Source organism: Mesoplodon bidens, assembly GCF_964165515.1.
Source record: "Mesoplodon bidens genome assembly, chromosome: 9".
In the NCBI taxonomy this organism is placed as follows: domain Eukaryota; kingdom Metazoa; phylum Chordata; class Mammalia; order Artiodactyla; family Ziphiidae; genus Mesoplodon; species Mesoplodon bidens.
In genome coordinates, this window is record NC_138166.1 from 99,930,317 (window position 1) to 100,072,696 (window position 142,380).

At 47.8% G+C, this 142,380-nt stretch overlaps 4 protein-coding genes across 5 annotated transcripts; all 4 read left to right on the forward strand.

The window, feature by feature from the left end:
- Positions 1–5,067: 5,067 nt before the first annotated feature.
- On the forward strand, positions 5,068–31,401 carry ZNF398 (zinc finger protein 398). The gene is made up of 6 exons (XM_081244496.1): positions 5,068–5,424; positions 8,592–8,987; positions 15,163–15,289; positions 15,811–15,924; positions 23,790–23,903; positions 25,542–31,401. Exons 1-6 carry the CDS (start codon positions 5,401–5,403, stop codon positions 26,684–26,686), a joined length of 1,920 nt encoding a protein of 639 aa, XP_081100622.1. The 5' UTR covers positions 5,068–5,400; the 3' UTR covers positions 26,687–31,401.
- Positions 31,402–37,941: 6,540 nt separating this feature from the next.
- Positions 37,942–63,548, forward strand: ZNF282 (zinc finger protein 282). 2 transcript variants are annotated; one of them, XM_081244338.1, is made up of 8 exons: positions 37,942–38,218; positions 41,376–41,795; positions 48,798–48,924; positions 49,444–49,563; positions 51,329–51,448; positions 53,174–53,290; positions 54,401–54,514; positions 60,375–63,548. In XM_081244338.1, exons 1-8 carry the CDS (start codon positions 38,054–38,056, stop codon positions 61,160–61,162), a joined length of 1,971 nt encoding a protein of 656 aa, XP_081100464.1. In that variant the 5' UTR covers positions 37,942–38,053; the 3' UTR covers positions 61,163–63,548. The 2 variants fall into 2 exon arrangements, with proteins under 2 accessions (XP_081100464.1, XP_081100465.1); XM_081244339.1 differs by having other exon boundaries at positions 53,177–53,290.
- Positions 63,549–67,714: 4,166 nt separating this feature from the next.
- ZNF212 (zinc finger protein 212) lies at positions 67,715–86,375 on the forward strand. Its single transcript, XM_081244994.1, is given in 6 exon segments — positions 67,715–67,920; positions 67,922–68,020; positions 78,815–79,204; positions 79,337–79,463; positions 81,152–81,241; positions 82,042–86,375. Coding segments are annotated over 6 exon segments (1,686 nt in total). The 5' UTR covers positions 67,715–67,809; the 3' UTR covers positions 82,911–86,375.
- Positions 86,376–89,912: 3,537 nt separating this feature from the next.
- ZNF783 (zinc finger protein 783) lies at positions 89,913–103,573 on the forward strand. Its single transcript, XM_081243627.1, has 7 exons — positions 89,913–90,042; positions 92,743–93,144; positions 93,223–93,349; positions 93,513–93,641; positions 97,336–97,464; positions 98,535–98,645; positions 100,406–103,573. Exons 1-7 carry the CDS (start codon positions 90,019–90,021, stop codon positions 101,245–101,247), a joined length of 1,764 nt encoding a protein of 587 aa, XP_081099753.1. The 5' UTR covers positions 89,913–90,018; the 3' UTR covers positions 101,248–103,573.
- Positions 103,574–142,380: the final 38,807 nt, after the last annotated feature.

Consider the following 142,380-nt stretch of genomic DNA (forward strand, 5'->3'; position numbering starts at 1 on the left):
CCACTCCTGGCAACTGCATCTAAGAAAACAATCAAGAAAGCTTATAAAAATTATGGATAAGCAGAATCATCTTAAATTTATGTTGCGGTAAAAATTAGAACCTACATGTATAAATAAATTATTAAACACCTGTACGGTGAAGTAATATGTAAACATTTCATTTATGTTTTAGAAGAATATTTAATGCTAAGGAAGATATTCAAGTGTATTAAGTAATAAAGGCAGCTTGCAAAACAGTACTTATGGTTCCAACTATGTTAAACAAACAAACAAATATACATAGAAGAAAGAGGCCTGGAAGGATAGACACCAAAATGCTGAGTGATTATCTCTGAATAGTGCAGTTATAGGTGGCTTTTGTCTTCTTTTTAATCGCTGTATACTTCAAATATTCTGCAAAGCACAGAAAAAGAATAATAAATGTGAATGGAGAAAAAGTAAAGGCGTTAGCCTCAGAATTCTGGTGGCCATTGGTAGTAAAAATAGAAAATATTTTCAACCTATTTACATCATATAAATATAAAAATATTTAAATGAAAAATAACATCCATACTTTCAACCGAGATGGATAATAGACTTGGAAATTTCCATCTACAATCACAGTAATCTCGTCACTGCACAACTGCCAGCCCTTTCACATATGCCCAGATGAGAACTACATGCACATGTACTGGGGGTGCACTATTTTCTATTTGGCTTCAAGTTCAGTGTTTGGCCAAATTCTGCTGTTCAGCTGTGGTGTTCAGCCTTGGCCACTGCAAAGTGGAATAGTTGAATGCTTACTCAATGCCATTTCTGGCATCCTTAAACTTGTACATGAGTAAGACTGTGCTGTTGGGTAGATTTCCATCATATCCCATCAGTGCATCAATCTTCGGTAACATAAACATGGCATGTCATGGACCTAGAGACTGTCATACAGAGTGAAGTAAGTCAGAAGGAGAAAAACAAATATTGTATACGATCGTTTATATGTGGAATCTAGAAAAATGGTACAGATGAACTTATTTGCAAAGCATAAATAGAGTCACAGATGTAGAGAACAAACTTACAGTTACCAAGGGGGGAAGCGGGGGATGGGACCAACTGAGAGACTGGGATTGACATTTATACACTACTATGTATAAAATAGATAACTAATGAGAACCTACTGTATAACACAGGGAACTCTACTCATTGCTCTGTGGTGACCTAAATGGGAAGGAAACCTAAAAAAAGTGGTTATACGTATAGGTATAACTGATTCACTTTGCTGTACAGCAGAAACTAATACAACATTGTAAAGCAACTATACTACAATAAAAAGTAATTTTAAAAGAACATGGCATATCAGTCATTGTTAGTATATGAATATCTGCTTTCAAATTTAAATATTTGAAATTCTAGATGTAACTAGAAGTGCAGAATCCGATGATGTGCTTTATATGTTGAAATGCTAACAGTTGAGGTATATATGAATGTATTTTTAATATTGCAAAAGTAAAATGCTACAATAATTATTGAGGATTATGAAAGGTGCTGATTTTATGTAATAAATGAGAACTTTCAGATAGTTAAATATTAACAGTTAATGTGAATATTGAGAGAATGTCATCCAGATAACTTAAAAAATATATATATCTTTTTGAACCTACAGATGTTCATAAAAATATAAATATGACCACAGGGCAAAAATAACAAAGATTAGATTGTATTACAATTCTAATTACTGTAGAATTATTTGGTGCAATTGCATTCATAACACTAAGTAATCTTTAGAAACTAACGTTTAATTAAATTCCATTTGGTCTGTTAATCCTAAAAAAGAAAAAGCCCTATTTGGTAATTTTTCACATATTAGGAGGGTAAAATTAAATGCAGAATGTCAACATGGCTACCTCAAAATTTCACAAGGCCAAAAAAAGTCATGTACAAGACATATATGATTAATCATCTTTGACTGAGACATGATTAAAAATATAGAGAGAGCCTGGAAAAAAAGGAGAAAGGAGATAAAATGAGACACCCAAAATACATTTCTTCTCTCTAAACAACGGACTTTACAAGAATGCTTTTAATTAGACAATGCCTTGTGGTTTGGGATCTGTGAAGCGTAATATTTTTTAAAGCTTGTAGAAATAATTACTGTAGACTGATAACCATTTTAAGCTGTTGAAGAGAAAGGATTTTTTTAGATTTGCCCAAGCTATTAATTCTAAATATTGATTTATTTTAGAAAACATTCCTAAAAACTTTTTCCTGATTTATATTTTGCTGTACACAAAAAGGTTATTCAAATTATGAAATATGCTACCACAGTACGTATATGGTATGTGTGACATTTGGACATGAAGAATCAACCTTAATTTTTTTTAGGTTTGACAACATAGAGGATTAATGATTAATTCAACTATGTTTCCTCTTTCCTTACTTGAAAGATTCCTGGGTCTCACACACATAGTGAATTTGACTTTGAGAAACATTTATGGAATGTAAAATCTGTAAAGAGAAATGCACAAAATTATTGACTACAGAACAAATATGATAAAGGCTATGGGTACAAGCATATAATTTGTTTACTCCCTTCAGTTCTATATTCAGAAAATGGTTATAGCTTTAAAAGATGTAATAGAAAATTAGTGGCTTCAAGCAGAAAGATTGTAGACCACTTCCACAATCTTTCTTCAACCAATAACAAATTTTGTTTAAAAAGAACCTTTGAAATTGTCTTGTCGTGTACATATGCAAAATATTTAAACAAGATAGAACAACAGCTATTACATCCGTCAAAGGCTTATAGAATAAAGAAGGCCTTAATTTTGTATTTTCCAGAGAACGTTATCAACGTAGCAAGACTTACTAATAACCAATGGTGATTTGCATGGAAAGCAGTTTGTTTGCTGGAACTTGCTGAATAAATTGATGTGCCTTGAGAATGCAAGTATTTCCTACATCATTGCTGCTGAAAAAAGATTTCCTTTTGATTCTACTCCAAGGAAGATGCTGAAATTGATGTGCATACCAGGAAAGCCAAGATGCAGATGGAAACTTCAATTATTTTCTTAACTTGAAAACCAGTTAAATTGCTCCATTGTCCCATTTCTAGATCCAAAGTTTAAGAACAAATTTTTCTCCAGTGAGTATGTATAGAGGCAAGAACAGGCTAAAACATTAGAAATTAGAAATTAGGGACTTCCCTGGTGGCGCAGTGGTTAAGAATCTGCCTGCCAATGCAGGCGACACGGATTCGCGCTCTGGTCCGGGAAGATCCCACATGCCGCGGAGCAACTAAGCCTGTGCGCCACAGCTGCTGGAGCCCCGTGCTCCACAAGAGAAGCCACCAGAATGAGAAGCCCGCGCACCACAAGGAAGAGTAGCCCCCTGTCGCAGCAACTAGAGAAAGCCCACGCACAGCAACGAAGACCCAATGCAGCCAAAAATTAAAAATAAAATAAAGTAAAAAGATATTAAAAAAGGAATTAGAAATTAAAAATGTGAGGATGGCCATCTTAAATCTGCTTCTGAAAATATGTATTTTCTTGAAACAGTGCACAAAACTTCAGTCAGTGAAGTTGCTTCGATGAAATGCTATCACCATCCCCCCAAATTTTCAAGGCTAAGAATTAAAAAAGAGAAAATCTTTACCTTAATAAACTCCTATTAGAAGAAAGAATATTTAATGGTAATGTTACCATATTATACTGGCAGAACTAGACCTATGCCCCAAGAAGCTCAGTTGAAAGTATCTTATTCAGTAATACAATTGTTTCTATTTAATGGTCATAGGAGTGTCCAGCAGTTGCTGTTCTTGCCTGATAAGTTCAAACTTTAAATTTTTTAAAGTTTTAATTACTACATTTTTAATAAGAAAATTACAAAAATGAATTTCCTTTCCAAGAAAATTCAGATTTCCCCTCTCTTTTCTAGAAGTTCATTCGGTTATGGTTATATTCTGATTCAGAGAATAGCAATTTTTTTGAACATCTTTATTGGAGTATAATTGCTTTACAAGGACAACTTTTTTTTTTTTTTTTTTTTTTTTTGCGGTACGCGGGCCTCTCACTGCCGTGGCCTCTCCCATTGCGGAGCACAGGCTCCGGACGCGTAGGCTCAGCGGCCATGGCTCACGGGCCCAGCCGCTCCGCGGCATGTGGGATCTTCCCGGACCGGGGCACGAACCCGTGTCCCCTGCATCGGCAGGCGGACTCTCAACCACTGCGCCATCGGGGAAGCCCACAAGGACAACTTTTAACCATCATTCACCATTTGACCAAAATATATATTAATTTGAGGTAGACCTCAAATTACATACTGCAGGTGTAGCTACAGTCTAAAAATAGCTTAGTAGGCTCAAGAGCAGGCCCAACAGGACGGTTCTCATACTTTTGTGATTTATAGCTTCTTTAACTGTTATGGGCATTGACGATTCATTTGCTGAAATACAGGTTTGGGAGGACTTTGGGTCACGTTCAGCCTGTTTGAAAGGAGGGCCTTGCTGGAAACTCAGGGTTATGTGGCTGTCTTACTGTAACATACGCTCTGTCAGCCTTAGATACACAACCTCCGTAGACAGCACTTGGTTCTTTGCTGTCCGTTAGCACAGACCCAGCAAACCCCAACTTCAATAATCCGAGATATAAGGACGACTGTAGTTTTGGTCCTAACACCGGCCACGTGGGATGTGAACCGCTTCCCCTTGGGAGCCACATTTGCAATTTCTGCAAGTGATGAACGTCGTCTTCATCACATATCTGTGCCTCATGGTCTCTGATTCTAACCCACTGTCTCCCTACGCCCTGTCCGGCACCTGGCCCTCGCACTCCGCCCATTTCCACCTTCCTGCATCGGACTGCCCTCCCCCTGGCGCCTCCCTTTAGACGGGGCCTGCTGATTGGGCCTCCAGAAAGAAAAACACTTCCCAGACTGAGCCCTGGTTTGTGGCTGGGCCCTAAGCACCAATCTGTTGAGCACTCTCGGGGTTTGTGAGAAAACAAGACCCACTTAGCTCCGTAGAGCAAACCGTTCGCGAGCGGAGCCGAGCGAAGCCCAGCCAGCCGGTGGGGCGCAAGTGGCCGCCGGGGTCGGCAGGGGGCGCGCTGCCGCGGCGGGCGGGCGGCGCGTCTAGGCCCGAGCGGTCCCCGGGGTGCGCTCGGTGCCCACAAAGCGCCAGCTGAGGGGCCGCTGCGGGCTGAGCGCGTCTGAGCCTGCCCGCCACCCGATCTCCACCGGCCGGCCGCCCCGCGCCTCTGCCGCGTCCCCGCGCCCCGAGCAGCCGGGCCCGACGGCAGTGCGAGAGCCGGGTCGGGAAGGCAGGGCCGGGCGGGCGCCGCCTACGGAGAGGCCGGGGGTCGGCCTGCGTGGGGCAGCGCGGAGGCGGCGGCAGCGGCGGTGGCTCTGGCTCGGGCCGGACAGCGCAGGACCATGGCCGAGGCAGCCCCGGCTCCGGTAAGTGAGCCCGGGAGGGTCGGGGCGCCTCGGACTCTGCGGTCGGACCCGAGGGAAGGGAGGAGGGTGGGGAGCCCGGCCTGTCAGGCTCGGGGTCCCGGAGCGGGGCGCAGCCCGGACGGCCGATCACAAACACCCCCCGGGGTCCCGCCGGCAGGGGAGCGGCCTGCGGGGGGGGCACCCCGACGCCGAGCGCGGGTCTGGGACAGCTCGCCCTCCCCCACTGTTGGGTCCCTGCGCCTGGGTGTGAGGCCCCGGCTCGCCCATCCCGTTTGGAGGTTTCCAGCGGAGAGAGCCTCTTACACCAATGGAAGAGGAATGAGTGAAGCGATCCTCGCCTGGTGCCAGCCCCGCTCCTGCCTGCCGGACGCGGGGCAGTGGGGTTGGCTTGGTTTGGGGTTTTCATCAGCCATTCTCCAGCCCTGGGAGCCGACCCCACAGTCACCCTCGCTGCCGCCTCCGTGAGCCTCGCGCAGCCACGGATGCCGTGGTGACGGCAACACTTAGATGTGTTGAAGGACCGCCGGAGGACAGGGATCCCCAGTGCCCAGCCCGTGACGATGCCGGACACGCAGGAGGCCCTCCGTCGGGCTTGCAGAGTGAACGACCGGTGCAGATTCGGAGGGCGGGATTACCTTCTGCGTGTTTTATTCATTACGCGGATGTTTACTGCAGGCCTGCCGCGTGCCAAGCCCGCTCCGTCAGTTGCCAAGCCTGCAGAGCTGACCAAGACAGTCGCTGCACACAAGAGCCATGCAGAACCAGCAGGGACTAGTCAAGTAACAGGACCGGAAACGATGCCTTGGATTTGCCAGCTAAGAAGCCTCTGCTCACCCCAAAGAGAGTCATTGTAGTGGATCAGGAGCCAGACTGGCCTACAGAGTAGTGACCCGAAAGTGAGAGGAAGTGGAGGAAAAAGGGAGCAGCAGCAGTGGGGGTGGGGGATCGAGCAGAGGGAATGTCATTTGTGCCCTCAGACCTATTTTTCCCTTTTGGATCTTGTTTTTCAGTATGGTAGAGATGATCATGTGTCTATATGCCAGCCCTGTCCAATAGAAACATAATAGAAGCCACATATATAACCTTAAATTTTCCAGCAGTCATATTTTATTTATTTATTTGTTTGTTTGTTTGTTTATTTATTTATTTATTCATGCATGCATGCCCAGTGGCCTGCTGAACCCTCGGCAGTGAAAGCGTGGAGGCCTAACCACTGGATGCTAGGGAATTCCCAGTAATCACGTTTTAGAGGTAAAGAGAAATAGATGAAATGAACTTTAATGATATGTTCTGTTTAACCCAAGGCTTACAAAATATTTCAGTGTGTAATTAGTATTAAGAAATTATCGATGAAGTTTTACATATTCTCCCCATACTCAGTCTTCAAAACCTGGTGTGTAATTTTTACTCACGGCACATCTCAATGGAAATAAATGCATCTCAAGTGTTCAGTAGCCACATGTGGCTACCATATTGAACAGTGCAGGTCTGTCCCATGGAGAAGACCCAGGAGAGATTGAAACATCGACCATAAACAAGAGAAAAGATTCGTGTACGTAAAAATGTGGAAGGAGGTGGCATTCCGAGCATAAAGTGGAGAGATTAGTTTTAAATAGGATGAACCTTTTTCCTGAGGGAAGAACAGAAGGAAGCATGGACTGAGCTACCGATGAGTTTGAAGTGGGAAGGAGGGTGAAGACAAAGAAGAGAAAGAGGAGAACGTTGAGAGAGTTGAGGACTAATCATTCTAACCCTCTTCTCAGAGTAGGAGGCCGCGTCATCTCCTGAGCGTGAGGGGCCCACAGCGGACAGGAGTCTTCCTGCTCAGCCTGCGCTCCCTGAAGCAGCAACAGCAACATCACCTTGTTTTCAACGCAAACTCCCAGTTTTCCTCCCAGACCCACTGAATCCATCTTGCATTTTAGCAGGACCTCCAGATGATGCTTATGCTCATTAGTCTGAGAAGCGCTGTACTAAAAGCTGGAGAGGGCCGGGGGCTTGCAGTGGCCACTCTGTGGAATGGGAAGAGGAGCATGGGGCACAGGGCAGTGCTGAGTCCCTGCTGAGCTTAGAGACCACGGGTGTGTGGTGACACCAGTGTACCTGGTTGTGTGACTTCATTTCGGAGGGCTTACCAGCCTGCTTCCAGGAACAGAGAATGAGAACAATTGAACTGATTCAAAGCTGGAGGTTAGCCGAGCAGGTGGGACAGAAAGGCAGACGAGTGAAGGGGTTGACGTGAGCTGAAATGATCAGCCAGGAAGAAAGCAAAGCCTGGAGCAGGCCGGTAAACCAGGAGCAAATGGAATGGTCAAGGGTTCAGTGGGATTGCAGAGCGGGTGAAAGGAGAAAAAGGTAGTGGGAGAGCCGCAGAGACCGGAGGTTGCGGCCAAAGAGCCGGTCATCGTACAGTCAGAAGGCTTTGCAGAGGTCATCCTCGTCCCACCTCCCGTTTGTTGTAGGAGTTTCATTTCCTATACACTCTTTGTTCCAAGGTAGGTTCAGTGAGCGGGGCAGCCTGTTATGTTCTTGGAAAGATCTAGTTCAGAACTTACTTATATCGGCCAGAGTTCACGTTCCTGAAAATTGCATGTTGGTTCTAGTTCTGCCCTCTGGAGTAACACAGTGTAGGAGTAAACAAGTCTGTCCTGCCTTCTGTTTTATGACCCTCACATATTTGAAAATAGCTGTCAAGCTTTCTCCACACTCAACATTCTCAGCTTATTCAACTACTACTGAATGATATGGTTGTGGCTTGTCAGCAGGGTGATGGATGGGGCCAGAGCCCAAGTCAATAAATAAGAGGTTTATCAGAAGGGCACTGAGCTCACTGAAACCTGGAAAGATCCTGATGCACTTAGAGCTTTTCCAGAGACACAGGATGCAGCAGCAGCCTGGCCTCTGGGTGACTGGCTCTGTGCCAGGCTGCTTCTTGATCCAGTTTCACCTGTTCACTGTCTTACCTACTCCATCCCTCAACCACCAAAGCCATTCTCTTGGCTTTTGATGTCAGTGAGCTCCATAGAGATGAGGCTTATGCAGGCACCACTAATACTATATTTAGATTCATCTCCGCTGGCCACTTAAGCAGCGCTTAGCTCATTTTAGTTCAGATTAGGGCTCCTTCTAACCCTCAATGTCTCGTCTCCTCTCTCCGCTGCACACAGACTTCTGAATGGGACTCCGAATGCCTTACACCCCTGCAGGCACTTCCTCTTCCCACACCCCCAGCAGCAAATGAAGCACACCTGCAGACTGCGGCCATCTCCTTGTGGACAGTGGTGGCGGCCGTGCAGGCTATCGAGAGAAAGGTGGAGGTCCACAGCCGGCGACTCCTGCACCTGGAAGGACGGACAGGGACAGCCGAGAAGAAGCTGGCCAGCTGCGAAAAGACAGTGGCTGACCTCGGGAACCAGCTGGAGGGCAAGTGGGCGGTGCTGGGGACCCTGCTGCAGGAGTACGGGCTGCTGCAGAGGCGGCTGGAGAACTTGGAGAATCTGCTGAGGAACAGGAACTTCTGGATCCTGCGGCTGCCCCCCGGTATTAAAGGAGATATCCCAAAGGTAATACGTCCACTTCTGCGAGCAGAGTGCTACCACTAGACCTTCGACTATTAGCAAGGGGTCGTCTTGGTCAATCAGTCTGGCTGAAGGAACCAAGAAGTTGTTTTGTGTTTTATCTATTTTGGAAGCATTCCATGTTCAATTTAGTGATTATGTGAAGTGTCAAACTTCAGATTGGAAAACTCTTCCCAATCCAAAGTTGGCTATCCGGCAGTTGGGTTTTTTTCTCTTTTGCTTTCTCCTGCCCATTACCCACAAGTCACTTTTTTCTTTATTAACCTGTCTGCTACAGTCTTGGTTGGAAACAAAAGTAAATATTATTTAAATCAGTCAATTTGAATTTGTTGGCAATTCTGGTAAAAAAAAAAAGTTAGGGGAGGCCAGAGGAAGGGATGTGGAGTTAAGTGGTTAATATAAGGTTTGGGTCTGTCTGTGGGTCTAGGATCCACATGGGTCCTGTCCTTCAGCCTCCTTTACAGAGTGTGCCACAGTGCTAGGGCCCGGCCTTTCTGAAGGGAATAGTCCCTAAAACAACAGGAAATAAACATCATTCTTGAGCTATGGAAGACAGCCTTGAGGCAGCTAGTTTCCAAACATGCCCGTTTATTTATTCATTCATTCAACAAATACTTCTTGAACACTTAGTATTTGCTTGATATCTACTTCCTGAAGGCACAGCAGTGAACAATTCTTGTAAGCTCCCCTGGAGCTTAAATTTTAGGGGGAAAGACAATATAAACAAACAAAATAAATCCATTTAAGTACTTTGATAAAAATAAAAGTGCTATCTGGTGATGTATTTTTTAGATTGGATGTCACAGAAGGTCTCATAAAGTAGCTAATTTTTAGGCTGAGACTAAATGACAGGAAGGAACCTACTGGGAGAAGATCTGAGGAGGAGCTTTCCAGGTGTAAAGAATACCTGGTGCAATGTCCCAAAGGCACGAAAAAACTTGAAACACTGAGGGGAAGGAAAAAGACCAGTTGGCTGGTGTGCAGTGAATAAGTGGAGCACGGCTTGAGAAGCAGAGGGCAGCTCATTTAGGGCAGTGTTTTTCAGCCCTAGCTGTACAGGAATCACCTGGAGGGCTTTTAAAATTTTGATGGGCATCACATCTAGAGGTTCTGACTTAACAGGTTCGGGATGGGGCCTAATCATTAATCTTAAGCTCCATAGATAATTCTAATATTCAACTGCGGTTGTGAACCACTGACATAGGGCACTGGAGACCGAGGTAAGGAATGTGGACTTTATCTTGGGTGTAATGGGAAGATTGGGGGATTTTTTAGCGGAGGAATTATATCTGGTCTGTATTTTGAAAGAATCTCTTTGGCCGCTCTGGGCCGAATGGGTCCTGGGGGTAAGAACCGAAGCAGGGAGAAAACAATAAGGCAACTGTAATAGTAGGAGGGCCGAGAGTGGCTTGAGTGAGGATGGCAGCAGTGGAGATGGAGACAGTGGACAGATTCAGGCTGTTTTGATGGTAAAATTGACGGTAGGACTTACTCATGGGAATTAGGGAATGAGGAATTAGGAACAAGAGCTGTAAATTAACTGTGATAATTTACTGAGCACTTACTGTTGTAAGTGCTTTAGTTACTTTAATGAGACTCCTAGCTTGCCCAAGCTCATGCAGTCAGTAAGTATAAATAATGGAGTTGTACTGTGACCCAGTTGGCTCCAGAGCGTATGCTCTTAACCATGGGCTCTTAGGCTTTTGACTTGAAGGACTGGATGGATGGTGTTGGCATTTACAGAGGTGGGGATGCTTCAGGGTGGGAAGGAATTAGTTCTCCTTTGGCAGCATTGGTTCGAGACAGCTGGGATACGTTCGGGAGAGATGTTAAGTGATCTTTGAAGCTCAAAGGTGAAAAATATTTGGAAATCACTGACGTACAGGTTGTATTGTTAAGTCATGAGGCCGGAGGTGATTACTTCGGGAGAGAATGTGGAGAAGCAGCAGAAAGAGTCCAAGGACCGAGCGCCATGAGTGGGAGTGGTGGCCAGTGAGTGTGTGGGTCACAGGGTCAAGGGACAGTGGTCGTGTGGGTTAATGTGTTACTGAGTGGGCTAGAAAGATGAGGATGGTGAATGCAACTTGGCAACACAGCCTCGCTGGGGGCCTTGCAAGAGTTGTTTTAGTGCAGTGGCGGGGATAGAAGACTGGGTGGAGCAGGCTGAAGAGCAAACAGGAAGAGAGGCGATGGAGGCTCCTTTAAGGCTGGCGGGGGAGGGGAACAGAGGTGAGCAGGAGGCGGAGGGGTCAGAGTCAGCATCTTAGAGAGAACCTTCCCCACGGTGTGTTTTGTTTGTGTATCTGGAGCACCTCCAGAAGTGTTTTGGGGTAATTTAAACTTAGTATTTGCCATAAAGTTACTTACTGTCTTACCTGGATGAATGGATAACATTTAAACTGTCCATCTTAAACTCCAAAGTCATATATAAAATAATGTGATTTCTCTCAAAGATTTCTTCATGAAATTGAAATATATCGAAGATTTACTAGATTGAAACATGGGCCACAAAGAAATTTTGTGTCCTTGATTTGTTGAAAGTGCTCTTATCCTGCCCTTACTTTTGAATGCCGAACTCAAAATAATTTTCCCTCAGCATTTTTTTCTTAATTTTAATTTTTTAAATTGTGGTAAACTACATATGACATAAAATTTACCATTTTGTGGGAGAGGGGAAAAAAGAAAAAATATTTACCGTCTTAACCATTTTAAGTGTACAGTTCAGTGACCTTAAGTACATTCACATTGTTATGCAGCTGTCGCCACCAACCATCTTCAGAACTTCTTCATTTTGCAAAACTTTCATGCTGCACCTATAGAACCCCCCCATTCCCCCCTCCCCCAGCCCCTGGCAGCCCCGCTTCTGCTTTCTGTCTCTGTGAATCTGTCTGCTCTAGGTCCTCATCCAGGTAGGGTCATGCACTATGACATCTGTCCCCATATGACTGGCTTATTTCACTGAGCATGACCTCTCCCAGGTTCATCCATGTTGGAGCAGGTGTCAGAATTTCCTTTTGAAGGCTGAATAACATTCCATTTCTCTCACAATTTTAAAGACGTTGGTCCTTTGTCTCATAACATCAAATGCCATCGATGAAAAGTTTAATAACAAATCAATTCTCATTCGTTTGTAAGAAATCTCTTTGTTTTTTTTTCCTCTCTGGAAGATTTTATCTTCTATTTGTACTTGGTTTTTCTAAAATTTGTTGAGGATGTGTCTGGGTGTAGGTCTTTTAAAATTTTTTGTTGGGCACTCAGTGTGACCTTTCAGTCAGAAGACTGATATGTTTTCCACTCTGGAAAATTTTCTTCTGTGATTCTATTTTTATAATTTTTCATTTCCCCCTTCCACATTTTTTTCTGTTCTCTTTCTGGAATTACTGTTTGACAGATGATGGATTATTGTCTTTGTGTCTTTAACTTGTCCTTCATATTTTTCACCTTTTAAACTAGAGTTCTGTGACGTTTCCTTCCAGTCTTTCTTTTATTTTAACAAGTATATATTTAATTTTCCAGAATATTTATTTTCTCCTTTTTTAAAGCAGCCTGAATTTTTTTTTAATGGATGCAGTATCTACTTGAACGTCTCTGAGAATATGTATTAGAGCTTTTTTTTTTAAAAAAATTCTCTAGGATTGTTTGTAGTGTGTGTTCATCTTGATGCTGTTAGTTTTACTTTTTCAATATCGAGTAATCCTCGGTTGTTTGTAGGTTAATTAAGAGGTTAATCTGAGGAAGCTGGCGCGTTTTCTCTGCCACCATGTAAGTCTGTTTAACCAAAGGATCTTTCCTTTGCAGGAGAGGCTCTCTCCATAGGTGCCCGATATAGGTGGGCTTCACTTTAAGGTGCTGTGCAAGGAGCAAACAGGCAGTGCGGGGGCCACCCAGAGGCCAGGAGTAAGGTGGTACTCTAAGTTGTCAGCACCGCATTGGGACCAGGTGCTGTCTCCAGGCAGGTTTTTTTGGTTTCTTAAAATACTTAATGGCTGCGTTGGGTCTTCTTTGCTGCGCACGGGCTTTCTCTAGTTGTGGCGAGTGGGGGCTACTCTTCGTTGCGGTGCGCAGGCTTCTCATTGTGGTGGCTTCTCTTGTTGCGGAGCACGGGCTCTAGGCACGTGGGCTTCAGTAGTTGTGGCTCTCGGGCTCAGTAGTTGTGGCTCATGGGCTCTAGAGCACAGGCTCAGTAGTTGTGGCGCACGGGCTTAGTTGCTCCGCGGCATGTGAGATCTTCCCGGACCAGGGCTGGAACCCGTGTCCCCTGCATTGGCAGGTGGATTCCTAACCACTGCGCCACCACGGAAGCCCTCCAGGCGGGCTTTTAAATTTCTTTAGAGTTGAGGTCTGGGTTTCAGCTTTGGGGTAAATGCTGCTTTACCAGGGCTGATGAGGACAAGGCAGGGGGCCCCGCTATTCCAGAGGTAGACCTCCAGACTGCAGTTTATAACCAGTAACCCCTACTCAGCATCTCTGCCAGCTTTGAGCTTGGAATTCTCTGGATTCCTTACTGCAGTCCTTTCCTGTGTGTTGTCAGAGATGCAGCTTCCTCATACCTTAGACCCCAGCACAGGTGCATCCTCTAGGTCTCAGTGAGAAACTCATCAGAAATTCTGATCTAGTGACGGCCTCTCCTTCTCCTTCTTGGTACTGGTATTTAGTCCCTCCTGCTCTTATTTACTGTCATTTCAATGGAACTCTGGGTGGAAAGGGAAGTACATGTGTGTTTAGTTCACAATCTTGAACCAGAAGCCCATCTCAATCCTTTATTTTTGTCATTATTTTATCACATGTGTTTCTGTTGTAAGCTATCACAAATCTTTTGTGTAGTGAGATTAGATAAAAAATTAACTATTGAGCATCTACATTTGCCTCAGTTGGTTTTAGATGCTGAGCAGGATGTAAAATGAGTAATTTATGGTTCTAGCTCCTGAGGAACAAAATTTATGGTTGGGGAGAAAAAGATGACACAAATGAAGCAATAAGAGAGAAATTAATTGCCTCATAGAATTGTATAGACCTTTGTATTTTAAAGGATATGTTAAGTTTATGAAGATGCGTATCTTTTAATTGAATTTTTTAATTGGGGGAAAAAAGTGTATGTATATATATTAGTTACACGGAGTCTTTCTTCCTCTCAGATATTTCTTGTCCCGTAGCATCCTGTTTTTATTTTATGGGTTTAATATCTCTTGAATCTTTATGGGATTACTAATTAAGGTTTTTAAAGAATTCTGTTGCCTAGGTATTTCTATTTTTTCCACAGTTACTTTTTTCCCTCCTTTTATTTTAGTCTTTCTTGATCATGTGGCCGGATTTCTCTAAATGGTCACTGATACTTAGAAATAAGCTCATATTTAAGAATAAAACTGTTGAAAGCTGTCAGGCAGGAAAAGGAAGAGCTAGCCATTATGACGATGGCAGAAGGAGAAGAGCTTCACACTAGGGGATAGTGCCCACACTTGGTGCCTTAATTCCCCAGGCAACTCTTGTATTTCTTTCCAGAGAAACATATCCATTTGCCTGTGGCCAAGCTCCTAGCTTTATACAGAATTGTGCTGGAAGGTGGGAGGATTCTGTTCTGTATATGACCATTTCCTTCATGAAACCTTGACTCCGACTAGGCGGAATCTATAATTGTTCTCTGAATGCACTCTCCAATGTTCCATGCTTAAATGTTTTTCCCATTCACATTAGGCCTGTTTATAACCTACCTGTCTTTTAGCACTGGGCAAAGTCCCATCTTTTCTAGACTCGTCCCGACCCCATTATAGCTCTGTTTCCAAAATTTCCTGTCCATGTCATTAATTTGAGTATAGTCATATGTTCCTTTTAGGCAGAAATGACATATTTATCATCTTGGTGCTCAGGATAAGCCTTGTACTTGATGGATATTCACCATATGTAGGGTTCCGTGAATTAAATCCTGCTTTGCATCTGTACCTACCTCTATGAGTGACTGTCTGCACCTCCTAGAACTCATAGCCCTAAAGTTTATCGCACTGAAAACACTGTCAACTCTTGGAGGTTAGATCTGCGTCTTAAATATTGCCTGTATCCTTTCAGCATCTCACATAGGTTTTTTGTAACTCGTAGGCACTTCGTAGAGCTTTATTGAATGGTTAAATTGCAGTGAGAGAAACTAACCCCAGTGTTGTAATTTCAGGTGCCTGTGACGTTTGATGACATCTCCATCTACTTTTCCACTCCAGAGTGGGAAAAATTAGAAGAATGGCAAAAGGAGCTTTACAAGAATATCATGAAGGGCAACTACGAGTCTCTCATTTCCATGGGTGAGGCTAAGCTGGCACCTTTTGAATGAGGGTCCCTTTTCCTCCCGTGTCCTCATTTTCACTCTGTCCTCACGCACTTCTGGTTCCAAGCGAAAGATTTCCCGTTCACCCTTGCTAAATAGGAAATCATGACCTCTCCTTCTGCCAAATCATGGGACAGAGAATGAAGTTCAAGGTTATGGGTTATGGGTGTGCCAGCTGCAGTGGTTTCCATGGTATCCTTCACTTTGAAAGGGCCTTGCCTCTCCTCCTTGAGGCACACTCACTCTTACTCCATGGAAGTAGCAGGCGGTGCCCAAGTAGCACCTGTGCCTTTCCCACACCTCACCTCTCCCCTTACCTGTTTCCTAATAGATAGCGTCCATAGTTGGAGGTGAATGGATGGGGGGAGGCGATCTAGACTCTAAAAGAAATTCCCTGGGCCTGTGGACCTCACAGCCTTCAGTTCAGCTTCTATGGCCATTAGTTGTCATCCTCATTTATCACTTTGTCATACCCTCTTTCCCGTTTTCCTCTCCTAGATTATGCCATGAATCAACCTGATGTCTTATCTCAGATTCAGCCAGAAGGGGACCATAATACAGAGGACCAGGCAGGGCCAGAGGAAAGTGAGATTCCCACAGATCCCAGTGAAGGTGAGTGAGAGAAGAGAGTATCCACTCCCTGTCTCCCTCTCCTGGTCAGAGATGGTGGCTCAGAACTAAGGTAAGCAGGGCTTGGGGCTTCTAGAGCCTCTCAGTCCTAAAGCAAGTAGACTGCGAATGGGTCATCAGGCATTTAAATAGAGCTTAGAGATAACCTTGTCCAAGGCATTCGCTCATCAGTACCACACACCTAAGGGCTATTGAGGGAATGTGTGCCCAGCTGTTCAGAAGTGCTAAGGGGCTGGGAGTCTGCCTGGTCCCTCGGGGACGCACTTAACTGGCAGACCCTGATGGCCTCCACCTGGGCAAGGTGGATTTTGCCCAATTTGGGAGCCAGCTATCATTAGTTAACTCTCCCTAGTTTTTTTGGTTGGCAGCTCCTTGATATTGTGTGGGGAAGACTGCTAGTCAAAGTCCAGTTGTATTATTTCTCTCAAGTCCCACCTCTGTTACCAGAAAAATCTCATGCAATTTTTGTTCTTTGATAGATAGAAAGTTCACAGAAGATTCATCCTCCAGACATGTCTATTAGATGAACTTCTCCGACAACCCACCCCCACCCCATGCACTGTTATTTTTTCTAACATTTTATTATGAAAATTTTCAAACAATCAGAAAAGTTGAAATAATTTTACAATGAACACCTAGATACCTATCACCTAGATTCTATCACTAACACTTTACTGTACTTCCCTGTTACATATATATCCATCCCTGCATCCCTCTATCCCGGCATCAATACATCTTATTTTTCATGTATTTCAAAATCAGTACAGATATCAATACATTTCCCCCTAGTTAGTTCAGCATGAATATCATTTACCTAGAGTTCAATATTTGTTTATATTTTTTCTTTTGATGTAAATTTTTCTTTTTAATTTTATTTATTTATTTATGGCTGCGTTGGGTCTTCGTTGCTGCGCGCGGGCTTTCTCTAGTTGCGGCGAGTGGGGGCTACTCTACATCGTGGTGTGCGGGCTTCTCATTGCAGTGGCTTATCTTGTTGTGGCACACGGGCTCTAGAGCGCAGGCTCAGTAGTTGTGGCACACGGGCTTAGTTGCTTCGCGGCATGTGGGATCTTCCCGGACCAGGGCTCGAACCCGTGTCCCCTGCATTGGCAGGCAGATTTTTAACCACTGTGCCACCAGGAAAGTCCCATTCTCTGAATTTTGAGGAATGTATATATCTGCTACCCACTATTTTTAAGAATGTGTAGGTGATTGTATTTAGGCAGTGTAACAGGTTGAATTTTATTAATCTCTATATCATGGATATAAATAATGAGTCTAAAATCATATCACAAGTAAAGATGGGTTATTTGATTGCAGAAAAATTCATTATTGGAAATGGTTCCTTGGTCACCTTTGTTAGTTACATGACATAGTCCTCAGTGAGAAAAAATGAATGTATCATTTTATTGTTTGGGGATGAATGGAAAAGGTATAAATAATTTGGTTTTGAGATTATATATGAAAGTTTGATTTAGCTTCCATCTTGTCAATTTATTTTTACCTTGGTTTTTAAGACTCTATTTGTGGGGGACATCCTTGATGGTCCAGTGGTTGAGACTTTGACTTCCAGTGCAGGGGTGTGGGTTCGATCCCTGGTTGAGGAGCTGAGATCCCACATGCCTCAGGGCCAAAAAACCAAAACATAAAACAGAAGCAATATTGTAACAATTTAAATAAAGACTTTAAAAGTGGTCCACATCAAAAAAAAAATCTTAAAAAAGAAACTCTATTTGTGGGTAGTCACCCTTTATACTTTAATACATTTTTATTTAGAATTAACAGTGTAAGCATTGCATTTATTTAGTACTCTGGTTTTATTCTTTAGAGTTTTAGCTTGCATTGGTGATTACCAACCTAAATATTTACCAGAACTTGAGGATAGAAGTCATATAATTTGGACTGATCAGTATATAGCCTTTAAAAAATTCATATGTTTCTAACCTTTAGAACCCTTAATATTTTCCCCCTTTTAGGTTTAGTTATATTTTAATGCCTTTTTATTCATTTAATTCAGTTGTTTTCTTTTGGTTGCTCAAATTGTCAACAAGTGAGAGGACTTTTAAACTATCTCCTGTGTCTCCTGTGTCCTTCTAGTACTGCCTCAGTACTCGTTTTCTTAAAGAAATATGTTCCAGGCTGTGTTGGGATTTCCAAGACTTCTCCTAGGCCCAATAATTTGCTGGGAGGACACACAGGACCCGGCATATAGTTACGCTCAGCGCTGAGATTTATTACAGTAAAAGGACACAAAGCAAAATCAGCAAAGGTTAAAGGCACTCAGGGCAAAGTCTGGAGGGAACCAGGGGCCAGCTTCCAGAGTCCCCTTTCCTTAGAGTCTCATAGGACACACTTAATTCCTCCAGCGATGAGTTGTGACAACACGTGCAGTGTGTTGTCTCCCAGAGGAGCTCTCTGGGGACTCAGCACCCAAGGCTGGTCACGTAGGCACCCTCTGTCTGGCATGTACCAAGATTCCAGACTCCCAGAAGGAAAGTGGATGTTCAACATAAACCACACTGTTTGTACAAACAGCTTAGGCACTCAACATATAGGAAAGTTTGATATCAGCATAGGGAGCTATTTGCCAGCCAAGCGCCGACCTTGCAAGCAGGCCTTCTAAGGATAGGCAGTCTCAGGACTGCTGTGTTAACAGGAGCCTGTTTTAGATTTTCCTTCTCCTAACACATTAAAAATGTCCTGGTTCCTTTCAGTGGAGAATAGTATTAACTGTCTGGTCATCAAGGTGCATAACTGTCCACACGGATGCCAGGTAGATACTAATGCTGGGCCACTTTAGTGACGGAACTAATAAACTATTATTTTCGTAGATTATTCTTCACTTTAACCATTTATGTCATTTTTAACATCTTGTTATTATAAAAAGAAAGAATCAAAACTTTTCATTTTTGAGCAAGCAGCTTCTCTCTTCTTTAACATCATCATGTTTGCTTAATTTTTTTTTTTTTTTTTTTTTTGGCCGTGCTGCGGGGCATGCAGGATCTTAGTTCCCTGACCAGGGATCGATCCTGGGCCCCCAGCAATGGAAGCTTGGAGTCCTAACCACTGGACTGCCAGGGTTTGTTTAATTTTGTTTAATTTTTATACACCTTGTAATTTTTGTTTAATTTTGTTTAATTTTAATACACCTTGTAATTTTTATTAGACCAGTGTGTTTACATTAAAATTTTGATGTACTTTTAGAAACAATTTTCTAAAATTATGTTTGGATTTATCCATATTTCTTATAAAATAACACCCATAATTTATTATTGTATTCCATTTTAGAGCTTTAGGAAGAACTATGCATTGTAATTAAATAAAAATATGCATAGGTAGACTAGATTTGGGGATAGCAATAGTGCCATGTGGCACCCCATCCTTTTTATGTCCAGATATCTTATGTCCAGATATCCCCCTCCCCCCTCCCCTCCCCCCTCCCCCTTGGCAACCACAAGTCTTCTCTCTATGTCTGAGTCTGTTTCTGTTTTCTAGATAGGTCCATTTGTGCCATATTTTAGATTCCACATATAAGTGATATCACATGGTATTTGTCTTTCTCTTTCTGACTTATTTCACTTAGCATGATAATCTCTGGTTGCATACATGTTGCTGCAAATCTCAGCACCAGTTTTTTTTTGTTCTTTTAATTTTATTTATTTGTTTATTGGCTGCATTGAGTCTTAGTTGCTGCACATGGGCTTTTCTCTAGTTGCAGTGAGTGGGGGCTACTGTTCATTGCGGTGCGCAGGCTTCTCATTGTGGTGGCTTCTCTTGTTGCAGAGCACGGGCTCTAGGCACGCGGGCTTCAGTAGTTGTGGCGCACGGGCTCTAGAGCACAGGCTCAGTAGTTGTGGTGCACAGGCTTAGTTGCTCCGCGGCATGTGGGATCCTCCTGGACCGGGGCACGAACCCGTGTCCCCTGCATCGGCAGGCAGACTCTCAACCACTGCACCACCAGGGAAGCCCTGCAGGTGGATTCTTAACCACTGTGCCACCAGGGAAGTCCCTCAGCACTTGTTTTAACTCACTTAGTTCATAATACCTTTGTATACATCCCAGAACCTCAAGGTTCCAGCTCCTTTTCAGACAGCCTGGGGCCTTACCTGTTTAAAACATATGCACACACACATACAATAAGATTTCCTCATAGCTAAAATAACATTCAACCAGTGTAGATATTAAAATTTTATATTTTCTTGGGATCAGCCTTTCTATTTGAACTACCCCTCAAACCTAAAACCTCAGCATTTATCGACTTCCTCTTACCTGATCACTATTTTCAGTTTCTCTCTCTTCTCTGGCTTTCTCCAAAGCCTGCTGCTTGCAGGAACCAATGATTTTACTTTCATTTGTGTCTCTTTAAGTATCCACTGTTGGGATTCCTCAGACCCGTGCAGGTGTCCTCTGAGTGCTATTGTGGTGACTGGGCCAGTAGCTGCCCTACCGTCACCAGGCAGGTGACTGCATGAGGCCCCTTAGTATTCCAGTGCTCCTGCTCCTTTTACTTCACTTCCCAAAGGCCCTCAGTTACGCACTCCCACCACTCCCACCAAGTGTAGTCGACACAGCCATATTACACGCGTTCAGTTACAACAGTGCTAAGACCCAGTTATTCGATAAAATAAGTATTTACTTACTTTTACTGATCTGGTAAGTTAAGTGACCAGAGGAACTTTAGCATCATTATTCAAAAAGAAGGGTTACCTTCCTGGGGTTCCCCAAGTTCAGTGAAGACATACTGAGCCAGTGGCTGTAATAACAATAGCCACTCGCATTTCCGGAGAACTGGCTTGTTCTTTTAGTCCTCCATAGCTTTGATGGTTGGCTGCTGACTAATATTGTAACAAAAGATTGGAAAGAATCCAAATGGCTATCAGTAGGAGACTCTTGAATAAACAGTGGTACAGCTACAAAAAGGAATGAGAAAGATCTCTGTATACTGCTACAGACAGATGTCCAGAATATATTGTTAAGTAAAACATGAAGGTACAGAACAGTTTGTGTCGTATACCTCATAAAGAGGGAAAATACAAAGATGTATATATGTCTGCTTATATTTTTCCAAGAAACAATGGAAGATTGAAACAAAAACCAATGAGAATGGCTGCCTACACAGGGAGGGAGAGATTAGAGATGGAAGCTAGACCTCTCTGAATGTACCTTATTTTATAGTTTTGATGTTGGAGCTTTGTAAATATTTTACATAAAAAAAAATCAAACACACACTGAAATAACTAAACTGTATACCACAAAGAAGTCTTAAATTGAGTCCATATTTTTGTTAATAATATTGGTATTATTTTGAAATGTACATTCAGATAAAGCAAAGATTATGGTGTCATTAGGAACCAAGATTCTCAGGATAAGAGAGAAAAGATACAAGCATAAAATCAAAGGATTTAATTAAAACCCTGTACTCTTAAATATGAATCATAAATATTAATATAAACTCATGACACTTTCCTTTTTCTAAAAGGTATGTATTTTATAGCTTTGTCCATTGAAAAGACCTAGAAGCAGTGACAACCTATTAGCAGTTAGCATCCTTATCATCCAGATTGTTGTCTCTAAATTCCGTTTCTCAGAGAGATTATTGATTGTGTGCTTGGAGCAGGAAATGTACGAGATGAACCTGGTCTAGTTTGTCATACCAGAAATAAAGGAAACTAGATGTTTGATGATGTGAAAAGATACAAAAATGATCTGAAGGGGCTCCCGCTGGCCAAAAAAGGGACAATTTGAGCGTTAAAAAGAATAATGACTTGAACTTATTTACAAAACGGAAATAGACTCACGGACAAACTTAAGGTTACCAAAGGGGATAGCGGGGGGAGAGGAGGAGGAGGAGATAAATTAGGAGTTTGGGATTAACATATACACACTACTGTATATAAAATAGATAAACAACAAGGACCTACTGTATAGCACAGGGAACTATATTCAGTAATAACTATAATGGAAAACAACCTGAAAATATATACATATATATGTATAACTGAATCACTTTGCTGTACACCTGAAACGAACACAACATTGTAAATTAATTATACTTCAATTTAAAAAATGGTTAAAAAAATAATGACTGCAATGGATTGAAACTCATCCAGTGTATAGCATTCTATGTGTTCATAGTGATAAACTAAAGAAAGAGTCAAAACTACTTGAATCACATTTGGAGGTTCTAGAGCACTAACTCATTCAGAAAATTGACGAATGAAGCAATTAAGCATTTTAAAAGTCTCATATTTTTGATGAGTAGACAGTTCATCCTTTGGATGTCTGTTAAAAGATCCACTTCCTTACACCCAGTCTCTCACTGCCTGTTTATATATGTGTGTGTTTATAAAATCTTGGAGAAAAAAGATAAGGTTGGATTATGGTTAATACACTTCAGCCTTGTAGCTCAAAATAGGAAGTTGGAAAGACAAACTGCCACGTATGCAAAAACCTGTATTTTTCCGTCTGTCTACGGTTTAACCTGACAGTCTTCTGGGCCTTAGTCTTGTCCAACCTCTTATTTCTCCTTTGGGTACGACTTTAGATTTCAGTGGTCTCTAACTGATTTGAAAGGCATTGAGCAAAACACTGAGTTCTAAAAAAAAACAAAAAACAAAACACTGAGTTCTGTTCATTTGCTAGGAATAAAACCATAACCTTCGTATAAGGCTTTTTTCATAAATAATATAGAGAGCTTGAATTTACTCTCTGGACCCTGTCAGCATGCCAGCTTGTCCTTTTAGGCCAAAAAAGGCTATATAGACCTCGGCTGGAATAGCAAGCACAGCTGTTTCTGTACTGACCAAATGAGGCATGTTGTGTGCAAAGCCTTTAGAGGCTGTTCTTTTTTTCTTTCCAAAAGAATCCCCAAGGCCTGAGGGACTTGCAAATACTATTCTCCCCACTCCCAGTGTTCAGGAAACAATAACCTGTATCATTAATAAGCAGAAGTAATATGATCTCTTGGAAAGAACCCAGAATTGGGAACCTGAAAAATGTTTCTGAGCAGTCAGATCTGTGCTTAAACCTAACTTTGTAATTCTGGAAATTTTTTTTTTTTTAAAGGATCAATTTTATTTATTTATTTTTGGTTGTGTTGGGTCTTCGTTGCTGTGCACGGGCTTTCTCTAGTTGCGTCAAGCGGGGGCTACTCTTTGTTGCGGCACACAGGCTTCTCATCATGATGGCTTTTCTTGTTGTGGAGCACGGGCTGTAGGTGCATGGGCTTCAGTAGTTGTGGCTCGTGGGCTCTAGAGCGCAGGTTCAGCAGTTGGGGCGCCACCAGGGAAGTCCCTGTATTTGTTTTCAAATTAACGTTTTTTTAAAGTTTTCGGTTCATCTTTTTTTTTTGGCGTATTTTAAAGCAAATCTTTGATAATATAGCTTTTCACTGTAAATACTTCCTTACTGGCAATTTATTTAACCTCTGAGGGCCCCCCCTGCTTACATGGAGAAAATATTCCCTGCTTCATTATTTCATAAAAAAGCTGTGAGAGAAAAGGTGAAAATACTTTGAAGGTAAGTGTGCTAATGAAATGAAAGGTACAATTGAATCTAGATGATTTCAGAGTGTCATCTCTAATATAAAAATTTTGATTTGTTTTGAAATGGGCTCACCGAAAATAGTGAATGAAGGTGAGTCTATCATGTAAAGATTCATAAATTTGGTTTCATTTTGAACTGGTTCTCTAAATGTTATATGCATTTTTTAAAAGGCTAGTTTCATTTTGTTGTTATAGTTAATTAGAGATAAATATTTGGGCAAAATGTAATATTCAGCAAACCAACATGATTATTTCCACTTTCTGAGTCAAGCCCTGAAGGCCATTCTCTTCCCCCACAAACAGAGCCTGGCATTTCAACATCAGATATTCTGTCTTGGATTAAACAAGAGGAAGAGACCCAGGTCGGCACCCCACAAGAACCCAAGGAGAGTGACATGTGCAAAAGCACCTATGCCGGTGAGTACTGAGCCGCCCAGACCCAGCTTATGCCAGGACCACTGAGAAGAAACGGCAGAGGAAGTGGGGTTGTGGATGCAAGGAAGTGGGTGAGGAATGAGGAAAAGGGGAAAAAAGGCATGTTCAAGTAAGTTAGAAATGAAACGGAAATGAAACCAAGATAGATTTTAAGTGAGAAAACACACTCTTAAGTGTAAAGACAAATTAGAATTGTCTGAGGAAGAAAAACAAGTGCATACAGATGCACCAAAAGTATGAGGATGGGGAAGGACAGGACATTTGAAGAGCATATGCAGGAAGGCCAGAACAAAGCTAGGGGGCGGGAGGGACAAGCAGTGGAGACCGCAGTGTCTTGGGAGAGGCGCAAATGGGAATGTTAATGAAGGGGTCTCCCTCAGGAAGAACAGTGACATGAGAAGAAACACGCGTCTTCTAAGACATTTAGCACCATCTCTATTTTGCCATCTGAACCAGAAGAGAATCTCAAGGTCAGAAGAGACATGATCGTTTATGCAACTTAATGCGACCTGTTTAACTTCTATGCTCTGTGCTTAGACCCTGGGGGAAGAAAAAAAAAGACAGTTTCTGCTCTTCAAGAAGTTTGTATTGGGGACACACATATCAGTACTAGGCATGCCTGTTATTAAATGTCAAGGGTGAGTGGGACGGATGACTTATATACAAGAAATAACAAGTTCGGAGAACATCATGTCAGTTTTAGTTTAGGTATTTTATTTATTTATTTATTTATTTATTTTTTGCGGTACGCGGGCCTCTCACTGTTGTGGCCTCTCCCTTTGAGGAGCACAGGCTCCGGACGCGCAGGCCCAGCGGCCATGGCCGACGGGCCCAGCCGCTCCGCGGCATGTGGGATCCTCCCGGACCAGGGCACGAACCCGTGTCCCCTGCATCGGCAGGCGGACTCTCAACCACTGCGCCACCAGGGAAGCCCTGGTTTAGGTATTTAGATAAGGCCTAAAGAAGGATGCGAAGGGACTTCCGTGGCGGTCCAGTGGTTAGGACTCTGCGCTTGCACTGCAGGGGGCTTGGGTTCCACCCCTGGTTGGGGAACTGAGATCCCCGCAAGCCAGGATGCGAAGCTAGAATTGGCCTTAGAAAATTGGTACTGTGTGGTTGGGTATAATCTGGGAAGATGGGAGGAGAGGAGATGCATTCTACAAAAGGGAGGGTGGAATGGTCAAAGACGTATGAGCAGAAACGTGTACTTTACTTTCCAGGAAAGTAAGGAGACAGCTGACTATAGTGAAGGACTTACCTGGCAGAATACAAAGGCACAAGGTTAGATAAATACATGATTTCAGGCCTAATCACAATAGGCAACAGAGAACATGTCAGAGCTTGTGAGCAGAGGTGAATCCTAACGAAAGTAATGCAGGGAAGATTGATGCCAGGGTTCTTCCTGTCCAAACGGGGAGCGCTGGAGAGGTTCAGTAGTAAATTCTCCGACGATTGGCCTCAGGGACTACAGACACCCTGGTTATTATCTCAGCCCTCCACTGACTTCCTTATCTGGGCCAATGAGGAGCTCAGAGCAGCCTGTCAGAGCTGGGCAGGGACACAGGAGAGTTGCTGGGACACCTGTTGTTGACAGGTGTGACTCTGAGTCCTTTCTTTCAGACGAAGAGCTTGTCATCAAAGCTGAAGGCCTCGCCAGAGCCTCCCTGTGCCCCGAGGTGCCCGTCACCTTCTCTTCTCCACCAGCAGCAGCTAAGGATACGTTTCCGGACGTGGCCTTCAAAAGCCCGCAGTCTGCGCCCATGGCGCCGTTTGGACGTCCAGCCACCGACCTGGCCGAAGGCTCTGAGGGACAAGTGACTTTCACTCAGCTGGGCAGCTACCCCCTCCCGCCTCCGGCCGGGGAGCAGGTGTTCTCGTGCCACCACTGCGGCAAGAGCCTCAGCCAAGACATGCTGCTGACCCACCAGTGCGGCCCCGCGGGGGAGCGCCCGGCCCCCTGTGCCCAGTGCCCCAGGCACTTTCCCCCGCACGCCGACCGCGGCCCCCAGCCGCCCGCCAGCGAGACGCCACCCACCTGCCCGCACTGCGCCAGGACTTTCACTCACCCGTCCAGACTCACCTACCACCTTCGGGTCCACAACAGCACCGAGCGCCCCTTCCCCTGCCCCGACTGCCCCAAGCGCTTCGCCGACCAGGCGCGCCTGGCCAGCCACCGGCGAGCCCACGCCAGCGAGCGGCCCTTCCGGTGCGCGCAGTGCGGCCGGAGCTTCAGCCTGAAGATCAGCCTGCTGCTCCACCAGCGGGGCCACGCGCAGGAGCGGCCCTTCTCCTGCCCTCAGTGTGGCATCGACTTCAACGGCCACTCGGCCCTGATCCGCCACCAGATGATCCACACGGGCGAGCGGCCGTACCCCTGCCCTGACTGCAGCAAGAGCTTCATGCGCAAGGAGCACCTGCTCAACCACCGGCGGCTGCACACGGGCGAGCGGCCCTTCAGCTGCGCGCACTGCGGCAAGAGCTTCATCCGCAAGCACCACCTCATGAAGCACCAGCGCATCCACACGGGCGAGCGGCCCTACCCCTGTGCCGAGTGCGGCAGGAGCTTCCGCTACAAGCAGACGCTCAAGGACCACCTGCGCTCGGGCCACGGTGGCGGCTGTGGTGGGCACAGTGACCCCTCTGGACAGCCGCCGGACCCCCCGGGCCCCCTCCTAACTGGGCTCGAAACCGCTGGCCTGGGCGTTAACACTGAAGGTCTAGAGGCCAATCAGTGGTATGGGGAAGGGACTGGAGGCGGGGTTTAGTAAATCTCCTTTCAGGGTTAGCCGTGCTGGCAGCGGGGCAAGAGGCAAGCCCAGAAGCCCCTGCACCCCGCTAACCCGGTGGTAATGCCTGCCTGGCACGTCAGTGAATTTGGGGCCCTGTGCACTTGACTAGAGCCGTGCTTGGGTTTCGACACTTCACAAGAGCAGCACATTGTGAAACCCAGGAAGACCTGGAAGAGAGCCCAGCTTCCCCATCTTTTCAAAAACATTACCTAAGCAGAAGTTAGAAGAATGTTGCAGAGAGGTTGGAAAGCAAGATTCGGCCTCTGGTGATCCATCACAGGGTAATTCGGCCTCTGGTGATGCATCACTAGGTAGAGTCAGGTGCGTGGAAGAGCCTCCAAGGCTTGAAGCCCATCCTGCGGCAGAGAATGTTTAACTGAGCCTTTCATCACCTCCTTGATGGTAGGATGGTTCTGGAAGAAAGTGCCCAAGCCTGGGCACCACCCCTGTTCCTCCCAGACAGTGGCTCCAGTTGGCTCACATGCTTGGGTACTGTCTCTCCCGAAATGATGACTCAAGACTGCCTTCCTAGGTCTCCTAGATTAATTCTTCTAATATATTTTGTTTAATACTGGATGAGCAAAAAATCTGACTTTAAAACCTTCTTAAGGAGAACAGTTCTTTCACTAGCTTAATTTGAAGCATTCAGGCTTTTACTGCCATTTAAACTGCTAGAAACTTTTGCCGGGGTCCTGGTTAAAAATTTGGGAGCAGGATTCTCAGCCCCAGCTTTAAAAGCTAGAGGTCCCCGAGAAGTGACAGAAGAGCCTAGAGTTTGTGCCTGAACCATGTTTCTTAGAGTCACCTTAGGTCATATTCTTCCTTATTGTTTCCAAGCAAGTAAGCTGGCTTTTCCATTCCCGGTGTCTGATATTCTGACAGTCATCAGCAGAAAAGGTCACAGCACTTTCCAGAAGCATTACAGAGTTTTGGAAAGTGCCAGTGGCCTGTCACCTTTCACTTCCTCGGCAGTGCCGCTTTGTTGAGCCAGCGGCGTGTCTGTTCACCACCCCCCGCCCCCCGGCGATGGGCAGGTGGAGGGACTTCATAGGCCCCTGAGTGCTGAGCACCAGGCGTGGATGAGGACAGCCTCTTCCTGCTGGCTTTGCTTCTGGGGACCTTGGCTACCGTGTGTTCTTTTGTCAGGGTCAGTCAGTCACCTGGAAGCATCTGAGCCTGGTCCCATTCCCAAGTGGCTTTGCAGTTGGGCCACTTTCCCTTTACAGATCTCAGATTTTCATCTGCAAAGTGAGGCTGGTGAAAGGAAAAAAAGTGAACCTTTAGAATTAAAAAAGAACCTTTTTTTGTACATTCCTTCTCCTGCCAAAATCCTATCTCTATCTCTGGCTTTTATCCAGGCAAAGCAAAATAAGACAGCAAAATCAAAGCAGCGACATTCTTGCTGAAACTTGACTGAAATCAGTTTGATTTGTTGTTTTACTCTTGCTTGGAGACTGAGGTAGAAGACAGAGAATGCAGAAATCCTAAGTCTTGGGCAGAAAAGTTGTTTGTACCTGTACTCTCCTGTTTCCCCTGAATCTTCCCGAGATGGCTGTGACAGGGTCTGCGAGTATTTAGACAAGACACTTTCTTGATGAAATGATAAGGGAAGGACCCATTTTTTCCCTTATCACCCAGCCCAAACCTCACCCTGCCTAGTTATGTGTAACTACACTAGGAAAAAAGTGTCATCCCAGCTAGCTTTGCTCCTGGGAATGCTCTGTCCGAACATGCTGCTCTTTAGGATAATCACATTTATAGAACATCTGTGACATTCTCAACACCAAGCATCATGGGAGGCCTAAGAAATGTGTACGAGACCTATTCCACTGTCATAACTTATAGTCTAAAGGCAAGGGTATGGGACAAACCGAGAGAGATGATAAACAGAACCCTGGCATATGGGATTAAGAGTTTTCTAGCTAGAATCTGGACCCATACCATGGAAAATTGGGGGGGGGGGTTTCTGGGGATCCCAAAACCAGGGTTCCAGCTTTACTGGTGACCCACTAGGAACCTGAGTGTGAGATCCAGCTCTGGTTTGCATCCTGATCTTCCTAATGAAAAGGAAGAAGAGTCAGATCTTTATGTGGTGAGGTCCCTTTTCTGAACAGATGGATTTGAGCATTCGCCAGGGTTTGCTGGAGAAGGCACTCCTACACTAGGTGTGATGATGGATGAGATGGAAATTCCTTTTTACTCAGAGGTTTACTGAGGACACAGAGCTTGTTAATGAAAGAGACCCGTGGATTAACATGCTGCAGATAGGTCCCACGGTCCCTTCTGCAAGGAACTGTAGCCAGCAGGGGCCCACACTTTGGCAAGAAGTGAACAGAGTTCAAATACCAGTGAGGCAAGAGCCATGAAGCTGAATGAAAGGGAATGGGCAGCATCCTGCCAGAAAGATGGAAGTGGATGTTACCCAGTCCTCAGCCCTTGAACAAACTTGGGGTTCAGCTATGGTACATTCTGGTCCCCTTTCCCTCCACCAGTCCTCTACCGGGTAGAACTCCAGGCCAGCTCTTAATTCGAGTTTGTTTGCTTAAGATTCAAAAGTGGATAAGTAAAATAGACCAGTGGAAAAGATAAGTCCAACAGAGAGGTTCCAGTGGGTGGAGAAACGTGGTCCATCAAGGGCTCCTGAGACAAAGCATACACTTAACAGTAACTGAGGATTGGTCTTCCTGACCAGACACAGTGGGAAAGAGGCAAACCTAGAAACGTGCTCTTCATCAGTCTGCCCGCTGGGCTGGGAAGTCTGTACTATCCCATAAATAGGCACCATCTCCTTGGAGTGGATCCAGCTGTTGACTGTAACCAGATTCACTCTTTGCTTACTAGATTTTTCATTATCACCGTAAGATGAACCTCTGGCTCAGCCACAGATGTGAACATAAATGGAGCTGATTGTCCAGAAAGTGAAAGAAGACCCTGATCTTTTCTGCTGGATATTTGTTACTGGAACATCGTGGCTGGGCTCTAGCTACTTTACATAACTTCCCAGCAGTGCTTTACATAACTTCCCTCATCATTAGTAATAGCCTGCGGACTTTCTGTTGGGGGACTCTGCTGGGCTTCTTTTTGGAGCATTTTTAAATATTTGGGTGTCCATGCCTATCTCAACCAGGAGCAGGCCTTATGGCTTACTAGGGAGTAATAAACGTTCACTGTCTCAGTTGGCAACGGTCTTGTTGATAAAAGAGGGCCCAACTTCCTTTATCTGTTCATTCCGAATGGGATGGAGAACCCAAATTTCTGCTCAGATTTCCTCTGGAGGAGGGACAGGGCATGCTGTCCCACAGCCACATCCCACATTGTAGCGTCTTAGACGATAAAAAGCATCCTCCTCGGCTATCTGAGGGCTGCTGAGGAGCGATGAGGAAAAGCAAGTCTCCCCGAAAGGTTCTCACAGACCAGGGACTCTGTTATCATCAGAGATATGTTCTTTCTGTGTGCTCGGTGGACACCTTTGACCCTGTTCCCTTCACTCGAAAAAGGAAGCAGTCTTCTCGCAGGGTTTTACACAGAGGACATTCTTTGACTTGGGAAGTGTCAGGCTCTTACAAGCAAAAGATCCTCAACTTAGGGCAAACTGGTGGGAGATGGGAGTAGGGAGTGCTTGGGCGTTGTAAGGACATGTTATGTGGGTTGGTACAGCTTAATGGCTTAAAGCAGGGACTAGATTCAGACCTAGATTCAAGTCCTGACATCGTAAGAAGTAACATAACATTATTTAGCCATCCTGAGCCTAATTTCCTTATCTGTAAAATAGAATGGTGCTATGTCTCGGAGGTGTCAGGGTTTGGGGGGAAACTGTGAAAGTGCTTAGCACAGAGCCTGGCACACAGAGGTGTCAGGGGGCAGCCATCAGGAAAGGTGCAGGCCCAACCAGAGAGGGGAAAGTGCAGAGAACTGAGGTCGCTCTGCAAAAGCACATGATTGCTTGATGACGTAGCTTTTGCCTTCCATCTTTTGCTTCCATTTAGCCTGTGCGTTTACTCTGTCTTTTCTGTATCTCCTGGCTCCCAAAAGTTTGTGTGTGCCATGACACCAGGTGGTTCTGATCCTCTTGACTTTTCTTAGTTCACGTTCTAACATGTGGAATCTGGCCCAGCTCCTCTTTCTATACCAGGCTGCAGAAGTCTCCATCCAACCCTTGGACTGGCTGCCCTTGGGTTACAGGCTCATCTTGGTTCAGTCAGCTGCAGTCAGGAGGGAAGGTCCCAGATCCCAGGATCTGTGGGCCTGGTAGACTGACTTGGGAATGGGCAAACGGTGGCACAGGGGGGCATTTCTAGTACTGCGAGGAGAGGAAAGGCTGTTTCACCTGTATCAGGCTTCCTTGAAAGGCTTCTACTTCATCAGCACATCCTAGACCAGAGCTCACGGCCCCCGCGTAAAGGACCTGGAAGGCGCTCTTTCTGTGTCTTGCAAAAGAAGTAATTTGTTACTTTCTAGGGTGTTATTCCTCCTTTCTGTCCCAGCTCCACTTTCTTTTTAAATATGTAACTCTGGCCATAATTCTATTTATACATACATACACAGTGACTTCTGTCAGCTTGATCAAATTGCCTCTTCAAAACCAAACATAATTCCACCCCTTAAGACCAACTGCCCACTGAAGAATGCAGAGAGGTACAGTCAGATCAGAGAGGCCTCAAAAGTACTGCGCTGCAACGCTCTTAAAACTGCCAGGTTACATTTCAAATAAAACGTTTGGTAAAATCTCATTGGGCTACGTGGCTTTGTGTCTGCTATTAGCAAAGCCAGTATTTACTGTAAAATCTTGAAGCTGGTCTAAAAATTAAGCCATCCGAGAACTGGGGCCACGTGCTGTCGGGGACGCGGGTGCTCGATGAGTGACCGTGTGGTGGGAGGACCACCTGAGTAGGGATGACAAGCGATTCTACAATAGCTTAACGTTCTTGACCTGCTTGGTACAGAGCAAGCCGCTTAAACTGTGTAGACCTCATTTTCCTAATCCTAATGGGCAGATTGAACAAGGTGGTAGTAGAAGGTCCCTTCCAACTCTAAAATCATAGAATTTAAGATTTTACTTCCTGGTCCTGTTCTCCTTGTCTGGTTTCTCCCCAGATTCTGCCCTATTGAGTGAGTGATTTGTTTGACACAGCAGAATCAACACCTTGGAGAGGTATGCGTTATTATGGATTAAAGAGTCTCATTCTAACCATATTATGATGACTCCAAAACCACACAAACTGACAAAATTCTAGCAAAACTATAAAATTTCGTTTTAATACACAGTATGTTTGACTGCACTTTTAAGCATAGGAAGACACAGCAAAATAATAGTTGTTCTAGGGTGCTGGGGTCATTCAGTGGTTACTTTTTTTTTTTTTTTCTTTTTGCGGTATGCGGGCCTCTCACTGTTGTGGCCTCTCCCGTTGCGGAGCACAGGCTCCGGACGCGCAGGCCCAGCGGCCATGGCTCACGGGCCCAGCCACTCCGCGGCATATGGGATCCTCCCAGACCGGGGCACGAACCCGTATCCCCTGCATCGGCAGGCGGACTCTCAACCACTGCGCCACCAGGGAGGCCCAGTGGTTACTTTTTCCTGTATATTCTGTGTAATGTAAAACATTTTGTATATAGCACTTCTAATGCTTTTATAAGAATAAGGATTATCATAATGAAAGAGGTCCTAAAAAGGAAGTCAGGGAGCCTCTTGCTTTGTTTTCTCACTCGCAGTGTGAGGCTAGTATACACTTTACCAAGTTTACCTAAGGTGTTGTGAGGCTCCAATGAGGGAAGGTCTTAAAAAGTGCTTTGAAACATACTGCAAGCCTAAGAAGAAAGTGTTGATATAGTAGGTGCAGAAGAATTACTTGTTGATCAGTTAAACAGTTTCCTGGATGTTACTTAAATGATGCTTCTCTTCAGTCAAGACTGGGCAGTGGCCGTTTCTTCACTTCCAGTTTGCTTGCCTGTGCTGGGGGGAAGCTAGCCTGAGACTGCAATTTGGGAAGCAGTGAGAGAACAGAAAGAAGTACATGTGGGCAGAGACTGAAAAAAAATTTTGATGCAGAAAATATCAGGGTGACATATATAATGTGACCTATATAATGTGCTGACTTCTATCAGCAACTCAGGCGAGATAACCAGTTTTATGTATATGAGGAATTATAACAAATTGGAAAGGCAGGCACATTCCTGGAGAGATTGGTTTAAACAGAATTCAAAATTAAGGATGTATGTAAAGCTATGTACATCAAATCAGTTCTTGGCTTTGAGGATATAGTTTTAAAAAATTATATAAGAAAAACAATATCTGCAAGCCAGCCTCAATGAGTAAACAGCAGAATAAAACAATGAACAAGAATAGTTAAGTCAATCATTTTTTATTATTAGTCAGTAAGTAATAATTTGGGATGTTTATGCCCCCAGGGAGATCTTGTGGGGCTGAGACAAGGATCTCAGGAACAGCACGGAGCCCTTCTTATGCTACTTTGTTCTTGGCCGGTCATTAGAATAACCTGGGGAGCTAAAAAACACATTTATGTCGGGGCTCACCCTGGCATGATTTGATTCATCTGGGATGGGGCCTAGATGTTTTGTTTTGTTGGGTTTTTTTTTTTTTTTTTCCAGTACGCGGGCCTCTCACTGTTGTGGCCTCTCCTGTTGCGGAGCACAGGCTCCGGACGCGCAGGCTCAGCGGCCATGGCTCACGGGCCCAGCCGCTCCGCGGCATGTGGGATTCTCCCGGACCCGGGGCACGAACCTGCGTCCCCTGCATTGGCAGGCGGACTCTCAACCACTGCGCCACCAGGGAAGCCCAGATGTTCTGTTTTTTAAAGTTCCCCCAAGTGATTCTAAAGTGCCTGCAAGTTTAGAAGATCGTAGAAAGAGAAAGTGAATTATTGGACTGGAAATGACCAGTTAGCCTGCTTTCCCAGAACAGGGAGCTGTGGATTGAAGATGAAAAAAAGGATTTTTGAATCCACAATGGGAAGTCATAATTTGATTCTAGAGGCAGGACTCGGAAGGAAATAAGGCTATGGGAATGGTTGTTGAAAAAGTTCTGACTGATCTCAGTAGTTAAGTTAGGAGCTCCAGAGGCAGCATTCATTTCAGCTGTGCCCACTGCAGGCTCTGTCCAGAGACCTGGTATGGACAGGACACTGCACGAGCACAGGTGGGAACAGCGCCAGTGCCTGCACCGCCGTCCTCCCTAACCTCCATCGTGGTGAGGCCAGCACCTCTGTGTAAGAGCAGTTTGCTGAAGAACCGAAAGGGACTGTGGTGACGTCATTACCAGCTCAGATTTAACAATAATACATGGTTCTAATACCTTATTTGTTGCTTTTAGAAAAACCAGTATCATTCTGCATGAGCACTAGACTATTTTGAATGAATTTTGACCATTTTTTAATAATCAGCCCAGGGACTTCCCTGGTGGTCCAGTGGTTAAGACTTCGCCTTCCAATGCAGGGGGTGTAGGTTCGATCCCTGGTCGGGGAGCTAAGATCCCACATTCCTCGCGGCCAAAAACCAAAACATAAAGCAGAAACAGTATTGTAAAAAATTCAGTAAAGACTTTAAAAATGGTCCACATCAAACAAACGGAAAAAAACAAACAAACAAAAAACAAAGAATATATATAGTCACCCCACACTTAAATGTTGAAGGGTTGCCCACTGAGAAGATTCGAGAGGATGTACTGCAGTTATCACCAACATAAAACATGTCTTCTGCATAAAGGGTTTCTGAGCCCTGATGCCCGTGTTTAGGACTGTCGAGTAGCTTACTCAATCACCAAGCCGTCACATATCAAGGAAAGTGCCATAGAGTCATTAAGAACTGAAGAGAACTTCACTCATCTACTGTGTCGAGACTTGCAAAGAAAGTGATGGAATGCCTATTTGAAGTAGGCTGAGAATAAATTCAAGAGGGGAAAAAGTAGTATTTTCTCCAAACAAAGCAGAAATTTTCAGAAGTCACTGAGAGAGGGAGAGGGAGAGAGGGAAAAAAAAAAGTGTGTGTGTGTGTGCATTTAAGTTTGAATTAAAATGTTGGCAGAAGGTGGATCTGAAAAAGGCAAGGATATTGAAAACTCATTAGCAAGAGCAAATTGACCTTAAAACTGTATAATACAAAATATTTGACAGTGTTCCCCACATTAACACTTTCTGCCTCTTCTAAGTAGTCTTGGAGCTTTATCACCTTACCCCCAGCAACCCTCCCCTTCACATAGTCTTGCCTCTGATTTTTAGTTATACTTAGGATGTCAATGACTCTGAAACCTAAGGTGTTATCCTTCCTTGGAGGTTGGCCTAAAGCATCCTGAAGTGAAGATAGGAAGTTGTAACCACGGACATGTCAGTGGATGAGGGGAGCTTGAAGATTACATTGCAGTCCTTAAGCCTGCTTTTTAAACTAAGCAAGGAGCGACACTGAGGTAGAAGTGCAGATCTGGTTACTCTCTTCACTTAGCTAAGAGTGAATCTAGAGGGTTTCTTCCTCAAATAAAGCTTGTAGTTGTTGAAAGGACACGGAGTGCACAGGGATCACCAGGAATTAGGGAGTCGTAGACACGTGTGTTAGGGCTCCCCAGAGAAACAGAACCAAAAGGATACATAGAGATATATAAGAGGAGATTTATCAGAGGAATTAACTCATGCAATTATGGAGGCCAAGAAGTCCTATGGTCTGCCAGCTGCAGGATGGAAAACCAGGAAAGCAGTGGTGTAACTCATTCCGAGTCCAAAGCCCCAAGAACCAGGAGCACCGATGTCCAAAGGCAGAAGGCGATGGCTGTGACGGCTCAAAGGAAGAGCAAATTTGCTCTCCCTCCGCCTTTTTGTTCTACTCAGGCCCTCAGCGGATTGGATGATGCCCATCCACACTGGTGAGGGCATCTTCTCTAATCAGTCTTGGATTAAACGCTAATTTCTTCTGGAAACGCCCTCACAGACACCCAGAAATAACATTTTACCAGCTCTCTGGGCATCTCTTGGCTCAGTCAAGTTCATGCATAAAATCAACCATCACAACACATAAATGTTCTGGCATTTTTGAATGCCCTCTCCTTTGGCCTCTCCTATATCCTTTAGTCCAATACCCTGTCCTGAGCAGAAGCTATCTAATTCCTAGGTGAGGAGATGAGAAGCAGCCCATTCCCACTTGCGAGACTGAGGGCCCAGCCCCGGGTCCTTCCCCTACAAGAAATGTTTATTAACAATGACTCTTGACATCTATAATCCACTTCATCCAGTTGCTCATTCTGCTCCTCAGAAAGTTAGATAACTGCCTCATAGTTACTCAGTAGCTCACAGAAACAAGTCTGAGGACTGGACACCTCTCCCAGTGAGGGTCTCTCCCACCCTGGCATCTCTCAGTCCCATCAGCCCGTTGGTCACTGGAGTCCATGGTCCACGGACAGCAGCCCCCTCCCCGTGCCCTTCTTATTTTCCTTCTGGGAAGTGTCCGCCAATCCCCCCATTCACCATGCATCTGCTGTATCCACTACTGGTTTTTGTGACCTGTGGTTGCTAGGGTTGGCAGTTATAAGATAATGCTAGTACCACGAAGCCTGTGCATTTAAATCCTGTTTGAGTTGAGTAGCTCTGCTCATATCTCATGACAGTGAACTGAACTCTGACTGCCAGGGGTGAAAGTACGATGGCTCTGTGTGTGCAAAATTCACCCTCTGTGAAGGAGAAACGTAAAGTGGATACACTATGTGGTATCTTATTGTGTAAAAAGAGAAGTAGTTATAAGTAGTTTAATGCTTAGGAAGGGAAGTAATTTTAACTACTTTATATTGAAAAGATAGCTTAAACCCTTGGGACTAACCTAGCTTCTCTTCCACCTCTAGGAACGAGGGAAGATGTTGATGATGAATAGGTCAGAATGTGTGCTCTGAAATGTGTCTCACTGGTGGAAATGAGTTTACTTGGAGCTTTTCAGAGCTTTTACTTGCCAGTTTCCTCTAATAATAGTGACATGATATTTACAATCGGGGGCAGCCTATGGCCAAGGAACAGAGGGGAAAAAAATCACTGACTTCTGGGAACATAACCTTTGCTAACCTGTAAGCTCCTCGAGAATAGTATTAAGTCTGTGAGATTCTCATTCTTTTTCCTGGAAGTATGCCTAGCAGAGAAAGTACTTGATAACTGTCCTTCTGAGTACGGTGCTCTAAGTACATGTCTCACTTGGACCAATAATGCCCTTTCATATACTAAATGCAGTGGAACAAAAGAGTACTAGTCTGGGGTGGCTCTCTGGAAGGTCTGCCTCTACACAGGGCGATAATCAGCCTTGGAGATCTCTGTCTTACCAAGATAGGGACTAGTCATTTAGGAAGACAGAGTAGACACTGTTTTGAGGATAATTACAAGGACTTACGTTTTGGAGGTAATTACCTTTGTTGAGTGCCTATAAGCACTGTTCTCATTTGATTTGTAACTGTGGAATAGACATTATTTTCTTCATTTATATATGAAGAGACCAAGTGAAGCTCAGAGAAGTGAAATTGCTCACAGTTACAGCTAATGAGTGGTGATTTTGGAATTTAAACTCGGGTATATCAAACTGCAAAGCCCACCCGCTGCCCAAGCAGCAGCTGGCACATAGTAGGTGCTCAGTAAATATTTGTGGAATGAGTTTTCCCCTTCCCATTTCTTCTCCATCAGCCTAGCTTGTCCTCTCCCCCGCTCCTCCTCTGACTTGGCCTGACGTTTCAAAGTGACGCTGACTTACATTTAAAGGTTCTGGAAGAGGCTGCTGTTAAGACGCAGTGAGTGCACCTTACCTGGAAGGAAGAGTTTGGCCCTCTTCTGACACAGACCAGGTCACTTCTCTGTCATCCAGGCCAATGCAAAGGCCTGGAGTTGATTCAGGTAAATTTGGATTGAGAAGAGGGAGAGTGGGGAGGTGAAGGTTGCAAAGGAGTGAGGCAAGAGGAAAGGCCAGAACAAAGAGTCTGGAGACAATTGCCAATTTTTCAAAAGGGTCAGGTCCTTTGGGATGGGATGCCCAATAAATATTAGCCGAATTAACAGAAATCCAGCCCCAGGGCCCGCCTGCCTTGTTGGGGACTCTAGGGCAGGCAGGTATGAGAGGTATACCCGCGCAGGGCCACTTTGGGGGCGGCGGTGGCCCCCTGGCCCCGGAGCGGCCCCGTTGGTCCCCGCAGGCGGGCAGGAGCTCGGAGGCCATTGGCTGGCGCGCGGGCGGCGGAGGGGCGGGGAGCGCCGCCGAAGGGGACTGTTTGCTCCTACGGGCTGTAGATGGAGCTGTCCGGCCCCGGCGAGGGGGAAGGCGCCTGGAAAACGTTCTTCTTCTCCCTGGCCGGCCCGAGCGGGGAACAGCGCTCCCAGGATGCAGTTTGTGTCAACACGGCCGCAGCCTCAGCAGCTGGGCATCCAGGGCCTGGGGCTGGACAGCGGGAGCTGGAGCTGGGCGCAGGCTCTGCCCCCGGAGGAGGTCTGCCACCAGGAGCCGGCGCTGCGCGGGGAAATGGCCGAGGGAATGCCGCCCATGCAGGTGGGTGCACCCCCGCCGGCGCCATGGCCGCCCGCCTGCCGTGGGGGCGGGGCGGGGCGCCGGGCAGTGGGCGCCGGGCGGCTGGGGGCCCGGGCCGCGCGGGGCGGGGACGGAGGCTGGGTGGGCCGGGGCGCCGGGGGCCCGCGCGGCAGGCCCGGCCCGGCGCCCTCGCAGGCCCCGCCCGCGCCCCGGAGCGGAGGGCGCCCGAGGCCGCGTGCCGGCAGGGCCCAGAGCCGGCGCCCGGGGAGGCCCCGCGGGGCGGGGGGCCCGGAACGCGCGGTCCCCGGGCCCTGGCGGGGCCGTGACCGCGTCACCCACCCCGGCCCGGGCTCGCCAAGGGGCTTGCCGGCCGCACTCGCGCCGGGCCGGCGACGTGGGCGCGCTGGGTACCTCATCAGGTCACACTGCGGCCACTCTGACGAAAAGATGTTTTAAACGTTGTATGGCCATCTTTCACCGAGCATAACGAGCGATTCACCTTTCCCCGGCACCGGCTGTGACGGAGGAAAGGGGCCGCTGAGAGGTGATGCTGCCCTCCTTCCAGCGGTGGGCAAACTTGGTTGCACATTAGAAGCACCTGAGCAGCTTAAGACTCCTGACGCCCAAGCCTCGTCCAGACCGGTTAAATCAGCGCCTCTGGGGTTGAGAATAGGCACCAGTCATTTCGTAAAGGTCCATAAGGATCTCAGTTCCGGAGTCAGAGCTCCAGAGCGGTGTGTAAAACACGAGGACGTGATGCTGAGAGAGGCCTGGATAGCTTTGCCCGGAGGAGAGTGTGGGCGCTGACCCTGGGCTGGACCCCGCGGAGCCTCCTCTGTCCCTGGCCTGGTTCTCAGCCAGCCGGGTTCTGACAAGTCGGCCAGGAGTTGCCGTGTCCTGTTTGATCATTTTTCAGCTTTAGGTCTCCAAACCTGTATAGGGAAGCAGAATTTGCCGCCCCAAAATATGCCTCTTTGGCATAAGGATTATTTTAAGATGGTTATTTTAGAGAAGCTGCAGGCACGGGAGAAGCTCTGAAAACCAAGTAGGAGTTCCCTCTGTAAAAGAGAAATCTCCGTCGCTCTACCAGGAAGAGGAGCATGACTCAATGTCTCTGAGAACTCTTACCAGTGGAGAAGGCAAGGACTTACATCTGCATAAACCCGTATACCCTTGTGTCCTGTTCTTTTCCTGGTCACCTCCTGTGACTGACTCCTCCACCCCCCCCAACATCATCTTCTGTCTTTAGCTGAAGATGGTATTTAAGGTAGTGGCCTGGGCCTTTCTGGCGAGTAACTCAGTTTTCTGGGTCTCTCCCAGGTATACAGGAGGTATACTTGTTTTTGTTTGTTTGTTTGTTTGATTTTATTTAGTTATTTTGGCTGCGTTGGGTCTTCGTTGCTGCACGCGGGCTTCCTCTGGTTGTGGCGAGCGGGGGCTACTCTTTCGTTGAGGTGTGCAGGCTTCTCATTGCGGTGGCTTCTCTTGTTGCGGAGCACGGGCTCTAGGCGCACTGGCTTCAGGAGTTGTGGCTCGAGGGCTCTAGAGCGCAGGTTCAGTAGTTGTGGCACATGGGCTTAGTTGCTCCGCGGCATGTGGGATCTTCCTGGACCAGGGCTCGAACCCGTTTCCCCTGCATTGGCAGGTGGATTCTTATCCACTGCACCACCGGGGAAGCCCCGGTATACAGGTTTTTAAACTTCGTTTTTCTCATGTTAATCTGTCTTATGTCAATTCGCCCATTAGACCAGCCGAAGAACCTAGAAGGGTGGAAGGAAAATTTTTCTTCCCCAACACCTGCAAAAAGTAAACTGGGCCCAGTGACTCTCTGAACTTCCACCATCAGCCCTTGCCCCCTTCTGTAGGCCAGGCTGGAATGATGCCTGAATGAGCCCCAGTACATGGCTTTGCTGGAAATATTACTGCCCCTTATGGAGCAGGGTCTGGGGCCCAGGTCCTGCTGCCCTTTCTCCCATGTCAGGAGTGATTCCCTGGAAGCTGGGTGATGCTCCTCTGTGGCTGTCACAGCTGCTCTGAGTTAGAGAGGGCAGTGAGCATGCCTGTCCCTCCCTGCCCTGCTCACCTCTAAGTAACAGGTCTCCACTGCGCCCAGCCTGAGGGCCTCTTCAGCAGCAACGGAGAGAACAGAAAATGACACCTCCTCCTGTCCCATGTGGCAAGGAGAGGCCATTTCAGCCCTGCTGTCCAGTAAGCCCTGGGTAGCTGGTATGGTATGGGGCCAGTTCCCAGGTCACCAGTGCACAGTCACCACCCCACTCTTGGTCATAGGGCTCAGCTCCTAACTTGCACCCAGGGGACCTCGCCCTCCAGGGTAAGGACCCAGAGCTGGGGGGAGTACCAGAGGGCCGGGACCATCAGGTACCCCTCCCCCCTGGGAAGCAGGGGGGGCTGGGAAGTCTCCTCTTCCTCTTAGAGGTGTCCCCTCCTCCTCTCCTCGGTGAATGACATTTTTTGGCAAACCCACTTTTATTTTGGAAACTATGAATACGTACTTACATAAGGAGACACAGCTGCTCGTCTGCCCTCCTGCTCCCGGTGTCTCCCTTGGCCACAGCCCTGCTGGAAAGGCTGGCAGCCCAGTTACCTGAACTGTGTTTTCTGTCACCTGCAGCACCTAGAACTACTCCAGTTGACGGCGCAGCGAGGTGCTGTGGAATGACCGGCCACTTCTCTGTGGCTCTATTTCATCATCTTTAAAGCAGAGATAGATAATCATTCTTGCCCTAACCTGCTTAGAGATGGCTGGGAAGATTAGGGGCAGGTGACTGACATGAAAGTTTTTACTTTGAAACAGCAAACACTGGGCAGCTCTAGAGTTCATCATTAAGTCTAGCCCATGAAGGAAACAGATGGGCTCACCAAGGGAAGTGGTTCGTGACATTTTAGGCAGGGGTCCACAGCCTTGACCTCTCAAGGGTCAAGGTGGGGTGGCAAACTAGTGGCCAGCTTGACTCCTGCAGGTGGGAAGTGGGAAGATTGGGTGGGTGGCTGCCCGAGCTCTTGCTGGCATGTTAAGGAACACCGTAGCCTGAGAGGCAGGGGCTTGGCAGGAGAGCGAGACTCTGCAGCATTGGATGAGTTGTCCCCTGCTCTCAGGCCACCCTGCCTCCTCACACAGGGTCTCATCCCCGCTGTCACTTTCTCCCTTGTCGCACAGGCTCAGGAATGGGACATGGACGCCCGGCGACCAATGCCTTTTCAGTTCCCACCCTTCCCAGATAGGGCACCCGTCTTCCCCGACCGCATGATGAGAGAGCCCCAGCTGCCCACGGCAGAGATCTCCCTCTGGACCGTGGTGGCCGCCATCCAGGCCGTGGAGAGGAAGGTGGACGCCCAGGCCAGCCAGCTGCTAAACCTGGAGGGCCGGACGGGGACGGCCGAGAAGAAGCTGGCCGACTGCGAGAAGACGGCCGTGGAGTTCGGGAACCACATGGAGGGCAAGTGGGCGGTGCTGGGGACCCTGCTGCAGGAGTACGGGCTGCTGCAGAGGCGGCTGGAGAACATGGAGAACCTGCTGAGGAACAGGAACTTCTGGGTCCTGCGGCTGCCCCCGGGCAGCAAGGGCGAGGTCCCCAAGGTAAGTGGCGGTCCCCAGGGGCAGGGATGGCGGAGAGGACCAGCCCACGTGGACAACGCTCTTTTTGTCAGGCCTTCTCACAAGCGTCTCTGGCTCCCTGTTGCCTGACTTCAGTGTCTTCTTCCCAAAGCCTGCCTCCACTCTAACCACTTCGTCTGGAATGTTCCACTGCAGCAAGGCTGGCCTCCACCCATGCCCCACGGAGCCCGCAGGCCCTGCCTGTGAGCCTTTGCCCTCACTGTTCCCAGTCCCCGCCCGCCCCCAGGTGTCTGGGCGTCCACACATTCCGACAGCTCCTCATGCTTGGGTTTCCCCCTTGGCACCTGCAAATGACCCTTTGTCATTGGTTGTCTTTGTGTCTGCTCCTCTGAATGGTTGGAGACTGACCCAGACCACGCCACCCAGAGTCACTTGAGTCATGGCCACCGCCCTCCGGTGGGCCCTCCTCACAGTTCAGAATTCACGCTCCGTTTCCTGTTCCGTTTTCTCTCCTGCTGTCCCCGGCTCATCAAGCCTGCGGGCTCAGTCAGCACGCCCCTGAGAAGATGGGGTCACCCTCCGGAGACTCCACGTGCGGCTGCGTGTACTCTGCCTTCCTGTTACCGTGGGCTTGCACCCCACCCCTTCACTTGCTCCAGGAAGTCACGCAGCATCTGCCCTTTGTCCCCTGCCTCGTCACCTCCTCCCTCTCCACTAGCTCATCCCCGCCTGCAGCGTCGCCCGTCTCTGTAATAAAAAAAAACTGCCTCCAGTGGTGCCTCATTTCTCTGCTTCTCTTTACAGCTGTCTTTACTTGCTGTCTCCGATTCTTTCTTCATTGTCTCTCTCTCCCTTTTTTAACCTTTTTATTATAGAAAATTCAAACCTAGACAAAAGTAGATCGAATCGTGTGATGAACCCTCACGAATCCATTGTCCAGCTTCTGCAATGATCAGCTCTTGGACAGTCTTGTTTCGTCTAACTCCCTACCCACATCCCCCTCCCATTTTATTTTGAAGCCCATCTCAGACAGCAGGCGTTTTAATTGTAAATATTTCAGTAGGTAGCTCTAAAAGGTAAGGACTCTTTTTTTAAAGTAATAATCTCAAGATTATCACTAGCATAACAAAGATCTCAACCTACTCCAATATCCAGTCAGTGTTCAGATTTTCACTTCTTCCAAAAATGTTATCTATTTTTTCTGTTAGTTTGCCTGAATCAGAACTCAAGTAAGTCCACACACTGTGATTCCTGTGTCTCTGAAGTCTCTTCAGTCTGTAAGTTCCTCCTCCATCTCTCTCATTTTTCCTTGTAGTTTATCTGTGGAAGAAACTAGGCCATCTGTCCTGTGGAATTTCTCACTCTCTGGATTCTGCTCTTGCATCCTCTGGGGTCTACATCTAACATGTTCCTCTGTTCTCAGTATTCCAGCAAATTGGTGACTGGATGATTCTCCCTGGAACGCACGTGGTTGAGGCTTTTGCTGCCGCTTCTCCGTCCTAGTGGTCTTGCCAAGGCTCTAATGACATCCGTGGTATTAAAGCCAAGGGTTGTTAAAGCCATGGTATTAAAGCCTCCGTCTTCATCTCCCTGCCCTGTCAGCTGCATTTCACGCAGGAGACCCCTCCCTCCTTGAAACGCCTGTTCGCATGCCTTCCAGGATCCCCGCAGCCCCTTGGTTCTTTTCCTGCAGCACTACCTGCTCCTTCTCAGCCTTCTTTGCTGCTTCCCCTCCTTCTCCTGACTTCTGGCGTTTGGAGGGGTCCAGGGCTCCGTCCTGACCTTCTGCTCACTCGCTACACTCCCTCCCTCATGATTTCATCCAGGCCCAGCGTTTGAGACGCTGCCAACTCTCAAAGGCAGTCTTTCCCTCCCGCTCTGTCTCTGTATCCGGCCCAGACTTCCTCCTTGAATGCAGAGTCACGTTCCTACCTGTTACTTCAGCATCTCCGTCAGGATGTCAGTAAATGTCTTAGATTTAACTCGACCCGACTGAACCCCCGATGTCTGCCTGAACCCCTGTTCTACTCAAAGTCGCCCTCCTCTCCGTCGAAGACGAGAGCATCCTTCCAGCTGCTCAGGCCACAAGCCTTAGGGTCATCTTTCTCTCCTTTCTTTCTCACACCCAACTTCCGCTATATTAGTAAATACCATCTGATTTTTCTCCAAAACATATGCACAGCCCGGCCACTCCTCCCCACCTCCACGGCTCCCGCCTTCATCTGTTGGAGCTGTGGCTTCCTCCCTGGTCCTCTTGTCTCCATCCTGGGCCCCGCCCCCATACAGTCTGTTCTCAGCAGAGCAGCCAGAGTGATTCTTTAAAAATATCCATCAGTCATGACTCCCCTGGCAGTCCAGTCCAGTGGTTAAGACTCTGCACTTCACTTCAGGAGCCATGGGTTTAATCCCTGGTCGGGGAACTAAAATCCCGCATACTGCACGGCGAGGCTAAAAAATAAATATTCGTAGCTTTCTTCCCTGCCCCCGTACCCCCAATAAGGAGGAAGAAAAAATACAAATCAGTCATATTACACCTCTGCTTAAAACCCCCCAAATGGCTCCCCATCTTATTCAGCATAAAAGCCCCCATTTCGTCAATGGCCCCTTCCCTCTGGCCCACCCATCCGACCTCATTTCCCCCTCACCCTGTCTTGCCCACTCGTTGCTCCCCATGGTCCCATGGCAAGGACTTTCCTCCACTGAAGGGCCCCCGCCCCGTCGCTCCCATTAGGGGTTCTGCTCAGCTTGTCCCTGGCTTGCTGTCCCTGGCCACCCAGGCCCAGCTCACTCTTTCCTCGGTCCCCGCTCTCATTTCCTCCAAAGCACTTATGACATCAGGCTTCTTAAATACTTTTTTTTTTTGTCTCTTGGTTGGTTTCCCTCTGCTTGGTTCACTGCAGTGTCTCCGTGCCTACAACAGTACCTGGCTTACAGCAAAAAATGTTTGCCGAATGACTCTCCAGCTGGAGGGCTCACGCTTCCACATAAGGGACTGAGCCTTCTTAGTCTTTGTATCTGGTAGCCGACCCAGTGGCTTTGCCGGAGGAGGTGCTGGACAGTGATCCATTGAGGCCACGCAGAGCTGAGTTCTAACAGTGACTTTGGTTCCTCCCTAAGCCACCCCCACCACTGCAGCCCCCAGGGGCTCGTTTTTGTAGACTTTGGCTTATATAACATCTTGCTGTGCGGCATAGGTGGCATCTCCTCCCACGCTGCCCTTTGCCCTTGTCTGCGCTCTGCTTTAACTCGGTGCTGCGCCCCGGCCCTGCTGTGCGTTCTGTGTGTTGGGCCAGGCGTTGGGGGTCTTGAGTTGACACATACCCTCACAGAACAATGGAATGGTTGTGGGGTCCAGAATCAGAAGTCTTGGGTTTGAATCTTGGCTTTGCCATGTGCTGGTTTTCCTACCGCAGGTCAGCTATGTTTTGTGTTGTCTCTGAGCCTCCTCAATTCCTGTTTGGAAAGAAGTGAAATATAAGTAAGTAATTTAGTAAGTAAATTCCCAGGTGGTCTCTCTGAGCTTCAGTGTCCTCATCTGTAACATGAAGATGATAATATGCCTACTTCATGGAGTTGTGAGGATTAACTGATTTCGTTGATGGGACAACTCTATGTAGCTCATTGTAGTAGTTCTCTATCGCCATGTAACAAATGACCCCAACCCTTAGCAGCCTAAAAAAATTATTATTTATCATTTTGCAATTTTCGTGGGTTAAGAATTCAGGAGCCACTTAGCTGAGTGGTTCTGGCTCAGAGTCTCATGAAGTTATAGTCAAGCTGATGACCGGGGCTACAGTCATCTGAAGGCTTGACTGAGGCTGGAGGATCGGCTTCCAGTATGCTCACTCGCCTGTGTTGGCAGGAAGCCTTAGCTAGTTCCTCACCACTTGGACCTGCCCCACAGGGCTGCTTGAGCATTCTCACAACATGGCAGCTGTCTTCCCCTAGAGCGAGTGATCCAGAAAGAGAGACCAGGATGGAAGCTACAATGTCTTTTATGACCCAGTCTTAGAAATTGTACACCGTCACTTCTTTATTTATTTGTTAGGAGCAAGTCACTCAATCCTGCACTCAAGAGGAGGAAAGTTGGATTTATTTTTTGAAGGGATTGTCAGAGAATTTGCAGACATATTTTAAAACCTCCGTAACCATAAAGCACCATGAGGATGTTCATTAATGTTGCTGGCAGTGGTTTTAATTCATTGTAGACTCTTGGCCTTGATTCTCTTTGTCAGAGTCAAAGTTAAGGCCGCTGTCTCGGCGTCTCTGTGCCTCGTGGGTTCTATTAATTGGTTAATTGTTCATGGATAATTCATGGATATTCTTTCCTGTCTGGCTAGGCTGTAGGTTCCCTGCAATCTTGGCCCATGTCTCAGAGTTCTGCTGCATCCTAGCAGAGTGAGGTTTTTGCAGAGTGCTGTCTATTTCCAATTGTGGGACTATGATTCTGGAGTTTTGACTGGTGAAGGGGTGGGCAGAGGAGTTGGTGTGTGGGAAAAGACAACAAACTTGGTTTTGGATACATTTAGCTTGAGGTACTTAAAAGATGAATAGGGACTTCCCTGGCGGTCCAGCGGTTAAGACTTCGCCTTCCAATGCAGGGGGTGCGGGTTCGATCCCTGGTCAGGGAGCTAAGATCCCACATGCCTCGCGGCCAAGAAAACAAAACATAAAACAGAAGCAATATTGTAACAAATTTAATGAAGACTTCAAAAAAATGGTCCATATCAAAAAAACAAATCTTAAAAAAAAAAGATGAATAAATGAAGCCACTCAGAAGGCTATTGAAATGTGAACTTTGAAGGGAGGAAGGAACGCTGAAGGGTGTCATCTGCAAAGAGGTAACCACTGAACCTGTGAAAAGAATGAAACTGCCGAGGGGAAAGTGAGGAAACAGGGCAGGGTGAGGGCAGAACCCTGGTCCCGGGGGGAGGAAGACGGAGCAGGTACAGAAGACGTGAACCGGGTGGGCAGGAGGCAGCGTGGTCGTGGAGACCAAGCGGGAGGAAATTCCAGGAAGGTGGTCTGACCTTTCAGAGAGGTCTGAGGGGGTGAAAGCTCACAGCAGGAGGCTGATGACCTCTCAGGATGTGGTTTCAGAGAGTAGGGGATGCTCATAGATTTCGGGGGTTAAGGATGCCTGGATTGGGAGGAGAGCACAGAACGTGTGTCTCGGGGTGTGTCAAGTGAAAGGGAAGAGTAGACTCATTTGTGGTGGCAGAGTGGAGTGGGGCTCCTCTCGGGCTGGGGGTCCTGAAGGCGGAACCGGGGGAGACGGAGAGACGGAGAATGCCAAAGGGAAAAGGTGGTTTGGGTTGAGTTTCACCGGCAGGAGGAGGAGAAATGAAGGGCACACGCGGGGGGCGGGGGTGCTGGCTTGGCGAGAAGGAGGGCAGAGACGGGAGTTTGCCAACAGCGACCTGCCATCAAGGGGAGACCGGAGGAGATGGCGGAAGGCCTGGGGAGCGCCGGGGAGAGGGAAGAGTGCGAAAGCAGCCCCCCGGGGAACACAGGGAGACGCCAGCAAGATCACCAGAAGGCTTCCGAAGCAGGCTGGGGCCAGGAGGCCTGAGTGTGTGGTGGTTGTCACCTGCAGAATTTTGTGACTTTTATCTAGAGCAGAGAATTAAAATGAAGAAAGTGGCCTGTATCCGTTTTCCCAGGTTGGGAATTTGCCGAAGTCTGGTGGAAGGTCCAGGGAATTAGGAGTTCTAGTTCCGTTTCTAAAGATGGGAGTCAGTCAGTGGGTGACATACAGGTCTGCACATGGCACCTGCCCAGTCGCCCTTAGGGTGAGGAGCACCTGATACCAGGGCTGGCATTTATCATCTGTGTACGAGCACTGCCCACTTACCAAGCAGTGCACCAGCAGGCCTGACACCAAGAGTGCTGCTTTTTTTATTCACACAAAGGTGCCGTGTGTCAGGTACAAAGACGGACGGACTAGGGTTAGGGCCTTGGGGAGAACCCAGGGCTTGGATTTCAGAGCGAGAGGGAGAGGCTGGTCCAGCAGGGGTGGGAAAGTGGTAGGAGGTAAGGCTATGTGGTCAGAGAAGTGAAGGTCAGATAGTGAAGTCTTGGAAGTGAAACCATCTTGAACAGTTCTGTCCGAGATGAGGCCATGATGGTGAGTGCCTGAAATGAGTACAGACGAGAATCCTTGTCGACCTGAAACAACCGCTTTATGGAGCAGATTAGATGACCTTGAACACCACGTGACTGACATTGGATGCTGGATGACTTGGGCCACAGTGGGACCTTCCTAGTGTTGGCAACAGCTATTCAACACATTCAGCAAATATTTATTGACTCCAAACTACATGCTTCTAGATGCTTGGGATATAGCAGTGCACGAAACAGATCAAGATTCCGGAGCCTTAGCACGGGCAAGTTTTAGTGACAAAAACGTGGCTGTGTACCTAGGGGTGACCTGACTGAAGTACAGGTTCTGTAACAGGGTTTTATCGTACTTGGCTCGCTGATACGCACTCCAGGAACCTGCTGCATCTCTGTCACCCTGAATGCCAAAAGCTTTACCTTCAGGTACCCAGTTTACCTAAAAGTGAAATTACAAAGGATGTGGTTAAATGCTTAATTTTTTTTTTTTTTTTTTTTTTGGCGGCACGCGGGCCTCTCACTGTCGTGGCCTCTCCCGTTGCGGAGCACAGGCTCCGGACGCGCAGGCTCAGCGGCCATGGCTCACGGGCCCAGCCGCTCCGCGGCATGTGGGATCTTCCCGGACCGGGGCACGAACCCGCGTCCCCTGCATCGGCAGGCGGACTCTCAACCACTGCGCCACCAGGGAAGCCCTAAATGCTTAATTTTTAAAAGGTAGTGGTGACCATCATGGTTACTGGAGGCACAGGAGGATCAGGAACAGAGTGGACTGACTCCACTGAAACGGGCCGGGCGGGATGGGGAGGACGGGGGCCGTGGATGGAGTGGGCCCAGTGCCCCTGATGAGGAGTTGGTGACGGGGAGGAGCGAGCAGGAGGTTCCAGACTAAAACTCTTGTTGGCCCAGGTTCCGGTGACGTTTGTAGACATTGCTGTGTACTTCTCTGAGGACGAGTGGAAGAACCTGGATGAATGGCAGAAGGAGCTTTACAACAACCTGGTTAAGGAGAACTACAAAACCCTGATGTCCCTGGGTAAGGGCGCCTTCCCTCCCCTGTGGCGGGCACCTCGGGAGTGGGGAGTGAGATGCTTCTCGACCCATGGTGCACCACCCCCGGGCAAGGTGTTTCATGTTTATACCTCATGGAAACTCAAGAAACGATTTGCTTGCCTGCTAGGAAGTTAGAATGATTTGTAGCAGAATGGACCGTGACAACAGGGCCTGTCACTGCAGGAAGGAACACTGTGGTGCTGCCAGTGTGGAACTACAGCCAAATAGCATCACTGCGCGCGGACTCCCAGCAGCCTTGGATAAGCCGCAGTCGCTCTGCTGCTGGCTTTCAGAGACCAGCTGTTTCCACACCAGACACTGGAGAATCTATTGACTTGTTTTCATAGTTCCTCGTGAGAGATGACCTGACGTACTCACATAACGGCCACCACCTAGAGGACCGCTGGGGTGGGATGGGGGAGGGGAGAGCTCCACATCGCCCTTGATCAGGGCCCATTGATCAGCTTCACTCAGCTCTTCCTTCCCTTCCACCTCATTCCAGACTCGGAAGGTCCAGTGTCCAAGCCAGATGCTCCACCCCAGGCCGAGCCCCGGGAAGAGCCTTGCGTGTGGGAGCAGCGTGACCCAGAAGAGAGAGAAATCCTGATGGATCCAGACACAGGTGATGGCAGCCAAAGACAGCCCTAGGTCCGGGGCAGGGTGGGAGAGAAGCACCGCCATCCCTGCATGAATTCCAGGCGGGCTTCTCCTGAGTTGTTCGTGGGGCCAGTTCTGCTGCCCTTGATATTTGGCGGTCACCTACAGGAAGAGTGTCAGGGCCAGAAAGCGCACCACAGATGTTTGTCTTTTGGGTCAGAACCGTGTAGCTCGAGGTGCCCAGGTAAGCTGGAGAGAAGAGAAAGCAGAGGGGCGGGGGGTGCCTTGCAGCCTCCCAGGCCTGATGGGGGCCCTAGACCTGAGTGCAGCTCCAGCCTAGGGAGGTGGGCAGAGGGGGCTCTGCGTGGTGCATGTGGGGTGCGTGGCCGACTGCTTCGTGCCTGGCTGTCTTCTTCAGTAGCCTCACCCCGTTCTCACAGACGCCCCATCACAGGCAGCCTTACCCTCCAAGGCTTTCTCCTCATTCAGGGGAGATCCTACGTTCTGAGGATCCAGTTCCCCGAGAACGTCACACCTGGTGATGGGAGGTGCGAGGCTTCTCGGGACCTCAGCTCTCCGGAGCACTGTTGGGCCAGGTGACGTCTGGTCCTTGAACTGTATTCTCTGCCTTATCCCAGGAACCTTCACCCGTTGGCGCCCTCTGCCCTCCCTCCCTTTTCAGTGGAGGGTGTATTCACTGAAACTTCCCTAGAAGGTAGCTCAAGGCAGCCCCCTCCCCCCATTCTGCTCTCTTTATTGAGATATAATTCACATGCTGTAAATTCACTTTTGAAGTGTATCATTCAGTTCACCAAGTTGTACAGCCGTCATCACTATCTAATTCCAGAACATTTTCATCACAGGGAACCCCGCACCCATGAGCAGTCACTCCTGTTCTCTATGCCCCCCCAGCCCCTGGTTGCTATGGATTTGCCTGTTCTGAACATTTCGTCTAAATGGCTCCTCCCCGTCTCAGGTACCACAAATGTTTGAGGTCAGCAGCTGTGGTGACCTTTCACAGTAAAGCAATGTAACCTCAGCCATTCCACTGAGTTATCATCCATCCCTGTGCCAGATAGAACAGGGACCACTGTGGCCTTTTTATGGATGGACCGAGCAGACTGAGAGCCACAGAGGGCGAGTGACTCATCCTCTGGGCTGGGGGCAGAGGTGAAACCAGGATCCGTGTCTTCCACTTCCTCATGTGGTCTCTCTCCTGCTGGCTCCTGCTGGGGCTAGTGTTATACATCACACCACAGACCCTCATAAGAGGAGCATGCCCCTGTGGTCACGTCATGGGGTCTGCGTGGAAGATATGTTGCTGTCTTTTATGCAAAAGGATGCTGTGCGTTATCCATCCAGGAATGGGACGGGGTTGCTTCCCTTTGCCCAGTCTAACTTCGTGTGTGTGTGTGTGTGTGTGTCTGTGTGTGTCTGTCTGGCCCACTCTTCCTGACTGGTGTGCAGAACAAGGACGAATGTCTCCCACACGGAGGGAGACCTATGGCCTGTCCTGATTGGCACCCACCCAGCGTGGGCTGTTTCTGGAACCCTCTCCCAGCCTTACCACACCTCATTTTGTGGCTTGGCCTACCCCCTTGTCCTGAACGTCAATCGCCTCTCTGCTCCCAGGTCCTTCTCCTGGGGGTTCCCCATAGTTGCCCAGAGAAACCCAAGACCCCTGTGCTCTTCCCTGGCCGGTGCTGTCAGCCGTGCTCCTGACCCCGGGAACGTCCAGCTGACCATCATTCATGAAAACGGCACCAAACGATGTGATTCTCTGTCCCCAGGAGCAGAGCCCCTGGTGCCTGCACAGGACGCGCCCTCTCAGGTGAAGCGGGAGGAGGCCCTGTGCGCCCGGGGTCAGCGGGGCCTGGAGGAAAGAGCCATCCCCACGGAGTCCATTACCGGTGAGTGGGCTGACTGGCCGCCCGAGCCGGGTGGCAGAGGAAAGGTCCAACGTGGTCTGCAGGCGCCCAGCGTTGTCTGACGTGTGTGCCAGGCCAGAGGCCTGAGCTGAAAATGGAAGATTGTGGGTCCAGGATGGATGGAGAGACGGGGTTTCCCACGAGGCACAGACCCGGCGCACGACGTGGACGAGTTACCAGCACGTCTGGGCTTAGCCGCTCTGTTTTCTCTTCTTTGTGTCACCAGTTGTCAACTGTTCCTTTCTTCCCTTGGAAAGTAGTATCTGCAGAAGTACTGAGTGCGAGGCGTTTTACAGGTCCCGTGGGTGGGGGAATCTGTGGGTCCGTGAGACCTGCTCCTGACCGGCGGGAAGAGCTTTCGTTGTTTTAACCAAGCACTTAGGGCTGCTGGCTCTGTGTCAGGCCCCGCACGGCCGCAGTCCTGTCGGGTGGTCTGGATAGCTCCTCTGCGATGGCATTCCGGCTGGACTTTGTCCGTGAGATCTCTGTTAGAGAAGATATGTATTTATTAGCCAGAGTTCTCCAAACAGTCAACAGGGTGTGTGCATGCGTGCGTGTGTGTGTGCGCATGTGTGTAGAGAGATATTGATTGAGCGATTGAATTTAAGGAGCTGGCCTCTGCCAACTGGACCTCTGGGGCAGTCTGCCGGCAGGATTCCCTTTTCCTCGGGATGTCAGTCTTTTGCCATTAAGGCTGTCAGGTGGTGGGACGGGGCCCACCCACATGATGGAAGGCAGTCCACCTTACTCAAGGTCTTGTTGAACTCCTCAAAACAAAAAAACAACACAGAAACATCGAGAATAACGTTTGGCCCAGTATCTGGGTACTGTGGTCTAGGCAAGTTGACACATAAAATTAACCGTCACAGGATATATTAACACGTGGTAGCTCTTTACTTATCCACAAGTTATCCCTCAGTCAAAGCCTCACACTCATAGGTAAGTGATAGCAGCCCCCAAGCAGAGGAAAGCCGCTTCCCAATTCATCCGGTCCATTCCTCAGAGAGCATCACAGAGCTTCAAAGGGATCTTTAAGAGATAAGAAGGCAATAAAGGGTAAATGAGGTTTAATAGACTCTGCAGAGGAAAGAACGTGCAGGATACATCTTAGAAAAATCCCGCTAAGATGGTTAAGATAGGGCTTCCCTGGTGGTGCAGTGGTTGAGAGTCTGCCTGCCGATGCAGGGGACACGGGTTCGTGCCCCGCTCCGGGAAGATCCCACATGCCATGGAGCGGTTGGGCCCGTGAGCCATGGCCGCTGAGCCTGCGCGTCCGGAGCCTGTGCTCCACAACGGGAGAGGCCACAACAGTGAGAGGCCCGCGTACCGCAAAAAAAAAAAAAGATGGTTAAGATAAAGGGCTTCCTGGAAGGTGTCATTTTCCTGGATGGTCCCTGCAGGAGGAAGACCTCCTTCCACAGTGTTGCTCAGGCCTCAGGCGTGAACCTCGGTTGAAGGAGTTAAGTTCCTGAAGGACAGGAAAGCTCTCTCGATGACATCACTGTTAGGTCACCCCGTGTAGTATCCACTTATTTGCGGCAAAAGCTCCAGCAACTGAGGCCAAGCTGACCTAAAGCTTTAATTAACTAGAAAAATTACTGCTGATGTTTAGGGGAAAAAACTAATTGCCTGACACGAGAGACTTAAAGCACCGCCTTGCGGGCATTTCCGTGTCCCCCGACACCTTTGCTGCTCTGTTCCCACAAGCAGACTCACCAGCTTCTGCCCAAGACCTCCTGTCCCGGATCAAACAGGAAGACCCGCCGTGCGTGTGGGCTCAGCAGGAGTTGGCGGAGAGGGACATCCCAACGGACCCCAACTCAGGTGAGCACGCCGTCGGAGCACGGGGAGGATGACTTTTGTAACTGCCAGAAAATCAATCTGATTGAGTCACTTTGGTCAAAGTCCAGTGAAAGACTGAGGGAATAAACTACAGTGTGTTCCTCAGGTGGCAACTTTGTACACATTTTGGCATAAAACTATTAGAAAAGTGGGGAGGATTTCTCTAAAGTAATCATCACACTGATAATTTGTACTGTCAGTGAACTGATACTAAAATGACTTCACTGATTTCTGAAATATAATTAAAAAGCCTTTTAAAAGTTGTATATATTTCTGTGACAGAAGGAAAGTAATTTACATTTCCTGGAATCTTCCTTGAGTGAATAGCAGTTAGATGTCTCCCAGGAAACTTCTGGGGAGAGTCCAGGCATAAAGGGAAGCATAAAAGAACAATAGGGAAGCTCTGCCCGCCCAGGCCCCGTGTGCGTGTGCGTGTGGGCGTGCGTGTGCATTTGTGTGCGTGTGCACTGTGCGTGTGCACGTGTATTCACATACGCTTGCAGAGCTGGAGGAGGCCAGTGTCATCTTGTTTGCTGGTTGTGACCCCAAAGTCTCATGCATCCCCACACACCAGGAAAAGAAGCAGCTGTAAAATCTAGGATTCCGGGTCATTTGTCAACTCTACAACTTCACAAGGGGGGGACGTTGAAGGGGTCCAGGGCAGAGGAGCAAGCAGCGCCCTCCCGACAGAGAGGCGGCAGTGTCCACTGCAGTGCCTATTAATGACCTTTGTCCACCGCTTCTGCCGTGGCCCATCTGGAAGGCCGACCTCTCCTCCCTTGGTCCTGTGGGCCGGCAGAGGCCAGGCTCCCCTCCGGCCTGGCCCCGCGGATGGCCCTGGGGCTCTGAGGACAGAGCCAGAAGACCTGGGTTCCGGTCCTGACTCTGCCGCCACACAGCCTCCTCCCTGGCAGCAGCACCAGTGAGGTCCCATCTGGGGAGGCTGTTGGCAGGCGGGGGGACAGGGATACCCAAACTGCCACACGCCCTCTGAGCAGAGCAGCGGCCTCTGCACGTGGCAGTGTTCGAACTTCCGGTGGGATGCTCGGTGGAAAGGAACAGGCTGTAAAGCTGCCTTCTTTCCCCGAGCAGAGTCTCTGATCTCCGCACACGACATCTTGTCCTGGATAAAGCAGGAGGAGCAGCCGTACCCGTGGGGCCCTCGCGACTCCATGGAAGGAGAGCTCGGATTGGATTCTGGCCCCGGTGAGTGTGCATCCAGTGGGGCCCCTGGGTGTTTTGTCCACAGGGATGGTTGCTCACCCAGCCTAGCCCCTTATAGGATGATGTTCTGTCACGGCAGGCTTTCGAAGGCCTGTATCAAAGCACTGTCCCCTTTCCTTCTGGAGGACGGCAGGTATGTTAGTCTCCTAGGGCTGTCTTAACAAAAATACCCAACTGGGTGGCTTAAAACAGCAGAAATTTATTCTCTCATAGTTCTGGAGGCCTGAAGTCTGAAATCAAAGGGTCGGCACGGCCATGCTCCCTCTGAAAGCTGTGGGGGAGCCCTGCCTTGCCTCTGCCTAGCTTCTGTGTTTGTTGGTGATCTTTGGTGTTCCTTGGTCTGTGGATGTGTCACCCCAATCTTCTGTCTTCACACAGTCTGTGTCTTATAAGGTCACGAGTCACATTGGATCAGGGGCCTGCCCTCCTCCAGTATGACCTCATCTTAACTACCCCTGGAAAGATCCTATTTCCAATTAAGGTCACATTCTGAAGTACTTGGGGGGTCCAGATTTTGATGTATCTTTTGGGGGGATGTAATTCAACCCATAACAACAGGGAAAGGCGAGCAGGCTGGGAGCGAGCTGAGGCCGTGGTGTCTGAGCCCCAGGTGATGGCAGCAGGTGGCTCACACACTAGGAAACACTCACCAGAGCACCCAAGGCAGCTGACACCCCAGAGTAACTGGGAAGATCCTGAAGCTCAAATAGGAAGAGGGGATTTTTTTCTGCCGACAAGTATGAGGCCAAATATCTCCCCTGACTTGGGTCTCTTGGGTCTTTTTGGAAGCTCCCTTACTGGCCGAGGACCTTTGTCATGTGTTGGTGGATTAGGTAACACGTAACATCAGGCTCACATTCCTTGCCAGGGCCAGTACCACTGAAACGGCTGGCTTAATGTCCTCTGGGTGATTGGGGTGGTGATGGGACAATTAATCGTATGTTCCTTGCTCACATGCCTGACACCCTCTAAGAGCTCGAAATCCATGTCAGAGCTGAGGACACGGGTTATTTCTGAATCTGAAGGGACATTTAAAACCCAGGTGAGGGGATCTCACTCTCTGTGAGACAAACTTAGTTCATTCTGGAAGAGCAAGTGGGGCCGGAGGAATGGGCATGGGATGGCAGAGGAACGGTGCACATCCTTGTCTAAAACAGAATTTCAGTTGTCCTCTTTCTAACGTGCTGGTGGGGTGGGGTGTGACAGGGACATCCAGGGGACTGCCTGTGAGGGCAGGCAGAAGTGATAACGGTGGATGCTACCCATGCTCTGCAGCACTCAGGCCACCATTTCTAGCCCTGGCCCTGAAGGCAGGGGTACCAGATCACCAAACATTGTGCCAGGAGACTCTGCCCAAACCTTTGTCCCTCAGCGCTGCCTTCTGGTTTCTTCAACTTGGCTAAGAGTGTGTGGGCTTCAAGGAGCCTTTTCCTGGGACCTGCGTGGTTGTGAAAACAATGTGAGAAACTCGTGCAGAAATCAACAGGCTTTGCAAATTACCAACACGCTTTCCTTCTCCAGTTCAAATATGCCGAGCGACTCCTAGAACAGTTTGCCCTGTGTTGTTTTGTCTCCGGGAGGCCTTAGAAACTTTGCATTTGGGAAGAAATGCCCAGAATTGGGAGAGAGGGCTGTCTGGAAATGCTTCTCCTGCCCACCCAGTCACTAGAGCCTCATATCAGAGCCTCTTGTCTTTCTCCCAAAATGAACCTGCCTTCCGCTCATTAATGTTGGAATGTGAAATTAGTATCTCACCTGTGATTTCTTTGAGGGTTTAAAACCCACCTAGTGCTGTGGTTGCCCAGGACAACCAGGTAGACTTTTGGTAAGACGTGGCATCATGTGGTCGTCTTCTGGAGGGGGCTTGGAAGGGGAGAGGGGGCAGGGCTAGAGAGTAAAACGCAGTAATATATACATGTTCATGCCAGCCCCCTTCCCTGGCCCTGCCATAAACAAGAGAGAAAGACCTGGTGTCCTGCTTAACTCAAAGTCAGATGGCAGCCTAACTGGACATTACATTTTAGTCAAAAGGCTTCCTGGCTTTATATATTAATGAGTGGGTATTACTCTCTGCTCTCTGATAGTTAGTGTAAGACAGAAAAAAAGTCTGGTTCCCTCAGAAGTAATGTGCATGGGGCTCCACTGAAGCAGGAAGTATGAATAGGGGTTTGGAGTTCAGTGGCTACCGGGTGCTTCTGGAGAGAGTGGGGAACCTCGGGCCAGACCGCCCTCCCCGGATGCCAGTACTCAAAACACACTCGCAAATCACAGGATACGATTTGAAAGCACCCTCCTGAAATTCCCACGTACTGCCTTGGGTTAAAACTGGTTAAAACGGTGATTCCAGCCTTTTTTAGTCTCTGTGACTTGACAAATATTTACCTCGTGCCTGCTCTATGCTATGCAGTACTACAGGCACTTGGAGTAAGTGGTGAAGAAGGACCAGGGGCCTTTCCCTCTGTGGGACGGTGATGGACCATAAGCAGGCAAACAAGATCAAGTCGGGGTGGTAAGTGCTCTGAGGGTAACGACTCAGGGAGAACAGGAGGATGGGAGTCGGGGCAGGAGAGGAGGAAGCACTTGAGTGTGTCCAGATCATGAGAAGGAGCTGACCATGGGGCTGCTGGGGAAGGGAAGGCCACAAAAGGGAAGGCCATAGGGAGGCCATCTGGGGAATGAGGTTGGAGCAATAGACAAGGAGGGGTCTGACCACGTATGATCTATGGGCCAGGTTAGCGTCTGGATTTTATGCTAATATGAAAGGAGACTAAGGGAGGGTTTTAAACACAGTGGTGACATGATCTGGTTTACATTTTTAAAACGTAAGTTTGGGAATTGACCGGAGTCAGGTGGGGAGAAAGAGCCAGAAGCAGGGAAACCATGTAGGAGCTAATGTAGTGGGTCAAGAGACCAGGTCAGGAGGTGATGGTTGGAAATATACCTGATGGATTGTCTGTGGTGGATGAGGAGACAAGAGTGACTCCTAGGTTTTGATCCAGAAACACTGGGCGAATGGTGGTGCTGTTTGCTGAAATGGTGAGTCCTGGAAAAGCAGCAGGTTAGCTGTGTAAATTAGGTGTTCTCCTCTGGACCCGTTCAACTTGAGATGACATCCAGGTAGCAATGTCAAGAGTCTGAAGATGGAGAGCCTGGGGCTAGATTGATTGGGGAGTTACAGGTTGCAAGGACTTCTGACACCAACTACCTGGCATTAGGCCAGACTTCACAGGTGAAGCACCTCGTTCTCCACCTGACTGTGCTCACCTCACACAGCAGCTGCAAGTTCGAGGGTCCCCAGACCACCTGCACTTCTGACCAGCTGGTTGCAAATTCAGGGGTCTCCATTAATGCCTCGGGTGCAGTAATTCCCTAGAACAACTCACAGAACTCAGGAAAGTGCTATACTTACAATTAGTTTTATTAGAGCAAGAAGATTCAAATCAGAACCAGCTGAAAGGGGAGATCCGCAGGACCAGGTCTGGGAGGGTCCTAAGCATGAAGCTTCTGTTATCTACTCCCTGTGGGGTCGGGAGTGTCATGCTCCCCGCACAGTGATGAGGGACAGTACTGCCTACCAGAGAACCGCACCGGAGCCTCTGTGTCCAGAGTTTGTACTGGGGTTTCTTTACATACGTACAATTGATTGAATATTCAGACTGCTTTAAAGAATAAAGACATTTATTATCGGGCTTCCCTGGTGGCGCAGTGGCTGAGAGTCCGCCTGCCGATGCAGGAGACACAGGTTTGTGCCCCGGTCTGGGAAGATCCCACATGCCGCGGAGCGGCTGGGCCCATGAGCCATGGCCGCTGAGCCTGCGCATCCGGAGCCTGTGCTCCGCAACGGGAGAGGCCACAACAGTGAGAGGTCCGCATACCACTAAAATAAAATAAAATAAAATAAAAGACATTTATTCTCTTATGTAACTAAGAGGTGGTCCAGTTTTAGCCTTGGTTGGTTCAAGGATGCAGCTGTATTATCAAGGACCCAGATTCTTTCCAACTGCTTGTTCGGTCATCCTTGGTGTGGATGGAGCAAGCTGGCCACAGCTGTTCCAAGCATCACCTCCAGACCCAGAGGGAAAGGAAGGGCCATCTTTTTTCCTGCACTGTCTCCAAGGAGACGCTTTCCCGGAAGCCTCCCAGCCAACACATCTCATCGGCCAGAACAAGGTCCCGTGCTTGTATCTGAATCAGTTACTGGCCAGTGAGTTCAAGTCCTCATGTTAGAGGCGGGAGGAGAAGGTGTGACGTAATCCCCATGGAGAGTGGAAAAGTGGGGTATGCTGAGTCATGGGGTAGGATGCCAGGGTCTGAGGTGTGTGATCTTCTCCAGCTACTTGAGTGCTGTCACTGCTGTCACTGCATTGGGGTCCCCCAGGCAAGCCCAACAGAGGAGAGAGGGGCAGAGGGGGCACAGGAGCTAAGCTGGGTCAGGAAGGGAGAACAGAGGCGGGGGGCGGGGGGGAGCAGGGAGGCAGTGGACAGAAGGGGTCTGGTGCTCAGTCCGAGTTTGAAGAATGATCAGAGTAGGATTAGGATTGTTTGGGGTTGGGTTTCCTGGGAAACAGTCCCTGAGATGGAGGTTTACATGCATGTGGTTTCCTTGGGGGTCCTCTTGGGAATAACACCCATGAAGGAGTGAGAGTAGCCAGTCGGGTAGAAGGAGAAGCAAGGCCCACAGTGCAGCTGTGACAGAGGCCACAGCCAAACCTGCAGGATCAACGGCATGACATCCTGGATCGAGGCTAGGCGAGTTACGGTGGCCCCTGCCCCTGGCCGGTGTCCTATGGAAATGGTTCTCTGCCTGGTCAGTGTTGGTTGGGATAGAGGGGGCCAGGCTGGGCCCAGTCTGTCTAGGAGTGTCACGTAAGGAACACATGTCACGGGGAGGGGGCTCCTGCAGGAAGAAAGGACTGTGAACTGGGGATCGAGGAGGTGATGGAGGGTGAAGGAAAGGGAAGACTCCTAAATACAGTCAGCAAACCCAGTAGTGCCTTGGAAGTCGGAGTCCTGGGCCTAAGATTGCTGCTCCGATGCTCAGAGCCTGGGCTTTGTGCCCCACTGATCCCAAGGTAGTGTGGAACCATGCACCCTGGAGACTCAGGGATGCGGGAAAGGGCATCATTGCAGGAGCGAGACAGGCGCTTCCTGGGGAGGCTGGCTGGGCAGCCACTTCCACACGAGGATGTGGAGAGCGCCAGTCACATGTGGTCCGCGGCCAGGCGGGGTCAGGCGCCAGGGTGGGACTCATATCAACCCGGCTGACCCCGCCGCTGTACAAGGCCGAAGGCTGCCTGCTTAGTGGAGACGTAACTGCAAATCGCAGGGTGGTTATGCGCCCGGCCCCCTGCATTCCCCTCCTGTAGGCCTTCAGACGGGCTTTTCACCTGGGATAGGTTCTGGCAAACTGTCTCCCTCCAGTCGGGAGATTCTCCGTAGGTAAATTAATACTGAACATCAGAATACAATTAAGTCTTATTATTTCCAGGCGATTCCGCCTTCCAAGGGGACTTCCGCAGAGCACCGTTCCTCCGCCCACCGGCTCCTGGCATCTGGGGGTGTTTCCTATCCTAACTGCATGCCACCTGCCTGACCCGCTTCAGGTGCTCTCCAGCTGGTGGCTCTGTGCAACTCCGAGGGTTGGGGAACTCTCTAGCACAGGGAACGTGATCATTTGCCTTGTTCAGTCCCCTCATCCTTTAGAGAAGCTGAGGCCCGGCTAGCCTGTGACTCGCGGGAAGCCGCAGAGGAACGAGTTAAGGCCCGGGGCCCCCTTGCAGGGACGGCGTGAGTCCTGGACCGAGCAGTGTCAGCATGTCGCTTCTTCGTGTCTCCCCCCCAGGTGACAGCCTGCTGATGGTGAAGAACCCGCCCCCGGCCCCGCCGCAGCCCCCGCCCGCCCCGCAGAGCCTGCCCCCGCTGCCGGCGCCCCCCGAGGACTCGGGCGGCCCCCCGAGCCGCGGCGGGGGCGCGCTGCTGGACGACGGCTTCCCTGCGCTGCCCGGCGAGCGGGGCGCGGGCGGGGCGCAGGCGGGCGGCCAAGCGGGCGGCGGCGGGGCCGCGGGGGGCGCGGGCGCGGGCGGGGGCGGCGGGGGCTGCGGCAGCTGCTGCCCGGGCGGCCTCCGCCGGAGCCTCCTCCTGCACGGCGCGCGCAGCAAGCCCTATTCGTGCCCGGAGTGCGGCAAGAGCTTCGGTGTGCGCAAGAGCCTCATCATCCACCACCGCAGCCACACCAAGGAGCGGCCGTACGAGTGCGCCGAGTGCGAGAAGAGCTTCAACTGCCACTCGGGCCTCATCCGCCACCAGATGACGCACCGCGGCGAGCGGCCCTACAAGTGCTCCGAGTGCGAGAAGACCTACAGCCGCAAGGAGCACCTGCAGAACCACCAGCGGCTGCACACGGGCGAGCGGCCCTTCCAGTGCGCGCTGTGCGGCAAGAGCTTCATCCGCAAGCAGAACCTGCTCAAGCACCAGCGCATCCACACCGGCGAGCGGCCCTACACGTGCGGCGAGTGCGGCAAGAGCTTCCGCTACAAGGAGTCGCTCAAGGACCACCTGCGCGTGCACAGCGGCGGCGGACCGGGCCTCGGCGCCCAGCGGCCCCTCCAGGCGCCGCCAGAGCGAGACTAGGGCTGGGCCGGGGGAGGGAAGGGCCCGGCGGCAGGAGCAGGGGGCGGGGGCGAGCCCGGGGGCGTCCTGAGGCCCCACGATCCGATCCTGCCCTTGGTTCTCGGGGCGCCTTCCCTCCCTCTACCCGCCACCTGCTGGAAATCGGGAACAGGAATTGCACTCCAGACGGGGTCCCCTGAGTGTGGGGCAGGGGTCCCCTAGACCTGTCCGGCCTGAATGGACAGCCCAGCTCTTCTCATAGGGTGGACCAAGGGGGCCGGCACAGGGAAGGTGCCGGAAGGACAGCGGATAGGTCCCTCTTCCGGCACCCCCCCTCAGACACCTAGCGTGCCCATTGGGCCTCTGGGGTCACAGATTGTGATCAGGGGAAACCACCAGGGAGTCTCGGAACCCTTCTGAGATAAAGAAATAGGTCCTAAAGTTAAGAGACCCTAAAAAAAGGAAGCGAAGGTGTCCCGGTGAGAGGAGGGACGTGCTAAGGGATGGATCTCCGTGATGACAACACTGCCTCGCGTTTGAATAGCGCTTTATACTTTTTTAAACACGTTTTCTATCCGTTATCTATTTTCACCCTTAGCCTATCCCTCTGAGGTACGTGGGATAGGATTTTCCTGACTTGATAGCTGAGGAAAGTGAGACACAGGTGAGATGGTTTGCCCGAGATCACACAGAAGAGAGTGGCAGGGCTGGGACCAGAGCCCTGCCCCCAGCGCAGTGTCCCCACCACACACACTGCCTACCTCTGGCACGTGAGAGACCTCTCTGGCCTGGTCTCTCTCCTCTCTCTTTCCCCTGACCCACCAAAAATAATCAGAAGCAACAGGGGCCAACTCATGGGGTTACTGGGAATGGGGAATAGATGGACTAGAAAATGCCCGGGGTTGTGCTTCCAGAAGGTTCTTCCTGTGTGGGCACCGCTGGGCGAGAGGGAGGGCCCCCGGCCCCCAGCCTGTCCCTCCCACCTCCAATCCCTCTTCCTGGTGCAGCAGCATCTTTCCACTGCACAGCAGTGACCTGGCCCTCCAGAGGCAGCTAGCACCCTGGCTCAGACCTCATCCTGATGATTTATTCGTTTCCCAGGGCACAGGGGTGAGGGAGAGGCTCTTGCTGCAAGGGCAGCCATCGAGGAAGTGAGTCTCTTCCCAGGAGGGCCGGGGCCAGTAGGTGCTAGCGTCTGAGAGCCTCAGTCTCTCTCCTGCCCTGAGCCTCCCAACTGGTGCTGTCTGTTAACCGACCACGCTCGTGGACATGGACACAGACCCTTCTCTGCTCCAGACCCTGCAGGCGCCTTGGGAGGCGCCCAGAGGACTCCCCGTGTCAGTACATCTGCTCTGTGGTCCTGATGGGCCACAGCCTCCATTTCTGCGTCTTGCATGGCCAGGCGCTGGGGTGGGGTGGCACACCCCAGGACCCTTGTTTGTGTCAAGAATGACTTCCGCTCCTGCCGTCGGTCCCACTTCTCTCCCAGCCGGGGAGCACGTGTGTGCGCACTCTGCTTCTGCCTTCCCCTCATCTGTGCCGCTCTGCTTTCCTCAGACCCCTTTTTGCCGTGCAAAGGGAATTCTTGAAATTAAATAAAAGGTGTCCAGATTGCAGACTGCATGTTCACAAGGCCGGAGGGCTCTCCAGCGTGGCTTCGTACAGTAAACCCTCAATGAACTGGAATCCAGCTAACTGGGATTTTTTTTCCCCCTTTATTCTGCTTTTTGAAGGAGGCACATCTTAAGAAAATGAGAAGTTAATTATAGACAAGCTCAATGGAGTTTTGTTGGAGCAGAAGGGGACCCTCTAGTCCATTGTACCGGTTGGGAGGTAGCAGTGTTCTGCTTTTCAAAAGCACGTGGAGAAAATCAACATGTTCATAACCTAAATCACGGGACGTAAGGCCAACAGGGTTTTTTGTTTGTTTGTTTGTTTCTTGCTTCTTCGGGCTGTTAAGAGTGTGAAGGAGGGGGAGAAATCCCCACTGAGACTTGGTTTGAAACATTTGAGCCCATAGCTCGAGTCTGTCCCTTTATTTTACCTTCGAGGAGCTGATTCCCAAAGAGGTTTCATGACGGATGAGTGAGAGAGCCAAGGCCAAGTTTCTGGTTTCTTGCGTCCTAGTCTGGTGGGCCCCACGCACCAAGTGCCCCTCGGTTATACCACAAGTCAACCCAGCCTCCAGCCCCAGCCCCTGGGGGAGTCCTAGAGTGAGCTCTAACGCACGCCCCCCCCCGGAGCTGAGCAAAGGTGGTGACACTCAATGTGGACCTCCCCCAGGCAGCGAGGATCCTCAGTGTGGACCCTGCAGTCCGCTTACCGAAGCAGGACGGCGGTCCTGCTTTGGGGGTGGATTTTAATTTTCCTTCCGATAATGTGTTAATTAAAAGTATTTTAATGAAAAGATCAATGCATGCAGTAAAAATCGGTTTAAAAAAAGAATGAAGAGTAAAACTCTTTCCTACCACATTCCTGTTGAGAAGCATCCACGGCCAAGAGCTTATATGTCCTTTAGACCTGGAGGAGTTGGGGCTTAAAGGATGCGTTGAATGGAGCAGGGGAAGGAGGGAAAGGCAAAGTGGAATGAGGATCCAACATGTTGGGGAGGCAGGAACTGGGGCAGTAAGGCAGGAGACTGGCCTGGCTAGAGCCGGGGTGTATAAAGTTGTAGGTGATGTAGATGCAAGGTGAGTCGGGGCCAGGCCATGGAGGGCCTTCAGTGCCAAGACTCTTCCACAGACGGGCTGCCAGTTAGCCTGCGATCTGCTGTGCCACAGACACCCTCATCCCCCCCCCTTAGAACTCCTTAGAAACAGTGCATAGCTTCCTCAGAGAGGAAGTCTTGAGACGGCAAGTTTAAGGTAGCTGCCACTGAAAATGAAGAGCCACAGGTGGACAAAGTTATCTCACCACCAAGGATTTGGGCGCTATAACTGGCTCTCTGAGATCTGGTCCCGGAATATTGGGTGATGGCAGAGGGTAAAGGAAAAATGGGTGTAAATACCAGGCACAAGATGAACCAGCCTGTGTCTGTGTTTTACAGCGCTGGCCCATCGGTTTGTTACTGTTAGAAAAACATGTAACAGCATTTTATCATCCTAGGACCCTAATAGTTTGGGGGAGGCCATGGCCATCATTCCATCCAACACTGACTTGCTAGGGAGCCATCATGGAGGGACATCTCTAAAATGGTTATTCTTGAGAAGAGGGGTCCTGGATGTAAGAATCTCACATCCCCCTACCCTGTCCAGCGAGGTTCCTGTAGGTCTATAAATCTCCTAGTGAGATGCTGGCAGTGTGTGCTAAAGGCTGAGAACCTCTGCTCAAACCTCCTTAGACACATTTTAAACCCATATCAGTCCTCAGCATTCGAATCGCTATAGGCTTACTATCTCCTATTATAAAAGAAGACTCCCATTTAAGAGTACAGGGAGGGACTTCCCTGCTGGCGCATTGGTTAAGAATCCGCCTGCCAATGCAGGGGACAGGGGGGTCGAGCCTTGGTCCGGGAAGATCGCACATGCCGCAGAGCAACTAAGCCCGTGCGCCACAACTACTGAGCCTCCGCTCTAGAGCCCGCGAGCCACAACTACTGAGCCTGCGCCCTAGAGCCCGCGAGCCACAACTACTGAGCCTGCGTGCTCCTAGAGCCCGTGCTCCACAACAAGAGAAACCACTGCAGAGAAGCCCACGCACCGCAACGAAGAGTAGCCCCCGCTCGCCGCAACTAGAGAAAGCCCACGCACAGCAACAAAGACCGAACACAGCCAAAATAAATAAATTTATTAAAAAAAATTTTTTTAAATAGCCGAGAGAGAGCCTATATCCAGTCTTAGAAGTGTAAGCCAGCGTTGTTTACCCGGGTGTCCCCACACCTTCCGTCCCAATGGGATCGATATCCTTTAATGGTAAAGGGGCTTGAGTCCCCAGCATATAGTGTCAAAACCAGCAGCCCTGCCCCCCATCTCAAGGATCTGGGCGTGAGGAGAAGTTTATTTTCCTTAGTTACTGTGTGCTTTCTGGATTCCCCAATTCACATATATCTTCCTTCACACTGCTGGTCTTGCCTGTCAGCTCTGCGTTAACCCAGACGGTGGAGCTCTGTGCCTTTTCTTTGCCTTCCCCAGGTAAGACACTTACACGTAATAGACTTTTATAGTTTGAAGTTCACAGAGAGGGTCTCATCTCAGCCTAGCACAGGACCTTGCCAGCCTCTGAAGAGTAGCTTCCCTTCCCCTTCTCCGGTCCCTCGCTCCCCAGGGAAACCCCCAAATCCCAATTTACTCTGGACAGCAATTTAGTTTTATCTTTGCTCACCTTCTGCCTTCCAAGCCCTGCCCGGGAGCCTATTTTTCCACAATTAAAATGACCAATAAAACTCTTTTGCTAAACAAAACACTTTTCTCTCCCTAAAAGGAACTCTGTACTAGTTTTAGTTATTTATTTATTTTTTAAAAATCCTGTTTCTTGTTTGTTTGGGTTTTTTTGGCCGCGCTGTGTGGCACGCAGGATCCTAGTTCGCAGACCAGGGATCGAACCCATGCCCCCTGCAGTGGAAGCGCCGATTCTTCACCACTGGACCGCCAGGGAATTCTCATCCGTACAAGTCTGATACATTCAAAATGGGTAAAAGGATGTGCAGTAAAAAATCTCCTTGTCACCCAGACACCCAGTTCCCCTACCTGAGGCTGACTGGCCAATCACGAAGAAAGGGGAAGTTTCTGGAAGGAACCTAGAATCATTCACAGACTCAAAGGAACATCTGAATAACCAATCCTGGACAGAGACAAAAATGTGTCATCTCTGCTCCTTTCTGTGTGTTGGGATCATTCTTTCAAATTAACTTACTCCAAAAAAATGGGGGACAAGACTATTCCTGACTCACATCTACAGCTTCACCAGAGAGAAAATTAACCTTTCCTTCAGCTCCAGTAGAAGAATCCAAGGGAAGAGCTTAAGTCATATGCCCACCACTGGCTCAACTACTGTGGCCAGTAGGCTGGGGTGCTATGATTGGCCTTGCTTGAGTCAGATGCCTGCTTTTCAGTCACTGTGACCAGGCTGGAATTGTCACGGAACAAGATGGCAGCATCCATTTGAATTACACGGCTAGAGCCCAGAAAGAGCCATTCCCAAAGGGAAGGAGGTATATATATGCCCAGAGGAAGGGAGAAGTGCTAGTCTGACAAGGTTAACAGGTATCTACTACATACGTATATACAGTGGGGGTCGGGGGTCAGCTTGAGCCAAGGAGTGTTCATTCTGGGGTTCTCACTGACCCAGAAGCTGAATGGAGCATGCTCCCCAGGGGGTTATTGATGGGAGAGAAGCACAAAAGACATGGTCCCTGCCATCTAGAGACTTGCAGGATAGTAAGGGGAGCAGACTAGAAACGGTCTCAAAGCCGTGGTCTATAAACTTTCTTGAGTTAAAAAAATGTTTGGGCATACATATATGTACATAAATGTGTTAATATGTATGCTATAAATCATATGATAGAAAATTAAAGGGACAAGATAAATATTTTACAGCATTATTAAACTTTATATTATTTGTGATTCAAAGAATACCTTTTTTCTGTCACTGAAAATGAGGGTTTGGGTAAGATGATGTCTAAGTTGGCTCTCAGCTCTGCATGTTACGTTCATAGTGTACAGATGTGGAGATGACAGGATACAAGTACTAAGAGTATATTTCCTTCATTCCTCTAATACCACTGCCACCAATGGGAATAATTGTGAACTGCATTTAAGTTTATTTAAAGGCATGTGTCAAGATCTGAGTGTCATTGGGAAAGGACAAGTGGGTGGCATCTAAGAGATGCAACAGGTGACATTTATCTTGGTGAATTCATTGCAGTTCAAGGCTTGGACCTTGCCAAAGCAAAAACAAACCAAGGGCTTCCCTGGTGGCGCAGTGGTTGAGAGTCCGCCTGCCGATTCAGGGAACGCGGGTTCGTGTCCCGGTCTGGGAGGATCCCACATGCCGCGGAGCGGCTGGGCCTGTGAGCCATGGCCGCTGAGCCTGCGCGTCCCGGAGCCTGTGCTCCGCAACGGGAGAGGCCACAGCAGTGAGAGGCCCGCGTACCGCAAAAAAAAAAAAAAAACAAACAAAAAACCAAAATGAGAAATTGCTTGTTAGTGAGTGCTTGCTAAGTGTTAGGCATTCAGCTGCACAAGCACCTTACTTACATCTGTTATCTTGCAATGAGTAATAGGGATCGGGAGTGCTTCTTGAGAGCTCCTAACCTGCGACAGGCACTGTTCTAAGCACTTGATTTGAACTAACTCATGTAATCTGCACAATAACTCTATGAGATACGTGCTACTATTATCCCTCACTAATGATGAGGTCATGGAGGTGCTGATAAGTTCATGACTTGGTGTACTTTTGGAATAAAACTGCTTGCCATTTGGGACCGTATCTCTTTTCCCCAACAAGATTACACGTTCTTCCCTCAGGGCAAAGTCTGATTTTTATACTTTTTTGAATCCCTCATAGCACCTACCAGAGTGCTGGGCACGTAGAAGACACAAAAAGGTCCATGGGTTTGCCTTAAATTCCGAACACGCACTTGACTGGGAAGCACCGAGTCCTTTTGTCCCTCTCGGGCTCGGAGTGCCGAGGTGCTGTTCACCCTCCTGCCGCATAGGGGCGCAAGGGGAATGCCGCGCGGTGAGGAGGAGCTGCTGGCGCCGGTATTGGCCCGGGAGGGCCGAACTCCCATAATGCACCTTGTATCAACACGGCGCTGGGGTCAGCTTCGAGGAGGTGCCGGGGGCTCCCAGCGGACCCGCACGCACCCCGAGGCTTATCAGGCGGGGCCCGGGTGTTGGGGGGCGACTGGCAGCCATGGCGGAGTCGGCGCCTGCTCGGGTAAGAGTCCTCCTGGCGCGGACCCGAGGGCGCGTTCGGGACGGCGGAGCCCCGGCCGGGGCGGGGCTTCGAGGTGCGGGGCTGGGCGGCCGTGGTCCGCAGCTGGCGTGGGTCAACGCCGACCTCCCCGCGCAACCCCGGAGCTCTGCCGTCCCCCTGTCGGTTTCCTCCACGTCGGGCCACAGCCCGAGTGCCACGCGCCTTCGCCGAGAAACTTCTCGGAGGTTTGTTTCATGTTCTTGGATTTGCTACCGTCCCTACACGTTTTCGTCGCGCCCTAAGAGAGCCCGTTTCCAGGCTGGCGAGGGGGCGCGGATTGGAAACCCTGGGTCCCCGTCGCTGCCAGTGAACTTGCCCGGTGCTTCGGGGACCCCAGGACTCTGCCTCTCTGCGACCAGCTCGTTCTCGGGCTGATGGGTTTCCCTCGTTCCTTCTGCCGTGCTCTCCTGCTCCAGACTCTGCCCTGGGTTGCAGCCGCAGGTTGAAGTCAGGCTGGGCTTCCTCTCCTTGGGACAGGTGTTATCTCACGGTGTAGTTGTTGGCTTTTGTCTGTGAAGCTGTCGACCCCTTTCCCTCTCCCCGTTCCCCAAATGTCCGCATTCAGGGAATGGCAAGACGCGGAGCTTGGGCACGGTGTCGGGAAACTAGGTGTCAGTCGTCGTAACTCAGCTCTCAGCTATCCACATTAGTGATTTTAGGCAACTTTGTTCACTTGAAGCCTCCTTTTCCTTAGCTGTAAGTTGAGAGTGTTGGACTAGTTACTAGACGATCTCTAAGGTTTCTGGCAGCTCTGACGCTCTCATATTATTACATAGTTGTGGTTATTTTGATGATACAAGATGATTTGTTATAGGAAGGGTAGATGGAGTTTAATTGGTTTTTTTTTTTTTTTTTTTTTTTTGTAGTACGCGGGCCTCTCACTGTTGTGGCCTCTCCCGTTGCGGAGCACAGGCTCCGGACGCGCAGGCTCAGCGGCCATGGCTCACGGGCCCAGCCGCTCCGCGCGGCATGTGGGATCCTCCCCAACTGAGGCACGAACCCGTGTCCCCTGCATCGGCAGGCGGACTCTCAACCACTGCGCCACCAGGGAAGCCCTTAATTGGTTTTTAGTGCAGCATTTCTCGATCTAGAAACACTTGCAAAATCATGTGAGACCTTTGTGAGAATAGAGGGCTAAGGAGATCCTGTAGTGAAAACTTGACCATCAGCTGGGTGCACTGTATTTGGTTCTTGTAGGAAGTGGGTAAGAACTAAGAGGGGAAGGATTGGAAGACTTAAAGAACACAGTGTTTGCTTTCAACAAATTATGGAAACAAGACACAAATGTTCATGATATCACAATATTTACCTCGTTTGATTCCTTTAAGTTAAGGTGATCCAGTCAAAGACTTGCCTTTTCCCCAAGATCAAATTGTAGTACTAAAGTCAAGCAGGAGGACAAGTTACTAATTTCCAGAGTACTTCTTGACTGGTCAGTGCGGTTACCTACATGTCTTCAACAGACCTTGTTAAAAAGAATTCTTGGGCTTCCCTGGTGCCGCAGTGGTTGAGGGTCCGCCTGCCGATGCAGCGGACGCGGGTTCGTGCCCCAGCGTGGTTCCAGCATGAACTGGAAGTAAGCTCTTACCCCCAAGGAGTGATTGCAAAGAAAATCATGGCAAACCTTGGTGCTGGGAGATGGGTGCAAGGTGCCCCTTGAAAATTCATGTTGACTCTCAAGTGGGTTTATTGCCTGAATTCACACGACCTTGGTGTCTGGGAAACCTTAAGCCAAGAATTTAGTTTAAAGTAGAGCCTCCAGCCATCTATAAGAAATAAACACAGATCTTCTCCAGAGGAGTCTACACTTAACTCAGACGTCAGATAATTCTCAGATAAAATTCCAAGAAAAATGAATTCACTTAAAAAGTTATCCAAAAAGCGATGAAAAACTATGAGAAAAAGCCAGTAAAATTAATGGGCCACAAAATTAGACCTTCAGAGATTTCAGATATTGCAATTCTAGAAGAAAAACATATTGGAATTGCAGTAGGACACACACACACACACACACGCACACACACAGTCTGCACTGGAGGACATATTTGATGAATAGCTAATGGCTGAAGATATTGTAGGACTGATGCAAATACTAGTACTTAGAAGTCCTGTAGGGCTTCCCTGGTGGCGCAGTGGTTGAGAATCTGCCTGCCAATGCAGGGGACACGGGTTCAAGCCCTGGTCTGGGAAGATCCCACATGCCGCGGAGCAACTAGGCCCGTGAGCCACAACTACTGAGCCTGCGCGTCTGAAGCCTGTGCCCCGCAACAAGAGGCCGCGACAGTGAAAGGCCCACGCACTGCGATGAAGAGTGGCCCCCGCTTGCCGCAACTAGAGAAAGCCCTCGCACAGAAACGAAGACCCAACACAGCCAAAAATAAATAAATAAATAAATAAATAAAAAGGAACAATCATTTAAAAAAAAAAAAAAAAAGAAGTCCTGTAGATCCCAATCAGGATAAACATAAAGAAATCTCTACCTAGACACATAATAGTGAAAGTACAGAATACAAGGCAGAGAGAATTCTTAAAAGCAGCCAAACAAAAAAGATTAACTTCAAATGAACCATTGTAAGGCTGATGAGGTTCAGCTTCTCAGCAACAGTGGAAGCTAGCCAACAGTAGAATGGTTTCATCAAAGGGCTAAAAGAAAATAACTATGTAATCCCATATTTTAAAACTGTGCAAAAGTATCTTTCAAAAAAACGGTAAAATAAAATATTTTCAGACAAATTAAAACTGACAATTTGTTACCAATATACTCGCATTAAAGGAAGTTCTAAAGGATATACTTCAGGTACAAGGAAAATTATCTTAAGTGGAAAGTGAAAGTGTAAGAAAGTATGATGATCCGTTAAAATGGGTAAATCTAAACAACTATTGACTGAATAAAACAGTAATAATCTCTTGTGGGTTAAAAACAAAGGCAGAATTAAAATACATGGCAGCATTGATGTAAATGTTAGGAAGAGATGATCAGAATTCAGATATTTAAAGGTCTTTGTAAGTAATTTCTAGGATGGTTGCTAAAAGACTAGAAATTGGCTGTATAACTTACAATTTAAAAGGGGGGATAATAGAATAAGAGAAAATTATCTAAAAGAAGGCAAGAAAGAAGATGGGATAAATAGCACAAAAAAGGTAAAAATAAGGCTTCCCTGGTGGCGCAGTGGTTGAGAGTCTGCCTGCCGATGCAGGGGACACAGGTTTGTGCCCCGGTCTGGGAAGATCCCACATGCCGTGGAGCGGCTGGGCCTATGAGCCATGGCCGCCGAGCCTGCATGTCCGGAGCCTGTGCTCCACAACGGGAGAGGCCACAACAGTGAGAGGCCCGTGTACCGTGAAAAAAAAAAAGGGGTAAAAATAAAATAGGTCAACAATTACAATAAATGTAAATGGACTAAATGTTCTAGTTAAAAGGCAAAGATTGATAGGATTGGTTAAAGTTCAGCAAATGACTTATAAGAGATACAACTAAAAGATAAAGCTATAGAAACGGTTGAATATAACAGGATATGAAAACATGTACCAGGCTAATACTAATCAAAAGGAAAATGGCTTAACTGTATTAATATTGCTAGAGATAGAGGGCTACTATTACTTTTATAATGGTAAAAGACTCAATTTACCAGGCTGATAGGACATTTCTAATCTTACGTGCACCTAATTATATTGTCTCAAAATATATAAAACAAAAATTGATAGAACTACAAGGAAAATTCATTTTCATAGTAGAAAATTTAATACAACATTATTATTTTATCAAGCAGAGAAAAACTAGTAAGGGTGTAGTGCATTCAATAGAACTTTCTGAGATGATGGAAATATTCCCTCTGTCCTGTTCAGTGTAGTAGCTACAAAGTACATGTGGCTATTTGAGCACTTGCAATGTGGCTCAATAGCTGAGGAACTGAATTTTTAATTTAATTTTAATTAATTTAAATTTAAGCATCCACATGTTTCTAGTGGCTGTTATATTGGACAGCACAGATATAGAGGATAATACTAATTTTTTTAATCCACATATCAATATATAATTTCAGTGTTCAGAGAGATTAACGAAAAAAGAGAGAAGGCAAAAATACCCCATTAGAAATGAAAGTGTGTTCTGGTGGCTGATGCTGACTGTATAGACTGGGACCTTAGGTAGGGTTGTTGGACAGAACATCACCATCACCACCAACAACATCCCTCTCCATGTGGCTTGGGATTCTTCAGGTGATTCCAGCACCTACATGCCTATGATTTGCTCTGCTTGACATGGAGTGGGGCAGACACAAACTGTCCCTGACAAACCCTCCTTTAATTGCAGATTCGTGAACAAAATAGATGTTGTTGTCTTAAGCCACAAATTTTGGAATTATTTATGATATAGCAATTGATGATTGGAACAGATACCTATGGAATATATTTAAATACCAAAAGGTATTAAAAAATACCAAAAGGTATTAAAAAATACCAAAAAGTATTAAAAAATACCTTACAAAAGGAGTATATACTGTGTGTGTGAATTGAAACATTTTATCCTAAAGATGCCACTTCTCAAATTTATCTATGGATTTGATGCAGTGCCAAACAAAATCTCTAAAGATATTTTTATGAAACCTTTCGAGCTTGTAAACTATCAACAGGCCAAAATTAGTCAAGATACTCCTGTAAAATAAGGAGGTGGGACTTGTATCAATAATTATCAAAAAGCTGTGGTCATTAAGATGGTAATTTTGGTAAAGCAGTAGAAAAATTGACCCATAGAACAGAACAGAGATGCCAGAAACAGACTGACTGTATGTATGAAAATTTGATTTGACAGAGATAGCATTAAAAATTAGTGGGTAAATGATGGATTTTTCATTATATAGTATTAGATCTATTGACTTTCCATATGAAAATCGAGGCTTGCACTGTACACAAATACTGTCTCAATTCTAGTTGAGATAAATGCTTAAATGTGCAAGCCAAAACTATCAAGTGTTTAGAAGACAGTATTGTGGGATATAGATTTTTTTTTACACCTGACACAAAAGTTCAAACCACAAAAGAATTAATACTGATAAAACTCAACTACATTAAAACTAAGGACTTTTAATCAAATGATAATAAAGAGAATTTTAAAACGAGGCACAAATAAGGGAAGTTATTTGTAACACATATGACTGATAAAGATTAGTATACAGAATTTACAGAGAAATTGTATGAGACAACCTCATAGAGCCTATGAGAAGTCAGATAACCCAAAAGATAAATGGATTAAAGATTTCAGTCAGAGGAAGTTTGAATGGCCAATAAACATAAAAAAGATGCTTATCCCTTGTTAAAAATCAAGGAAAATGCAGGTTAAAACCATGATGAGGTATCATTTCAGATCTACTAGAGGGACGCAAATTTTAGTTTGACAGTAACAAATGTTGATGAAGCTGTGGAACAGCCAGAATACTTACAGACTTCTGACAGGAATGAAATTGGTATGACTGCTTTGGAAAACATTTGACATTATCTGCTTAAGTTCAGGATGTGTATATACCCTATGAGCCAACAATTCCCCTCCTAGGACTATACCCTTGGGAAACTTGCCCATGTCCACTAGAAGCCAGACACAATTCTATTTATCATAGCACTGTTTGTAATGACAGAGATGGGGAAACATCAATAGTGGAATAGAAAAATAAACTGTGGTACAGTCACATGACAGAATATTATACAGCAGTGAAAATGAATTAATTAAAGCCACCTGCAACAACAGGCTATTCCCAGGAGTTGTAGAAGAGTGACTTGTTCATATAAAATCCTAAAACATGCAAAATTTAAAGAATATATGTATTTTTGGAAACAAACGTAAAAAAACAAACAAACGTGAAAAAGGGCAGTTAATAGTAAAAACCAAATTTGGGATAGTAGTTACTTCAGAGAGTTGCACAAAGGACTGTAAAGGTGATATATATAAAACACACACGTACACACACACACAGGCATACCTCATTGTATTGTGCTTTGCTTTATTGCACTTGGTAGATACCATGTTTCTTACAAACTGAAGGTTTGTGGCAACTCTGTGTTGAGCCAGTCTGTCATCGACCATTTCTCCAACTTATTTGCTCACTTTGTGTCTCTGTGTCACATTTTGGTAATTCTCAAAATATTTTGAACTTTTTCATTGTTTTTATATTTGTTATGGTGATCTGTGAACTTTGATGTTAATATTACAGAAAGAAGACTCAGATGATGGTCAGCATTTTTTAGCTGAAAAAATTTAATTTTTTAATTAAGGTATATAGTTTTTTTAGACGTAATGCCATTGCATTAGACTACAGAATAGTGTAAACATAACTTTTTTCTATGTACTAGAAAACCAAAAAATTCATGTGACTTGCTTTATTGTGATACTTGCTTTAAGAACCCACAGTATTCTCTGAGGTATGCTGTGTGCATGTGTATATGTGTGTGTATGTGTGTATATACATATATATTTAATTTTAATTAATTAATTTTTTAAACTGAGTGGTGGTTACATGGAGATTTGTTGTCACTACTTTATATATTTTATGTATTATGTAAATATTCTTTTTTTAACTATTCAATATTAAAAAGTCATGGTATCTCAGAGTTAGAAGTGACCTTAAATATCATCTAGTCCAGCTTAAGCAAGTATCACTTTAGAGCGTTATTTAATTGTTTAGTGTTTTACTCAAGCAGATTGTAGGTGTCTTAACAACAGGGGCTGTGTCTTGTACTTAATGGGTTTCAGACCATGGCTGCAGGCCCAGTGTATGATACATGATCTGACACTATGATACAATATGCAAGCAGGACTGTCCCAGAAAATCTAGAAATACAGTTATTGTAAGTGTACTTTTAAAAACTTTCTTACTACCTTCAGGAATATTCTTATATATGGAACTTAAGAAAAAAATTATGGAGGAATACGTGTTTATTGAAAAAGTCAAACAAGCAATAGTTTATAATCAAAGATGAAAATTCCTCTCTCTCATATCCTGAGGCTGACTTGTGTTAGTATAGTTTGGTGAATATCTTCCCAAACCTTTCTGTGTGTGGAAACGTATACACGTATCTTTTCTCTTCTTTAGGAAAATGAAGTCAGAATAAATGTTTCCCTGAAAGTTGACAGCCTATCAATGTATGATGAACAGTCTTCCAAACCATACATATAGATCTAACTCATTCTTTTTAACAGTTGTGTAACATCATCTTGGGTTGTGCCATAATTTGTTTAACCATCCTCTTATTAATAGACATCTAGAGGGAGTTCCCTCGTGGTCCAGTGGTTAGGACTTGGTGCTTTCACTGCCATGGCTCGGGTTTAATCCCTGGTTGGGGAACTAAGGTACCGCAAGCCACGTGGTGTGGCCAAAAAAAAATTAGACATCTAGATTATTTCCAAGTTGTGGCTATTCCAGAGAATGTTGCCAGTAATCATCTTTGTATGTATGTCACTAAACAATAATGCCATTTATTTTTGAAGATTCCCATAGTGGTATTACTAGGTGAAAGGGTTTTTAATGACTTTCTGGATATTTTCTTTCCTCAAAGTTTGTAGTATTTTTCATTCCTTCCAGGAGTGTTAGGAAAGTGCCAGTTTTACCACGTCAGAGTCAGCTCTGAATGTTGTTCCTGTCCCTTTCTTTCATATTTCTCAACCTCGTGGGTGAAAAGGGGTTTCACTTGGTTGTATCTGCATTCCTGACTGCTAATGTGGCTGTCTTTTCATTGGCTTATTGACCACCTGCACTTCCACTTTCCCAAATTATTTATAGTTGCAGTTTTATCTTTGGGTTGTTTATCTTTTCTTTGCACTTCATATCCTGTTTACAAATATTCTCTCCCTGTTTGTTTTTAGACTTTGTTTATGGTCTCTTTTATGATAGCTAATATTTTCTCCTTCCTTGACATTCTGAGTGCTGTTTACTGAGATATAATTTACATACAGTAAAATTTACTCCTTCGGCATAACTGTAGTTAAGTGAGTTTTGAAAAATGTGTAGCCATCATATTACCAAGTCATAGAATATTGTGATCATCCCAGAAATTACCCCTAAGTAATTAAATTCCCCCAATCCCAGCCTCTGGCAACCACTGATCTCTGTTTTGTGTCTATAGTTTTGCCTTTTCCTCAATGTCACGTAAATGGAATATACAGTGTGTAGCATTTTGTGTCTGGCTTCTTTCACGTAGCCTAGTGATTTTGATATTTACCCATGTTGTTACAAGTCTCAATAATTTGTTCCTTTTCATTGCTGAGGAGTATTCTGATATATGATATGTCTTTCCTAGGGCTGCTGTAAAAAAATCCCATCAACTAGGTGGCTTAACCAAAAAATTTATTGTCTCACAGTTCCGGAGGCTAGAAGTCTGAAATCAGGGTGTCCACTGGGTTGGTTCCTTATGAGGACTGCGAGGCAGAGGCTGTTCCAGCTAGGCTGTCCCCTAGCTTCTGGTGGTGCCAGGTGTCTCCTTGGCTTGTTGCCGCATAACTCCAACCTCTGCCTCCCATTTTCACGTGGTTGTCTTCTCCCTGTATGTGCCTTCACATTGTCTCTTCTCTCTCTGTGTGTTTGTCTCTGTCCGTATTTCTCCTTCTTTATTAGGACACCAGTCACATTGGATTAGAGCCCACTGTCATGACCTCATTTTAACTTGATTACTCGGTAAAGACTATCTCCAAGTAAAATCACATTGTGAGGTACTAGGGGTTAGGACGTCCACATATCTTTTTGGGGAGACACAATTCAACCCATAACATATGAATGGACACAGTTTGTTTGTTTATCCATTCACCAGTTGATGGACATTCAAATTGTTTCTGTCATGATAGATAATTTAAAACAAAAGAAAAGAGGAACCTTGGCTTGCCTGCTCTTTTTAGCCTTTGACTATGTGGAAGAGGAGGGATGTTATTTCTCTGCTCAGATCCCAACCCACCTTCCTGTTTGGAAAAAGTGCTAGAAAGCGACACAGTGCTGGCCACAGAAAGGAAAGAGGAGATTCCAAAAAACTAGAGACTTAGAGACTTAAAGTTAAAAGCAGAACATGTGATGAAATGAATTTACCCAGTAATCTAATTTTTTTTGTTTCATTTGTATTTTTCTTTTACATTAAACTTTTCTTTAAATCTTTTTTAAGGGGGATAGTTAAGCTTTTGACTCGTATGCTCAATAATGAACTGAGTTGGTTAACTGGAGTAGGTCATGGCCAAACTTAAGTGTTCAGTTCTGTGCCGGTTGGTTTCATCTTGTCCCCTCTTTCTCCAGACCATAAGCTCTGGCCCGAGCAGTTCTTTCAAAGATATTTCCTTTCAGTGCCTTGTTCTCAGTGTCCTCATTATGGTTAGAGAAGCAGCCTTGAATCAAGTGTATGCTGTTCCACTGGAGAATATGAAGTTTCAGGGGTTTAGGACTGAAATGAACATGCAGTGGGACAGTGAGGGCAAGAGAGCAGTTCAGGAAGACTTCCCAAGTGTTGGTTTTAGTAATTTTGAGTTTCAGCCACAGTGATTTTTCTACTGTCTGGGACAGACCATAAAAATGTGAAGACTAAGGACAATGTCCGAGGACTTGTCATTTAAGTAAACGTGTATGAAGGATTTAGTAGGTGTTTTTACTACACTAGTTGCTAGGGTGCAAAGATGAATGAGGTGAGTCTTGTAGGTCCTGCTAAGGAATTTTGTCTTGATTGTGGGGAGCCACTGAAAGGTTTTTAGCAGGGCTGACATGATCAACTACAAGTCAAGCAGGAATGTGAAGTTGAGTGTGGATGTAAGTTACATCATTTATCATAGCAAAGTATTAGAAATAGTCCAAAATATCAAGTAGAAAGAAATGGGCTTAAAAAATGAATACTGATGCAGGAAAGTCTTACGGAAGATGCTGACAGTGAAACACAGGTAACAAAACATGTACAATATGATTGTAGTTTTGTTGAAAAAGAAATAAGTTAAAAGATGAAAAAAACTTATAGGAAATACACCAAAATTCCAACAGCTTATTTCTGGATGGTGGTATTTTACATACATTTTTCTTTCTTTCTTCTTTTCAGTTTTTTCTTGTTACAGTATAGATGTATAGTTTGCAGTATCAGACGAGATCGGGTGCGTTCAGGGTGGTATGGCCGTAGACTAGTTTGCAGTATCAGAATGTAAAAGCACCTGCTTTTTATTTTTATTTATTTTTATTTTTTAATGTTTTTCATGCTTTTATTAGTTTACTAAGTGGTATATGCCTCTTAATCTTTTTTTAAATTTATTTATTTATTTATTTATTTATTTATTTATTTATTTATTTTTGGCTGTGTTGGGTCTTCGTTGCTGTGCACGGGCTTTCTCTAGTTGCAGCGATCGGGGCTACTCTTTGTTGCGGTGCGCGGGCTTCTTATTGTCGTGGCTTCTCTTGTGGAGCATGGGTTCTAGGTGCGCAGGCTTCAGTCGTTGTGGCACACGGGCTCAGTAGTTGTAGCTTGCGGGCTCTAGAGCGCAGGCTCAGTAGTTGTGGCACATGGGCTTAGTTGCTCCGTGGCATGTGGGATCTTCCCGGGCCAGGGCTCGAACCTGTGTTCCTTGCATTGGCAGGCAGATTCTTAACCACTGCGCCACCAGGGAAGCCCCCACGTGCTTTTTAAATTAAAAAGAAAGAAAAGAAGTAGAAACTAGGTGCTATAAGCGCTCTTGGACCCACTGGACCCATTGTGTTTTTTCACCTGTTGTTTGGAAGTGACACTGACTGCCTGACGCTGTATCTGGTTCTTCAGCACAGGAGGAAGCGCCGCTCCACCCCTTTGACTTCCTCCACGCTGCCCCCACAAGCACCAGAGAAAAGCTCCTATTTGCAGACCACAGATATCTCACTCTGGACAGTGGTGGCCGCTATTCAAGCTGTGGAGAAGAAGATGGAGTCCCAGGCTGCCCGGCTGCAGAGCCTGGAGGGCCGGACAGGGACCGCCGAGAAGACGCTGGCTGACTGCGAGAAGACGGCCGTGGAGTTGGGGAACCAGCTGGAGGGCAAGTGGGCGGTTCTGGGGACCCTGCTGCAGGAGTACGGGCTGCTGCAGAGGCGGCTGGAGAACGTGGAGAACCTGCTGAGGAACAGGAACTTCTGGGTCCTGCGGCTGCCCCCGGGCAGCAAGGGCGAGGCCCCCAAGGTTAGCCTTGAGGGTTGAGAGTCAGACCAGAGGGGGTGGGCCCAGCCCTTTGTTAGTGAAGATTCTCAGTGGCTGGCTTTTCCTTTGTGGCTTTGATAGGAGACACTCACTGTGTGACATTTGTGATTTCAGGTGCCCAGGTCACTTGAAAATGATGGAGTCTGTTTTTCAGAGCAGGAGTGGGCGAACCTGGAGGACTGGCAGAAGGAGCTCTACACAAATGTGATGAAAAGCAACTATGAGACTCTGGTCTCTCTAAGTAAGTAGCAGAGTTTTCTCCCTGGAATTTGCTCTCAGGCATCCTACAATTCTTGGCCAAGTAGCTTGTGACCCAGGCTGCATCTGTGATTCTAGTGGGCTGTGGATCCTCTCTTGGCCTTAGCCAGGTTGAGAAATGGGAGTCTCCAGGCCCTGAATTTATGAAGACTTTGGAAAGGTCTTGGTGTTGTGCATTTTGTATTTCTTCTCTGTGCTCATGTAGTCAGTTCTTTTTTTTTTTTTTTTTTTTTTGCCGTACGCGGGCCTCTCACTGCTGTAGCCTCTCCCGTTGCGGAGCACAGGCTCTGGACGCGCAGCCTCCGCGGCCATGGCTCACGGGCCCAGCCGCTCCGCGGCATGTGGGATCTTCCCGGACCGGGGCACGAACCCGTGTCCCCTGCGTCGGCAGGCGGACTCCCAACCACTGCGCCACCAGGGAAGCCCTTTTTAAAAAAAAATTAATTAATTAGTTAATTAATTTGGTTGCACCGGGTCTTAGTTGCAGCAGGCAGGCTCCTTAGTTGTGGCATGTGAACTCTTAGTTGCAGCATGCATGTGGGATCTAGTTCCCTGACCGGGGATCAAACCCAGGCCCCCTGCACTGGGAGCTTGGAGTCTTAACCACTGTGCCACCAGGGAAGTCCCAGTCAGTTTTTTGTTTGTTTGTTTGTTTTTTTGGTACGCGGGCCTCTCACTGTTGTGGCCTCTCCCGTTGTGGAGCACAGGCTCTGGACGCGCAGGCTCAGCGGCCATGGCTCACGGGCCTAGTTGCTCCGCGGCACGTGGGATCTTCCCAGACCAGGGCATGAACCCGTGTCCCCTGCAGCAGCAGGCGGACTCTCAACCACTGCGCCACCAGGGAAGCCCCCAGTCAGTTCTTGATAATATTTACTAATAGATAAGATGTCATCATGTGCCTTAGAGTATAACACGGCTAGGGTTCCTCATGCTGCTTTTAATACTTAGGACTGCTTGACAAGAAATCCTTTGTTGCCTGGGATGGGCAGACAGCATGGGCTCACCGAACACTGTTTCTTGGCGTTTACCTGGAATTACAGATGGTTCTTGTGGTCCCAGTGTTCATTTTGTGTTGATGAGAAGTGCTGATTGATAGATGTACGTCTTTATATGTAAAATATAGGCTATTACATAATAAATGCATTTTGTTTGGTTGACAAAATCTTTTAGAACCTAGGTCCGTGGAGGCTTGTCAAGAAGGCCAACGTGTCTGGAGCGAAGTGGAGGGGGAGGGAAGTAGCAAATGGGTCAGAGATGGGACTGTGTGACCTCGACTGGGTCACGTGTTCTGCTAGTGGCTGTTTCCTTGTCTGTCATAGTGGGGGATAGCGGTGCTGACCTTACCTTGCAGTGCTGTAGCCCAGATGAAGTTAGATACCCGGAGAGGAACCCATGTCTGTGGGTGGCAGTGGTGGTGTTGGAAGGAAAGCAGTGGGCTCTGAAGCCTGACCACCTGCACCTCAAACGGCTGAGAAGGGGCATTGAAGGCAGCAGTTAGCTGAATGGACCACTCGAATTGGCCATAATTTTCTAATTGTCCCAAACTGCTAAGGGAAAGTGACTTTGAATCTTTTGAAGTTTTAATATCAGCTCCTTGACATTGGTCACCTTGTTCATCGGCAAATGACCAGTACTCTCTCCTGGGCTCACACTGTGCCGTTTCCAACCCAGAGGTGCTTGGCCAGCCGGAAGGAGAAGCAGAGTTGGGTACAGAGATGCTGGGTGACTTGGAGGAGGAAGACTCTCGTGGTGTCCACCCGGGTGAGTGGCTCCAGAATACTCCACCCCAAGCCCGCTCCCTGCAGCCTGTAGTGAGCTGCCCCACTGCTACACTGCCAAACACTGGCGGTGAGTGACCTCATCTGGCGTTTATTTGTTCTAAAGTCCTTTATGATTATCATCAGCTCACCTATTACATGTGTATCTTACCTCCTTAACTGCTGTGTGGAGTCCCTAAGGTTCACGGCTGTCATACTTCTGTATGCCCTGCAGACAGTGTAGAGTGTCTAATAGGCCTTAGTCAAAACCCACTGGAGATTGAGAATAGGGTTGGTCAGACCTTCAGGAGTGAAGCTAACTGGGTAAGGGGCAGGAGAAACCGTTGTAAACCAGGTAATTTGGGGAGAATATGCAGGAAGAACAGAGCTGGATATGTGAATTTTTAAGCTATAGGTTTAGTTGTTTGGTTTTTTAAAATTATTCACATTTATTATTTTAACACTCTGTAACACTTAAATTAGCTTAGGTGTTACCTATGTATATTTTACTATTTTCCACAGAGTTGAATACAAATTTGTGGACAAGCTTGGAGAATTTATAACACTGTTCTGTAAGAATAACATATTCGGATTTCCGATCAGTATGTCTCTACCTGAGTATAGGTTACTTTTTCAGGTCTTGCAGCCCAGTCTGTCTCATCCTCTTGCAAATTATCCTGATTCCCTTGATGCTGGGGTACTTTGATTTAAGCCCTTCTGAAATTCACAGACGTTTGTTCAGCTCTGAAAAAACCGAAGGTGCTAGAATGTGATCTTTTTTGTGGCTCTTCTTTGTCTTGGCAGTGGAAGGGGTTATGATCAAGCAGGAGATACAGTACACGCAGGACGGCTCTGCGGACCTTCCTGGAGAGTTCTCGGGCATTGCCGAAGAGCATGCTTTCCTGAGCCCGGAGCAGCCTGAGCTCTGGGATGGTCAGGGACGTTCTGTCCTCTTGGAATCAGGTCCCGGGGACACTAATCCAGAGGAGCCCATTGCGGGCAGTAGAGACCCTAGCGGTGGCAGAACTCTGGGCTGCCCCCCGAAGCAGAAGTCTAACAGGCAGCTGCAGCTGGGTCAGCAGTGTGGGCAGGGCCTGAAGCTGAAAAGGGACACTGCTGGCCCCTACGAATGTTCCGAGTGCGAGGCCATCTTCCGCTGCAAGCAGCAGCTGGCCGCACATCTGCGGACCCACCCCGGATGGGAGCCTCACACGGCCTCGGAGCCAGAGGAGAGCCTTCGGCCCCGGCCCCGGCCCCGGCTTAAGCCCCAGCCCCGGAAGGCGAAGCTGCACCAGTGTGATGTCTGCACAAGGAGCTTCAGCTGCAGGGTGAGCCTGCTGACCCACCAGCGCTGCCACCTGCAGGAGGGGCCCGGGGCCGGCCGCCGGGTCCAGGAGCGGTTCTCACCCAACAGCCTGGTCGCCCTGCCTGGCCACATTCCTTGGAGGAAAAGCCGGAGCGCCCTCATCTGTGGTTACTGCGGCAAGAGCTTCAGCCACCCGTCCGACCTGGTGCGGCACCAGCGCATCCACACGGGCGAGCGGCCCTACAGCTGCCCTGAGTGTGAGAAGAGCTTTGTCCAGAAGCAGCACCTCCTGCAGCACCAGAAGATCCACCAGCGGGAGCGGGGCGGGCCAGCCCTGGAGCCCGGAAGGCCCAACGGCCTGCTTTAGGGGTGCCAGCCCCTCGCCCGACTGGGGGAGGCGGAGGGGGCTGGCACTGTCCCCCCGAAGAGACAGTGTAGCGTCAGGGACTGACTGCTTTCCAAGGGGAGTCACTTTGATTTGCTTTCCCTTGACCAGGCGCCAGGCCGAGCCCAAAGGCTGTCCTGAAAACCACGGAAGAGGAAGAGTCGGGGCCAGGCCTGTCTTGCTGTCTTTACCCTGCTGCCGAGTTTGCCATCTCTGTGGCACCGTCAAGTCTCTGCTTTTCCCATCCGAGTTGATAGTCGTGGGCTGGGGTTGGCTCTCTGAGCCCGCAGGGCGGGTGGCCTGTGCCAGGGCCCGTCCTGGCATTCAGGTCTTCCCGAGGGTTGAGTCGGGCCAAAGGAGCGAGCAGACGTGTGGAAGCATTTAGCCCTCTAGTTGCTCTTCTTTTGTCATCTGCTTGTTAATAACAAGTAGAAGAAATAATTTAAATGAACTGCTCACCGTGCTCTGAAGAACTTTTTTTTTTTGGAATTAGATTTTAGTTGGTTAAAAAAAAAGTCTGACAATTTTTAAATTTCCAGAGTTGTAGAAGTTGTTCCTAACATGGGGACTGGGCCTGCCCTCTGGGAGGGGATCATTTATGGGGCTCTTTTAGCCCACCCACGTTTAGTTAGGCCAGAGATCAGGGCCGTAGTGCTGGGCCCCCTCTTGTACGGGTGCTTGGCACTCCGAATAGGGCTACCTGACCGAGGGGAGGAGAGTAGTAGGGTTAGACCCCAGAGCCCCTGCTGGGAATGAAGCGTCCTGCAGAGGAGCTGAGATGCGGTCCTGCTTCTCTGAGTTGGGGTTTCTCTCTGCTCTTCCATCCCATCCTTGCTGCCATTCTGCAGCCTCCCGGCGTAGAAGACTACTTTTTACTTATGGTTGTTCAGCTTATACCAGTGGTTACTTGAGTTGGTTTTTATTATACCAGTTGTTTCTTGAGGTTGTTCAGATCACACACTTTCCACAGTAGTTCTGGGACTGACTATTCCTGAAATGATGGGAAGAAAAGCACACAGATGCCCATCTCTCAGGAGTGTTGAATGCCTGCCCCACTATTGTTTGGGGAGATGAGAGTGGGCTCCTGGGTCCTATGTGAATGTCCCCTTTGGTGTTTGCAGTTGCCTAGAATAAAACTTACCACTAGCAAAAAAAAAAAAAAAAAAAACCCCACAAAACTCCTGTTTGATGTTTTTCTCCATTTGTCAAGAATACCCTCCTGGCGCCAAGATGGAGGTGGTGCCTGACCTGGAGCAGTGCCAGAGGCCTGATGGCATAGCCTGACCTGCATCCTTCCTTAAACCTAGGGAGATGAGAAGAGGCGTGTATGGGAATACTCACCAACACCTGTGGTAGTCGAGGGCTGCAGGCAGTCTGAGCGTCTGAACGTTGGGAGGTAGAGAGGGCAGGTGAGACACAGTGGGTGCACCAGGAGTCCTGGGGAGCAGTTAGGGGTATTGGCTTAGCTACACATGTGGCCGTATGGGTCCATCTTAAACATGGTGCTGAATGGCGAATGTAAGAAGTTGAATGAGATCTATAACAATACCATTTCTGTAAATTAAAAACGTACACAAAACAAATCACTTTGTAAGAACACATAGAAGTGAAAAGTTACATACAGGCATTACGGTTGCCCACGGGAGGAGTGCGTGGGATATGGGGTTGAGAAGGAACAAATTAAATAAATAGATAAAAATGAGCTTGGTCGCTGTAAGGTAAGAGATTATCTTGGTGTAGAAACGGAATGTGGAGGGAAGCTGTCGTAGGGCAGCGACGTGAGAGGTGCTCAGCTTCACTGTATGGAGGAAAACATCTGGAGCATCTCTCCTAAATCCCTTCTCCAGTCTCCTGCCTGTGAGTTTTTGCATTAGAGATACCCCCTATCCCATCCTCGACTATCTTGTCTCCCAGTGAGTGCTTTAATGTGACCAGCCTTTGCCTCGCATCATGGGGAGAAAAAGTACAAGAGAGGGTTCTATTTCTCCAGCAAAGTTAGGTTCTTCTTGAGGCAGGGAAATGATTGTCTTAATCCATCAGACTAGTGTAATAATGGCTGATGTTTACTGAGCACTCATGTGCTAGTCACTGTTTTAAGTTCTTCACATAAAAATGAACTTAATTCTCACAAGACCCTATGTGGTGGGTATGATTATTACCCCATTTCACACGTGAGATGCGGGAAGAGACCTGAAAGGTGATGCAGAAGCAGAGGTGGCTGTGAACCAGGCCATCTTGCTTCAGTGCTCACACACTCCACCACAGGCTCTGTTGCTTCTGGCTGACCATGATTAAGGACCTCGTGTCTGGGTTGGATTCTAAGTCCTTGTTACCCAAAGTGTGGTCTCTTCACCAGAAGCATTGGCACCCCCTGGGAGCTTGGTAGGAAGGCAGGCTCTGAGACTCACTGAATCAGAATCTGCATTTTAACAGGATCTCCAGGTCATGCTCTGCACACAGAATACACTGTTTTAAGTGATAACAAAAAGTCTTGCCTGCTTCAACTGTCCTTCATTGAAAGTCTGCTCTGCTGGGTGATAAGGAAACAGACTGTGCAACTGCCTGAAGGACAGGGATGATCAAGTTAGATTAAATCAGCATAGAGTGAAGAGTGAAATGCCAAACATCAGAGACTAACCTGTCCAATCTTCTCCTTCCTATTCCACCAGGTAGGGGCCTAGTCATCGCCCACCCAGTTTTCACTCAGTAACCTAACTGGTCTCCTACCCTTAATCACGTCCGTTTTGCTACCAGGGTTATTGTCCTGGAACACAGATTGGACATGGGCTTTCCTCAAAGCCTTGCAGTGCACTGCCTGGCTACTGATAAAGGGCAAGCTTTTAAGTGTAGAGCTCAAGACCTGGACAACCTAACCTACTCTGGGTTTGTTCACTTTTCACACTAAATTCTCTGTGCAGCTGCTGCAGTGGGATTCCCATCATTTAATCAATAAGCCCTACTCTCCCACGACTGAATTCAGCTCTGGCTTTCCCTCTCCGGGGAATGCCCTTCTCTGTGAACCAAGTACTATTTATTTTTCACTACTCAGTTCATAGGCCCCCTTTTGTGAAAGCTTCCCTTGTTCATTTCTTTTATTCAACAAATATATGTTGAGCACCTATTATTTAAGTACTGTTTTAAATACTTGCGGTATGTCAGTGTACAGAAAAACAGTCTTTGCCCTAGTTGAGTTTACATTCTATCAAAATACATTTCCTTAAAAAAATTTTTTTAATTGAAGTATAGTTGATGTACAACATGTAAGTTACAGGTGTACAGTATAGTGATTCACAATTTTTAAAGGTGATACTCCATTTATAGTTATAAAATACTGGCTATATTCCCTGTGCTGTACAGTATATCCTTGTAGCTTATTTTGTGCATAATAGTTTGTACCTCTCAATCCCCTACCCCTGTGCCGTCCCCGCCCCCTTCCCTGTCCCCATTGGTAACCACTACTTTGTTCTCTATATCTGTGGGTCTATTCCTTTTTTGTTATATTCACTAGTTTGTTGTATTTTTTAGATTCCACATATAAGTGATACATACAGTATTTGTCTTTCTCTGTCTGACTTATTTCACTTGCATAATACTCTCCACATCCATCCATGTTGTTGCAAATGGCAAAATTCCATTCTTTTTTTATGGCCGAGTAGTATTCCATTGTATATATGTACCACATCTTTATCCATTCATCTGTTGATGGACGCTTAGGTTGCTTCCATATCTTGACAATTGTAAATAATTCTGCTGTGAACAGTGGGGTGGAAATCTGTTCCCTTCTTGTACTGTACCTTTGCATAGCCTTAGATTTTGTTTACTCGTGAATATCTGAGGAGCCTCCATGTGCAGAGTCTACAGAGGGAGGGATAAAAGGTTAAATCAGATTTTGTTCTTGGGCTCACAGGCTGTCAAGGGACTTTAATAGAAGATAGAAAGTGAAGCTAAAATTCTGTAAGAGAACAATTACATTCAAGTTGCAGGACATTGGGAAAGGCTTTATGAGAGATGACATTTGAGCTGGATCTTTAAGGATGAGATGAAGGACATTCTAAAAAGGAGAGACATGACCAAACTAGACCTTATGGGGCATGAACCAATAAACACCAATTCATTCGACTTGGCTGGAGGGTGGGGTGGGAGGAGGGGAGTAGTGGGGGACTTGGTTGGAAAGAGAGGTTGGGGTCAGACTAAGGAGTTTGGATTGTATTGAGTTAGTAATGGGGAGCTGAGAGTTTTGAGCAAAAGGGTGACCTGAATCTAGCTGCGATTTGGGACTATAAGCCTCAGAAGAGGTACAGCATGCTTTTGTTGTTGCCGGGGTGGGGGATGTGTTAGAAGGTTTTTGAGTGAGAACAGCAAGAGCCAATGAGGATCTGACTGGGTACAGCTTCAGCGGGAAGAGAGTGATGGACGAGATCACCGAGGTGGAGTCAACAGGAGGCGATGCTCTCTGAAGGCGGGGACCAGGTCTTAATTGTATCCAGATTCCACAGCTCTGAGCATGGGGGCTTCCCACATAGTTGGTCACCGCACGTTTACTGAATGAACAGGTATAACAGGAATTCACAGGATAGGGAGCTCAGTGCTGTCTGAACTAGGGAAGGCTTCGTGGAGGAAGGGGGATTTCGTTATGCTTCTGGTCTCCCTCTGCTAATACTTCCCCTCCTACCACTTTACAATTCTGGGTGGGTCCACTTTCTAATCTAAAGGTAGGGTGAGGGGACCACGGGAATTTTCTCTCTGAGCTGCCCCATCTCCTGGCTGAGGGCACTAGCACTTGAGTATCTTGACCGCCCCCCAACCCTACGTGACCCTAAGGTGTTGTTTTAGCGGCCCTCACCTTCTGACCAGCCCACCTTCTGCAGCACAGGCCGATGGCCAACTGTCTCAGAGTGGGCTGCACCTGGGTGGAGTCACCCCTGTCCCTGCGGGGTCTGTGCCTCTACTTTGGAGATCCAGTGTTGCCAACTCACCCAGAGGTATTCAGGCCCTGGAGACCTGATCCAGAAAAGAGCAACTCCACAGGAGACAGATTAATAACGAAGGATGCAAGTAATTTTAATTTATATTAGGGCTACACCTGGCCTGACACCCAGGCTGGTCTGCTGCGGAAACCACATTATGGTGTCCAGTTTTTGTATTTTTTGTTCAATATATTTATAAAATCAGAGCATGGGAATGAGAGGCAGCTTTGGGAGCTAACGCACAGGGCAGTGTGCTCATTCAACCAGTAGAATCAGCATTTCATGGCAACTAGTTAGAAATGAAATTCTGGACTCCTACCCACTCCAGCCTCAGGCCTAGAAACTCTGAGACTGGCGCCCAACAGTCTGTATTTTAACAAGCACTCCAAGAGAGCATGATGCACACTGAAGTTTGAATGCTGACTTACAGAAACTCTTCTAAAAAACTCAGACCAGCTGTCAAAAATTAGAGCACTCTTCCCTGAACAAAGCTTGTTTAGTACTAACATCTTCCTCTCCAATCCATTTTCCAGACTCTTTCTGTTTGCCTTGGACATTAACTTACTTTATGAGATCACAACTTATAAATTTATAAGAAATTTATAGTCCTTAATATTTTGGTCTTACTAACCCCTGCTGAGAACCGAGGGATGCTCTTCCTGTCTTCAGCACAAGTTTACAAACTGTCTTAAGGTCAGGTTACTTCAACAAGGATTTCCACAATAAACAATGCCATATATTGATTGGACTTCTTGTTACCTTAAAATAACATTTCCTAACCTTGCCCCAAATTCTACGGGTGCACCTTACTTGGAGAAGGTATCAATTTATTTATGTTCTTATTATATTGATTGACCACACTTTTGCTTGGATCAAATACATGGGCAAATCATTTTCTCCCTCCCTCCCAAGAAAAAAATACTAAGAAAAGAAACGAAAACAAAGCATACACACAAAGAAACAAAACTGCAGAGTAATTTCTAGTGGGAAGACTCCGGGCTTGTTGGACAAAGAGTGAGATGACTGGGAAATGCAGAAAAGATGGAAAATAAAAGTTAAATGGCATGCAGCATATTTTACTTTATATTCAGTGATTAACTGGTTTTCCAGAGCAAGGCTCGTGGGTTGCAGATGAGGAAAATAGGTCCTAGATTGAGTCGTTTATTCAAGATGCCTCAGGGCCTGAATTAGTGATGGATTTACTCTTGCTGCAGAGGATCCCCAGCTGGTGGCTGATGCGCAAGTGAAGACTGGGCGTGGCAAAGAGGGCTTCAGAGCACTCTGCGGAGGATGCTCGAGCCGCGTGTCTGCTGGGAAGGTGGGCCCCAGGGAAGGAGGAGGAGACCCAGGGTCCCCAAACGGAGGTTTGGTGAGGGAGGCGGGGCTTTTTTTCTTTTTTAAGGAAATAAAATTTTCCTGAGTTCTTTCTATTTGTTCTGGAAAACTAATAAAATTTAAAAACCCTTATCGATCCCTCCCACCCCCCTGGCTATTCCCAGGCAAAATGTATAGTCACTTTGGGTCCATTAGAGGTGTTCAAACGGCAAATCAAGTGCATACACTTGAGATTACCCGGCAATGACTGACCTTCTTCCCCCAAAGCTTCGAAGTTTCCTGCACGTTTCCGTTATTAGCTCCCTGGCTGGGTTCCCCCAGCACCCCGGAGAGAGGTTAGGGTCCAACCGTGCCGGCCCTGCGCGTGGCCCGCGCCGCTCGGCCCAGGCCCGAGGGTCGCCTCCGCCCGACGGGAGCCCGTCTGGAGGGCCCCGCGGCGCGTGAGGCCCGGCGTCGACTACCGCGGCCCAGGAGAGGGCGGGCACCCCGCTCCCCCCGAGAGACCCCCGCGGCCGCCGGGGCGGGTGGGCGCGGAAGGCCGCGGGCCGCGGGCGTGCGGTCCTTCGGGCTGCAGGGGGCGCTGTGCGCGCCCTCGGGCCGGGCCGCGAGCGCAGCTCTTGTTTAAAGGGCCGGCGGGGCACGTGGCTCGGACGCAGCTCGCGGCCGCGCGGCAGGAGCTCCGAGGCTGGGTGGCTCAGCTCCGCCTCCGCCGCCGCCCCGCGCAGCGCCGCGCCGGGCCCGACAAGCCGGGCCTGAGGAGAGCCGCCGAGAGAAGGACGCGGGCAGCCATGGCCGAAGCGGCTCCTGCCCCGGTAAGCGCCCCCGCGCGGACGCCCAGCCCGGCCAGGCCGCCGACTCCACCGCCGCGTGGGCCCGCGCGGGTCTCGGCCGGGCGGCCCGAGCGGCCCGGGCGCCGCCTCCGCCCAGGCCCGCGCTTCGGGCCCTCTCGTGCCGCCTAGACGCCCTCGTCCGGGCCGGGCTTTGAGGCCGAGCGGCCGGGCGGCCCAAACGCGAGGCCGGGCGCGGCGGGCGGACGGCCCCGACGTCGGGGGACAGGCCGGGCTTTCTAGTTACACTTAAGATGACAAGCCCTCGTCTTTGGACCGAATGGCTGTTTCCCCGCCCCGTCCATTGTCTCACTGGAGGTCCGGCGGCCCCGGGGGCAGGCAGGGGGGCAGGGGCGCCGACCCCGTTCGGTTCTGCCGACCGAAGTCTGAGGCTCGGGGCGGGGAGCGGTCCGAAGTCGCCCACCTAGTAGAGGCCAGAGCCTGACGTCCACCAGGGGCTCCGGAGTTACACCCCCCTTAAGGTGCCCAAGTGTTCTTCTGACACCTAAGAGGTGTTAAGTGCTGTTTACTGGTGGGATTGTAGGTGTGGTGCTTTTGTTGTTGTTTTTTTGTTGTTGTTTTTGTTTTAAGATTAGTTTAGCAGATGTTACAATGTCGGCTGATAATGTGCAGTGTGTCCAATTCGGAGAAAATAATCTTCTGTCCTTTTTGGACATACTCGAAAAACATTTGTAAAGAGCTCAATAAATGGTATCTACTATTATTAATACATCTTAATAAAGTTTTTGAAGCCGTGATTTTTCTGGATGCTGATTATTGTGGATGATTTTTAAGGAGGAACTTTTCTCTCCTCTTTAACTAGTGAGTTTGCTGTGTGCTTTTTTAAGGGTCCTCTGAGTGCAAGGGAGAAGAGGATGGGAGTTCTTGGGGTTTATGGCCCCCAGGAAGGCCTTTCTGTAGGGGGACAAGTGACCTTTTCAGCTCCCACTTAGCCCAGGGCCACTTTCTCAGTACTCTTTCTGACCATTCTTATCCACCCGCCCCTTTTCCTCTGCTGTCCTGTAGCACCTGAGGTCCCAAGAAACTCCTCAAACAGGACAGATTTGCCCTCAACTTTCGATAGCCCGTGGTATCACACTATTATTTAATTTATTATGACTATTTTTGTACAAAACTTTTCTCCGGGAGAAGGAAGAGCCACATATTTTTTTCTGCATCCCCATTGCTCCTTTACTATGACAGATGTTCAGTAATTGTTATTGAATGAATGTGTTGTTTAATTGTTTAGTCAGTCGCTCATTCAGTAGGTATTTATTGAGCATATTCTATGAATGAGGCAGTCTTTTAGAAGCTTACATCATCATGGAGCTTATGTTCTCATGGGGGAAGCAAACTATAACACAGGCATACACATGGCACGATCATAGATTATTAGTGCTGTGAAGGAAGGGACTAGCAGGGGGCCTATGTTAGATGTGTCAGTCGGCGAAGGTCTCTTTGAGGCAGTGTTTAAGCTGGAGCCTTATACGAGAGGGAGCCAGGCATGCAGAGAGGTGTGGGAAGAGCTAACACAAAGGTGGAGGAGAGAGCTGGGTGTATCACTGGAATCCAAGGAGACCAGGGTGGCTGGAGTGTAGTTGATACCCAGGAGGATATAAGGTCAGGGAGGTAGGCTGGGATACGATAAGAAGTTTAGGTTTTATTCTGGGTACACGGGAAGCTGTTGATCAGGGACTAAAATGATCTAGTCTGTGTATTTAAAAGATTACTGATCACCCTGTGGAAAGTGCATTGTGGGGGGAGAAGGGCGAACTGGGGAGACCAGCTGGGCAGGATTGCAGTGGTTTGGGGGAAAGATGATTGGGACTTGGACTAGTCACGGCACAGAAGGAGAAAAGAGGATGGATTTGAGATAGTTTCAGAAGTTACACGGATAGGACTTGATGGTGATTTGACCATGAGGGTGAGTGCAGTGAAGGGGTGAAGTGTCAATTCACCTTTCCAACAAAGCTTTTAGCGAGATGAACTGGGACTGAGACCTTGTCATCAGGCACCAAGGTAAGCTGAGGCACTGCAGGAGCTCTTTTCCGAGATGCTGAAGGACATTGTAATGAAAGAGGTGGAGGAAAAAGGCCATTTGAACTGCTGCATCCCTGAGCCAGAACCACCATCGTCATCATCCTCCTCATGATCAACAACACAGGGCTCACATTTATTGAGTATTTGCCATGTGCTGGACATTGTTAAGTGCTATTTACAAAGACTGTACCATTCATTCTTACAATCCTATCATGTAGGCACTGTTATTACCCCCATTTTATAGATGTGGGATTGAAGTTGAAATGCTTAACAAACCTTGCCAAAGTCAGCCAGCTCATGAGTAGTGGAGCTGCCGGCTGCACTCGGGTTGTTTGACTGCAGAGCTTCTGAGTTTCGGAGGAGGAGACTGAGACCCGGAAAGGAACTCACCTGTGTGAGGCCACACATGCTTTCCCACTTTGGCCATGCCTTTCCTCCTGTTTCCCACTTGCTAACACCCTGGTCCAGCCAGTGTTTCCTGTCCTAGAGGCTGGATGTCCCCCCTCCCCATCCCCGGCTGCCTGACTGGTCCTCAGGATCCCAGATGGGGCTTCACCTGGGCAGGTACCATTCTGAGGTTTCTTTTAGAGATGGACATTTTGACTGGATAATTCTGATCACATCTCTCTTTTCTCTTGTGGACAGGCTCCAGAGAGGGACAAGCAAACAGGGGATGAAAGGCCTTCGGCGCCTTCTCCATCACCCCAGCTGGCTGCTGAGAAGAGCTCATACCTCTACTCCACGGAGATCACGCTGTGGACGGTGGTGGCCGCCATCCAGGCCTTGGAGAAGAAGGTGGATTCCTGCCTGGCCCGCCTGCTGACTCTGGAGGGGCGGACAGGGAAGGCCGAGAAGAAGCTGGCCGACTGCGAGAAGACGGCCGTGGAGTTGGGGAACCAGCTGGAGGGCAAGTGGGCGGTGCTGGGGACCCTGCTGCAGGAGTACGGGCTGCTGCAGAGGCGGCTGGAGAACGTGGAGAACCTTCTGAGGAACAGGAACTTCTGGATCCTGCGGCTGCCCCCGGGCAGCAAGGGCGAGGCCCCCAAGGTAAGCCCTGGGCGCCGGGGGTGGGACAGCCCGTGCCTGTCAGCGTGCCGGTGAGCGTGCGTGACACTGTGGTTCCAGGTGCCCGTGACCTTTGATGATGTGGCCGTGTATTTCTCTGAGCCAGAGTGGGGCAAGCTGGACGAGTGGCAGAAGGAACTGTACAAGCACGTGATGCGGGGCAACTACGAGACGCTGGTCTCCCTGGGTAAGGCTATGTAGGCGGCGCTCTGGGCCTCGGTCCACAGATGGGCCTCCTGCAGTCTGGGTCTTGGCTTTGGCTTCTGTTCCTCTGGGGGTCTCTGCATCTCTGTGGGCCACTGTGTGGCGGGTGTGTAGTCCTGACCCAGCTGCCTCTGTTCTGTGTGCAGATTATGCCATCTCCAAACCGGACATCCTCACCCGGATGGAGAGGGGAGAGGAGCCTTGCCCCGAAGGCCCGAGGGGCCGGGAGGAGGGGAGTGACAGAGAGGAAGCACGCCCAAGGAGGCTGGGCGCTGGTGAGTGGGGGCAAGATGGGGGTGTGGCTGGGGACAGTCCATCCATGTCCCCAGCCTCCCGCGCTTCCGAGCCGTGAGGCCAGGACAGAGCGCAGGCCCTTAACCCAGGGTGGGCTGCGCCCTAGCCGCCTTCACCCGTTTCACCTACGGGTGAAAGTTGTCCCATTTTTAGCTCTTGGGAGCCCCTTCAAGTTGACCTATAGGTCATTTTGATGTAACTTTGATGGCGTTCAGACACCATAAGATGTTCTAGTTTCATCTTGTATATTTCCTTCCCCAGACCTGGAATAAGAGTTTCTCCAAGAAATTTTATTTCTTTCAGTTAGGAATGGTATTCAGAGACTGCAGTATGAGTTCCAGTAGTTGCTAATTTTTGGCATTACTTCTAGGCCTTCTCAGAAAATATGTATTTTTGAGAAGAAAAAAATCATGAGTTCGTAATGATATTTCTAATTCAAATTTAATGTCCTTTGATTTTATACTTGTATGTCACTTTTACATGGACATCTTAAATTCCTCACTATATTAGCATAATTACTTATTTGCATTATCTTGTATCCAAATCTTAATATTTCATTATCCTATAATATCTTATTTGGAATAATAATAATTTGGAAATAATTTCAAATAATTGAGTCAATATTACTACCAACAATTACACTTCTAATTGAAATTTGAGATTTCTTTGCAGCTCTTTTTGTCATCTGAATGCATATTTCATTCAGGACTTAATAGACAAAATAATGCCTTTTAAAGTCGCTTGAAATAATTATTTTCTCTATGTGGTTATGCCACCAACTTGATATACAGTTAGGTTTTTTTGTTTCTGCTTAATTTTACTTATTTATTTTTATTTATTTATTTAATTTATTTATTTTTGGCTGCATTGGGTCTTCGTTGCTGCCTGCGGACTTTCTCTAGTTGCAACAAGCAGGGACTACTCTTCATCACGGTGCGCAGGCTTCTCATTGCGGGGGTTTCTCATTGCGGTAGCTTCTCTTGTTGCGGAGCACGGGCTCTAGGCATGCGGGCTTCAGTAGTTGTGGCACACAGGTTTAGTTGCTCCGCGGCATGTGGGATCTTCCCGGACCAGGGCTCGAACCTGTGTCCCCTGCAGGCAGATTCGTAACCACTGTGCCACCAGGGTAGCCCCTGCTTAATTTTAGGTTTTTAGCGATGGCTCTTTTTAATTCTGATTTAATTTAACTTTTTGAACATGTAAGACATGGTTGCAAAGTCAAAATGATTTAACAGGATACACTCAGGGAGGTCTCATTTCCACCCTTATCCCCTCCCTCTCCCTATAGATAACCATTTTTATTAACTTCTTGTTTATACTCCAGTGTTTTCTTTTGAAAATATCACTAATACATAGATACCTTTGTATTCCCCCATACTTTTTGTCTTCGAAATACTTCATAGCAGTATGTAGAGATCTTCCTAATTTTTTGTGTGAATATGGAATGTTCTATGATGTGATATACCATAGTTTATTTAACCAGTCTTCACTGATGGATTATTTGGGGAATAGCCAGTATATTGCTGATATAAATAATGCTGTAGGGAATATCTTGTGCATAAATCAGCTCATATTTTTGTCAGTTTATCTTTGGGATAGGATCCCAGAAGCTGGACTGCTGGGTCAAAGGTAAATGAATATGCAATTTTTAAAGAATTTATCACCAAATCCCCCTCCATAGGGGTTGTATCATTTACATTCCCATCAGCATTGTGAAAGAGGGCCTCTTTCCCCACAGCCTTGCCACTAGAGAATATGGTCGGACTTGTCGGATTTTTGTCTGCATAATAGGTAAGAAGTACTTCAGTGTAGTTAAAAAAAAATAGATTTATTAGAAATAATTCACAGACCATACAATTCACTCATTTAAAGTATACATTTCTATCATATTCATAGATAAGTGCAGCCAACACCACAGTCAATTTTATAACATTTTTGTCACCTCAAAAACAAGCTCTGTATCTTTCAGCTATCACCCTGAACCCCTTCCCAGCCCCCCAGCCATAAGCAACAACAAATCTGCTTTCTGACTCTGTAGATTTGCCTATTCTGGACATGTCATGTAAATGGAATCATGTAGTATGTGGTCTTTTGTGTCTGTCTTCTTTCACTTAGCATAATGTATTCAAGGTTCATCTATATTGAGCTGTGTATTAGCACTTTATTATTTTTTTCTTATTTTAGTCAAATACATATAACATAAAATTTACCATATTAACTGTTTTTAAGTATACAGTTCAGTGATATTAAATACATTCACCATGTTGTGCCACCATCACCACCATTCATGTCTTTTATTCTTTTACTGAAATTCTGTACCCATCAAACAATAACACTCCCCCCCTTTCTCAGTCCCTGGCAACCACAGTTCTACTTTCTGTCTCTATGAATTTGAGTACTCTAAGTACTTCATATAAGTGGAATCATACACTGTTTGTCTTTTTGTGGCTGGCTTATTTCACTTAGCACAGTATCATCAAGGTTCATCTATGTTGTAGCATATGTCAGAATTTCCTTCTTTATTAAGGCTTTTATTATATTGAGGTAGTTTCCTTCTATTCTTAGTTTTCTGAGTAGTTTTTTCATAAAAGGGTGCTGAATTTTGTCAAATGTTTTTTCTGTATCAGCCGAGATGACCATGTGGTTTTTTTTTCCCCCCTTCATTTTCTTAAAGTGGTGTATTCCATTGATCCAGTTTCATATGTAGAACCATCCTTGCATTCCAGGAATAAACTCCACTTGGCTATGATATTTGATCCTTTTAATATGCTGCTGAATTCGGTTTGCTAGCATTTTGTTCATATTGGGATATTGGTCTGTAGTTTTCTTGTAGTGTCTGTCTGGCCATGGTAACAGTGTAGCTTTGTTTGTTTATGGCCATTTTAATTTTTTATTCTGTGAAATATTCATGTCTTTTCCCGTAGGAAGCTTTTTTTAAAAATAAATTTATTTATTTTTTCTATTTATTTTTGGCTGTGTTGGGTCTTTGTTGCTGCATGCGGGCCTTCTCCAGTTGCAGCAAGTGGGGCTACTCTTCGTTGTGGCGTGCGGGCCTCTCACCGCAGTGGCTTCTCTCGTTGCCAAGCATGGGCTCTTGGCTCGCGGGCTCTGGAGTGCAGGCTCAGTAGTTGTGGCGCACAGGCCCAGTTGCTCTGCGGCATGTGGGATCCTCCCGGACCAGGGCTCGAATCCTCGAATCCGTGTCCCCTGCATTGGTAGGCGGACTCTCAACCACTGCACCACCAAGGAAGCCCCCTCCCCTAGGAAGCTTTTTAAAAATGCATACTTCCTAGGCCCACCCAGAACTAACTGATAAGAATCTTGGGGGTGCTCCCCAGGGGATCTTTATATACCAGCCTGGTGGAGGACCTGGGATTGGGAACCACCGTTGAAGCGTTCTGAGCCAGGAGTCCTTAAAAAGCCAGATCTTTGGTCCTGCTGTGTCATGACCTGTGTGGTACTATCGGATAACTTAACATGCTATATATACCATTTCCTTTTCTCAGACATGGAGGCTTTAGTCTAGAATCTAGTTACCAGACGATCAGTAAAGTTCACTTAATTATCGTACCCTGTGTTTGACCTGATGCTCCAGGTGACTGCACTTAGCCACTCCCCAGAGGCTCCTGGGAGACCTCTGTGTTGCCCGTAGTGTCACTGATTTGCATTCCCCAGGCCTTCCTCCGTACCCAGAGCACATCTCCAGCCCAGTCAGCCCTGCCCAGAAGGAGCCAAAAGAAGGTCAGGCCTCCAAGCAGCAGCAAGACTCAGAAACAAGAGTAACCCCACCTGAAATGAGCACCGGTGAGTGAGCACTGGGCAGCCGTGTGAACAGGACCAGACAAGTGGTACTGAGCATAAGTGCTGCAGCTCGAGGTAGGGAAAGATGGCTGGGGGCTGGGCCGGGCCGGGCAAGGCTGCACAGGCTTCCTGGAAAAGGGGCCCCTGAGACAGGCCTTAGAAGTAGATTTTGCTGGGAACATAGGGTATTTTCAGCAGGAGAGAACAGTCTAAGCAAAGTTACTTAGGTATGTTGGGGGCCAGGTATACTGGTCGGGCTGGAGTGAGGGGAAGGGCACAGGAGGGGGACATGGGTCTCTTCAGGGTTCTTAAGACAATCCTGTTAATGGGGCAGTACGTGTCGTATGTCTAGCAGAGTGCCGGCATGTGTGTTCCTCAGTGAGTGTCCTCTTCTGAAGACCGGTGAAGCTCCAGTCACCGCTTCCAGTGTTCTCTGCTTTTGTTTAAAGGAAATTCTTGCCCATCCTGTCACAAAAATGGAGTATATTCAGGGGGCATTTAGCGTAGCACTTGGCAGGTGACCCAGAGGCTTGTTTTCTGTCTCCAGACTGCTCTGTGCTGGCTTGGCGTCCCCCTCCTGCTGGCCCGACCGTTCAGTCTCTGGGTTGCTTTCTATCCAGTTACTTCTGTGCATCTTCCCCACTGAATATGGGCCCCTGCAGTTGGAGGTGACAACCCCATCCCCACTTCCCTGTGTCCATCCTTCCCAGCCAGTGTGTAAGAGGACTAGGACCTTCTCATTGTCCTTGCTCTGTTGCAAACCTGGTGCTGTGCCCTGGGGCCTCCCCAAACCCTCTGTCCTTTTGAGGCCCATCAGGGTGACCCCCAGATGCAGAGGGGCCAGGTGTTAGCACCACCTGCATGGGAATTGGGGGTGGTGGCCTTCCCCGGTCTCCGCCCACCTCTGAGCAGAGGCTGCGGGGTGGGGCACCTGCCACCTTGGGACAGAACCCGGTGCTCCCTCTTCCTGGGCCGCAGGTGCTTGAGCGTGTCCTGGGCCTGCTAGGGAATGGCTGGGTCTCCCTGTGGGAGCCTGATGTTGGGAAAGGCCCTCATGGGACTCTCTCTCACAGGACCGCTAGCCAGCACTAGCGTTTTGTCCTCGGTTAAACGGGAGGAAGAATCTTCAGATGGGGAGTCACCCACCTCCCCTCCCAGGGACATCCTGCCCGGCACGGGGCCAGGTGAGTGAAGGGAAGAGGCCCTGTGGCCACAGCAGCGCCTCGGAGGAACTCAGGGGCCCTTTGGGAGTGGGTAGGGCTGCATGATGGACCTGGTGAGGGGTTTCCTCCTGAGGGCTCCCTCCCTCACCCTCCAAGTATTACTCCCCTGGGGCTCTGGGGACCCAGATCACCTATGGTCCTCTTCCTCCCCCATCGTGGTCTGGTCTGGCTGGAAAGGTGCTGCTTAAAACAAGCTGTGTGCCACCAGGTGTGGCCTCCTCACAGCCACCCTGTGAAGTGGCCCAGCCTCACAGCCTCTCGCGTCTTGCAGCTGGAGTCTGGAGGCCTGTGATTTAAATTTAGCTCTTCCTGCTTAGAGTCTGTGTGTTTCCTATAAACCGGGCTTACATCCTGATAAGCAGGAAAAAAGAAAGCGATTATTGCCTATTTTGGCCCAACAGGGATCCAGCTGTCCCCCCATTCCATCCTGGTACCTGCTTTGCTGGGAGGCAAGCATGAGATCTGGGCCCGCCTTGGGGTTGTGTGTGGCTGCAGGTGGGCTGCAGATGAAGAGATCTGGCCTTGGCCTTCACAGAGAAGAGGGCCCAAGACCCTCACTAATTTCTAAGCTCAAGACCACCATGGGGGCCTCTTCAGTGCAACAAGGTTTTACCTCAAAGTTTACATGGTTCTTAGACTCTTAACGATTCTGTAGCTGGAGGACTAAATTAAGAACAGTGGGTCATTTCTGACATAGAAATAAAGTTCTGCCATGAGTTAATCTGTGAGGATTACTGGGTGAGTGGTGAGCAGAGAACCCAAGGTCTAGCTGTCGGGCGCTGCCCTGGAGGTTCACCAGTTAAGGGCTCTCTTCCTCAGTGGCCTCCCGGCTTGTGGTTTAAGCTCAGGCTTCAGCAAGAATAGAAATCACTCTTGTCTTGGATCTTGGAAGTTGCCTAATGAGGGCTGAAGATTTTCATTCTAATAGGCAGCGGGCAGGGTTCCCTGTCACCGTTGAGCAGACTGTGCGGTCTAGCAGCTGAGGCTGCCGGATCCTGGGGAATGGTTGGCTGGCTCCAGAGGAAACCAGAGGTGACCAGCAGCTGGAGGAGGTGGGAGAATGCCAGGTTCCAGGCAGGGCTCTGCGGCCAGGACCGGCCTCCTCAGCGACAGGGACCCCTGAAGCTGCTGCTGAGACCACCTGTCGCTGCCTGAGTCCCACCTCAGAGTCAAGCGTGACCCGCACTGAGGCCCAGCTGGGAAGCCCAGGACTCGTGCCTGCTTTCTGTCACCTGAGAGTATGGTGCCGGGCAGGTGGTGGACGGTCGGTGTGGATTTGTTACCTGGTTGCGTAGCTCTGAGGGGGGCTCAGTCACCCACCACCTCCAGGCCCGAAGCCTCTTACCTAGTCTGGGGGCATCATGGCCCGCAGGGCTCATTGTCATTCACAGATCAGAACTAAAGTCGTCAGAACTTTGGAGGTCCCGCATGGTCAGCATGCCTCAGGGCCCAGGACATAGGCCTCCCTTTGTCTGCCTTTCGTTTTCCCACCCATCTGCCTCCCGGTCTGACCCCTGACCCCTGACCCCAGCTCCTGGGTTTGCAGCAGTGTTCCCCTGCTCTGGCTGGGAGCGCTGGGAGGAGGAGGGGCCCGGGGAAGGCTGGGGGCGGGCGGGGCTGGTGTGGCTGGAGCCGCGCCGGGAGGCCGGGACTGGGTCTGTGGCCCGGGTGGGGGCCGGCGGTGTGGCCCGCTTGAAATCAACGCAGACTCCATTTGCCAGGTGGTGGCGGTATGGTCATCAAGACGGAAGCACAATCTGAGGACGAGATGATGCCTGAGCAGCTCTACCTGGGGGAGTCCCCGAGCCAGCCAGAGTGTAGACTCCCCAAAGGGCCCAGGAGCAGGACCGGGGGTTCCGGCCGGCTTCACTCGGGGGCATTGCCCAGGGCGCGGGCAGGGGACCCTCTGCCACCGGGGGCACCGGGGGCGGGGGGCGAGCCGCCTCGCATCCTCCCCCGCCGGCGAGAGAGGGCCTTCCCCTGCCCTGACTGCGGACAGAGCTTCCGCTTGAAGATCAACCTGACCATTCACCAACGGACCCACGCAGAGGAGGAGCAGCAGCGCGGGGAGGCCCGGGGCGGCTCGGCCTCCGGGGCCGGGGCACGTGCCCACCCCGCGCTGGAGCCGGGGGAGGTGGTGGTGCCCGGTCCTGTCATCCGCTGGCTCCCAGAGGAACCCGAGGGCCGCCGCTGCTTCGTGGGGCGGAGGCCGGCGGCCGCCAAGGTGTACCACTGCAGCGAGTGCCTGCGCTTCTTCCAGCAGCGGAAGAGCCTGCTGCTCCACCAGCGCCTGCACACCGGCGACAGCCAGGGCTGGCCCGCCTGCCCCTACTGCGGCAAGGCCTTCCGCCGGCCCTCGGACCTCTTCCGGCACCAGCGCATCCACACGGGCGAGCGGCCCTACCCGTGCCCCGAGTGCGGCCGCGCCTTCAACCGCAACCACCACCTGGCGGTCCACATGCAGACGCACGCGCGTGGCCAGGGCGGCCCGCACGTTCCGGCTCCCCCCGCCCGCCTGGGCAGCCCGCCGCTGGCACGGCCCAGCCCCTCCGAGGAGGGCTGACCGGGCAGGAGCCTGCGGGGCACACCCTGCAGGACCACCTCTCCACCGGCGGAGCCTTTCCACTTGTGCCTGATGCTGGTTCCTCCTTCTGGGATGGCTTTGGAGAGAGCTTTTTTCCCTTCATTCAAATGGGAAGCAGTGGCCTTTTTGATGACAGAGTGTATGCGTGCCGGATGCCTCAGTTTCCTAAGTTTGTCACTCTGCTGCCTTTTCTACATTCCTGACTTATACAGGAGCCACTAAGGCTCAGGGGATGCCAAGCTTTGGTGGGGGCCTTTGACGGGTACCATGGACAGGCAACAGGACCAGAGGCCATGGCCTTTCTAGTAGGGGGTGTTTGAGACACGGAGAGCCTGGGGTTTGATTTTATACACAGAGGTCTTGGCCTTCTGTCAACACGAGAAACAGCAGAGTGGACAGACAGCCTGAAGAATAGGCACTGGAAATTTAAGTTTTCTACTGTTATTTTGAAACTTTTTTTATTGATATTTTCTAAGTGCTTCTGTAAGTATTGTGTGTGGTTGTAAAGGGAACCAAGAACTCCTGAGGGCCAGGGATTATTCTGCCACCTCCTTGTGTGTGGGGATGGCAGAGGGACTTTCCAGACCAGCCTGGGAATGCCTGTTGATGGGGATGCCTTGGCTACTGCCCTGGAACCCAGGTGTCTTCCCAGGTGTGTGTTCCTTGGCCTAGACTGATTCCCAGTATTCCTGGTCCTTTCCCCAGTGGGTGTTCACATCCATGATTGATTTTGGTAATCAGCTGAGAGTGGGGAACTGCAGCCTGGAGTGGATGGCATTTCCCCCAAGGTCTCAGTGTTCATGGGTGTGCACGCTCCGTGGACAGGACCCCACCTGACACCTGGGGGGTGGGGGAGGTCAGGTGCAAAGCGGGCCCAGGAAGTTCCTCCTGAGAGGAAGATCCTGGTCTGAGTGAGGCTGGTCAGCCCACATGGACTGTGGGGTTGCCAGGCCCGATTTGTTACATTAAAGGAGGGGGTTGTCTCCTAGAACTTGGGGCTCAGAGTAGAATTAGGCCAGGAGATCTAGGTGAATCTTTTAACCACCTCCATCCTCGTGTTACTTGTCTGTCGAAGGTGGTAATGACCCCAGTGCATCCTACCTCACCTTAGAGTTGTCAGGGTCATAATAGATTTAGAGGCACAGCGGGACAAATAGGAAGCCTGATTTCGACCTTCCTTTCAAGTTCAGGGCCCCCTTTCTCTTTCATGTTGATCTCCAGCCCTCTTCCCAGTCAGAATCAAGAAGGACCTTTATTTTCTGGAGTGAGTGGAAGGTCCCACGGGTGCAGAGTGAGGTAAGACTTTCCCTTTGGGCTGTATCCCCCAGGAGCCTTTTGTACCTCAGTGGAACAAATTCTCACCAAAGCAATGAGGTTCAAACTGTGGAGGTTCGGGCAATAGCGTTGGGCCTCGTGGAGAAGTCTTGATGGCAGCTAGTTTCTTGTGCCTCTTAAATCACACCACTTTGGGTGCTCCCCATAGACCAGCCCTCGGTTTGGGTGATTTTGAAGCTGGAGTGATGGGTCCTCAGCTCTTCTGATTGTTCTCTTACTTATCTGGCACTATGTGAAGTGTCCGGTGTTCAGGCCTGCTTCCAGGTGCCTGGGTCCCTGGCTGTGCCACTTCCTCTTGCCCCCCTCTGACCCTCGTACCTCTCCTAAAGTCCTGAACAGGGTTGGGGGCAGATGGAAACATAGCTGTCATCTCTGGGGCAAGAGTGTACACGTCAGTGACCGCTCAGCCCAGCTCCTCTGGGCTTGGGAGAGGTGCCACCCTTCCCTGCCATAGATTCTGTTTGGTATCTCCCAGCCCTTGCCAGGGCCCCACAGTCAGGGCTGGGCTGTCAGCAAGTGCTCAGACAGGATGTAGTGGTAGTGAAGCTGCTGAGAGCTTAGCCCTCAGCTGCAAGAGCTAGTCTCAGGTGTTTCCTTGGAAGGCCTCAGGCCTCAGAGTTTCCAGGCTTTTCTAATGCTTAATGCCCTGTGTAGATATGCAGACTCTAACAGAAGCAGCAGTTACTGTGCAGTGGTGCTCCTCTTCCAAAGCGTTCAGTGTGCCAGGCTCCCGGCGAGGCCCTGTGAGTTTGCCTGGCACTCAATAGGTGTTCAAAGGACATTCTTTACACTAAAATGAGTCAACGGAGGCTGCGTCACCTGGGAGGCTGGAGCCTGGTTTGACCCCAGACCCCCAGTTCTGGGTCTCGGGTTTCTCATTTGTAAAGCAAAGTTGGGGTTCTGGTGTTAAAGGCCCTTAAGAACTGTGACGGTGGTGGAACCTTGGCCCCATCAGTGCTCAATAAATATGTTGGACTCTATACGTGCACGTGACCTGGTTCCTGCTCTCTGGGAGTCCGCGGCGGTGCGGAAAGCCCCCGCCCGCCACGCGGGTGGGCTGCTCGTCCGAGCTCGGGTCCGCATTCACGCTTGAAAGCGGCCCTCGCGCCGGGCGCTCCCACGGAACTGGCGCCCACCCCTGCCCCGCGCCCACAAAGCCCTGGCGCACACCGCGGGGGCGGGGCCTCCGGGCCGGCCAATGGGGGGCAGGCTCCGGGCTGCCGGGGTCGCCCGTGCAAGGGGCGGGGGCGGAGCTTCCCGGTCTGACCAATGGGGAGCCGCCTCCGGGCGGCGGGGTGGGGCCCAGCTCGTGGCCCGGGGCAGCGTGCCCCGCGCTCGCGTGGTTCCGTTGCTGCTGCTCGTCAGGTTCCTTTCATTCCCGCGCGTCCGGAGCAGCCCGGCCCGACGGCCGCGAGAGCACGGGAGAGCTTGCAGAGAGGCCGGGGGCTGGCCTGCGTGGGCCACCCGGCGGCGGCGGCGGCGACTCCCCGGCCCGGCCGGACAGTGCAGGCCCATGGCCGAGGCGGCCCGGCTCCGGTGAGGGCGGCACTCACAGAGGATGTCCTGCCCTCACCCCGCCCCTCCTGGAATTGGGGAGGTTCAGCCTGGGTAGAGGGTCTAGGAAAAAGACGCTTGATGCCGAAGGGCCTGAGGGGAGCTGTTTGAGGTCTCACGATAAAATCCCTTCTCCTTTCTTGGCCCAGGTTTACTCGCCTATAGACTTAACCACAATGTTTTCGAGGTTTCCGCCAGCCCTGACGTTCTGTGACCTGGCTCAGGGGCTCAGGGTGGGTGTGTGGGGCGGATGGACTGTGACCATCCTCACTCCAGAGACACAACGGGGCCCCCCTCCTGGACCTGCCTTTCAGCCCCCATCCCCTAAAATGATCATCTCAGGGAGACCGTGACCCCATTCTCATCCCTTTCCCAAGCTAAGATCAGTGCTATTGTCTGGTGACCTTATTTCCACTCCAGTCTAGGCCCTTAGCTTCCTCCTGTCAGCAGTCTTGCCTCTGGCTGTGAGGGTCGTGTAAAGCTCTTCTAGGTATGAACTCTGATTCCTATCAGGATGTATTTGGGTGCCTGCTCACTCTTTTCTGAAATTCCCCAGGGTGTCCCTCCTCTTGCTGCTAGGAGGGGGTCTGCATCATAGAGGACTTCTGGTTAGTGTCTCAGGCTCAAGTTTGAGGCCATCCCTGGCCTGTGTGACAAGAACTATCAAGATGAGATTTTTCTATGTCTCTGAAGGCAGAGGAGTCATCTCCTGGTGGACATAACTTTGAGATGGTTTTAGATACATTCCTGGATGCCAGATTTGTGACAGGGCACTGTGGGGAGATAAGCTGTTTTATCCCTAATCTGTGGAAGTGGGGTCTGCCTCCTCTAGGCTACATCTTATACCGGTCAGAGACCAGACTCAGAGGTGGAACAGTTATGCTGTGAAAGAAGGAAGGGACAAGTGTGAGGTGACCAGTCCCTAGCACATGTGGGACACTTGGCTAAGTGCTTTTATGGAGGAGGTGTTGGGGGGACCTCAGGTGCACAGAATTGGATTAGTCACAGTCTTTGGTTTATAAACATTATGATCATTGGTCCACAGCCTTTATATTTGTTTTAGTGATGTAATACGTGCCAATATAATGCTCCCTGAGTGCTTTTCCGTACCTACAGTGCATTTCATCTTCGCAAAATGCACAGGATTCAAATGGCAGGATAGGTGTTGAGTCAGGTTCTTGCAGAGTTCCATTTCCAGGAATGTTTCCATTAAATGTCAGCTGTCCCCACTGAGGCATTCATGAATTTCTTATTTTATTACTTCTAGTAATACATGGTACATTTTCTACCTCCCGTGGCAGGATATTCTTTGAAATATTTCTTTCTTCTGATTACTCTTAAATGCTGGCTTTTGACTTTCTCTGGCTCCATCTCCTGGCAGCTAGGACCTGGCCTCCTAGTGTGGAGACAACCCTGAAGCTGGTTGACAAGGCACCTGGGTCACGGGGACCTGATATCTCAGGCAGGTTAGGAGGTCACGTACTAGTAAATGTCAGGGTGGAAGTGCCGTAGAAATCACAGCACCAAGGCCAGAACAACAGGGCCTCGCTCACCTCTGTGCCCAGGAATGCGGGCAGTAGGTTTGTTCTGGAACACCCAGGAGCTGAAATAGCAATCTGTGTGTACATTGGTCCCCTGAGAAATTTTCTGCATCTCACTCACTTCCTTCCTCCTGCTGGGCTGTGTTCTTGGGTGAAGAAGTGGTTGGTTAAATAATTGACTAAGTTTATACCACTATTGTCTGGTAGGGCTGGGATTCAAATTCCTTATACTGACTGTCCATTTATGATGGTAATGCTTTGTCATACCATTTACCATTACCCCTGGGTCTTGGTTCAAGATTCTTCCCACAGGAACTCTATGGGGTCAGTGTCTGCTATCTTTGACAGCCTGCTGGGTGAGGTCTGTTTGGAGGTCTGACCAGTGAGGCCTTCTAGCACCTGGAAGAAGTTTCCCCCTATTCCAGGGGATCCTGACCTTTCCGTAGCTGGGAGTGGCTCTGGGCCCCTTTCCTGGTGGCTGACACACCTCCCTGTGTCTAGTTGCAGGAATGGCACATGGGGACTGACCTCCAAGAGAGGCCCAGATCCAGTCTGCAGAGATTTCCCTTCTGGCCATCTTGGCTGCCAATCAGACTGTGGGGAAGGTGGAACGCTGGGCCATCCGACTTCAGAGCCTGGAGAGGTGAACAGAGACAGCCGAGAAGAAGCTAGCCGACTGTGAGAAGATGGCTGTGGAGATAAAGAGTCTGCTGGAGGGCAAGTTGGGACCCTGCTGCAGGAGCACGGGCTGCTGCCGAGGTGGCTGGAGAACACGGAGGCTCTCTGAGGAACAGGCAGCAAGGGGAGCCCCGCAAGGTACAGGAATTGGGTGTGGGTGGAGAGGGCCTACTTGGACTCAGTGGGGTCCTCAGACTCATAGTGGAGGGAAGCGCGGTGGCTGCCAAAGCCTGACTTCTTGGTGCCTAATGCTAGTCACCAGTTGACTTTAAAGGGCTTGAAAAACGTCAGGAGGAAGGTGTGACACAGCAGAGATGTCTGCTGTGGCGGTGGCGTGGAGTTGGTTGAGGAGGGTATGGCTGTGCACCAGTGGTGTGCCTGCTACTCCAGAAAGACCTCTGAGCGTGAACTCAAGTAGGGGAACTCACAGGACGTGTGTGTGCACTTAGGAGAGGGGATGAGAACCTAGGAGCCCTGGTCTTGAGTCCTTTTAGCCACTGGCCTCTGCCCTTTATCTGAAGTAAACATGATGGAGATGCTTTTGCATTTGCCCAGTGGTTTGGCCAGTGATGCCCTGTGGTTTGGGGCGAGAAGAGAGGAGACTGGAGCTGGTTTTAGCTGTTCTCTGAAATGGCCGGTGACTCATACTGGCGCAGGTGACCTGTGCTTCCAGGTGTGGGCGACTGCAGAAGATGGGACCACATGCTTCTTAGAGTCGGAGTGGGGCAGCCTGGGAGACAGGCAGAGGAGTTCTGCAAGCACGTCGTGAAGGTGAGCCCGGGTCAGGGGCCAGCCCGGGCGATTTCCAAGCCTGAAGCCCTTGGAATAAAATCCTTTATTGAATCAAATGAGCCTCTAGAATCTGAGAGCTGGAAGCACTTTGAGATAATTTGACTGGCCCGGTGTCTTCAGGCAGGTAGAAGGTATCCTTGGTTCTCGCTTTTAGGTTTTATGAAATGAAATGCAGGGAGGTTAGCTGTCTTGCCCGAGGTCTCACGGAGACTAAGTATGAACTGGCCTCTGCTCCGCACTGTCCACCCTTCATGTAGCACCAGAGGCCGCTCTTACACACGCATCTTCTCACTTGCTGGCGAGCTAGGCCCCTCGTTATCTGTATTTGCAGCCCTGGGGCTCACAGAGCTGTACTCTGCACACTGTGAGTACTCCAGAACAACTACTGAATGAAGGATTCTTTGTGGGCCCCAGTCCCCAAAAAGGAGGCTCAGTCCTGGAATATTAAGTTCTTCAGGCTGTGGATTAAGAATAAGTGTGCATGAGCACGCGTGCTTGTGTAAGACTCAATTAGACCTAAGTTTTTGAAGCTACCCCGCCCCCATTCCGTCCCAGCTTGCACACCCGGATTCTCCCACTGCTTTGAGCAGCTGGCTTTTGTCCACTCTCCCCTCCTAAGGGGGCTGAGGCCCAGAACAAATGACTTACTTGCCTTCACCTGGCCGCTAAGGTTCCTCTTCCAGAAGGGCGTCCAGCATGCTGTGAGGCCATGGGGAGAGGGAGGATGTGGCCTCAGGGGAGGCGGGGAGTATGTGGAAGGGAGGCTGGCAGGAGGCCTGCAGAGTGGCCGGTGCACCCAGCTGAGAGCTGACTTCCAGGCATGCCTGACTTCCCCTCCCGGACCTGTTTCCCCGTCTCTCGAATGAGGTGGCTGGGCTGTGACTTGGGGCTCCTCCTGTCTCTTGGATTCCACTTCTTCCCCTGTGAGGGCAGCAGGATGTGCCTCCCTGCTTCCGTTACCTGCACTGCCGGCCCGGGGAGCCTGGGAGCACTTCTGCTCCGCCTGAGACGCGGCGCTTTCCCCCGCACATGAGGAAGAGGGGCAGATCCTGCTCCAGACCCCTGGCTGCGGCGCCCTCTCCCTTCCAGGCTTGCAGAGCTGAGCCCCGTCACCTCGCTTATGGCACACGGGACCGTTTTCCTCCGTCATAGACTGTGCCGCCACCAAGCCTGAGCTGCGGAGGTGGGAGGGGAGGCCTTCGGAGCCTGGCCTCCCACCTTTGCCTGCTGAGGGCAGCCTGGTGTCAGGGGTCCGTGTTTCTGGAGAAACAGAGGGAGAGGACAGTGGGATGAGCTGCTCGATGTCACGCGGCTGACGGTTAGGGCAGGCCCAGGTGTTCTGGTGCCCAGGGAGCGCCTGTGCCACTTGCTGCACACATATCACTGTGGCCTGAGATGGCCCTGGGAGCTTGGGGGAGTGGCAGAGGGCAAACCAGACACCCAGTCCTGAGACTGAGAAGGTTTTTGTAGAGAAGGCAGAGTCCTGAGGGCAGACATGGGCGGGAGGGTGGCCTCCTTCTCTGACCAGTATCTGCCCCCACGTCTCTCAGCACCTGCTCTCAGGTGCCCCTCACTCTGCGCTCCAGCTCCTGCTTCCTTCTGTCTTCTTGGCTTCAGTCTCCTTGTGGGAAGGCACTGAGTCTTTCTGGAATGTCCCCAGCACCTAACACAGTGCCTGGCACGTGTGTAAATAACAAATAATGAGTGATTATTAAATGAATGATGAACCAAATAGGAGCTCAGTTTTCTTTATCTTTCAAATAATAGCACTGGATCTGATATGCAGTTTTCAAGGCTTTTTAAAGGCGAGGAACCCTTTATTTAAATGACAGCTAGAAACAACACAGGACAAAGTGGGACCACCCTGGTTGAAGCAGGGGGCAGGAACCCAGGAGCCCTGTTCTCTCAGGACGTAAGGGATCATGCCAAGACACCTGTTCCTTGCTTTCTAGACTCTGACATTTTATTTGGGAAGAAAGCCTTGCCTTTGAAGCAGGTCCTTCGAGTAGGTAAATTAAGTTACCATGAGCTCAGAGCTGGGAAGAAGGTAGGTGTTGCCCAGGGTATTGAGTGGCTGGCATGTAAGACTGGTGCTAAAAGTGGCATTTTCAGACTCCCGCTGGGACGGGGCACGACAGCAGGACAAAAGAAGCAGCGAGTGAGAGGCTGTCAGGCAGGGTTGCTCTTGTGGTTTCTGACGTGTCTCTGTGAATGCCGTTACTGCAGGAACCTGGGAGTTGCTTCCTCCTCTGTGGGGCAGGGAGTGAACTGGGCCCAGCCCCGCAGTCAGCCTGTAGCCACCGGGGCTGGACCCCTACAGCAGACGTGTCAGGACTGGTCTGTTCAGAAGCTCCTAGGGAGATGCAGAGCATACAGGGCCTGGTCGAGGTGCCCCGGGTTCAGAAGCCCCCAGCCCTGGCTCAGCTCTGCCATGGAACGGGGGTTTGCTCTTGAGTGGGGCTCGAGTGAGCATCGGGAGGTGGAGGAATGAGGTCTTCAGGGGACTCGGCGTCCATCCTGTGGTCTGGGAGGTTCCCGATGTTTCAGCAGTTACTTCCTTGCATTCCACCCTCTCTGTAAGCTTTTCCAGATTCATCAGGAGAGAGCTCTGCTTCCTGCCTACCCCCAGGACAGGCCCTGCTCCTGGGAGCTGTTTCCACACACTCTGGCTCAAACCTGCGTGCTGACAGAGTGTGTGCAGATTGCTGTATTTACTCGTGTTTCCAGGGGCAGGCTCCTCTTACTGGAATTCTAGGGAAGGTGTATTCTGCGTTCTCTGTCAGGAGGTCTGGGCATTGAAGTTCCAACATGTTCCTCAGGGGATTCGGAGGCAGGTCCACATTGGAGGACCAAGGTTGGAGATCCCTCTAAACAGACTAACCAGCCTCTAACCTTTGAAAGTGTTTGCTTTTTGACTCTGCAAACGTGTTCTTACAAGAATACATTCTCACCAAGAAAATGTATGCACGTGAAGCTGAAGGGCTCTCTGTGCTGGCCACCCTCCATCCCCAGCCCTCTCCCCGGGGTCCCCACTATTGTCATTCTGGTGTGTAGCCTTTCAGCCTCCTTCCTTATGCATTTTCATACATGTAGGTAGTGCGGAAAAAGGTTTAAAAGGGGTTAAAAACCACGCATACCATACTGTGTGTATCATTCTGCAGCTTGCTGTTTTCACTTAGGAATATGTCTTAGGGACCTTTTCCCCTTGGCACATTTTGATCAGCTGCACTCTGAGAGCCTGGACTCGGCTGCATGATAGGAACTTGGTTTCCAGAGCCCTGATTAAGCGCGGCAGCCAGTAACAGAAAACTACTAGAGCTCATCAATGAATTCAGTAAAGTTGCAGGATACAAAGTTAATACACAGAAATCTGATGATTTCTATATACTTATCAATGAAAGATCAGAAAGAGAAATTAAGGAAACAATCCCATTTACCATCGTGTTGAAAAGAATAAAATACCTAGGAATATACCTACCTAAGAAGGCAGAAGACCTGTATTCTGAAAACTGTAAGACAGTGATGAAAGAATTTGAAGACGGCATGAACAGATGGAGAGATATACCATGCTCTTGGATTGGAAGAATCAATATTGGTAAAATGACTGTACTACCCAAGGCAATCTACAGATTCAGTGCAATCCCTATCAAATTGCCAATGGCATTTTTCACAGAACTAGAACAAAATATTTTAAAATTTATGGAAACAAAAGAACCTGAATAGCCAAAGCAATCTTGAGAAAGAAAAATGGAGCTGGAGGAATCAGGCTCCCTCACTTGAGACCATACTGCAAAGCAACAGTCATCAAAACAGTATGGTACTGGCACAAAAACAGACATATAGCTCAATGGAACAGGATAGAAAGCCCGGAAATAAACCCACGCACCTATGGTCAATTAATCTATGACAAAGGATGCAAGAATACACAATGGAGAAAAGACAGTCTCTTCAATAAATGGTGCTGGGAAAACTCGACAACTACATCTAAAAGAATGAAATTAGAACATTCTCTAACACCATATACAAAAGTAAACTCAAAATGGATTAAAGACCTAAATGTAAGACTGGATGCTATAAAACTCCTAGAGGAAAACATAGGCAGAACACTCTATGACATAAATCACAGTAATATCTTTTTGGATCTGTCTCCTAAAGTAATGGAAATAAAAACAAAAGTGAATAAATGGAGCCTAATTAAACTTAAAAGCTTTTTCACAGCAAAGGAAACCATAAACAAAAAAGACAACCTACAGAATGGGAGAAAATATTTGCAAATCGTGCAACCAACAAGGGATTAATTCCCAAAATATACTAACAACTCATACAGCGCAATATCAAAAAACAAACAACCCAATCAAAAAATAGGCAGAAGATCTAAACAGACATTTCTCTAAAGAAGACATACAGATGGCTAACTGGCACATGAAAAGGTGCTCAACATTGCTAATTGTTAGAGAAATGCAAATCAAAACTACAATGAGGTATCACCTCACACTGGTCAGAATGGCCATCATCAAAAAGTCTACAAATAATAAATGCTGGAGAGGGAATGGAGAAGAAGGAACCCTCCTACACTGCTGGTGGGAGTGTAAATTGGTGCAGCCACTATAGAAAATGGTATGGAGTTTCCTTAAAAAACTAAAAATAGAGTTACCATATGATCCTGCAATCCCACTCCTGAGCATATATCCTGAGAAAACTTTAATTCAAAAAGATACATGGGGGGCTTCCCTGGTGGCGCAGTGGTTGAGAGTCCGCCTGCCGATGCAGGGGACACGGGTTCATGCCCCAGTCAGGGAAGATCCCACATGCCGCGGAGCCGCTGGGCCCGTGAGCCATGGCCGCTGAGCCTGCGCGTCCAGAGCCTGTGCTCCACAATGGGAGAGGCCCGTGTACCGCAAAAAAAAAAAAAAGATACATGCACCCAGTGTTCATTGCAGCACTATTTACAATAGGCAAGACATGGAAGCAGCCTAAATGTCCATTGACAGATGAATGGTATATATATACACACACACACACATATATATACATGTATATATTATATACACACACCATGGAATATTACTTAGCCATAGAAAAGAATGAAATAATGTCATTTGCAGCAACATGGATGGACCTAGAGATTATCATACTAAGTGAAGTAAGCCAGACATCATATGATATCACTTACATATGGAATCTAAAAAGATGCAAATGAACTTATTTACAAAATAGAAATAGACCCACAGACATAGTAAACAAACTTACGGTTACCAATTGGGAAAGGGGTGGGGAGGGATAAATTAGGAGTTTGGGATATACACACTACTATATATAAAATAGATAACCAATAAGGATCTACTGTATAGCACAGAGAACTATACTCAATATTATGTAATAACCTACAATGGAAAAGAATCTGAAAAAGAATACGTGTGTGTGTGTGTGTGTGTGTGTGTGTGTGTGTATAACTGACTCACTTGGCCGTACACCTGAAAGTAACACAACATTATAAATCAACTGTACTCCAATTTAAAAAGACTGTGGCAACCAGGAGCCAGTGGCTAGGCTGGCTGTCCCCGAGCATGATGGTGTCAAAGTTGCCTGCATGCACCACAGAAACAGAAGAGCTGTACCCTGTAGTCCTGGGGACAAAATCTGGCATGGTGTTGCGAGATGTGGGCGGCCATTAGGTATTGGTGGTCTGGAATGTCCTACATTCATTCATTTAACAAAAAAGTGTGCGTCAGGGAGATTGGCTCGGTGCTTTGTGACCACCTAGAGGGGTGGAATAGGGAGTGTGGGAGGGAGACACAAGAGGGAGGAGATATGGGGATATATGTATATGTATAGCTGATTCACTTTGATATAAAGCAGAAACTAACACACCATTGTAAAGCATTTATACTCCAATAAAGACGTAAAAAAAAAAGAAGTGCCTATCCTGTGTCAAACCCAGGCCGGGAAAAGGAGCAGTAATTATTCCTTATTCTTAAGATGGGTTTTAGAAATTGGCGCCAATTGGTGAGGTCACCCATTCCACCAGCCTTGCTGTCTTAGAATGTCAGCGCTAGATAACAAACTAACAAACAAAAAAACAACAACAACAAAAGTTATCGATCAAGAGACGTTTTTGCAAGGCGATGATGTGACCAGATTAATTTTGTAGATGTTATGGGCTGAACTGTGTCCCCCACCAAAATTCGTAGGTTCAAGTCACAACCCCCAATACCTCAGAATGTAGTCACGTTTGGAGATAAAGCCTTTAAAGAGCTGATTAGGTTAAATGAGGCCATTAGGGTGGGTCCCGATCCAATAGGACTGGTGTCCTTATAAGAGGAAGAGACACTAGTGAGGCACATGCACAGAGGAAGCAACCTGTGCGGACATAGTGAGAAGGTGGTCATCCATAAGCCGAGGAGAGGGATCTCAGAAGAAACCAACCCTGCTGACACCTAGATCTTGGACTTGCAGCCTTCAGAACTGTGTGAAAATCAACTTCTGTTGTTTAAGCCCCCAGTCCGTTGTACTTTGTGATGGCAGCCCAAGCAGACTAAGGCAGCTGGTAAATTGCTGGTGGCTGTGCAGAGGGTGGATGGCCTAGTAGGTGGAGAAATGAGCTGAGGCTGGCAGGCTGAGGCCGCAGGCATGGCCCCCAGACCTCCTCTCTCTGTGGATGCGGCACCAGGATCTGCATATGCTGCAGGTGCCCGAGGTGCCTCCCCTCCCCCTGCTGCTGAGCTGGAGAACGTGCTCTGTCAGGATTGGCCTTTGTCGGCGCAGAAAGATTCTCTCAACCTGAGTTAGGTACTGCGTTCGATGGGGCTTCAGAGGCAAATATAACATAGTGGTTGTTCTCAAGCAGCTCAGTCTACTGGGGATACCTGTAAATAAACAAATTATCACACTAGTGCTAGAGCCAGTGGTCTGTAAAGTTAAGGTGCTAGAAATTGCAAGTATGCATCCTTTTTTATTTGCATTTTATTATAATTTACACAAACAGCTGGGTTTGGGAACTGTATCACTCCTAGTATCTTTATTGTGAATGTTTTAATACCTTTATTTTTTGTACGAAAAAATGTACATGTTTATGTGGAGGATAGATGCCCAGTGGGAGGGGCTGGAGGTGAGGGAGAGCGTCACAGAAATGGTGACACTTGGGCCACATTGTGTTTCTGTTCTTGTTACACTTTCTTTTTTAGATGGGTAATGAAATACTGAAATAAAGAATGCATTTGCATGGTTCAACATTCAAACAGTAGGAAAGGGTGTGCAGGAATATCCCATCTAACCTCTGCCCCCGCTTCCCCTCCCTGCAGGCATCTAATGTTGGCCGTATATCTTTCTAGAGGATTTTATGCGTATGGAAGCAAATATGTTTTCTCCCCTCCTTTGTTCCTCACTGACGGTGGCGCTGTATGGTGTGTACGTACATTGTTCTGCAGCTTGCTGTTTTGTTTCTGCTTTGTCCATCTTTCCGTATCAGTGCATAAAGAGAAGAGCATCACCATTTTTTATGGCTGTCTTATTAGTATTCGACTCTAGGATGTTCCATGACTTATTTAACCAGTCCTCGGATGAGGGACAATTGGGTTGTTTCCAGCATTTTGGAATGACAAATAATGGTGCAGTGGCATAGCCTTGCACAAACATCATTCCACAAATATGTGCATATGCCTTTAAGTTTCTAGAAGTCTCGTTTCTGGGTCAGAGTTATGTGCTTTCGTCCTTTCGAGAGTCAGGGCCAGATACCTGCCGCCAGTGTAATCAGTGGGTGCTTCTCGAGGACGCGTGCCCACCCCTGTTCTGGCGCATTCACGCCGCCCCAGCCAGGAGCAGTTGGTCAGCTCTAAGTAGACCTGGGAAGAGGAGGGAGCTGGAGCTGACGATGCCCCAAAGTGAGGGCATCAGAGACTCCAGACTCCCCAGTGAACGGTGTTTGCCCATGGCTATAATAATACCGGCAATAGCTACTTTTTATTAAGTATTTGCTATGTATCCGGCAGAGCTCTATAAAGACTCAAAAAGTCAGGAGTCAGCACATTTTATTCTGAAAAGGGCCAGAGAGTACATATTTTTAGTTTTATGGGCACTTGGTCCCCGTTGCAACCACTCAACTCTGCCGTAGTAGAGGAAAGGAGCTGCAGATGGGTGGGAGTGGCTGTGCTCTGATAAAACTTGATGGACTCTGAAATTTGCATTTCATATAATTTTCACATGTCACAATATATTATTATTATTAGAAATAACAGCTAATGTTTATTAAGCACTTACTCTGTACCATTTCCACCCTCCAGCCATTTGAAAATATCAAAACCATTCTACGCTCCTGGGGCTGTACCCTGGCCGCGGGCTATAGTTTGCTGACCCCTGCTCTAAAGGATCTCATTTAATCCACACAATTGTAGGGCCTTTTATAATCCCCACTTAACAGATGAGGAAACAGAGGCATAGAAAGGTCACAGATCTTGTCTGCCAAGTGGGCTATGATGTGAATAAGAGAGGACGTTCAGAACATGGGAACGGCATCAGGACTTGAACCCCAACTTCTGGACCTGCCATCAGTGCTCTAAATTCCAGCCTCAACACATTGGTGGGTCTGACTATCCCTTCTCTCTCCCTGGAGTTACACCCAGGGCCCACGTGGCTCATCAGTCCCCGTGGGGGTCCTGCTGCCTACAGACTGTGCCATCTCCTCTCCAGGACCCCTCCCACCTCACCCAACGCCAGCCGTGTGCACCAGCCGTTCCTGAACCTTGTCAAGAGCTTCACCTGATTCCTTACTCCTTAGTTCCATTTTCACCCTGAATTCCTTCCCTACCTCCCCTGTTTCTTAAATTAGCCCCTCAGAGTGCACAACCCATTTCAAATGGGGAGCATGTCATGACCCCCGCCTCTGGTCAGGCTTCTCATGAATGCTCTCTCTCCCTCTGTGTTCCCATAGCATCCGGTTCTCACCACATTAGTATCACTTGTTGCCATGTCAGGCATCTCCTTTAGGCTTGAGGCCAGGAACTGTGCGGTTGTTAGGGTCAGGCACACAGTAGCTACCTACGAAGTACTTGTTGGATAAACGAGTGAAAACCATCAAGGAATCTGAGGCCGTGGAGGGCTTCTGAGGACTCCGGGCAGCAGAAGCAATAGGCTGCCCTCCTGCTTAGTATGGTAGACTCGACCGGCGAGGGCCAGAGCTGCAGAGGTGGCCCCCTGGGGCCATGTCTTGGCTCCCCCTGACTTCTTTTGGGTGCTCACCCTCCCTCTCTGTACTATAGACGTGTATTCTGGGTGGGAGCAGATACATTCTTATGTGACATCACTCCTGAAATGGTTATACCACTTAAGTACCCTGTCCCCTGGTTGCAGTAGAGCCCAGCCAGGCCAGGCCTTCTCTAGGATTTTTCAGAGTTAAGCCCTTTTCTCTCTGGCAACCACGGTGCGGAGATGTGAGCCTAGAGGTGCTGGAGGTGGGGTCTCAGCTGCGTGGAGAGATTGGTTTGAGACATTAAAGCTGATTTGAGAAGGAAGCAAAGAAAAGGGAGAGAGAGTCCTGATAACTTTTGAATTTCTGGAGGTCAGTTTCTTCTCTGATCTAAATTGCTTAAAAATTTGTTTTATCAGTTGAAATTTAATCTCTGCCACTGACTGTCGGTGTTAATGCACCGTGATTCTGGACATGAAATGATATTAGCAGGACAGTTGTAACCGGGGGTATAGCTCAGGGGTAGAGCATTTGACTGCAGATCAAGAGGTCCCCGGTTCAAGTCCGGGTGCCCCCTTGTTTTCTTCACTCACATGACCAACCTTAGAGCTCATCTCTCAGGAGAGAGTATTTGGGGGAAAAGGTGAGAAATGGGGGATTAATAAAGAGCTGGAGAGAGGGATGCTGGGTAAACAGACTCAACAGATATCGCTAGAGGGAGTGATCAGATTGAAACTTGAAACAACAAAACCTTGTCTGGCCCTGCACTCTTTGGGTTGGAGGAGAGACACTAGACTGTTGCCCGATGGCGTGATGAGCTGGGCTGAGCGTCGCTCCCTCTCCTAGTCCCCCAGCCCTTGCTGCCTTCTCTCTCCCTCCCTCTTGCTGTGCACAAGGGTGTTTACAAGACAATCTTTTCTCTTTGTTGGTCTGCACATGCAGCTCAAGCCACAGAGGCCCCTTGGCCTTGGGTGCAGAGACTAACCCTGGCGGCCTGAAACCAGGACGATGACCACGTTGTCCCTTGTCAGATATATCTGCAGTGGGCACAGTTCTCTGGACCATGAGCTCCTTGGCGTCAAGATGAAGTCTTTTTCTTTGGCTGCACCGTGTGGCACGAGGGATCCTAGTTCCCCAACCAGGGATCGAACCCACGCCCCCTGCATTTGGAGTGCGGAAGTCCCACCCACTGGACCGCCAGGGAAGTCCCAAGATTGAGGTCTTAATCAGCCAGGGGTCCCCAGCACCTGGCACAGATGGGAACACGGTAGGGGCTCAGGAAATGTCTGTTGAAGGCATGAACTAGCCCTGGGCTCCTCCCCCACTCTCCCCTCCTGTGTGTCTGACCTCCACAGGCCCTTACACATCCTTTCTCTTCTCCCTACGGCCCCCTGCCCCAACCTTCCCCAGGTGCAGATGTGAGAAGGAAGCCCTTGTTGAAGCAGCTCAGGGAGAGGGTGGGCACATCGAGACAGTCCTGTGTGTCAACACTAGGCTCTAAGGAATAAAAGCTTGTAGAAAAACATTTAACTTTTAAGGAGGTACCTGGAATTTTTTACCTGTGGTTCAGCCACCTGGCCTGAGTTCTGTCCTTTGTTCAGCCCTAAACTCAAACTCATTTCCCTCTTTGAGGAGGTAGGGACACTTAGCACAGCTGTTCATATAGGATTTACTTCCCTTTCTTTCATTCAACAAATATCTATTAAACACTTACTATGTACTAGATTCAGGCTCAGGGCTGAGCATCATTAAGAAAAGTGAGGCAGGATCCCTGTTCTCAAGGGACACATAGACCAGTGGGTGGCGGGTGGCCCTCAGCTCAGCACTGTAGTGCAGAAAGTAGGCATGTGAGATGCACATCTTGTGGTCATCAGTGATGCTTCCACCTTTGAGGTCTTGATTTCAAGCACAGTATCTGACCATCACCTCTGTCTTCTGACCTTGTCAGGTCCTCTTTCCTGTTCCCGTTTGGCTTTTCATCACCCACCTCCCCCCCTCGTGTTCTCTCCTCCTGCCCACACAGCTTGGATTCCATGACCCAGCGCATCAACCACTCTCTTGCAAATCTCTTACCTGTTTGGCCCTCTCTCCCTGTATTGTACCCACCTGGCAAAATCACAACGCAGGTATTCGCTTATTCCGTGCCCACATCCGAGCAGCCTAACATTACTGGGGAAAATCATACAACTGTGCTGACGAACTTCACCTGTGACCAAAATCTCAAGTCAGCATTGAACGTAGCTAGGCAGTCTTGTATATCTTTGCTTTCTCACTTTCTGAGACGGCTACTTCACCTCTTCTATGGTTTTATTTATTTATTCATTTATTTATTTATTTATGGCTGTGTTGGGTCTTCGTTTCTGTGCGAGGGCTTTCTCTAGTTGCGGCGAGCGGGGGCCACTCTTAATCGCGGTGCGCGGGCCTCTCACTGTTGCGGCCTCTCTCGTTGCGGAGCACAAGCTCCGGACGCGCAGGCTCAGTAGTTGTGGCTCACGGGCCTAGTTGCTCCGCGGCATGTGGGATCTTCCCAGACCAGGGCTCGAACCCGTGTCCCCTGCATTATCAGGCAGACTCCCAACCACTATGCCACCAGGGAAGCCATAAAAGTCAAAATATTTCTGTTTTATGGTATGACAGTGTAAAAATCGCCAGTTTTTCCTCAACATAAAGCAGCACTAACAGCATCCTTTGGACATTTTGTGCAACAAATGGGTAGAGGGCCCTCCGTCCGGTCCTCTCTCCTGCCTCTCCCGCCACTGGAGCAGTTCCTGTGATCGCTGCTCAGCGGCAGCACTCTTCACCCGGCTGAAAAGCCCTGGTTTCTTGCTTTCGTGGGTAACTGAAAAATTTGACTATGCTTAGTTACGGCTTCTTTCTTGGTAACGACAATGAACTAAAACGACGTGGAAGAGCTGTGTCTTCCCCATCCCCAGTGTCTCCATGGGGGGGTCTCTCCCACAGACTGTCCTCAGCGTGTCTTCTCTCGGGGTCTTCCTTTCCGCCCCACCACCCAAGGGCCTGTCCCTGCGAGCCCGGAGCGCAGGCCCTTGGCTACTTCAGCCCCTCAGGCCTGTTTCCTAGCACAGCTGTTCAAACAAGTCCACTTCCCAGGGGGGCCCGGAGTGGCAGCCGGTGTCACGAGGGTGGAGACTGCGGGCCGGGGGTCCGATATGAAGCAGGATCCGGCCGGTGAAATCCTGCCGGGTCTCTGCCAGGGAAGGTGCCCACCAGGCTGGGCCGACCTGGGCTCGCCTGGTGAGGGAGAGGGTCCATATAGTCAGGTGTTGTGCCCCAGGACACCTACCTGGTCAGGGACCAGTTCCAGCTCCATCAGCTGTGCTGGGGGGCTGGTTGCCACCCTCTTACCCCAAGGTAGCTGAAACTGAAAATGTCACCCCCTTGGGTCAATGAAAGGAGGCAGGTCACAGCGGCCTCGAGAGAAGAGGAGGGCACAGTAAGTGTGCGGTCACTTCGGGTGCCAGGAAAACTGGCCACCAACCAGCCCTTGGGGACTAGGTCTCTTCTCAGTATTTCTGGACGAAATAGCTACTTCCCCAAAGCCCATGAGCCTCGTAGACGTTTCTGGAGACCGCTTCCGTGGGGAGAGGAAGGGTGGCTGGGGGAGTGGAAGCCTGCTTTAGCTTCTCCCTCAGTGGCCGGCAGGGGACGCCCCGGCTCCGTTCCACACCCGCGCCCAGCCTTTCTCGTGAGAGGACAGCCTCCGCCCTGCCTGCCTCGCCCTTCCCGCTGCCCAAGCGGGGCTGCCCACCCTCGGCTACGGCTATGGCGCTTGCCGCCCGCCGCCTTCCATTCCCCGGGGGCTCATAAGCAAGTCATCGTGGTGTTCCACCCCCTCCCCATATCAGTTTTCTCCTCGAGATGAAATTCGGAGCTGGTTCAACTTATTTCTCCACAATATTTGCAGGTTGAGTGGATGAAGGGGGTTGAATGAAGGAAGCGCGTGGAGAGGGGAGAAGGGGGGGGTCATCTGTGTCTCAGGGGGTGGTGTCCTGGCCAGGCTCTCGTCCCCGCTCCCCAGCCTGTGCAGGGCCCTCTCTGCTCCCCAGCGCCTTAGTGCAGGAGAGGAGGCGGGGACCACGGTCCTGTGAGGTGGGGAAAGCCAGTGATGGCCCACTGCAGGGCAGACGGAACTGGGGTGGCAGAGGTAGGCGGAGCCAGGGAAAATGGAAGGAGAAGGAAGGATGTGTCTGGCACATAGAAACTGCTCAGTAGGTGTTTGGAGGTGGGCGAGTGAGTGAGTGAGGGTAGTGCGAGCAGGCTGTCGCGGGGCAGGCCGCCTGCTCCCGGAGCTGGGCTGTAAGAGGCCAGAAACGGCAGTCAGGTGCCCAGATCAAGAGGTGCAGTTAACAGCAGAGGCAGGCTTGTGGCTGTAGCTCAGGGGTAGAGCATTTGACGGCAGATCAAGAGGTCCCTGGTTCAAATCTGGGTGCCCCCTTGCTAAGGTCACTTTTAACTGTGATAAGAAGTAAATATAAATAAATAAGAAATCAAATGGGAAGGAGGCAGTTGTCACCCACAGCCCTGGGGCACCCCATTACCATGTTCTAGTACACACTGTGTTCTTGAGGTTACCGGGCAAACCTGTGTACCTCCTCGTGTCTACAGTTAGACAGCTGGGGTTTTAATTAATTGAAGTTATGGCTAGTTGTGCCGTGTGTCACAAGCCTTCCTCCAGTGACAGTCGTGGTGGGTGAGTCCTACTCATCAGCAGGAATCCAGACTTCCAAAGTGTCTCCTGGGTTGATGAGCACACTTTATATGTGACATCAGTCTCAAGCCTCACTGAGTTCCAGACACACCTGACCCACTTATTTATCTGTGATTTTATTCCTGCCTTGGCTGGAAAACCTCTCCAGCTGCTTCTTCCAGCAAACTCCTTGCCCATCACCTCCAGAAGCCCCTCCTGACTTCGCAGGCGGGGTAGCTCCGACTCCCTGCTCCCAGAGCTCTCTGCTTGGGCTTCTGCCACCCTTTGGAAATCCTTTAGTTCATGGGCTCGTCTCCTATTTGGACTAAGACTCTGAAGAACAGGGACAATGTTTTGTTTGTCTCTGTGTCCTCAACATGGATGATAGGGCCTGGCACCTAACATGTTCCATGAGTGTTTGTTGAGTGAATGAATGAACGAGTGAAATAGTGAGCACCTCCTTGAGGCCTCGGTGTGTGGAGGAGGCTCTCCCTGCGCTGAGTCGGAGGTTCACTAAAGACCCGGAACCAACGGCCTTTTCCTGATAACTCTGTGCCGGCTGAAGTAGAAGCGGCAGTATAGACTCAGATGACCAGGTGTAAAGGGTGGTGCCATTACCAAGACCTGAGCAAGAGGAGGGCTGGAGAGGGGAAGACGGGAGAGCGGACTACAGTGGAGAAGACCTGCCACCTCCTGGGACATGTGGAAGAATAGGCAGGGAGAAAGCAGCACCATGGGTGAAAAGGTGCTAATGAAAAGCTCAGCATAAGTGGGGGGTATGGCTTAGGGGTAGAGCATTTGACTGCATATCAAGAGGTCCCTGGTTCAAATCCACATGCCCCCTGCTTTGCTCACATTTTCAGTGACTGAAGCAGGGGCTGTAATTTCAGGCCCTTCCTTCCACCTTTGAAATTTAAATTAATGTGCTATGTCTTGTTATAAAAATTTAGGGTCCAGACTAGGACCAGCTCCAAGTTTCCTCCCTTGACTGTCACACAGACAAGAGGTGCTGAGGTCACATTTCTCTGAAGAGGCTGATGAAGTTAACCCAGCCCCCCCCCCACTCCCCCTGGGGACTCGTCCTTCATGGCTGGTGTGGAGACTTCAGTTTCGCATTTCCTCAGCCTTGCCGTGATCTCCAGAAAGAAGGCCGTCTCTGTGCTCTTGCTGCCACCACTCGAGAAGCATGGAGGGTGTATATACATCTTCCTTCCTGATTTCCAGAAGTGACTGTAAAGACTTGAAAACCACGTCAAAAGTAAAACCCCTTTCCTCCCCCTGGGAATTTCTCAGGGTGTTGCCTCTACCACAGATTCGGACCACTTGATTCTCCCTTCTCCCTCCTTTCTCTCCTACCACTTTTTCTTTTTTGAACCTCAGTCGGTATTTCCTTAGTGAGAATGCCTAAAAGGAGACCCTACTTTATATAATAAGATCTATAAATCCAGACAAAATAGTTAAGAGATATAAATGGTAAAAAGAAACCTGCAAAAGAATCTCCATGTTCCTTAATGGACAAGGTGATTTGAAACACTCTTTCCTATGAAGACAAATTAAAAAGCTGGAAAACTATTAAAAACATCTCATTAAAAGAATCAAAGAACTAACCTTAGACAGAAAATACTAGGGGGAGATTTGAAAAGGATGGGAAACAGAAAGTGAATGCTCCATACTACAGGCTGTTTTGGCCCTGAGTGTGTTTTTCAGTCCAAAAGAGGCAGCTGAGAGGCTAAGTGGAACTTTTGGAAGCCTCCCAGGACTAAGGGGATAAAAGTCAGAATTCTGGGCCCACCTGAATAGGTACACTCGTAAAACTATCTCTGGCTTTGGGCTGGAATCCTGAGGAGTAAGGGTGAACTGAAAGAAAACAGCCACTGCAAGAATTTGTGACTGGTCTTTGTGACATCTGAAAGGCCCAGAAAACTCAAGCCTTGACATTATGTTGAGGTCCTTTGACTGCTAGAGCTGCTCAGGTCCCTGGAAAAAGCAAATGAAGGAAGATATTATTATCCCCAGCCTTGAGTTAGTTCTACAAATAAAATTTTGAATACAGTGCTCAACACACAGTCAAGGATAACTATGTGCATGGGGAAGCAAAATGACATCAGTGAAAATCAACAGAAACAACAGATCATATAACTAAACACGGGGACTTTTTTATTAGAACTGTCAGAAACACACTGTAAAATGACAGTGCTTGCTGTGTTCAAGGAGAGAAAGGCCAAGCTTGAATATTTCAGTAGGAAACTGGAAAGCATAAAAAGTGACTGAGAAGATTTGAAAAGAGAACAACCTAGAAAATTTTTTTTGAGTTTTTAGAAATTTTGTATCTAAAAATCAGTAACTAAAATTAAACACTCAATGAATATGTCTATGTTCTACCCAGTGAATAGATTCAGCTAAAGAGAAAATCAATGAATTAGAACATTGGGAAGAAAAACTATCCTTAATAAAGCATGGAGAGACAAAAGTATGACAAACACAGAATAGAGAGTAGTAAATACAGAGGCTACAATGAGGTGGTCTAATGTCCATTTAAATGGAGTCCTGGAAGAAATGAGTGAGAATGAAGTGGATGCAATATTTGAGGAGACAGCCATTGAGATTATTTCACAACTAATGAAAGACATCAGTTCTTACATTCAAGAACCCTAATGAATCTCAAACATAATAAGCAAGATGAAATCCATACCTAGAGTTACTGTAGTAAAATTGCAGAAAATCGGAGATAACAAGAAACTCTTAAAAATGTAATAAAAAAGAAGGCATATTACTTTCAGTGGAGTGCCAGTTAAATTAACAACTGAGTACTCAAGAGCAACAATGAAAGCCAGAAGGCAGTGGAATTGTGTATACAGTTGGCCCTCAGTATCCATGGGTTCTGCATCTACAGATTTAACCAAGTGCAGAATTAAAATATCTGGAAAAAAATTCCAAATAGTTCCACACAGCAGAACTTGAATTTGCCTCACACTGACAACTATTTATGTAGCATTTACATTGTATTAGGTGTTATAAGTAATCTAGAGATGATTTAAAGTATATGGGAGGATGTGCATATGTTACATGCAAATACTATGCCATTTTATATAAGGGACTTGACCATACATGGATTTTAGTATCTGGGGTGGGAGATCCTGGAACCAGTCCCCTGTGGATACTGAGGAACTGTACTGAAACACTGTAACTGTTAACATAAAATTCTGTACTCAGGTAAAATATCCTTCGTGAGTGAAGGTAAAATAAAAGACAATTTCAGACAAACCAAAACTGAAAGAATTCATCAACAACAGGCATGCACTAAAGGAAATTCGTAAGGGGATATTCTAAGCAGCTCAGAACTGATCTGGATGGAAAGATAGAGATGTAGGAAGGAAGAAAGAGGCAAAGAAATAGTAAGTACATGAATAAATCTAAGTGAACATTGACTGTATAAAACAGTAACAATAATGAGGCTAAAACAACATGTGGAATAACGTAAGATGGGAGGAAAGAAAGTGGAGTTAAAGTGTTCTAAGATGTTTGTATTACCTAAGAGGAGGGTATGCTATTGGTTAACCACAGACTTTGAGACTTTGAAAAATAACTATGCATATTGAGTTTCTAGCATAATCACTAAAATAGAACAAATAGCATTTATATTTTTCAAACTAATGGGGAAATAATGGCATTACAAAAATCTCAATCAATCAAACAAAAAAAGGAAGAAGGAGAGAAAAACATAAATAAGTGACACATATTGAAGCACAAAATAAGGTGGTAGATTTGAATACAAAAACATCAGCGAAAACGGGAGAAGCACTGGTTTGAGAAAAGCATGGGTCGCAAGTACACATTGGGACCCTGCCATTAATGGAGGGGAAAAGCGGGGAGACGCCAGCAGATTCCATCCTGTAAGCTGGTAGGAAGCCTGAAGGCTTGATGGGATTCCAGTGTGATAGGAGGCAAGGACATGCTTCAGGACCCCGGAGGAAGATGGCGGAAGAGTAAGACGCGGAGATCACCTTCCTCCCCACAGATACATCAGAAATTCATCTACACGTGGAACAACTCCTACAGAACACCTACTGAACGCTGACAGAAGACCTCAGACCCCCCAAAAGGCAAGAAGCTCCCCACATACCTGGGTAGGGCAAAAGAAAAAAAGAATAAACAGAGACAATAGGATAGGGACGGGACCTGCACCAGTGGGAGGGAGCCGTGAAGGGGGGAAGGTTTCTACACACTACAAGCCCCTTCGCGGGCGGAGACTGCAGGTGGCGGAGGGGGAAAGCTTCGGAGTAGCGGAGGAGAGCACAGCAACAGGGGTGCGGAGGGCAAAGCGGAGAGATTCCAGCACAGAGGACCGGTGCCCTCAGGCACACACCAGCCCGAGAGGCTTGTCTGCTCGGCCGCCGTGGCGGGCGGGGCTGGGAGCTGAGGCTCGGGTATCGGCTTTCAGTCGGAGCGCAGGGAGAGGACTGGGGCTGGCGGCAGGAAGAGAGCCTGAAGGGGTTAGTGCACCACGGCTAGCCCGGAGGGAGTCCGGGGAAAGGGTCTGGAGCTGCTGAAGAGGCAAGAGACTTTTTTCCCTTTTGTTTCCTGGTGCGCGAGGAGAGGGCATTAAGAGGGCTGCTTGGGGAAGCGCCGGTGACAGGCACGAGCCGCGGGTAAGGCACGGACCTCGGAGACGGGCGTGGGCCGCCGCCGCCGCCGCCGCCCGCCCGCCGCGGCCCGCCGCCGCCGCCGCCGCCGCCGCCGCCGCGGGGCCTGTGTGCGAGCGCGGGTCACTGTCCGCCCCGCCTTCCGGGGGGCCTGTGCACCCCGCCACTGCTGGGGTCCCCGAGACCCGGGGACGGCTTTCCCGGGAAAGCGCACGGAGCGCCACGGGCTGCTGCAACGTCACGCCGGCCTCTGCCGCCGCAGGCCCGCCCCACACTGCGCGCCCCTCCCTCCCCTCTGCCTGAGTGAGCCAGAGCCCCCGAATCAGCGGCTCCTTTAAACCCGTCCTGTCTGAGCGAAGAACGGACGCCCTCCGGCGACCTACGCGCAGAGGCGGGGCCAGGTCCAAGGCTGAGACCCGGGAGCTGTGAGAGCAGAGGCAGGGAAATCTCTCTGTGCAGCCTCGGAGGCAGCGGATTAAAGCTCCACGGTCCATTTGATGTGCCCTGCGTCTGTGGAGTGCATGAATGGACAGCGAATCATCCCAAATTGAGGAAGTGGACTTTGAGGACAAGATTTAAGACTTTCCCCCCTTTTCCTCTTTTTACAACGAATTATTCCAAATTAAGGAGGTGGACTTAGAGAGCAAGATTTCAGACTTCTCGCCCTTTTCCTCTTTTTACAACGAATTATCCCAAATTGAGGAGGTGGACTTGGAGAGCAAGATTTTTGATTTTTCCCCCTGCTCTCTTTTTGTGAATGTGTATGTGTAATCTTCTGTGTAAGATTCTCTCTGTATAGCTTTGCTTCCACCATATGTCTCAGGGTTCTATCGGTCCGGTTTTTTTTTTTTTTTTTCAATAATTACTTTCTAATTTTAATAACGCTACTATATTTCATACTTTATTCTATTTTACTTTACCTGCTCTTTCTTTTTTTCCTACTCTCCCTTCCTCCCTCCCTCCCTCCGCTCCTCCTTTCCTTCTTTCTTTTTCTTTCCTCCCTCCCACCCTTCTTCTTTCCACTTTCTTTTTCTTTCCTTCCTCCCTCCCTCCTGTCTTTCTTCCTTTCCTTTCTCCCTCCCTCCCTCCTTTCTTTCCATCCTTCCTCCCTCCCTCCCTCCCTCCTTTCTTTCTTCCTTCCTTCCTTCCTTCCTTTCTTCCCTTCTTCCTTTCTTTCCCTCTCTCTTTCTTTCTTCTACTAATTCTTTCTTTCTACTTTTTCTCCCTGTTACTCTGAGCCGGGTGGATGAAAGGCTCTTGGTGCTGCAGCCAGGAGCCAGTGCTGTGCCTCTGAAGTGGGAGAGCCAACTTCAGGACACGGGTCCACAACAGACCTCCCAGCTCCACATAATATCAAGCAGCGAAAATCTCCCAGAGATCTCCATCCCAACACCAGCACCCAGCTTCAGTCAACGACCAGCAAGCTACAGTGCAGGTCACCCTATGCCAAGCAACTAGCAAGGCAGGAACACAACCCCACCCATTAGCAGAGAGGCTACCTAAAAACATAATAAGGCCATAGGCACCCCAAAACACACCACCAGACGTGGACCTGTCCACCAGAAAGACAAGATCGAGCCTCAACCACCAGAGCACAGGAATTAGTCCCCCCCACCAGGAAGCCTACCCAACCTACTGAAACAACCTTAGCCACTGGGGTCAGACACCAAAAACAACGGGAACTACGAATCTGCAGCCGGCAAAAAGGAGACCCCAAACACAGTAACATAAGCAAAATGAGAAGGCAGAAAAACACACAGCAGGTGAAGGAGCAAGATAAACACCTACCAGACCTAACAAATGAAGAGGTAATAGGCAGTCTACCTGAAAAAGAATTCAGAATAATGATAGTAAAGCTGATCCAAGATTCTATTTCCATGATCCATAATCTTGGAAATAGAATAGACAACATGCAAGAAACAGTTAACAAGGACCTAGAAGAACTAAAGATGAATCAAGCATCGATTAAAAACACAATAAATGAAATGAAAAATACTCTAGATGGGATCAATAGCAGAATAACTGAGGCAGAAGAACGGATAAGTGAGGTGGAAGATAAAATAGTGGAAATAACTGATGCAGAGCAAAATAAAGAAAAAAGAATGAAAAGAACAGAGGAGAGTCTCAGAGATCTCTGGGACAACATTAAACGCACCAACATTCGAATTATAGGGGTTCCAGAAGAAGAAGAGAAAAAGAAAGGGACTGAGAAAATATTTGAAGAGATTATAGTTGAAAACTTCCCTAATTTGGGAAAGGAAATAGTTAATCAAGTCCAGGAGGCACAGAGAGTCCCATACAGAATAAATCCAAGGAGAAATACACCAAGACACATATTAATCAAACTGTCAAAAATTAAACACAAAGAAATCATATTAAAAGCAGCAAGGCAAAAACAACAAATAACACACAAGGGAATCCCCATAAGGTTAACAGCTGATCTCTCAGCAGAAACCCTACAAGCCAGAAGGGAGTGGCAGGACATAATTAAAGTGATGAAGGAGAGAAACCTGCAACCTAGATTACTCTACCCAGCAAGGATCTCATTCAGATTTGATGGAGAAATTAAAACCTTTACAGACAAGCAAAAGCTGAGAGAGTTCAGCACCACCAAACCAGCTTTACAACAAATGCTAAAGGAACTTCTCTAGGCAAGAAACACAACAGAAGGAATATACCTACAATAACGAACCCAAAGCAATTAAGGAAATGGGAATAGGAACATACATATCAATAATTACCTTAAATGTAAATGGACTAAATGCTCCCACCAAAAGACACAGAGTGGCTGAATGGATACAAAAACAAGACCCATATATATGCTGTCTACAAGAGACCCACTTCAGACCTAGAGACACATACAGATTGAAAGTAAAGGGATGGAAAAAGATATTCCATGCAAATGGAAATCAAAAGAAAGCTGGAGTAGCAATTCTTATATCAGACAAAATAGACTTTAAAATAAAGACTATTAGAAGAGACAAGGAAGGACACTACATAACGATAAAGGGATCGATCCAAGAAGAAGATATAACAATTGTAAATATTTATGCACCCAACATAGGAGCACCTCAATACATAAGGCAAATACTAACAGCCATAAAAGGGGAAATCGACAGTAACACACTCATAGTAGGGGACTTTAACACTCCACTTTCACCAATGGACAGATCATCCAAAATGAAAATAAATAAGGAAACACAAGCTTTAAATGATACATTAAACGAGATGGACTTAGTTGATATTTATAGGACATTCCATCCAAAAACAACAGAATACACATTTTTCTCAAGTGCTCATGGAACATTCTCCAGGATAGATCATATCTTGGGTCACAAATCAAGCCTCGGTAATTTTAAGAAAATTGAAATTGTATCAAGTATCTTCTCCGACCACAATGCTATGAGACTAGACATCAATTACAGGAAAAGATGTGTAAAAAATACAAACACATGGAGGCTAAACAATACACTACTCAATAACGAAGTGATCACTGAAGAAATCAAAGAGGAAATTAAAAAATACCTAGAAACAAATGACAATGGAGACACGACGACCCAAAACCTATGGGACGCAGCAAAAGCAGTTCTAAGGGGGAAGTTTATAGCAATACAATCCCACCTTAAGAAACAGGAAGCATTTCGAGTAAACAACCTGACCCTGCACCTAAAGCAATTAGAGAAAGAAGAACAAAAATACCCCAAAGCTAGCAGAAGGAAAGAAATCATAAAGATCAGATCAGAAATAAATGAAAAAGAAATGAAGGAAACGATAGCAAAGGTCAACCAAACTAAAAGCTGGTTCTTTGAGAAGATAAACAAAATTGACAAACCATTAGCCAGACTCATCAAGAAAAAAAGGGAGAAGACTCAAATCAATAGAATTAGAAATGAAAAAGGAGAAGTAACAACTGACACTGCAGAAATACAAAAGATTATGAGAGATTACTATAAGCAACTCTATTCCAATAAAATGGACAACCTGGAAGAAATGGACACATTCTTAGAAATGCACAACCTGCCAAGACTGACTCAGGAAGAAATAGAAAATATGAATAGACCAATCACAAGCACTGAAATTGAAACTGTGATTAAAAATCTTCCATCAAACAAAAGCCCAGGACCAGATGGCTTCACAGGTGAATTCTATCAAACATTTAGAGAAGAGCTAACACCTATCCTTCTCAAACTCTTCCAAAATATAGCAGAGGGAGGAACACTCCCAAACTCATTCTACGAGGCCGACATCACCTTGATACCAAAACCAGGCAAGGATGTCACAAAGAAAGAAAACTACAGACCAATATCACTGATGAACATAGATGCAAAAATCCTCAACAAAATACTAGCAAACAGAATCCAACAGCACATTAAAAGGATCATACACCATGATCAAGTGGGGTTTATCCCAGGAATGCAAGGATTCTTCAATATACGCAAATCAATCAATGTAATACACCATATTAACAAGTTGAAGGAGAAAAACCATATGATCATCTCAATAGATGCAGAGAAAGCTTTCGACAAAATTCAACACCCATTTATGATAAAAACCCTGCAGAAAGTAGGTATAGAGGGATCTTTCCTCAACATAATAAAGGCCATATATGACAAACCCACAGCCAACATTGTCCTCAATGGTGAAAAACTGAAACCATTTCCACTAAGATCAGGAACAAGACAAGGCTGCCCACTCTCACCACTCTTATTCAACATAGTTTTGGAAGTTTTAGCCACAGCAATCAGAGAAGAAAAGGAAATAAAAGGAATCCAAATTGGAAAAGAAGAAGTAAAGCTGTCACTGTTTGCAGATGACATGATACTATACATAGAGAATCCTAAAGATGCTACCGAAAAACTACTAGAGCTAATCAATGAATTTGGTAAAGTAGCAGGATATAAAATTAATGTACAGAAATCTCTGGCATTCCTATACACTAATGATGAAAAATCTGAAAATGAAATCAAGAAAACACTCCCATTTACCATTGCAACAAAAAGAATAAAATATCTAGGAATAAACCTACCTAAGGAGACAAAAGACCTGTATGCAGAAAACTATAAGACACTGATGAAAGAAATTAAAGATGATACAAATAGATGGAGAGATATACCATGCTCCTGGATTGGAAGAATCAATATTGTGAAAATGACTCTACTACCGAAAGCAATCTACAGATTCAATGCAATCCCTATCAAACTACCAATGGCATTTTTCACAGAACTAGAACAAAAAATTTCAAAATTTGTTTGGAAAAACAAAAGGCCCCGAATAGCTAAAGCAATCTTGAGAACGAAAAACGGAGCTGGAGGAATCAGGCTCCCTGACTTCAGACTATACTACAAAGCTACAGTAATTAAGACAGTCTGGTACTGGCATAAAAACAGAAAGATAGATCAGTGGATCAGGATAGAAAGCCCAGAGATAAACCCACGCACATATGGCCAACTTATCTTTGATAAAGGAGGCAGGAATGTACAGTGGAGAAAGGACAGCCTCTTCAATAAGTGGTGCTGGGAAAACTGGACAGGGACATGTAAAAGTTTGAGATTAGATCATTCCCTAGCACCATACACAAAAATAAGCTCAAAATGGATTAAAGACTTAAATGTAAGGCCAGAAACTATCAAACTCTTAGAGGAAAACATAGGTAGAACACTCTATGACATAAATCACAGCAAGATCCTTTTGGACCCACCTCCTAGAGAAATGGAAATAAAAACAAAGATAAACAAATGGGACCTAATGAAACTTCAAAGCTTTTGCACAGCAAAGGAAACCATAAAGAAGACCAAAAGACAACCCTCAGAATGGGAGAAAATATTTGCAAATGAAGCAACTGACAAAGGATTAATCTCCAAAATTTATAAACAGCTCATGCAGCTCAATAGCAAAAAAACAGACAACCCAATCCAAAAATGGGCAGAAGACTTAAATAGGCATTTCTCCAAAGAAGATATACAGACTGCCAACAAACACATGAAAGAATGCTCAACATCATTAATCATTAGAGAAATGCAAATCAAAACTACAATGAGATATCATCTCACACCAGTCAGAATGGCCATCATCAAGGAATCTAGAAACAATAAATGCTGGAGAGGGTGTGGAGAAAAGGGAACACTCTTGCACTGCTGGTGGGAATGTGAATTGGTACAGCCACTATGGAGAACGGTATGGAGGTTCCTTAAAAAACTACAAATAGAACTACCATATGACCCAGCAATCCCACTACTGGGCATATACCCTGAGAAAACCATAATTCCAAAAGAGACATGTACCAAAATGTTCATTGCAGCTCTATTCACAATAGCCCGGAGCTGGAAACAACCTAAGTGTCCATCATCGGATGAATGGATAAAGAAGATGTGGCACATATATACAATGGAATATTACTCAGCCATAAAAAGAAACGAAACTGAGCTATTTGTAATGAGGTGGATAGACCTAGAGTCTGTCATACAGAGTGAAGTTAGTCAGAAAGAGAAAGACAAATACCGTATGCTAACACATATATACGGAATTTAAAAAAAAAATGTCATGAAGAACCTAGGGGCAAAACGAGAATAAAGACACAGACCTACTTGAGAATGGACTTGAGGATATGGGGAGGGGGAAGGGTAAGCTGTGACAAAGCGAAAGAGAGGCATGGACATATATACACTACCAAACGTAAGGTAGATAGATAGTGGGAAGCAGCCGCAGAGCACAGGGAGATCAGCTCGGTGCTTTGTGACCGCCTGGAGGGGTGGGATGGGAAGGGTGGGAGGGAGGGAGATGCATGAGGGAAGGGATGTGGGAACAGATGTATATGTATGACTGATTCACTTTGTTATAAAGCAGAAACTAATTAAAAAAAAAAAAAGAGAAATCTAGAAACAATAAATGCTGGAGAGGGTGTGGAGAAAAGGGAACACTCTTGCACTGCTGGTGGGAATGTGAATTGGTACAGCCACTATGGAGAACGGTATGGAGGTTCCTTAAAAAACTACAAATAGAACTACCATATGACCCAGCAATCCCACTACTGGGCATATACCCTGAGAAAACCATAATTCCAAAAGAGACATGTACCAAAATGTTCATTGCAGCTCTATTCACAATAGCCCGGAGCTGGAAACAACCTAAGTGTCCATCATCGGATGAATGGATAAAGAAGATGTGGCACATATATACAATGGAATATTACTCAGCCATAAAAAGAAACGAAACTGAGCTATTTGTAATGAGGTGGATAGACCTAGAGTCTGTCATACAGAGTGAAGTAAGTCAGAAAGAGAAAGACAAATACCGTATGCTAACACATATATACGGAATTTAAAAAAAAAATGTCATGAAGAACCTAGGGGCAAAACGGGAATGAAGACGCAGACCTACTTGAGAATGGACTTGAGGATATGGGGAGGGGGAAGGGTGGGCTGTGACAAGGCGAAAGAGAGGCATGGACGTGTATACACTACCAAACGTCAGGTAGATAGATAGTGGGAAGCAGCCGCAGAGCACAGGGAGATCAGCTCGGTGCTTTGTGACCGCCTGGAGGGGTGGGATGGGGAGGGTGGGAGGGAGGGAGATGCATGAGGGAAGGGATGTGGGAACAGATGTATATGTATGACTGATTCACTTTGTTATAAAGCAGAAACTAATTAAAAAAATGAATAAATAAACTTAAAAAAAAATGGAAAAAAAAAAAAAAAAAAAAAAAAAAAAAAAAAAAAACATCAGCAATTACATTAAAAGTAAAGAAATTAAATGCCCCAGATTAAAAGACAATGATTATCACATTGAGTTAAAACAACCAACTATGTTTTATTTACAAAAGATACATCTAAAACTTAGGCATACAGAAAGATTGAAAGTAAAAGAATGAAAAAACATATGACTTGTAGAACATTAACAAAAAGAAAGTGGGTGTATATTATTATCAGACAAAATAGACTTGAAGATCTGAGATATTATTAGAGATGAGAAGATCACGAATTTATGCTAAAAGGTTGAATTTACCAGGTAGATATAAGAATTCCTATTTTTTATGTTTCTAATAATATAGCTTCAAAATACATCAGGCAAAAACTTGACAGAATAACAAAGAAAACAAATCTAGAATTAGAGTGGGAAATTTTTACATACTTTTCTCACTAACTAATAGAATCAGACAAAAGCATCAAGAATAATTTAGAATTTTTTGTTTAGTTTCTTTTTCCCCTCAGCTTTATTGAAGTATAATTGACAAATAAAACTGTAATGTATTTGAAGGGTACAGTGTGATGATATGATATAAATACATTGTGAAATGTTTACTGTGATCAAGTTAATTAACACAGCAATCACCTCACATAGTTACCTTTTCTTTTCAGGGACGGGTGAGAGTGTTTAAGATACACTATCATAGCAGCTTTCAAGTGTACAATACAATATTATTAACTGTAGTTAGCATGCTGTGCAGCAGATTCTCAGAACTTCTTCATTATAACTGAAAGTTTGCATCCTTTGACCAGTATCTCCCCGTTTCTCCCTCCCTCCAGCCCCTGGCAACCACCATTCTACTCTCTCTGTTTCTATGAGTTTGACTTTTTTTTTTCCAGTTCCATCCATGTTGTCACAGATGGTAGGATTTTCTTCTTTCTGGCTGAATAGTATTCCATTTTATATATATATATATATATATATATATATATATATATATACCACATTTTCTTTATCCACTCATCCATTGACAGATACTAAATCAGCATTTAAAGGAATACTTATAGCTTTGAGCAATATACTAGAAAAGAAGAATAAATATAAATAAATGAAGGATCCATCTCAAAAGTTAGGGGAAAAAAACTGGATAAAAGAACATTACGAGGGCTTCCCTGGTGGTGCACTGGTTAAGAATCTGCCTGCCAGTGCAGGGGCCATGGGTTTGAGCCCTGGTCCAGGAAGATCCCACATGCTGCAGAGCACACTGGTTAAGAATCCATCTGCCAATGCAGGGGACACGGGTTCGAGCCCTGGTCCTGGAAGATCCCACATGCCGCGGAGCAACTAAGCCCGTGCGCCACAACCACTGAGCCTGCGCTCTAGAGCCCGTGCGCCACAACTACTGAGCCTGCGCTCTAGAGCCCGTGAGCCACAACTACTGAAGCCTGCGCGCCTAGAGCCCATGCTCCAGAACAAGAGAAGCCACTGCAATGAGAAGCCCTCACACTGCAATGAAGAGTAGCCCCCGCTCACTGCAACTAGAGAAAGCCCACATGCAGCATCAAAGACCCAATGCAGCCAAAAATAAATAAATAAAAAAATTTATTTTTTAAAAAAAGAACACTACGAGAAACAAAGGAAATACAAGGAAGAACAGAAATCAATGAAATGGAAAACAAACACACAACAGAGATGACTAACAAAGCCAAAAGTTGGCCTTTGAAAATCAAAATAAGTTTGATTAACTTTTGGTGAAAATGATAAGAAAAATAAGAAAGCAGACAAAAATAATCAAAAGCATGAATTAAAAAGAAAAGCTGCTTGGGAGATTGGGATTGACATATATACACTAATATGTATAAAATAGATAACTAATAAGAACCTGCTGTATAAAAAATAAAATTCAAAAAAAAATAGCTGCATTGAGACTTTCCTGGTGGTCCAGTGGTTAAGATTCCACGCTTCCAATGCAAAGGGTGCGGGTTCAATCCCTGGTCGGGGAACTAAGGTCCCACATGCTGCGTGGCGTGGCCAGAAAACTTTTTTTTTTAATTAAAAAACTAAAAGAAAATGAAAAGCTTTAGTCTTTAGGCTTTAAAATAATAATCATAGAACATTACGAAAAATAATGTACAAAAATTTAAATCTATTTAACAAACCTGTACAAAGAACTTACCATGTGGCAGGCACTATTCTATATACTTTTAAAATACTAATTTATTTATCCTCACAACAACTCCACAAACTAGGTACTTATTTCGCTCATTTCTATTATCATGCCCATTTTATATATGGCAAAACTAAGGCTGAGAGAGTTAAGCAACTTTGCCAAGGTCACTCAGTTATGATCTAGAATCTGAATCCATGCATCATGTTTTAAGAGTCCAAGGACTTTACGACTTTGTTATGTGGAAATTTAGCAAGAACTTTAAAAACACTACAACTTACCAAAGCTGACACAAGAAGAAACAGAAAAGATGAATAGTCCTCTAGTTTTAAATAGTAATTTTATTAAAACAGTTATTTGAAAGTTTCCCCCCAAAATTCAGATAAGGTGCTTTCACTGGTGAGTTTTATCACATACTTAATGCAAAATAACTCTATTTTTGCATAAAAACCTTTCTAAGAATAGAAAAGATGTATACATTGTACAACTTCGTTTGTGAAGCTAGCACAACCTTGATACCAAAACCCAACAAGGATAGTATATAAAAATGTATAGGCCAATCTCACTCAAATATAGGTACAAAAAATTAAATAAATTATTATATAACTGAATCCACAAATATATGAAACTGATAGCGCTTCATGACCAAGCTAGTTTTATATCTGGAATGCAAAGTGTGTTTAATTTTACGAAAAGCAATTAAGTGTAATTCACCATGTTAATAGACTAAAGGAGAAAAATTATATTATTATCTCAATAGCTGCAAAAAAGGGGGTGGTTTTGAAAACATTCTACATTGATCCATGATAAAAAAATTTTTTTTGCAAACTAGAAATAGAAGGAAAATTCCTTAATCTGATAAAGACCATTTACAAAAAGTGTAGCCCACAACATTTTTTTAAAAAATTAATTTATTTTATTTATTTATTTTTGGCTGCGTTGGGTCTTCCTTGCTGCATGCACGGGCTTTCTCTAGTTGCAACCAGCGGGGGCTACTGTTTGTTGCAGTGCGTGGGCTTCTCATTGCGGTGGCTTCTCTTGTTGCGGAGCACAGGTTCTAGGCACGTGCGCTTCAGTAGTTATAGCACGCGGGCTCAGTAGTTGTGGCCCACGAGCTCTGGAGCGCAGGCTTAGTTGTCATGCACAGGCTTAGTTTCTTCGCAGCATGTGGGATCTTCCTGGACCAGGGCTCGAACCCGTGTCCCCTAGCATTGGCAGGCGGATTCTTAACCACTGCGCCACCAGGGAAGTCCACACAGCATGTTCTTAATGGTGAAATGTTGAAAGCTTTTCATTTGAAATCAGAGTAAAACAAGATATCTACCATCAACACCTTTTTTCAACATGATCCTGGTGGTTCTAGCCATTACGATAAGGTAAGAAAAAGAGATAAAATAAGGATTGGAAAGAAGAAATAAAAATTTCAAATTTCTTAGATGACATGGTCATCTATGTAGGAAATCTGAAAGAATCAACAAATAAATTATTAGAATTAATGAGTGTTTAGCAAGACTATCAGCATATACCCTCCATTCCCATACCTCCTTTTTCTCAGCAAAACTACAACTTTTAAAATGATACACTAGAAATTTCTGCATGCAAATTTTAAAACTCTAAAGTTAATCAATATCTTCATCTTCTTTCCCAACTACATAAAGACATTTTAATTCTTATGAGCCCTTGCCTAAAATATTATTGTTAGCTAATATTTTAGTTCTATCTTTTTTTAAAAAAAACCTTATAAATTAGACATTAACACTGTGTTATATGGACAACGACTTTTAGATCTACTTGCATATCTACCAATTTCTTTGTTCAACATTCCTTCTTGCATCTCAGACCTCCTATATGGAATCATTTTACTTTTCTCTAAAGTATATATTTTAGATTTTTCTTTAGTGAGCATCTGTTGGCCATAAACTCTCCGACAGCTTGTGTCTGTTCTCGAAGAATGGTTTGGCTGGGAGTAGAATTCTAAGTTGGCTGATATCTCCTCTCAACATATTGCTTGTGTTACTGCACTAGCTTCTGGCTTCCTTTGCAACTGTTGAGAAGTCAGCCAGCAGTTCAACTATTCTTCCTCCGTAGGTGATCTCAGATTCTCTCTGGCTACCTTCAAAGGACAAAGTCCTCATCCTCAGCCAGGAGATCAACGTACAAGCTGGATTGCATGGTAGACCAGGGGAGGGGAGAGTGGGAAGATCAGAGGAGTGGGACAAACACATCGTCTGAGCAGAGCTGCCTTGCTTGGGTCCGAAGGGTCTTCTCTGACTCTTTACCTGCTGCAGAAGCCAGATTCAGCAAGCAGAGAGGAAATTGGAACTCCCTTACCACCTTTAGTGACTAAAAGGGTGGGGGGCACCCAGATTTGAACTGGGGACCACTTGATCTGCAGTCAAATGCTCTACCCCTGAGCTATACCCCCTGCCACGTCAGCAAGGTCCAATTAACACCATTCCATGTGCTGCCCCAGTTGCCCCTTCAGAATGGGTTGGCTGAGTTGCCAGACCTGCTTTACTGTTAACTCATCCCCCTGCCTTAGTAGAAGCAACGGGCTCTTTTCTCCCACAGCTCACAGCCTCTCTACTGTCAGTGCTGGAGGAGGTATAACCTGGGGAGCATTCCCTGAAAGCTGGAAGGGTCTATAGTGACATCTCCATTGTGGTTTTTGTGCTGAGCACCTGAGACTCAAAGTCCCCACTGGCCTGGCCAAGCATGCAACACCTTGAAGATAGGACACACATGGACCGGATATGGGTCAGAGCATACAATGCCACACCCTAGGACGCAGGCTGGCCTCTCTCCCGTTGCCCCAGATCTCCACGTAGTCAACCCTTTCACTGTTGGGTGAGATGAACCATCTGAAGAAATGATTGTCTCTAAGCTCCCAGTTCGCCTTTCCGTGCTCTGCTCTGTGCTGCTGGGTCTGGGACTCTGTAAACCTCTCTTGTCCTTTGCCAGGTGGCTTCCTGGTTGGTCCTGCCAGCAGGGCTCTGGGGGGACACTGTTGGGCAGGGGCAGGAAGGAGCACTGTCCTTCCTGCCTACTGGGTTCCTGTCCGTGTCCCCGACCGTGACAGTCCATCCCAGGGGATTGCCGCCTGCAGTTTGGTGCTCATAGGGCCAGCTTTGTCATGTCACCTCAGGGACACTAGCACCGCCTTAGGGGTTGGGGTCCCGGATCCACAGAGACCCTCCCCAGGTTTGTAAGGTTGAATAAGTTCATCCTCCTCCAGTTGTGTCCACAGCCCGGGAGTCAGAGTGGTTTCTTGCAGGTACTCCCTCCATGATACTTAATCTTCCCTTTCACTTTTTCAGTCCTGTGATTTCCAATTGTTGTGGGTTAAATTGTGTCCCCACCCCCCAAAAAAAGATGTGTTGAATCCTGGCCCCCAGTACCTCAGAATGTGACCTTACTTGGAGAGGGGCATCAAAGATATAATTAGTTAAGATGAGATCACAATGGAGTCAGGTGGACCCTTAATCCAGTATGATGGAGTCCTTATAAGAAGAGGAGAGACACACAGGGAGAATGCAGCCATGTGAACTTGGAGGCAGAGATTGGAGTGATGCATCTACAAGCCAAGGGATGCTGAGGATTGCCAGCAACCACCAGAAGCTAGGGAGAGGCCAGGAAGGACCCTCCCCAAGAGCCTTCAGAGGGAGCCTGGCCCTGCCCATACCTGGATTTCAGACTTCTAGCCTCCAGAACTGTGAGACAATATATGTCTGTTGCTTTAAGCCATCTATTTTGTGGCACATTATCACAGCAGCCATAAGAAACTGACACACAGATTAACAATTATTTATATTAAGTGCTTTCTGTTAAAACGACCAGTGCAATTTTTGTCTCTGGACTGGACCCTGAATAATACAGAAATTGGTACCATTGGGATCCCAGGAAACAGACCCTCAGAGAGGGTACTGGGGATGCATTTGGTCTTGTTCTTCATCTTCAAGGCAGGGCCGAGTGTCTGACAGGACCCTGAATCATAAGGGGTGGCCATCTAAGGTGCTGTAAGCTCCAGCCAGGCTCTCCTTTTGAGGGTGGTCTCTATGAGATGCAATATTGTCAGTTCAGCTCAAGGAGGAAAAGGGAACTTTCAAAGAGAGCACCCAGCCTTGAACCAGGGACCTCTTGAGCTACAGTCAAGTGCTCTACCACTGAGCTATACCCCTAGCTGGCAGGAGAAGCCTGTAATTAACAAGCTTTACACTTCCACTCACACACAGCCTGCCCATTCTGACTCAGCAGAGAGCTCAATTGTACCTGTACCCCTTTATGCCATAACTATCCTCCTTTTCCAAAAAACACCATCATTTCTTGACACCAGCTTGGAAGGTCACTGAAGGTTCTGTTTGGGACAACAAAGTCTGTACCTGGCTTGATATACAGGCAGAAGATGAAGCTCAGAGACTCATCGGCAGCTTTTCAGTTGAGCCCACTTTCAAATAACCTATAAAGTGGGATGGAGATAAGCATCTCTCCCAGCTCACATCCCAATTCCCCATCTGTTTAAGGCACTTGAACTTTCACATTGTTACTTTAGCCTTCTGCCTCACGTGTATCCTTCCCCACACTGCTCACTTCTTCCTGTCTTTCCTTTAGCCATCCCCTGCCATCCGCGACGACATCAATTCTCTAAATTTTTAGTTTCTTTGGATTTCTCTCTCATCGCCCAATCACTTGTCTTTTGTGTCATTCCCCAAAGTGGTCCAGAGGCTTGGTTGATTCTAGGGCAGGTGTCGGGTTGATGGCAGAAGGGCTCGGCATTAGTTAGATGTTGGTGCATAACAACATACCCCCAAACTCAGCAGCTTAGAACAGTAAGTCTCATATCGTGCAGTTCCAGAGATTCTGGAATCTGGGGGTGGCTTAACTGGGTGGCTCTGGTTCAGGATCTCTCATGAGGTTGTGGGTAAGATGTCAGCAGGGGCTGCATCATCTGAAGGTTTCACTGGGGTGGGAGGAGCCCCTCCAAGCTGGCTCACTCACACAGATGTTGGCAGGAGGCCTCTATCCCCTGCTTGATGTATCCTCATGACATGGCAACTGGCTTCCCCCAGTGTCAATCTCATCCCAAAGCACCCTCACAGACCCACCCAGAGTATTGTTTGACCAAGTATCTGGGCACCCCATGGCCCAGTCGAGTTGACACACAAAATTAACCACCACATATATAAGCGTATAATTAGTTTTGTAAGATCTTACCAAACTGTTTTGCAGAGTGGTTGTACCATTTTACATTCCTAGCTGCAATATACAAGTGATCCATTTTTCCTGTATCCTCACCAGCGTCTGGTGTTATCACCTTTTTCATTTCAGTTGTGCTGATAGGTGTTTAGTGACATTCTGTTGTGGTTTTAATGTGCATTTCCCTAATGGTTAATGATGCTGACATCTTTTCAAGTGCTTATCTACCAACTGTATATCCTTTTCTGTGAAATGTCTGTTCATACTTTGTGCCCATTTTCTAACTGGTTTTTTTGGTTGAATTTTGACAAGTTTATGTATTTTAGATACAAGTCCCATTTTTAATACTTTCACATTCAGTAACAGTATTTAGTATTGTTCTGTGTATCTTTTAAAAACCCAGACGGCATAATGCAAATGTATAATTTTGCATCTTAAATTCTTCTGCACATGACATCGTATTTTTAACAGTTATCTATGTTGCTCTTGTATCTGGCACATTGAACTTGTGGGACCCAAGAGATGATAATCAAAGCAACTTCATTTTTACCTTTCACTGTCCCTTTATATTTTCTCAGTGAGATGTTTCTCTTGCCCAAGTGACTTTAATAATAACACTTAGGTAACAGTCTGAATTCGTAATTAAAATGTCCAGTCTCATGTAATAATCAATACTCTGAAATTGACTTCACTTTTTTTTGGGGGGGGCCACACCGTACCGAACCTTAGTTCCCCGACCAGGGATCGGACCTAGGCCTTCAGCAGTGAAAGCGCAGAGCCCTAACCACTGGACCACCAGGGAAGTCCTGTGAAATCGACTTCAACTTCTCTCCACCCCTAGAAGCTGGAGAGTTGGGAAATGGTCCTTCCTTTCTCTCCTCCACGGGCACTCATTCCCAGCACTTAGGGTGGGGAGGAGGAAGGGAGGGAGGAGAGGATGAGGAAAATAATAAAGTGCCTCCTTGATCAGTACTGTCGTGAGGTAGGTTTGCTTTCCCTGGGCCTGGCAAGTGCTGGAAATTACTCCTCAGGCATTTCCTCGGGTTTCCTCCGAGGTCTCCATCAGGAGCATTCGACTGCTCCCATGACCTGGCAAAGCATTTTTCTCCTGGCTTTCCGGGATCTGTGTCACACAGACTCTCTCTCTTGGGGTTCACGACCCCATCCTCTTGCGCAGAGTTTGATTTGCTCCAGAATGGCTGTGTGGCCTGCGGGAAATACTCATGTGCCCTTTGTTCCCACCCACTCTGGCAGCACAGGCCAATTCCAAAGAGCGGCCGGCTTCTCTCCACCTGCAGAGCTTTGTGCTGGACACAGCTCACTGCAAACCCCAACTCCAGGGCACGTGGACCAAGGCCTTCGGTGGACTCCGTGAAACCCCTTTGCTAGACTTAAGAGTGATGCTCACAGCACATCTCTCCAGAATAGTATTCCTCACCCATACTCTGACCTCCAACAACCTGACCCTCTTATACCCTCGAGGTGGGTGACTCATCTGGTTATCAGACCTGACTTTCAAATTTCACGCCTGCCTTTGGTACCTGATACCTATTTTATCTTGGACACTCAGTTAAAACTTCCTTTTAATTGCTTTATTTTATACATGATAAGACTCCAGGAAGTTTTATTTATCTATT

Coding starts and splice junctions, on each gene's coding strand:
- ZNF398 (XM_081244496.1), top strand. CDS start 5,401: ATGGCCGAGGCAGCCCCGGCTCCG. Junction 15,925..23,789: donor TCCCACAGATCCCAGTGAAG/GTGAGTGAGAGA, acceptor CCCCACAAACAG/AGCCTGGCATTTCAACATCA. Junction 23,904..25,541: donor GTGCAAAAGCACCTATGCCG/GTGAGTACTGAG, acceptor CCTTTCTTTCAG/ACGAAGAGCTTGTCATCAAA.
- ZNF282 (XM_081244338.1), top strand. CDS start 38,054: ATGCAGTTTGTGTCAACACGGCCGCAGCCTCAGCAGCTGGGCATCCAG. Junction 41,796..48,797: donor GCAAGGGCGAGGTCCCCAAG/GTAAGTGGCGGT, acceptor TTGTTGGCCCAG/GTTCCGGTGACGTTTGTAGA. Junction 51,449..53,173: donor CCCCACGGAGTCCATTACCG/GTGAGTGGGCTG, acceptor TGTTCCCACAAG/CAGACTCACCAGCTTCTGCC.
- ZNF783 (XM_081243627.1), top strand. CDS start 90,019: ATGGCCGAAGCGGCTCCTGCCCCG. Junction 90,043..92,742: donor CCGAAGCGGCTCCTGCCCCG/GTAAGCGCCCCC, acceptor TCTTGTGGACAG/GCTCCAGAGAGGGACAAGCA. Junction 93,145..93,222: donor GCAAGGGCGAGGCCCCCAAG/GTAAGCCCTGGG, acceptor CTGTGGTTCCAG/GTGCCCGTGACCTTTGATGA.